Here is a 143,135-nt window from a genome sequence, read left to right on the forward strand (position 1 = left end):
CAAAAGGATGCACAGCACGTGGTTTAAAGCAACAAAGAGGATGGAGTTGGGTTTGTTGTTAAGTCAGAATATCTGTGGAATTAAAATTTTATTCCTTGGTTGAATAGCCAGAAAGGTACTTTCACCTCATGGAATTAAAGAAAATAAAGTCAGCAATAGTATACATATTACTCTTCCTAGGTAAAAATAATACGATTTTTCACTGCAGGTAATAAGATACTTCCCGACTTGCCTCCTTGCCACCTGCTGCATACACCCCATTTCTGTTAAATACAGTTTTCTCAGAAATACAGCTGCATACCTTTAAACCTTGATTATTGCTAATAATTAGCTTTGAAAAATGCAACACATTTATTCATGCAATCCTGCAATTAAGCAGCCATCCCTCCTCAGAAGATGGTAATTTGTGAGCATACCGTACTTTCTATTGCACTGCAAACCCTTGGCAGGGCGCAGGGCAGGAGAAGAGCCCAGAGAGGGGCAGGAAATTAGCTGCCAGTTGCCAGTGGAGCTCCCAGCCCTGGGGAGAACTGTGGGATAATTCAGGCGTAAAGGGACCTCGGGAGGTCCATGCTTCAACCACCTGCCCAAAGCCACGCCAGCTGTGGGGTCAGACTGCATTGTTCAGAGTATTGCGTCTGGTCTTGAAAACCTCCTAGGACAGAGTGCACAAGCTCTCTATGCAACCCGGTGCACTGCCTGTTTCTCCTTAGAGCTGGTCATTTCAGCTTATGCCCAGTGTTTCTTGACCTCCCATCATGCAACAAAGAGTCCCAAGGTAACCGGGGCTCCTCCCAAAGTCTCCAGACTGAACAAATTCCCCAGGTTCTCCTCCCAGGGCAGGTGCTCCAGCCCTGTGACCAACATGGGGGCCTCCACTGGACTCACTCTAGTTTGTCAATGTCTTTCTTCTATTGCCACCCACCAGTGAAACCACATCCACAGCAGAGACAGCCACTGACTGAGAAGCTTCAGGGAAACCTGATCTTTTAGTGCAGCATTCCTGAAGAGATTCCAGGGACAGAACCTGCATATGTGGCAAGGCACAACAGCACAGCAAGGCAAAACTGAAGGTCTTCAGTTTATTCGGGAAGGCATTCACAAAGAAGCCTTTAAACATTTTTATTGTTCCTGTTTTTCCTAGAAACTCATTTTAACCAAAATAACAGAAGGGACTACCAGCAGTTGTTGAAAGTGTATTAGTGGCAGAAGAATGAACCACTCAGAGAGAGTACTTTGAGGGGAAATAAAACCACTAATATTTGAAGTACAAGGAAAACTTTGATTGACAATCAACTGGAAAAAATCAAAAATACATACTTCACCCTTTTGAACTACGTTCAGGCAGCATTCAAGGGGAAAGGCAATGTCTCTGATCTCAAGTGGTTGCATGCATGCAAACTCACGTTGGGAACACAATTTGAAGGAAAAGAATTATCAAAAGAGGGAGCTCAAAACTTCAAAATTCAGTCTAAAACGATGAATAAAAATAATTCATCACAGTTACATAAGCCTCTGAATAGCAAATATTGCAGCACAAAAATGTGTCATGGCATGTTGTGGTTTGAAAGATTTCCAACAAAAACTGAAAGGGATGAAAAGCAACACAGTTCTGTCTGTTTTCTATATGCAAACTTGAAAATAGGATAGTAGTTTGGGCACTACACTTTGGAAATGCTACTTTTCACTTCTGTTGTCCCTAAGCCATTTCAAGAAATACCAAAGATCATAGCAATATATTAATTTATCTTAAACAGAAGTTCCTTAGAAAGCTGCATTTGACATCTGCAGTTGACATGCACATGTTGAGCAATTGACAAGTTTTGCTCTGACTGCCTTGGAAATTATCTGAATTGTAACACAGAAGGACATGATTGACGGTGTTTCCAAACCAAAACCCTAACATTTCCAGAGTGAATATGCTCAGCCAACAGTGAATATTTGGTACAGTTTAATCTTCTATTGTCTCTGCAAAACTTTTGACTTTTCCTTGTCATTAACAAAAAGTTTGCGATCTTCAAAGTTATAAACCAAATCACAGTTGTCTGACACTGTAAAGAGAGAACATGCAGACTAACGAAGTGTTTTATTTTTAGCTCTTTCCTTACTGGATCTTATTTTGTGCCACAAATATTTTTATGCTTTTAGAAAAGCACATCAGTGATTTTATATAATAAGGCCAAAGTCATAGAATCAGAGAATGGTTTGGGTTGGAAGGGACCTTAAAGATCACCCAGTTCCAACCTCCCTGCTGTGGGCAGGGACACCTCCCACCAGCCCAGGTTGCCCAAAGCCCCATCCAGCCTGGCCTTGAGCACTTCCAGGGAGGGAAGCGTCCCCATCTTTCCTGTAGGTCCCCTACAGGGTCAGTAGGAGGCTTCGATTTGTAGACTAACAGCTTTACCACATTGACATCATTTAAAAATAAAGCAGACACATTTATGTCCAGGAAGCAGAATTCACAATTAAGATGAAATCTATTTTTTCTAGACAGTCAGCAGATACTCAGGCCAAGAAGGAAAGAAACTAGGTGCATTAAAGGCAGGTACATTCAAAAGTGCTGCCATCACACACAGCCACTCCAGCTCAAACATTCTATCTGAATAACATTAAATGTAAAAACTTTAAAAAAGTGTAAGTTGGCAACTGTTAAATACTTACCACCAATAGCAATTTTCATTTGCAGATAAAAAGCCGCCTTCTTTTTAAAGTAAAATAAATAAATAAAATCACAATTTGTTCAGGCAATATTTTAATGTCATTTTATTACAAGAATGATGTACTTCACATGGCAAAAATAAACAAAAGCACCTTTTTAAAAAAGTTCCTATAAAAATCTGGAATTATAAAAGATTCAATATTGAAAGAAATAAATGAGACTAACAACAAAATAGATCTTACTTTTTCAAGTCTGCTGTTAACTACTAGCATTAGCAAAGGACATTTTTTCTCATTTTGCCTTCATTCATCTGTTTCCCCACTCAAAAGGCTTGAAAGATTCATTCTTGTTTTTTCAAGCGCCAATGTTTTTGCTCGTCTTGAAGGCCTTGAACTGGGCACTGGGACTGATTCTGGAATTTCATCACCACTGAAACAGAAAATATTTTAAATTATGACCAAAGACTAAGCAAACTAAAGAGTTTGTTAATAGAAAAACTTGAAATCGGTGTATAACAAAATCTTGGTCTTAAAGAGCAAAAGTACTTCTTACTGATTTTGTACTTAGTGGATTACTTGCTTGAAAAAGACAGATCACAACTGAAGCGCATAAAATTACAGAGATTATATTTTAATCCTACAAAATCTCAAGAGAAGGAATGCCACGCGTATATTCATTTATCACTCATTTCTAAATGTTTATTAAATGTTGAAAGACAGGAACAAAAATAGCAGCCAGAAATTTGGCGGGGGAAAAAAAACAACACAAAAGTCAGGATCCTTCACAGAACAGTTATTAAAACAAAAAGCAATTGAAAGAAGAGTAATGCAACCAAAAATTTATCTTTTGACAGACAGAATGTATGTTAACTGTATGTACTAGATGTACGTGAAAATTAATTACCAGGCAATAATAATAATAACAACATTTGAAGTTTTCATACCTATTACATTTCAAATGTATCAGTTTAAAGAAATGCTTTTTCTTAAATGTTTACTTTTGCATTAGGTTTTGAGAAAGAAAAATATTCCTTTCTAGTGAAGAATTAAATTGCTTTGCTGGAACTGCTAGAATCATGCTTTTGAAGGTGGAAAGTAAACAATTTACCTTTCACTACCAGATTTTGCAGTTGTGCCAGTTTTTCTTCTGCTCACAGACCTCGCTTCTGCTGCTTTTCGTTGTCCTAAGTATAAACAAAAGTCTTTTTGCATCACATTATTTCTTTTGTTAAACCAGTTTTGTATCTTTTCCTCAGTGTTTGATGTTCCATTGAAACCCATAACATGCAGTCATCACATTAGATGGAATATTTTCTTTAGACAAAACAAACAATAAAAAGCCCACAAGATAATACTTCTCACATAAACATTTGTACATTATTGTAAGTGACTGTGACCAAATTATCTTGAGATTCTGTAGTCACAGGGAGTATTTTTTACTTTTATCTCTCATTGGGAAAGACTAAAAAAAGCCTCCACAAAACAGATGATTTTAATCTTTTAATATTTTTTTTTTAAAAAACAGATTACGTAGACTGAGTTCTTTAAACAAAGTGAGAGAGGTTCACAAAAAATAATTATTTTATTTAAAACAGATAACATTATAGCCAGAAACATCCAGTGCATACCTCTGCCAGTTTTGTTTCTTGTGGATTTCAATTTTGTAGTAGCTTTACTTTTAGCTTCATTAACTGGAGTATGAAGAGCATCTTTGGTATTTTCTGTTAAAACAGAACAATGCATGCAGAAGTCATAATCATCTTTCAATTTATCTTATGTACTTTAAAGTACTATCAGTACACTTTAAACATTGTATGGCTTTTTATATACTAGCCAATTTTAACTCCACTTTTTCCTTAAACTAGAAATTAATTAATAAGGCTAGAAAGCAACTTAAAATGTCACTCAGCCATAACATTGTCCCATCATAGGTCAATCATGTATAAACTATTCCTGAACTATTTAGCCCTCCCTTAGTATTTCTAACAATTTTAGGAAGTCTTTTTCTTCAGCAATTTATGTTACTGCTAGGAAGTGTTTTTTTTTCCCCTAATGTCAAATCTAGATCTACTTTGCAGCAATTGAAGTACAAAAAGTAAAGGCTTAGATAACAGCTATCATTTCCATATTTGAAGAGGTAAAGATTGGATCATTAAAAATAAATCAAACTTACTTGGGTGGCATTGAAAGAGAAAGGAAACAATACTTTTCTCCTACTGCTTGCCTAAAGTGCTCAAAATTCTTCTTTCATGAGAAAATCATACCAGAATACTATTGGCTGTTAGCAGAAAATGTTTCACCTAGAAATACTTCCGTTGCTTTCTCAAAACCAGCTAGCTTCTCTAGCTTCCCATCCAATAAATATTTCAATACAGAAACATAGAACATAGGAAATTAATTTGACACTTTCAGAAGCAACAGATCAAAGCCTTGAAATAATCCACTAGAAAATAAACTTTTTTTTAATGGGATATTCTGCTTAAAACAGTTGCATGTCAATATCTTTGCTTTATTGCTTCAGGTAAACCTAAACAGGTTTCATCTGATGCTTTTTTACTAATACGTTAGACTTCCTGTGCTACCAGCAAAACATACTCTGCTAAACCACGTGCAGCCACATAAGCTGTTCAGACAGCAGAAAGTCTTCCAGCTACTTCCACTTCAAGCTCCGAAATAGCAATAAATAGAAATCTGGCTCCAACATATGAACTAGTAATAAGGAAAGACCAGTGTCAACAGTTCAGTGTATATCAACTGTACATTGCTGTAATAGTCTCCAAAAAGTACAGGCACGGTAATTCCATAGTCCATTGGAGCTGTTATGAGCCACATTCTGAAGTTGAGTTAGTCAATACTATTTAGCAGGCAGATGAGTATGACAAACAGCTTTAAAAAAAGCTAATACTTTTTTTTTTGTCAAAAAGAAAGAACTATAGGTTAAGACTCAAAATACACTGGTTAAACTAACGCAATAAGGAAAGAAAAATCAGAAACTGATCAATAAACAAGCAATAAAAAAGAAAATGCTTAACAACAAACATATTAAACAGGATACATTTTTACTAGAGTTACCTTTTCCACTTTTTTTTTTTCAAAAAGTGGATTCATTTAGGAGAGGATAAGCTAAGACTTCTTTTCATACAATCACTCAATTGTACCTACTGAAATGCACATCTCCTGAATTACCTTCTTCATTTTGAAGAGTGTTTGCAGATAATGTAGTGCCAGTTTCCTGCGTCCCTTCAGCGAGGCCTGTTTCCTCTGTCTGTTCAGAGTGGCTTTTGCTCACATTAGCGCCTTTGGTCAGGTTCACCTTGATCTTCTCAATAGCTCTTTGACACAATTTATCTTTCACTTTCTGGGAAGAGACACTTAACATTAAATGCTACTTAATTTTACAGCCATTCCTTTTATCAAGTTTACCCATTAATAGAATTAGCTAAATTTACTCTAAGAATGACAGAAAGTGTCACAAAGTTGATTACTCTAACTGAAAGGAGAAACTTCCTTCATCAACTCTTGGCACAGAAGCTCCAGAAGAATTTTTATTTTCATCTTTTTAAAAGGAAACCTGAAAAAGCACTAAAGTTATAGGACCTTTCCAGGTGAGTCCTGGAACATTGCTACTTCTTGATGCCCAGAGGGATCAGGACTCTCCAACATTTCAGCATAACACTGTCTTCCTCTGTCCCACTCCCAAATTTTACTTTATATTTACCCATAAAATAGATAAATGTAAAAACTTTCGCAGATTCGTAATCCCTTCCTACTTCATCTTAAACCAAGCACCCTTTTCACGTTGCCTCATGATCTTAGTTACAATGCAAGTTAAGGCATAAAATTTCAACTGTTAATAATTAACTAAATAAGCCATGCAAACTGTGAAAGACACTATTCAATTTTATTTACATTTAAAGACTAAGAACTAACTACACACCAGTTACCATAAGACCTTACAGTTTTGAAATGTATCAACTTGGACAGTTATTGCTATCTATGGTAGCTGAAATATGAAAAACTTAGCTGAGACCACTGTATAACTTACATAAATAACCTCATCAAAAATGAATTTTTCAAAGACTGGTTAAAAATATAATTCTGATCACATTGTCATAGTAAGCAGGCACTTAATTTTTAAGCATTTAACCATTTGATAGTAAAATAAAATAAAAAGCAAGAACCATGTTATTTATGCCCTACCTCTAGAATCTCATCAAGCAGAATCAGAAGATTCTCTGTGGAAGAACTACTGAGTTCTAACATACTTAAAGCTTTTGCATAAATACGAACATCTGGTGCAGTTGGGTCCGTTAAGATTTCATTGCAAATTTTCAGTGCTAAACTATCATGCACTGTGAAGTCCTGTAAAGGAAAGAAATCGATACCTGAAATTTCTCTGAAAATTATTTACCAAACAATGAGGTCATGCTGATTTAATTAGCTAATAACTAACATTACATAGTAAATATTTTCTTAAAATATAGAATTTTGACTATGTACATTTTGTACAATGCATTTTAAAAATGTTTTTCCCTATACAGATAATTAAGGATGGTGCAAGTTCCTGTTAGCATTACTTAATTATAAGAGGCAAGGGGATGGAGAGAAGGAGAATCAAGCTAAGTTTTCATTACCTGAACTGTCAATTGCTTAATCCAGACTCTGACAGTAGGAATCTCAGAAGGCCCAACAAGCAGCTAGCAGTTCTTAATCTCTAGACACAAATACTGCTTTCTTTCAATTTAACCCACTGTACCTGATAGTCTAGAGACTTTTTGACCCGAGGGTTCAGTCCACTTGGTCTGGTCAGGTCCACTAATAGTTCAGAAACATTACTGATGTCTACTTCAGCCAAAGGGGAAGTTGCAGGAGCATTTAACAGCGTTCGCAGAGTTGGAAGATAAGCTTCCTCAAAGCATTCCTGGTTAGACCTGTTTCAATTGAGTCAAACATTAGCAGCACAAGGAGACAGAATCAAACATTAATTCACCCCTAAATTTTCTCTTCTATGATTAAAGTTTACAGACCCATTACAATATATTTTAGTTATCAAAGCAGAGGGGGAGCAGCCAACCTTATTAGAGACAGGCATCAGGATCAAGACAACAAAACTCACTTCACAGAACCAACTCCTTTTAAGTTTTAGCTCATTGTGTTTTCAAGGAAATTTTAGGTAGCACTTGTATCTCTGAACAGTTTGGAAGTTCATCCTTACCATTAAAAGCCTAACTGACATATACAGACAGATACTCTCTCAAGGGACAGAAATACACTTCCCTATCTCTTTATTTTTCTTGTGCTCATTCCTCCTTCCTGCTAGTATTTTTCTTTAGGGGTACATATCTCACTGTAAGAAAAACGATGAAACCTGGCAAAAAAAGTGGTGATTAACAAGATTTTGAAAGAAATACTTGTGTTTTCTTCTCTCAGAAAAGTTTATAACTCCTGCCAAGCAAGCCTAGAAATCACGTAGTGGCACATGGTTTTGCAGCAAGTTGTCTAAAGGTATAGTTCCATAAGATAGGTAAAATCAATTTAACAGTAAAGTTGCCAAAAAGTACAAGGTACTGGTTGGTGAAGCAAAGCTTTTTAAAAAAATCTCAAATAGTTGTTCACCTCCTATTTGAACCCAACTAACTGGGGAAGAAAACTAACAAAGTAAATAATGATTTCCAAAAAAAAATCAGCTTGCTTGCCACTAGATGCAAGTCAAATGAGCTGACCAAAAGACCTTGTGAGCACTATAACTGGGGCAAGAAAATACAGAAGCAAAAACTCTCCCATTCAGCAGTTTTATGCTTTAAATTGGCTGAAGTATAACTGAAGTATCATTCAGATTATTTCCTGCAAGTTAGAAAAATAAAATAAAGTCTAGTAGCATATAGGCACAAGGCAGAACATTTTCCTCTGAGGCTGCCAGGGAAATTATTACTCTTTAATAAACATTCCATGAATAAGAATTGTTCACCAGTTACAGGACCCTGTCCCTGTTACTAACGTGCCATGCCATTCTTTTGATATGACAGAATATTACTTATAAAAGCCAGCAGCAACATTTGTTTACCACACAAAGCTCAAATATTAATTTAAAAAAGTAAGCCTCTTGACTATATCTGATCAGAGGGAAAAGTCAGAGCAACATGCAGAAAACAAACAGAATTTAAAAGTTCAGCAATAGATCAGTACCAAAATTAGGCACAAAACCCAGCCAAAACTCACACATTTGCCTTCGTTTTCCTTTTCTGAATGGCAACTTTGCAGACTGCTCTGAATCAGCTGCCACAGGGTAATTAATAGTTCTCTTCTGAAAATACAGTATTGGTAACGGAAGACACTCCATGATTCATCTTAAAATGAACCATTTGTGAGATCCAGAATGCAGGTAATGTTCTGGACAGAAAATTAACGAGGTTTCCTAATTTAACAGAGATTCTGAATTAGCGAACCAGACTAAGATTTAGGATTTTTTTTTCTCCATTGATTTTTCTACTTTTTGCTCAAAGCATGCACCCTGCCCCAAAGATCATCTGTGAGGTGCAAAGAGTTGCCTTGCTCACAAATTACTTTGAAATACACAGAATTACTCAGGTGGGCCTCAGGGAGACAATCATTAGGACTCATAATAAAGAGAGAGATACATAGGGTCAGAAGACATTCACAGGTCAAAGAGATCACCCATGGTAAAAGTCTATGCTCATTATTCAATATCAAAGGTACTGGAAGCATATGAAATTAAGTTTTTGTTACCTATTTTCAATAGCACTTAAGCAGGGAAAAACACACACTGGAGTAGACTGGTTACTTTTCCCATCATTCTTCTGAAAAGAGCAAAAAATACTCAACCCACCTCTCCTTCCCCACAACCAAGTCCCCCTTGAACTATGCCACTCTAACTGCGGCAATTTATACACCACAAACACTTGAATTTGTTTTGGAAAAAATACATAAGGTACCACGTAATACTGCTAAATTAAATCTTAGCCATAAAAAAGAGGGGACAGGGGAGGCAGAGAAAACCCCAGCAAGTTCAGACTGGCAGCAGCTGAAAATTAAGTCAAAAACCATTTTGAGCAAGTAAAAGGAGTTGAGAATTATTATTTAAACTCCTACCCCCCTTGGATAAACCCTCTACCTCCTCTGTCCACTATCAAACTAAACAGAAGATTTTGAATCTTCTGTGCATTTAGTTTGGCATATTCTTTGGCTAAGAAAACAAAAAACCAGCCTGTTTCTTTGAGAGCTTGCTGGACACTGTTTATTCTATTTTGAACCATGCCTGATAGCTGCTCTTAAGTGACAGTTCAAAGCCCACCTGTAGTGTTCAACAGCATAAATAAAGTACATCTTTTAAAACTAATCTTTAAACTGAATATCCAGAAGAACTGTTTCACTCAAGCAGTCCTAGGAAAGAAAAACATAGGTCACAGAGAGAGAAGGAATTAATGGAAGGTTTTCAGAATGGTCATGGGTTGAGAGTTTACATACATTCAAAAGTAATATGCATGGGGATTGAGCTAGACCATTAGGTCTAATTTGCTTTTGTGCAATTTGAAAAGGGTTGCTAAAGCTGCTAAGACAAATGTACATTTTCACATAATATTTTACAAAGGCCATACCTATTTGCATAAGCATATAACGGGAAGAAAACTCCCAGACAATGTCTAAGCTGAGTATCCTCTTCAGTCACAGGATTATACCACAACAAAACAAGACGAGAAAGAAGTTTGGCACTAATCAGCCTCCCGGAGAACATCAGTTTGGCTATGCCTTCTGCAGTTTCTGTCCTAAGTTCTGAAAACTGAAGAAAAAATTGATCATATACACAGCATACCTACCACAGTGTCAGCATTTTCGCTAGTACTTCGTAGTAAAATAGTCTACATCCTATTGCAACTATCAATTCTCTACATTCACGTATTTGCACTTGTAGAAAATTCAGAAGTTGGCTCAAAAATCACAGTCAGTATCAGTGGCAAAGTTATATTGTTTTAGGGCAACCATTCTAACATTAGACCATTCAATTACACAATGTAATGTTCAAATGCAATGTAACAAAATGGTAAGCCTTCTGCAAAAAGTTATTTTAGAACAAAAACAAGGCATATTCTGTAACAATCTCTTACCTCGCTGTCTAAAAAACTAGAAAGAAGCTGTAAGAAGCTCTGAATAGTAGCAGTCTCTTCTTCCTTCTCTGTTGTTTTACTTCCTTCCTCACAATTTTCAGTTCTAGTTTGTACATCTTCACTTCGAGACTCATTGCCTGGTCTGGCTTTGAAAGGCTCAATCCCAAACAGCACCAGCTGATCAAAGACCGCCTTTAAAGCACTGAGCTTTATCTTTATATTATCTATTTGTAAAACCTAGGTTTAATAAGGAAAATACATCCATAATGTTACAGCATACCAATGTTAAGCATAAGTGGATATTAGCTTTTTTGCTTCAGTAAGATTATCCCAAGCACTATACAAAGTTTCCCAAATTAAACAAATTTCAGACTCTATGAAGGTATGATATTAGATGAAGCTTAAACTGTGATTTATAATATTCTGAGAAAGAATTTCTCAGCTTATCTATGTAATTTCTATTACCAAAAAATAGAAAATAAAGTCTGCCCAACTTCACTCACAGAGGGCATGCGTGTACCATGCATGTATGAGATGTAACCTTATCGTTCAACTGCTAAGCAGACATTAGACAAACAAAAAATCTTATTTGTCTGTACTAAATTCATAGTATTAGGCACTACAGAAAAAACACTAACATAATCCTTGCTCTAAAAGACTATAATTTAATTAAAATAAACAGTACATGAAATACAGCAGGCAAGTCATAAAGGTGCACAGGTTATGTATTATGTTTCAAGTCAACATTCAAGTAAAAGCAGATATGGCTGGGTAGCATAGAGAGCCTACACCTATATGAAGAATACATGTTTTAAAGTTAAACTTTAGATCTAGTACCTACAGAAATGAGTAGGTTGTTAAAACAACTCAAATCCTCCCTAAACAATCTAATTTCTAATGAGACATAATTAAAGGCAGATTAAAAACATTTTGCTAGCTTTTTAGGAACTCTAACTTCTGCTGATGGCTCTAGCATCTTGTCTGAGCAGAGCATACTATTTCCACACTTTTTCCAAATCTCATCCTTTATGGGAGTCACATGCCTGCTGTCAGTTCACGTGAGTGTGCACAGGCACAAACTCGTAATAAAGCACAGTGAACATACATGTTTCTGTTAAAGCCAGGGTTTTTGAAAAGTAGACATCTTTTATACAATCAGTTGAGCATCAGAACATTTACTACCAAGATGGGAGATGTTGGAATTATGCCATTCTCATGAGTCCAGCCAGTGCATTCCATATTCATAGGTGTTTGACCATAACATTAAAACAAGCAAAACACTATCGTTTGCTGGTTTTAATATTGTTTTACACTCTAAGAGCTCTTCCTTAACCCATAGAAAATTAGTCATTTGGAAATTAAATCGTATGTCCAGATTACAGTAAGTATGCAACAAATGTAAGAACAGTCACATTGTTTAGTTTGTTTTCCCAAGAAAGGAAGGCTTACAGAATCCTACAGCTTCTGTATTCTACATTATAACAACATATTTGACTGATTTCATGCGGACTTGGAAGAGAAAGTGAGATCTTATGAATAAAGAGTTCCTAGAAATTCTCAAAATAGGTGGCCTTACAAAGGAAACACTACCAAGATGTAATACTATAAGCTTAAATATTTTTAGACATCAGAAAAATCTACATGAAACTACACTCTCCAGATCCAGATCTTCAGAAAATCAGGAATCACTGCTACTCAAGTAATATGCAGGATAACTTGTAATAATAAATAAAACCACTCTTGGATCTAAGTCACATAAACCATCAGTTCATTTCCCTTCAGAAATTTTACCTGTAACAGCAATGCAAAGTGTCGTCGGGCAAATTCTTTGCTCTGAAGAGCACAACAACCCAAACACAGAACCGCCATGTTTCTCACAGCTGGATGGACACTCGCTATGCCAGGAAGTATCTGGAAACAATAATATTTAATTTGTGATTGAAACATATAAATTGAAAAAAGAAAAATCGGCTACACTGCTTAACTTTTCCTTACCCTGAAACTAGAAATAACATAGTGCATTACAGGATTGGAAATTGGTAACTACTGTATACTCTGTTTATCAAGGCATAAACAGAAAGGTATTTTGAGTATCCTATTTGAAATCAGCACTAAAAGAATGGCTCACATGAGCATTTTGCTTTGTATTTGTTTTAATAAACATTTGTTTTCAAATCAATTCAAATTGACCACTCATTGTGAAATAAATGACAAACCTAAACATTTCTTCATAAAATACATTATCATTCTTGCAGAGAAACAATACCCAATTTCAAATTGCAAAATACAGATGAGACTTCCATTTACTTGGAATAGTTTTGAGAAATCAGTGGTAAGAATCCACATGAAAGAAAAGAGAGACTCCATACAGGAAGCATGCTACAATGATGTCATTCTATACTTTGGCATTGATTGAAGAGTTTAAGTTTAAAAAACAACAAATAAGATATACTAAAGCACGTAATCAGTGAAAACCCAGTAGGAACAACAAAATGAAAGCAGGATCTTGGAGAAAAAAAAGAGTGGAATAAACAATGAATGTGAAAATTAAAGAAACACCTAATTAAAAAGAAAAAGGGTTCTGTGGGACACATCAAAACTGATTTCTTAGAACATTATTATATATCTGAAAGAAATCAGGTGTGGTTCCACAATATTTAAGCCAATCTAAATTGGTGTTGTAACTTTCTTTCCAGTTTGAATTTTAAGAATGCCCATACTGAGTCAAATCATCTGGCCCATTGCCCTGTTAATAACAAAGATCAAAACCAAATTCCTACAAAGTATTACATAAACAGGGTAAGTAGATTCTTCCCAGGAATTCTTGACAAGGTCCCAGCAATTCACAGCTGAGACATCAGAGCTGGGAGACTGTTCTATCTACCTAATTTCCGTAATATTTATTTTTCTTGAACTTACTCAACGTTCCTTAAAATTTATGCAAGAGTTTAGCATGCACACATCCCGTGACAAGGAATTCCACAGATTACATATTAGGAGAAGAATCAACTCATTTAATTCATTTGTTCTGAGCTTGCTAGTTGCTAGCTTTACCTGGTGAAGTGATCATCCAATCCTTATTCACCTTCCCCACAATATGCATGATTTCTGACTTCTCTCTCAGATGCTAACCTAAGTCCTCTTTTTTCCAGGTTACAAAAAGGTAGCCTATTTAGTCACTCTTCATTCAGAAGCTGTTTCGTGTATTTCCTCGCTACCCTTCTCTTGACCACTTTCATTTCAAATATAACCTTTTTAGACAGAGGGGATAAGAATTGCCTTTAGTATTCAGATGAGGATGTACCACATGTTCATACAGCGGCACATTGTTTTTTTCCACTTGGTTCTCTATTGCCTGCACAGGAAACAGTTCAAATCTTGAAGCAGCACACTCAGTGATAGCTAAGATTGTGTTATTTAGAAACATTTGTCTTAAAATCCACACCCTTCACAACTAAAACTACTAAGTACATTTCACAGACTATAAAAGGCAGACCATGTCATTGCATTCATTATTCAGTACAGAAACATTTTGCTCTTCAAAGGTGCCAAGAAAACAGAGGCAGAAATGCTCTACGATAAAACATCTTTGCTTGCACCAGGCAGGGATGAAAGAAAAGCCTACAAGGGCTCCAGCCTCTTTCCGATGAAGAGTTTTTGACTAGCTCCAGACAAAGGTACCTTGGAGTTCTTTATTAGAGATCTCATACCTTCAGCTAATAGAAAATCCAAGTAATTAAAGTACAAACAAAGGCAGTAAGCAGATGCTTAAGCAGCACACTAGAACTAGCGCACTAGAACTCAGCACTGTCCAACACTGTCAAACATTAGTCAGCTATTTACCATATTCCCATTTTATTTTAGTAACTCTGCTGCGTCCAGTTCCGATGTAGATTCTGAGCTCAGAACAGCATATCTGGACTGCAACTCCAAGACACTCGGTTTTGGTAAGGCTTAAAAGCACCAGACACAGCACTAAGGTACAGCACTACTCTGAAATAATCACAAACCATCCTGCCAGCACCCAAGTGCCAACTGTGACATATCTATTTTTATTATAATGTAAAGCAGTATTTATTATTACATACCATAGATTCAATTAGTTCATTAATGGTTGGACCAATTCCTTTAGAAAGGGATATCATCTTGAGAAGCTCATAACACATCAACAAACACTTCAACAGTGTTTCAGGATCATTCTTCAAGGTGAGTCAGAAAAAAAGAAAAGACATTATTACAAATGGTGGCTGTGATGAGAACAGGGACATTAATCATGATTATTTCCTACCCAAATAAACATTTCCTGTCCACTACACATGATTTGCAAGATAATTAATCTAAATTAATCTGTAAGCAATGATGAAAAGATTCAAGTTTCATGTTTTCAGTTAGTTAAGAGTAAATACAGCAAAAGCAAGATCCTTTTAGAATTCTTCAGTCATTCAAGGACAAAAAAGAAGCTTACTGTAATCCACTTTGAATAAACATCAAAACACAATTAGCATTTGGTAATACAAATGGAGGAAAAGAAACCTTTTCCACACGCGTTTCTTTAATTTCAGGTTGCTCTGCTTCTTTTATCAGATCGGCTTTTATGTGTTCCAACTCAATTATTTTCTCTTTTAATACAGATGCTCTATTAAAATCCTGAAGAGAAATGCATTCTTCCAAAGCTGTTTTTGCTTCAAAAAGTTTCACTTTTATTTGAGCCAACTGAAATATAAAGTACAAGGAAAACATTGCAATATTATAACTTATATCAGCCAACATCAATCAATAATGCAGTTACATAAAACTCTTATTTGACAGATAAGTTTAAAAAATATTTTTCTTCATTTGCCTACCTTAACCTCTCGCTTTCTTATTTCAGAAGCATCAAGAGGCTGGTCAACAGTAACAATCGGCTCACGAACCTCTGAGGTGATTTCTGCTATCTGTTGTTACAATCAAAATATTAGTACAAGTAACTTCAGCTTAGATGTCAGATCCAATGCATTTAATTTTTACAAACTTAAGACACCATCCTTCTGAAACTTCTGTGCAGTTTTCCTTAGCTGTTAAGTCACTGCAATAGGACTTATTTGACTGCTATTCAATGACAAGTAGCCTAACCATGAAAGTCCAGTGTTTTCAATTGTTAGGCAAGTATTTAGTATGTTGAGCGTTTTCTACTGTTAGCTTGGTAAACAAGAAAATAGAAGACTGCATATCCTTTAATAAGTTATGAATTTCTATGCTGACAATACACAGGCACTGTCTCCTCTAGGTCTGAGCACACATTTCAAAAGGAAAGGCTAGTAACAGGTGTAAGGGTTTGGTTTTTTTGTTTTTAAATCTGTTACTATTTCAGTCAAAATACAACTAACACTATCATTTAAAGGTCTATAAACCGCCATACATAGTATAAGAAGCAATATAAGTAATTGAATTCCAAGCCAAATATATGCATAGAACTGGAAGCAAAACTAGTCTGAGGGTTTTTCAGTTTGTTAGAGGTTTCTTTAAGGTGATGCCCATTATGTTAATAAAAAATGAAATGAAATATAAGGAAAACTAAAGAGTGAGATGAGGATAGTCTTAATTTGATTTGCCTTGTATCAGATTGACTCAGTTTAACTTCTGTTTAACTCAGTTAACTCTAGCTTTATCCAATAAACAGAATATATTGAATCAGTGCATTTCACCAGCACATTAGAAAAGCGTACATTTTCTGTTAGCATTGTAGCACTAAAATTACTATAGCTCTCCCAACATAATCAGGGAACAAACCTATACCCTAGCTTTACCCACTAGACTGAGGCTTTCCAGAAGTGGTCTCTGTCCATAAAGTCCAAGATTCATTTGAAGTATTTGAGCAAAACCAAGAGTCCATGTTTCAGGAGTCAAGTTGAAATAATTATGCTGCATATAGGGACTCTGCTATATAAAATACTTATAAGGATTTTTAGAACTGCTCTCAGCTGAAAAGAGGGAAGAAAAATCTGAAATCTAGAAATGCATACTATCCTCATTTTGAATGTTCTAGTCAAAACCAGTTGGATCTAGTATGACAAAGGATTTTGAAACAGGCTGTTGAAGTGTAATACTTTCCTAATTTGAGGATTACATTTACAAAATCGGCCAAATACTCTCAAGGCAGAGCACTTCATATCTTCATATGAGCACAAAATGCAGCGATGCCAAGAAAAAAAGGGGAGGAGGCTGGTATGGCAGGGAAGAACATAAATATGTTTCCAAACTAAAATTATTTTAATTCCTGATATTTCATTTACAATAATTTGTAAAGGCTATTTGATATACAGAGAAAGCAGAGCCCAGAAAACAATGAGCCTTTGGAATTACTTACAATTTGAATCCTTCTGTCATCATCCTTAATGATACTAAGTAATCTTTCCACAAGCAGAGGCACAAGGGCTGTTGAAGTGGCAGGCAGAATGAGAATCCTTTGTAAAACAAGTAACAGATGCTTTCTGCATTAAAGAAAAGAAAAAAAATCTATTTGCTTATTCAAGAAAATTGAAGATATTTAAGAGCTATTATTTTACCCACTTTGAGTTAGTGTTATGAATACATTACAAGAGAAACTTCTCTATACAACTACTTAATTGCTGAATGTGCTTCCATACTTAGTAGTATTTATCGTCTCCCAGTTTTACCTGATATCTCTCAATTAGAAAATGCTATTTTTTTTTAAATCAGTTCTGGCTGTTGTTGAAAGAAAGATCATTCCAGTAAAAAAAAAAAACAGTGAAAGCGTTAATAGTATAGAATGCTTCCACGGAAATTATCTGGCTGGAAACTTAAAAGAAAAAAAAGAATAAAAATTAAACTATCCTGACAGTCAGGCAAAAACACAGAACGCATTCCACTGAGGGTATAAAATTGTTACCATGTTTGTATTATCATGATTTCTATTTTTCTGAAAATAGCTATGATGGTATGAACTTCTAAATTTATTCTCTTACTACTTCACATGCAAAGGCCATTCAAACTTTAGATCATCTAAATACCTCAGCTAACAGTCCAATTCAGCTTGACATCTAAAACATCTGTTCCTTTCTAGGCTTTAGTAAACTGGGTTTAAAACTCAAGAAACTCACAGGCTACCTACTACAAGTCAAATGGATCACAGTCTCACAGATATCTCCTCTTATTTTTGATATACTAAATTCCAAATGAATAGACTTGTAACTTCATAATCTCAAGAACACGTTACAAAAACAACCAGTTTTCATCTCCCCCAAACAATGTTATATATGCATTAAACCTCATTTTTCCATAAAAGCAAGCAGGCAGTATTTTTGCACCCTTTGGGGAACAACTCCATTAAAGAGACAGTGCCTTTTTTTTCCAAGTATCAGAGAACCATATTTCGTCCATTTGATCAGGTCATTTTCTCAACAGAGACTTTATGCCTGTCCACAGGCATGTGTGTCATAAGCCTAATAACACAGATTTTCTATTTAAATTTACCTTCCTCCCTCTTCAGTGGTATCCATGCAGCCTATAATATGAGTCAGTTGCTGGCCTATAAATTCTTTTGTCATCAGGTTTTCGAAACAAGCGAAGTCTTCTTTTTGTTCTTCACTAAGAACCGGCATATTTTGAAGGTAACTGAATAGAAACAGAACAGATAAATTACTTCAGAATCACTGTTGGAATAAAAAAACACACCACAAATACATGTTCAGAAATGTTATATTGCCTACAAGAAAAAAAATCACTAAAATACACATCTTTTAAATTATGCATCTGATCAAGTATGCCATCACAGAAGAACAACAATCTGCTGTCAGATGCTCACAGCCACATAGCACAGAAAGTGTAATCACTATCTTGTTTATTCATTTCATTTTTTTCATTTTTTGTCACTGTTCTTTAAATTTTATCTATTAACTTGAGCATGCACACTCAGAAAATCCCGTGTGAAGCACATCATGTATGACATTCGATGCTGGATATAGTGTAATACATAAAAAACAAATATGAGCTTTGAAAAAGATGCTTATTTTTCCCATAGCTTTGCATATACTTTTCAGCAACAGCTAAGTTTAGCAATTTTTTTTTTAATTCTTCAAAATTAGGAAAAAAAGCTTAGCACACAGCTACTATTTAAGACCATCTGAAATTACAATATAGGCAGCAGTTGCTGATCATTTAACAGTAATGTAATTTGCAACAGATAATATCTAAATGAAGCTTACAATCCTATATTTGTTCTTAGGTGTCAGTGACTTGCAGTTTCTTGCTCCTCCTGATGCTTTCACAGTGCAAGTAAATCAAAGACTTCACCAGAACTATAAATCTTAATTGAAACAACTGTTGGCACTACTCACCAATGAACAGTTTAACAGTTGATACTACAACGAAGTACCAGCAAACCTAATAAAGCTTCCTCAGTCTCTTCCTTAAAGGGAGTAAGATTAGATGGAACAAGCTTTTTTTGTTTGTTTGGAGAGCAAATGTTTTGTGGACACTTTAATTATGAACTAGAAAACTTTTACCCACCGGACCACGTCCACATTTCTATATTAAAGAAGCACAGACACTTTATACGGTAAATGTTTATGAAAGACATTAGCACATTCAATGTTGAAAAGTGACAACGATTCATAGGAGTACTATTAGCATACTACCACCCTACTGAAGAGAGAAAATATGCATTATTAAATTGGAAACATCTATCAAAGTACTACATTCTTCAGCAGAACTGATTTATAATCATTTTTGGAACCTTTACTCTACATTTTAGAAGTGTAATACCTCAGTTAAAATTTCTCAGCATTCTCCACGCTCATAAAATTTGAACAGAGCTTATGTTTATGTTAAGACTGAAAACTTTTCTGGATGAGTATCCCACTGAGACAATAAAATTTCCTTTGTTCACTTAGGTAGAAGATTGACTTATCAAAATATCCACAGTTGCTCCTTTGTTAAATGTTCTGTAATTGGCTCGTTCACTGCCTTAGAACTTAAGTTTTTGGGAAACGTGCCTGCTTGAGCAGGGAGACAGAAGGGAATGGACTTTTGGTTTCGAAAACACTTCTGGGGAGAGTAGCCAGATTTTAGTTTATTTTCACAAGTTACCACAACAAGAAAAAAAAGTGTGAGTTTCTGCAAGTTCTGCCAAACATACAGCAACCTATGTACTAACAGATGGACAAAAGAATAGCTGCTTACTACAGAACGACAATTCTATTAGCTTTAATGGCAAAGAATTATATGCAATCGATTTAGAAGTCCATCTTGCTCATAATTATTAAGTAATGAGAAAACCATTTTGAAATATTGTTTTTTACAGTTTTTATTTAAAAGACGTAAATCCTCTCAGAAAAATCTTTAAAAAAATCCCCAAAATGACTGTTCAAACAGAATTTTGGTTTTGGAGGAAACTTGAGGAGCTGAAGCATTCAACATTCTCTCTTTTAAAAATATCTATTTTTTGTGGAATGCAAGAAAGTTTTAAAGTGTAACGTACCTTAATAAGTAATCTGCATATACCGCTGGTTCTGGCAATATCTGTTCTAGCAAATCTTCACCTTCTTCAGCTTTTGATTTCAGATGTTCACAAAGACATCTCCAGTATAACACATTCTCAGCTGTTAAGTCTTCCAATGGAATCACTTTTCTTAACAATAAAATAAATAAATGCAGAGAGAAATAAAATATGGCCAAAGACAATAAATGCAAGGAAACGGACAATTTCCTAAGCAGAAAATAAAATCCTGTCAAAGATGCTCTCTATAGAAGTACTTATAGACAGACAAAAATAACTTCTTCCATAAATAAGGACATAGAACTTGAACCTCTCACTGCATTGAACTTTTCAGTGTTTTAGATTAATGCTGTTCATGTTCAGTATTTTAAATCAAGGTTTTCTGTTTGCAGAAACACTCTGCTCAGCCCTTCAGATCTCCAAAAGCAGCCACCTAGGTCTAACTCCATGAAGCATTACTATGTCTCTGCAATTCTGGAAAACTAAACTCCATTAATCTGCAGAAATGAATTAACTGCATTATTTTTCAGCTTATCTTTGTGAATTGTTTACTCTGTTTTTAACAGAAGATTTTCACAAAATATTCCAGTAGCAATAGTAGTATGTCAAACACAAAAAGTAATTATCGAACACAAAAAGTAATTAACTGCTTCTCAACATCCTCTGCAAGTTTAGCCTCAGTTTATCACTCATAGGAATGGCACTCCTTTTCCACTATAAGCTGAGCACGTTATTTGTTTTCAGAAGTAGAAAATTAAATTGTGCATTGATTCTACCCCAAAAAGACAGAGCATATCACTGTCAGTGGCACTTCAGCATTTAGCACTCACCGGAATCCCATCTTGTTTGCAGACTATCAGTAAAAAATTTTGTTTTCCCTTTAGCTTGCTCACCCCACCTACCCCCCCTCCCCCCCCCAAACAAACAAAAGCACACGACACAAACAAAACCACCTTGGCAATATGTGGATGAAGCTTCAAGCTGTAGTCAAAAATATCGTGCAAGAACTTGCCAAATGTTTTGCATAAATCAAGTAACCTCATTACAAGCTGAATAATTTCACTGCCTCTCAAAAGGTCGTTAGTCCAACAGATCTATTTCTTCGAGATTTTCTTTTAAAAAGGAAGCCTTGTTTTGTGGCAGTTCAAAGTCAGACTGACAAGTCCATAACTATAAGTTTTTCCTTTGAACTTCTTAAGATATTGGCACATTTCCAGAGGCTGTAAGGAAGTTATTTCCCCATTATTGGTGCTACTTAAAGACAGACAGGCCTGCATCTGTAGCTTTGGGGTACAATGCATCTAGTGTCTACTGATTTCAAAATATCAGTCATAAGCTATTACAATAAAATGTGAGACACTTCATATGATGGCATTATGCTTTTTTCCCAAAAAAACACAGACTAGGTTTTTGTTAACACTTTTTGATCAGGGACATGTCATTTAAGTTTATCACCTAAGATTTTTAGCACTGCTAATAACCATTCCACTCTGGTTTCTTCAATTAACTCAAGCCATTTTTTCTCATCCTATTTTGTTCCCCTTAGTAATTTCCCTCTAGTTTCCAATTCATTTTTCCCCCTTTCATTTTATCTTTATGGATCTTAATATTTATCAAGGCATCTTCATCACAGCTTAGGAGCTCACTTAATCAAATTGTACCAAAAGTAAACATGGGAAACAAAGCCTCAAAGCTCTGTTAAGCTCTGCTAGTACAACTGAAATACCTTCAAAAGAAGGCTGAAAAAAGCTCAGTAACTCTATTCTGATGGATTCTCCAATCAGTACACGGATAACTGGAACAGCCCCAGACTGTGCTGCTCCTAGGCCAGCAAAAAAGAACAGAAGGAAGCCAAGGAGGGCTAGAGAAGGGGGGGACAGAGGTATCAAAAGCCTTAGTGGGGATGGGAAGAAAAAGAGCTCTTCAATATCACAGATTAAGAGAATAAATTACAATTTTGCAGGTGTAAACTAAGAGTATTGCCTTCATTTTAAGCTGTACAGACAGCACAGGGAAATAAAAAAAATAAGAATTAGTAAATCCTATTGCTCATAGTAGAAATTGCTTTGTTGATGTATTTACTCCCCTCTTGAATTCAAACTAGTTTTTTGGGGTGTCTAGGAAACAGAAGTCAAAGACATTTTATAGTTTTTCCTTTTCAGCTGAAAATGATTGTGGCAGATGAAGCAATACTTTAAAACAAAAAAAACACAAAACCACATATCCAAAACACTTAAGGACACAAACACCAGGGACATACCATAGCTTACATTACAATATCAGTCTCCTTATAACAGGCAATAGTTATTCTGCTCCCCATTCAGATAAAACCTTTAATATTTTTCTTATAAACAATATTCATCTTTCAGAGAAGAAAACTAATCTGCATACCTGCTGTCAAGGTTTTTACAGTTCTGAACATTGTCACTAAGTGGAATTAATGAAAACACAGCATTCAGTACTAGAATGGCCACTTCTGGGCAGTTTTCCACATCCAGTCGATGAAGCAATTCTAAAACATCCCCTTCAGTAAACTGTAACCAGGCTCGAAGCAATTTCTTCTTCATTACTTCCTTAACAGCATCTAATAATATAAGAATTTAAACAATTTAAAATAGGTTTAGAAATATCGGCTTTTCCACATACATTCACAAACCGTTTTATTATATAAAGGCATTTTAGAATTAAGTTATTATTTAGTTAAACTTATGATTCCTTAAAGAAAAAAACAGTTAAACAGAAACTACCTGTGGGGCACTGCCATGTATTTGACAGTATCATTTTTCTCTATAAAGAATAAATGAACCCTCTAACCTAAAAATAGCTACGCCTACAGATAGCACCTCCTCCCAGAAAAACTATGAGCCGTGAATTCTTGTAAAGCAATGAAACATTTCAGGGAAGCGTTGTTATATACCTTTTCCGTTTTAGGCATTTAGTAATTAGCCACTTCAGAGGCAAGATACTATTATGCAGACCTTTGGTCTGATTTGCCACACAGAATTATTGTATTAATTCAATTATCCAACTGGACTGTGAAATTTACATAAAAATGCTTCAGGTACCCTCTTCCCATTGCCACAATGAACAAATAGTTTCAGTATCAGTGGAGTAAGATTCATCAAGAAAAAAAGTATGGAAACATCTAGAATACATACATAGATTTCAGCAGGGGAACAGAACATCTAAGAGTCTTTAGTTATGTTTTTCCTTGCACCAGAGTGATTAGAGTATGTTCTTAGGACCTTTCATTAAACAATATCCAATAAGGGAAATAGCAAAGACCATACAGAGTGACGACATTCATCTTTCCTGTTATACAGGACTCATGAAAATAAATACAGCATGTCAATATCTTTAAGAGTTCAGAAAGTTCTGTAAGAGGCCTCAAAAGAGCTTAATATTCTATGAATGAGAAGCCTCTCCAAGAAGTGAAAGGCATAAAGTAGTAGAACGCAGTAGCATGAAAGAGAACGGAGAACTGACAGCTAAATACACCCTGAAAAGCAGAACTAGACACAATATGGATTATCTTTTCTAGGTCTGGTTTAAATACAACCCCCCATTCCAACACAAATAAGGAAAACATCCAAAATTCCAACCTAGCAGTCTTGAATGAAGAGATTCCTCTTCTGTTAGTTCAGGACATACTCAAGCAGGCAAGTTCAATAAAGATGCACATTCAAGGTTTTGCAAGAATTTGCAAAACAGATCAAAATGAGGGAAACCTAATGGATGTGTATATAAATGCAGCTTATTTGGAACATAAACCTCTTTTGCCCAGCAAAGAGCATATGAATCCAAGGAGGCTACAGGCCCTGGCAGGTATTTTCCCTTGTAATTCTAGGTGTCAGGAAAAACAAGTCCTCAATAGCTGGTATGAAGAATGATCCTAAGGAAGAGAGAGGAGACAGAGGGAATATCTTCTCTGAATCAGAAAAGAAGTTAGTTTTATGTCTAACACCTCAATGTCACTGAAATAAAAGCTGTGTAGAAAGTCTGTCTCTTCTCAGTAAGGAAATACAGCAAATTCTTGTTCCTTACAGGAAGGATCAGAGAAAAAACTGGTCAAGGTAGCTTCCTCCCCCAGTTTTCAAAGATTACTAAAACAGAAATGCATTCACCTAAAAGACAAAAGTTACCAGTCAAGATCAAGTATTAGTCTCCTTTTGTGGGGAAGAACAACAAATGAGAAGTGGCTGGTGAGGTCAAACAGCAAACTAGTATACTGATAAGAAATAGTAATAGAATATTTTTTCAGTGTTGGATTTCAAAAACAAAACCTGAAAAACTTCATTAGATTCCTATAATTGAGAGTAAATGGGAAAAATGCTGATTAAAACTTATACAGAAGGATGACTTCTTTTTACGTGTAGTTCAATGCAGCATAAGAGAGCACTCAGCTAATCCTCTCCTCCATTGCTATCAAGAACACGATATGATGTCCAGCTAGCCAGGAGGAAAGGTAGCTCAGAACACATGCACATGTGACACTCCTTTAAGAGCTCTGGTTACCAGTGACCATAGTACTTGTCTTGTTCTGCAAGGGCGTACCCACCTAGGCCACACTTCTCAAAATTCCCAGGCAGCATATTACTACACAAGGAAAATTCTCAGAGTAAATTCCAACAGGTCTTAGTACAGGCTTCCCAAACAAAATACCTGAATAACACAGTAACACTCAGTAAACTGTGAAACTGATGTATATAATTACTATGTTGCAAAAAAAAGTCACTTCCTACATAGGCAGGTCTAATTCTCTGCCAGACACACATGACCTTTTGATGTTTTGGCAACAACAGCACACTCAGTTGCGGGCATGTTCTGAATGGCTCTTTATATAAAAACGATACAGCACTGAAGACATCAAAACAAATAAAGCTGCTTCATGATGAAATGAATGAAGGTCAATCAAAGAAGTAATATTCAAGATAGTTAAATGACAAATGGAGAAAATTTCTCTGAACTTACATTACAAACATTTTAAAACAATTTCAAAAAGATATTAGAGTTACATTTAAGTTCTTTAATATACATAGTGGTCACAAAGACATATGTAATGAAGCATTTTTGTTTCGCAATACACTTAATTACATTTTTTCCACTTCTGTGTTTAATTACATTGTGGAGTGTGTTTTTTTGTTTCTTTCAGTTTTTATAGTATTCAGTCGTACTTTAGAGCTCAGCAGCTTTCAAGTTTTTTTCAAAATGCAATCCTTCTTTGTTTTATCCACTATCAGAGGACTGGAAACCAAAAAGCTGTAAAGCAGAATTTCTTGTGCTCAAACATTTCCTGACATCTCATGGCTCCCTTTGAGCTCCTTATTACCACCATGACAGCTTCCACATAAATGAACCCCACTACATTAGAAAGTATTCTGTCAAACATTTGTATTAATATATTTAAAAAGGATGATCTCTTACCAGATCTGTCATTAAGTCCTTGTTGCAACAATTTTACTCTCTGTGCTATTGAGAGAGCTCTCACATGAACTTTTTCTGCCAAAACCTTAAAAAAATATATATTAAAATACATTTCTACAAATTTTAATAACTGAATTCATGAGCTAACCTTGGGTCTAAACTCTCAGATTTATTCATCCACAAAAACTGCAAGGCAGTAAAAGCCTGCAATGCCATTGTGACAATAAGCTAATAAGCAGATTCTAGTTCATGGAAGAAAATATATACAGTTAACAAATAGCTCAGAAACTTGGCTACTCAGCTCCTGTGCGACACCTGGATATGAAAACAACTCTCTGTTGAGGTCCAAGAGCACTTAATACCACCAACGAAATAACTAAAGTATGTATTTTTCTTAAAGGCCACTAAAGGAGAAACAATCTAAGTTAAGCAAGAATGGATTAGGTTTGCGTGTAAAAAAAATGAACATTTTGTTAGAAGATCTTGCCCTACAATTTCTAAGGTGCCTGACCAAGAAATGTACGTGTGATATACATATATATATGACAGCATACATTCTTGCCATTTACCTCTACTTGTAAGCACAGGTAACAATTGATTGCGATACCAAAAAACGAAGTATTTTACACATTTTACTGCTGTGATTCTAATTTCAATTATCTATTATGTAATAACAGAAGAAAAATTGCTTTGCAAACATCCTAACATGTATGCAGAAAATAGCAGACTAAGAATAATGTACTTTCTACTTTCTGATCCTAAAGAGCTGAGTTCTATCAGAAATGTAATTTTTATCAAGCAAGTTCCTGAAAATTTGTATTCAGTCTCCTCCCCCTTCACCCCCTTTCTGGTAAATGAAAATGAATTATTTAACTGGTATTACCGTTTAACAAGTGAAACATGATAAAAGATTTAAAGCCTTTCCCTAAGCCAGTGTTTGAAATTAATTATAACTAATGCAATTTACCTCATATGCCAGCTTCCTGACAGCTTCCTTTACATCCATAGCGCGGCCTACAATTTTTGGCAAAGTCCTTGCTGATGGAGCAATACATGACAGCACTGCACGTCTCACTTCTGAATTCAAATCATTTTCAAGCAGTGTGTTGTAAACTGAAAGTAAAATAGTAATAGGTTTTTGTAAGAGACTGAAGAATACACGTTACAGAAAAAAACAGAAAATACTTGAGAAAAATGAACAGGTGTTATTAAATTCCTTCAGCCTTTTGCACAACGCTCAATATAATTTTAGTGAACAGTTTAGGGTCACAAGCAATTGTAAACTGAACTATGACTTTAAAAGTAAATCAATTGCAGAAATAGCATTGGCAAACATATGTAGAATCTTCAGACTCTGAAAGTCACCGCTCTAGATCCTACCTACAAATAACCACTTTGTCATTAACTGACCAAAAAAAGCTTCCACACGTTGGCTCCTTAGGACCTCTACTCACTGTCAACACATCCTCATCACCTTTGAGGTGGATCCTCAAATTTTCCTATAAATTGAAGATTGACATCTCCATGTGAAGAATAGCTGGCAGTTACTGAAAGGGAATATGTTAAAAGCAGAGTAGCAAGCTATTGTACTGAGGAGGAAAGGCAGGAAGTCTACTGAGAAATAAGGATTCATCAGGCTTCACAAATAAGGTACACGAAAGCTTCGGGGAAAATTTTCTGAAGGTGTTAGAAAAATAAATTAGAATGACAAAATGATAAAGGATCGTATTGGTCCTTTGCTTAGCAGGAAAAGAGGTATATATCTCTTGCAATACTTTTGATTATATTCTCACCCCTTCTTCAGGCAAAAAGTTAAAAGTAGCAACAAAAAAATTAAAATCAGAGAACACTTGAACTCTCCTTCTTGCTCTGGGACTACTTTGATTCACTATGAAATTTATATGCTCTTAAGTAAGAAGCTTAAACAAAACATTTAGAAAACAATTTCAAAGAAGGTACTTAAACAACAAAAAGAACCCAGCTAACTAACGTACTCTAACTTTACAAATGTACAGTCCACCTACCATAGCACCAAACCTTGAGGTAGAGGTCTAATCAAGAATCATACTGTCCAGAAAAGAAACCCACAAACAGCATAAAAACAGCATGAAGAAACCTGAGTTCTAGAGGCACTAACCTCTTAAAGAAACCAATCCACGAGCAAGACGAGACTCAAAAAGAGTCAGGGGTTAAACATACTTAGGTCAACAATCCCAATAACCAATTTGCCTCTCTGATATAGCTGACTGCCATCATTTGGACAAAAATCACCTATTCTATTACCATTTCTAATCCTTTAAGTGTTTTTGTACAAATTCAGGTCAACTAATAGTCCAACAGCAGACTCAGAGTCTGAACAGAGCAAGAACACATTGTATCTCCATCCCAACTTGCAACACACACCATTACCCTTCCTATCCCACAAATCCCACAAAGTTTATAGAACAGCCTGAGCCCAGTGTGATTTAAGCCCCAAAGGATATCTCCGTCAGGCAGTTCTGCCTTCTCCCCTTGAACATATGCAACTCTTGTAAATACAACCTCCACTCACAAGGAGATACACTATTTACTAACAACTGCACGAAGAATGCCTCTAAGAATTGCTTACTCAATGCTTCAAAAAAAAATTAAAGTAAATCAATGTAACTCAATAAGTTCTTCTTAAACAAAAGAAAATAAACAATACTACTTACTATTAGCAACAGGACAGTTTTCATCCTTAGGGTCTTGAAGTCTCGACAAGGCCAAGACAGCTTGAATTCTCACATCCGAAAATTTATCTTTAAGTCTAGTCATCATAGCTTCATTAATTTTATCAAATAAATCATCATCAATCTGAGCATTCTCTGGCATACTTCCCAAAAGCTTATTAACAAGCTGGCACGTTCGAAACCTAACTGCATGGCTGTTTGCATTGTGAGACTAGGGGGGAAATGGAACAGAGTGGGGAGGGAAGAAAAACCAAGAATGTATACTTATAACCACATTTTTCACATTTCCTTTACAAGGTTATTAACATGCACGTATTAGAAGTTAATATTCTATGTAGAACATTAACTATGCATTTCTATATTTCAAAACCCCCTTCCTATTTTAATAACATTAAAAATTCACAGCACTGAAAAACGTTTATGGCCCACCACGTATAATAACAGCACTTTACATAACTAGCAATGCCTTCACAAAGGAAGAAACATGCTCACTACTCAGTGCAGACCACTACACGAGCTAACTTAATCCTCTGTCTCCATAAAACATTAACAGAAAAAGAAAACAGTAACAACAACTAGTGATCCTGGCATTACCAATGATTTTTCTGTATCAAAACAATAGCTTAAAAAATAACTCTATTTGTGCTTTCATGCTATTGGAACTGACGGTCTTCTTTCTACATGTAACTCTTGCAATAAGCAGAGATTAATAATACCTGTGCCACTCACACCTATGCGAAAAATCTTGTGATATTTTTACTTGTCAGTGAAGCAATATAAATTAATTTCATTAATTTAATTTAATTAATTAATTTAATTTTAATTAATTAAATTAATTTAATTAATTAATTTCATTTCATTAATTTAATGCACCCACAGTAAAGCCTTTAATTACACACCCGGCTGCCAAACAAGAAAACAATCCATATTTTCGCAGAGGCTTAACTTTTAAAATCTGTTTTGCGGGGGGGGGGGGGGGGGGGGGGGGGGGTTGTTTTTCTTCCCCCCCTCCTCCCCCCCCCTTTTTTGTATTGTGTGCATAAATAAATGTTTTTGTTTTGTAAATCATAAAGCACTAGCCTTGCCTTTCTTTCACTTTGAAGTTTACAGTTTGTAGATAACACCATAAGCGTGAGCAAGTTTTCCCCACCATGTAAAGTTTCCATTTGTCATGTTAAAGATACAATAGTATTACTGTACCTCAAGCAGAAAGTTAAACACATAATTCAGAAGCAAGTTATCTTCTTCTCTTTCCTCGCTACTCTCCCCTTCCTCCGGTTGATAAAATGAGGTAACAAATTTAGCCACAAAATTGATCAGCTGCTCCACTGCTGGTTCCCGTTTGTAGACTATCATAGCATACTTAAGGAAATGAATGAATTTTTCATGGAAATCTGCCTTATCTTCCAACTGAAAAAAAAAAAATCAAACCACAGCAAGCGATAACTACCAGTCTTATCCTTCAAAAGCAGCCTTTAAAAAACGGTTTTATAATCGGCGCCGCTCATTTAAATGTTTAAAGCGCTGACGGCAGCAGCTCAGGTATAATAACACGGAGTATTTCGGTTGGTTAAACAGCCCCATTGTCCCTAAGCCTCTACACAGGGCTCCGTCCCGGAGCTGCCGGTTACTTGCTGCAGTGTCGGGACCCCGCCGGCCACCCTGGGTCCCCGTCAGCCGCTGTCACCCCGCCTGCCTCCCCGCTACCCGAGCGCCTTCTGGCCCCATTTTCCCCTCTCAGCTCGGAGATTCACGCCCCAAATGGGCACCCTACAGCAGCCTGGCGTGCCCTGGCTCGTCCTTTAACCGCAGGGCTCCTCTGCGGCAAACTGAGAGAAGGCTGGAGAGGCCCCCCAGGAGACCACTACGCCACTTTTTCCCCCTCAGCCTCCGCCGCCCGCCCCTCTACCTGGCTGTAGGCGCTCCTCAAAGCCACGACGAGCTTGGCGTGGTTCTGGTGCGGCTTCTGCGCCAGCCGAAAGGCTTCCTTCACTTCCAAAGGCTTCTTCGCCACTCCCATGGCTGCGGCCCCGGCCCCGACCTCCCCTCAAGGTCCCTACCCCGGGCTCCAAGGACCGGAGAGGCGGCAGGAGGGCACCAGACGCGGCCGGGCTGCGCCTCGGGCTTCCCTCAGCCTTCCCTCAGAGCTTCCCTCAGCGCCCGCCGGCGCCGCGCGCTCCCCGCCAACCGCCCCCAGCTTCAAAATCGGCGCGAGCGCCGCCGCCCGCTCTCGCGAGAAAAGCCGGCGGCGCATGCACGCCCCCGCGCGCGTGCTCGCCCCCGAGCACGCGCGCCCAAGGGGCGGGGCGCCGGGGATCGGGGGGGGGGGGGGGCGTTGCGCGGCGCCGCGCCTGTGCCGGGCGGGCCAATGGCGGGCGGGGAAATGGCGGGCGGGGAAACGGCGGGCGGAGTCGTGCCTCAACCCGTGTGCCGCCATCTTGTGGGGAGCGCGGAGCTGCCCGGGGTTGTGGGGGCGGTACATGTGTGCAGAAAAGGAGGTTTAGAAATCAGCTGAGGCTAGGGGCTGGTGGAGGGAGGAGGTGGGGACGTTTGGTGGAGGGAGTGACCGCTTGCTTTCCGCTGGGGGTAGTGGCCAGGTTGCAGGGTTTGGGGTTTTCTCGTTTTAGGAAGGCGTGAGGTTATCTCCGTGCCTGTGCTGGAGCTCAGTTTGTGACTGTTCTAGAGCAAGGGTCAGTAAAAGAAATTAAAAGGAGGTGGGCCGTCTATAGGATATAGAGCTACTGGAGTGAGTCCAGAGGAGAGCTATGAAGGTTATGAGGGGACTGGAGCACCTGTCATACGAGGACAGGCTGAGAGAGTTGCACCTGTTTAGCCTGGAAAAGAGGAGAGTGAGGGGAGACATCATCAATGTGTATAAGTATCTGAGGGGAGGGTGTCGAGAGGATGGAGCCAGTCTCTTCAGTTGTACCCAGCGACAGGACAAGAGGCAATGGGCACAAACTGAAACACAGGAGGTTCCAGCTCAATATGAGGGGGCACTTCTTTACTGTGAGGGTGACAGAGCACTGGAACAGGTTGCCCAGAGAGGCTGTGGAGTCTCCTCTGGAGATACTCAAAACCGGCCTGGATGCCATCCTACACAGCGTGCTGTTGGTGATCCTGCTCCGCCCACGGGTTGGACTAGATCTTCAGAGGTCCCTTCTGACCTCAACATATCTGTGATTTTGTTACCCCAAAGCAAGTGGGGTAGCAGGCCAAGCCCTGCCTGTGTCTAAAAGTAATAAAACCCCTTTCTTACTGAAACATCTTTCTGTTTTGTGTCATCTGTAAGGGGGCAGGAATGATAAAGAGTTGTAGCTGTCTTGTTGGAAAGAATATTTGTGTTCTTTCCAGATTGCATCTTTTACTAGTGTAAATTTTCCCCTGCATTTTCAAGCATTTGTTGTGAACCTACTGTATCCTTTGAAGTGAGAATAAATTCTGTATCTCATTAAGAAGTGGAAGGTCAAATAAGCTGAAGCTCCAGAGACTTGGTTACAGAACATGCTGTGAGAGGGGGAGATGCTTTACAAGAAGCAAGGTGCAGTGGATGATGAGTCAAATGGAAACATTCTGAGCACTTACTAATTAGAAACAACATTCAAAAATGTGGACATAAGCAGTTCACTATGGGCTCTAGGAACTTAGGGTAGTTGACATCTATCTGTGTTTAGGCCTATAAAAACATGCCTAATTACCTCAAGCGACAGTAGTTATTTAGAAAGGATGGATGACATACCATTAGGAATGAAAGTGGGTCAAATAGGCATAAACATCCTGAAGAAGTGTTGGTTTTGTGTGTGTGAGGGATTTTTTGGTTTTTGTTTTCTGAGGAAAAAAAAATCTAATAGAATAGATGAACACTAGGGGTCAGTATTGTTTCATAGCTGAATCGTCACAGTGTTTAGTAGATTTTTATCAACAAAATAATGGAATGATTTTCCATTTACAAGTGTGTCAAGGATTATGGGTTATATGAGCTATTTGTGGAGAATGGACAGCAGCAGCAAGAAAAAAAAATAAAATCATTTATACATGTGGCAGGAAGATTTTTCAGACATCATACTACCATACATTTCCATGTTATTTGACAGATACCTACTTTTTAAAGATGAGTCTTTTGTAGGTTCTATTAACTGGTAACATCTGTGGATCTGGACTAATCCCCTTCTGTTCCTAGAGAGCAGGAAATGGATTCTATATGTTCAAGTATATTAGTTACATAAAATCATATATGCTAAAACAACTTTCTACATTTTTTTTAGGTGGAGAAACAGTCTTCAAAAGCACCGTTATCAACGGTGAATCCTCAATGAGATTTTGTTTATTTTTTTTGCAAGTTCATATTTTCTGGGAAAATATAATGTGTAATCATCTTTCTATTTAAGATATTTGTGCTGGAAAATTAAATTCATCCAGCTTTTTTTCTACCACAGTAGTCTGTTTATGAAGAAGAGGATTGAAATGGGAAGAGAACAGGTAAAACTTTATGATTCTTGTGGCTTTAAAAACCCAGGACTTTTATTTTAAGTGAAACTAATAATGCAAACTGTATTACTTTTGATTCACATTTGGCAATCCAGTTGTGTCTGCCTGCGCCTCAGATCTACAGATGGAGATTTTCCCCTGTGAATACCTTGCAGTCCCTTATGATCGATTTCCTCCAGGATGTGAGATTTATTTCTTCAGTCTGCTTTAAATATTTCTGCTAGGCTTTGTATTCCTAGATTGAAATGGAAGTCAGGCTTCTGTTGTGACAAATTGAAGTCTAACCTGGTTAGACATACTGGCTTTCAGGTAAATATGCCACAGCAATCCAGATTTCCACAAAGTGTAACTGTCTTCTTGTGATACTAGCTACTTACTTTGTTTAACTGGTGGAAGGATTTGTTGTCAGAGTTTTTGCAGGTCATGTTTCAGAGCCCTGAGTGTACTATTAAGTCTTAATGGCCCCTGAGCTGCCTCCCTGGGGTTTCCAGCCTTTGCCCATGGGTCCTGGTAACCCCATTTCAGCTCAGCCCTGGGACTCCAGTCCTGGTCTGAACTAAATGTCAGGACTCAGTGAGAGCCAGCTGCTTCCTTAGGGATGAGGAGCTGAGGGAGGGCAGGACAAGCATGAAAGTAGTGACTATACCAGCTTGGGCCCAGTCCTGCAGTGCCAAGTGAGGTGAGTGGAGCAGGCCAGGAGGAGCGCACAGTCCTAACTGAAAAGGAAAGCAGTGATGACAATCAGATCTTGGATGCTGCTCCAGGCTTTGGAGGGAAATGTGCTGAAGATTCTCTCCTTGTCCTTCCAAGTAGTGATCTCATCTGTTAATGCTGTCTCTTTCTGACTGTGTCTGTCTCTTCTGATGGCACTGCTCAAGAGCTTTTCTCTTTCCTTTGTCAGTCCTGTTACGTGAACAGATACACAATGACACAGAGTGAGCAAAACTTGCTGCATGCCATTCATTTTGTGGTAATTTCACTTATAGGTCACTGGGTAAAAAGCAAGTTAAAAAAGGAGAGTTGTTGCTAACCCATTTAGTTTGTGTTCCAGGGCTTTTATAACTGTTTCATATGGTTGGTTCCAGTTTCCATATTGAAGTATAAGCACAGTAATACTTCATCCATAATAGGGCCATCATTATGCAGTAGTAATCAGAGATTGTTTGCCACATTCCTCCAAAATGTGTGTGTAAGTCAGCTACAAAATTGTATACGAGTTTTCAAATAGTTACTATTTTTAGTCAACGAGGAAATCGGCCCTACTTCTGATGAGTTTTGAATTGGACTCTCAAATCCTGTTTGCCTTATGAGAGGGGAGGAAAGGAAAATTGTAAAATAGTTATATAATCCCATCATTGTAATTACCAAAGATGCACCAGTGACAGAATCTCTTTATGCTTGTCCTTTTTCTGGCATTCAACCCCTACGCAAGCTTTACTGGAAGCAGGATAATGAACTACATGGGCAGGATAGCTGTTCTTATGGGTCTTCTGACCACTTCTTATTCCTCTTTCCAGTTTTTTGTTGTTTCTTTCTTTTTTTCTGTAAGAAGGAAATAAACAGTCCCTGAATTCTATATTGAGATCAAAAAGGCACTCTGTGATCAAAATGAATTTAAATGGAGATCAATAACGAGACTAGTGATTTATGAATTAAATTAGCATTTCACTTAGGGATGCATCTTCCTTTGTTGCAACACTGACTTGAGAAGTTGTAAATCTGTTTTACTGATAGGGCTTTGCCATTTGAAATCTACCATGACAGTTAATGACTACCTGTATTGTTACACCATTTTCAAATGCAAATTTTATTGGGCTGGAAAACATCAGTAGAGTCTAATCTGGGGAATCAGTTTAATTTTGCCCTCATACATATAAAAAAAAATCCTACTGGCTTCAGTGGGACCAGTATTCAAATAAATAGTGGAAGAATTGGGCTCTGTATTAATTGTGCTTTGGGAAAGCTGTTTGCAATACACTAAACTAAGGACAAAGCTTATGCATTAAACATTTGCAACAGAAGTATCTTCTTCATGTCTTGGAATTCATGAATTGTGGCCCTTTTAATAACAGCTAGTCTTACCTTGTGTATCCTACCCATTTTTTTCTGTAGGTATAAATAATGCTGGACTGATGGACTTAGGTTTCAGTTGAGATAGTGAGGATAAAGTGGGTGAATTTGATGGTGGGTCACACCTTATTTTAATTGTATTGATGCTTAAATCATTAAGAATTTGAAAGATGTATTATGAAAGCTTTCCAGCCATTTGTTTCAGCCATGTAGGCAGGAAGCTAATTTGCTTGGTGGCAAGGATCTTGTAATCGTACCTAGAATTGCATCTTCTCCCATTTGCCGACCCTGATGATGTTGACTTAGAGGCTTTTTACTGACTTTGATGTCTTTACTGGCATTAACTGATCAGCTGCCAGAGATTGTTTCTGACATGAGTCACTTTTATAGACTGACTATGTGACAAGAACAAGTGCTATTATGTTAACCAGGCAATAACAGATTGCTTTGGTACCATGGTAAAAGGATAAGAACTCAAAAGTTACTTTGAGTACAGTTTTTTTTTCCAAGTTGTTTCTTTTCTTTGTGACAGAGGGAAAAAGGTAGTATACAAATATTATAGAAGGATATATATATATTTTTGTTCTCCTACAAAGAAGGAGAATTCTCCAGAAATCCTGTTGACTTCCACACTGAGTGAGACAGCAAAAATTCCTTCAATACTACATTATGAAAAAAACAGACCTGACAAATTTTGGGAGAATGTGATGAAAAGAATATCTAATTTTTACTATGTAACAATGTCCCAGTCCTCCATCAAAGTTAGGGAAAGAACATACTCGCATGTAGTGATAGTCCACGTGCTGTGTTTTTCCAAATGCTAAGGGTGAGGAGACTAAAGTTTGTGGAACAAACAACTCTAAACTTCAGTATGCACACCACAGTCAGTTGAGTTAGGAGGACTGCAAAGGAGGATATAAAAGTTTCAGAAGCTGTAGCGTAGTCTGCATATTGAACAAGCAGCAGGTACTGAAAGTGGAAGGCATATAGTCACTTATTCATATGACACAATTTTGTAAGTAAATTAGTTAACACACCTGAGCAGCAAAGCTATAAACCTGTGTACAGTTGCTAACAGACTTGAAGACTATAGTGCCATCACTACCTTCTCTCTCACGATTTATGTAAAACAAATGCAACAATAGTAATTCAAGCAGAAGTGTGTGTGCATGTGTGTTTTCTGTTTAGACTGTTCTCATTTGTATTTTAAACTGTATCTTTGCCTTGTACTGCTCCGAGTTCAAGAACATTTTTCTCATCCACTTAAGTGTTCACATGGTTCACTTAAAATCCACTTTTGTATAGTACCTGCTTAAATGACCCTTTGTGATGTTCTTGCTTTGTCTTCTTATCCACAGGCGATCCCTAGACCAATTAAAAAAAAAAAAAAGGTCAAATTCTCATTTAAAATCTCTGCTGCAATTCTGTTACTGAAATCAAGTGTTTTCCTGAGTAGCAGAACTAATGAAACCTTGAGCCTCCTGTGAAGTTATGTTTTCTGGTTGCATTTTTTGATGCATGAGGTCTGACCGAAGCTTTTCCAATGTTTGAACTATTAGCTGACAAGTCTTGTCTGGACTCTCTGGACTCGGAATAATTTATCAATGACCAATTATGTTCTGCTACAACACCATCTTGTACCAAAGCCTCAAATTTTTCCTTCTAATCCCCCAAAGCATATTAACAGACTGCCTGAAAATAACCTGTTTTTTTATCGCTTTCCCAGCGTACCAGAAGTTCTGTGCTCCTCTACTCTGCCTGCCAGTGGAAGTGCCTCAAGTCTCCATCCAGGCATGCATTCATGTCCAGCGATGTACTACCCTGCTGTTCAGCAAAAAAAAAAATAAAATAATAAAAATAAACATTGCTATCTCTGTATTAGAGTTGTAACACAGGTGAATTATTGCAAGTACTTTTAAAACCCTTTGCATTTCTCTTAAATAGCATTCTATTTTCATTTAATTTTGTTCTTTTTCTGAGGAAACAAGGTAGCTAGGAAACTATTCTAGCCCTTTGTGTTCTCTTGATTGTCCTAATAAGCTTGCCAATTTTATCAAAATTATGCATATAATTAAGTTCCTGCATTTTTTTTCCTCAAATCAGTGACCATGTAGAGAAGATAACATAACCATATATTAGCAGAGTTGAACTTTTGTGTGTACACATCTTATTAGATACCAGGCAATGGAGTGTCCTTATGCCATAGTCACAGAAAAAGTTCCAGTCCCAGGCAGCAGCAGCTTTGACATTAATGCAAATTAATGAAGATACCACACTTAGTCATTACTTTGTGCAAAGATTATGTTTCTTACCTTTTCTTATCAATGTTCTTTCAGGGCTAAATTCTCTTCCCTCCTTAGTACCTAGCTTCGGCTGTGACCATCTTCATTTTCCTTCCTGGTGTTTTCTTTCTGCAAGTTTCTCAGTCAGTCTTCACTCTCACTCCTGGAGTGAAGATTCTGCCTCCAAAGCTTTAGAGTCCTTCTTTTTCTCCCAGCAGTTAAAGGGTTTGGTTTCTCTGTCCCAAGGTCTTCTCTTTTTACATCTTCTCACTCCTCCCTCTCCCCCCTGCTGCCTGCAGGCATTCTTCTTCTGCCCAATCTGTTTCCTTTTGGACTACTTATTCTTAACAGGACCTTATCCCTTTTTGTCCTCATCGAGGTTTCCCCTTTTACTGCAGATTCCTTTTGCTCTGCCCTTAGCTGACACGGGATAATTCTCCTTCCCAATTCTGATCACAAGAAGCTCTTTTTCAAAGCCACGGCAAGCAAAGTGGAAGCTTCTAGCCCCAGAAGGACGGAAGGTGCTGCTAGGAGGTGAGAGGGGGCCGGGGAAGCCGCCTTACCTGCGTGGGACGGGGGAAGAAGCAGCCTCTGTCCCCTGTGTACTCGTCCGGGCAGAGATGGGGCTTGCTCTTTGGGGTCCCTTGCACTGGCTGTGGTGACACATCGCAGGGTGTTGAGCAGCTCTCAGCTTTCCTACCTGTTCATTCTCCTTTTTCTTCTCCACCTCTGTTTTCCCCCTACTTTGCTTTCTCCTCCTTTGCCCGTCTCCTGGACTTGTTAAAACATGTCCAGTAGGCTTTTTCTTCTTTCACAACACTTTACTGAACCATTCTTAAAAAAAAAAAAAAAAACAAACTTGCCTTTTTTATGCCCTTTTCCTTCTTTTGCTGTGCTCTAATCTATTTATTTTTACATTTTGAAGCGTGGTCTTTTTCAAGAGAATGAATAGCTGCAGATGAAGAAAAAAAGCCCAGCAATATTGTCCGTTTTCTTCAGGCTACTTTCCAATGTGTTTAGTGCAACTGAGGGGAACTGGCCAGTCTCTGGATAAGGCAGGGTGACCTGCTCCGGGACACCTTTCTGGGGCTCAGCTGTGTGTTTGAGGTGGCAGAACTGCTTCATTCTGCTTTCAGCAGAGCAGCAAAAATTGAATTAGCTTTCCTTCATCACTTTATTGGTCCATCCGGACTTAGAGAGGATTGCCAAAATAGCAGAGCTTGTGAAAGGTGCCATAATCCTCCTCTGACGACCCCTGTGATCCTTCAGCAGTCCAGGAAGGCAACATGATTTAATCTGCAGACGATCTCTCTTATTAGATCCCCAGCAACGTCTGTGCCGCTGCCTGGCTGGCTGGCTCAGTGTATCCTGTGGGGAATTTGTAGCATCCAGACGCTGGCATCTTCTCCTGGCGGAAGCTCAACCATTTGAAAAGAAGGGGAGGAAAAAAAAAACAAAAACCACCACGATCAGGAGGCTTGCACATGCTGTTCTCTGCCTCCTCGCCTGGGTGTTTTGCTGAAGGACTGGGACATCTGCACAGAAGGGAGAGAAGCAGCTGCTGCAGCTTGCCCTGTCTGGGGCTGAAGTTCCTCCAGTGCTGCGGGGGCTTGAGTGTGGGGAGGCGAGCAGCGAGGACAGGCTCGCACTGCCCGGAGCATACACAAACGGACTTGATTAAAATATTTCCAGCCTAATGGCCTCCGGCATAAACAAGCTTCATCAGCCCGGGACTTGCAATGGATCTAAAGCCCTTCGCAGCAGCTCGGCGGAAGGATGCAATACGGAAATTCACATGAAAATGTGCAAGAAGATTGCCCAGCTCACCAAGGTAGGTCTGCCCATGGCAGCCTTCCCAGCGAGGTGAGGCTGCCCCAGCCCAGGCTCGGAGCTGCCTCTGCCCGTGGCCCCTGCCTGGGAGGAGGGCAAGGAAAGTGCTGCTGTCCTGTAAGGTGCTTCCTGAGAGCATCCCTGTGCGCAAACTTCGTTTCCAACAGTTCCCTGCAGGTGCTACAGAACAGCCTTCGCAGGTTGCCTGTGTGGCTGGCGACCTGGGTTTCACACGCAAAAGCTCTAATTAGTGGGGAGCGACAGGGAGAAGAGCTCAGGCTATGCGAAGACAAAGGGTTTGTCTTCGTGTCTGCACTCTGCTCAAATGAATTGACCTTAGGGGCTTTTTCCTGGAATTACCAAGATGTCATTTCACCTGCATTTTATAGATTCTCATGTGATTTTGTTGCACAGCTGCAGCCAAACTGTGGTGCTAAAGAGTATTACTTCTTGTCTCGTGCTTAATTGTAACTGATGTGCATAAACGGAAACTCATTAAATGACCTTAGTAAAAGACAGGAGTTGGAGAAGACAGAACTAGATGACTTAATATATGGTACTAAAACTTTCAGTCAATACCAAGCTACACTAAGAAATGTTTGAATATTTTCTTCTTTAAAAAAAAAAAGAGAGAGAGAGAAAATCTGTAGCAGGTGACAGTTACCTTTTAAGCTACGTTTATGCTTCACCTTTGTTAGTGAGAAAAAGCTATTTCATACCCTGGTTATTAACACTTTTAACACTTTTACATGCTCTGTATCTTTACTGCATTTTAGCAATGCAAAAACACTGACTATAAATGCAGGTCAAACAATAGGAAAGCATTAGAATGTTTGAGTTAGAATGGCTTGCTAGAATGGCTTGCCATTGTTCTCGTCTAATGATGACTATATATGATAATCTATGTTGTGTATTATACATAGACAAGAGCTACCTATACTTACACATGTACTCACTGTATATACTTACTATACTGTACCTATGCCCATGCTTACTTACCAGTGCTTTGGTTGGATGTTTCTATAAGAGCACCATAAAAAATTTGATCCTTACTTTTTGCCCACAGATGCATGCATTGCTCTTTAAGGCACGTGTTGATTCTGTGGTAATTGTAAGCTAACTGTCCAAGTACATGACAATATTGCTTTTTATTATTCTTAGAGAGAAGCACTTTCTGTTTATTGATACCATTCCCGATTCCTCAAACAGAGTGAAATGTGCACGGAAAGATGTCTGTAAATCAGATTATGATTTTCCTAAATTTGTTGGTCTCTGTCTGGTATTCAGTTGCTATCTTAGATTGATATTAAGTAAAAATTGACCATAAATACCACTCAAAAAAAAAAATCCCTTTTCTAACAGAAAAGCAGTAACTGTGTCTCTTGTGCTAATTGGGAGCTGATTATACTTCAGAGTAGAAGAGTTGAGGAATTACCAGCTCCTTCTTTCTGAGTAATCCATTTCTCAACATCTGACCTAGAGCATATTGATGAGATCTGTGCAAAGAAACCCTTCTTCAACTTTTCAACTCCACAAGCTGAATTCATATTCTGTGAGATTTCTGTGCCTTCCTTTTTATACATCATGATTCTTTTTAAAGTCTCTCTAATCTCAACTCTTTTGAGGGAAAGAATGCCTTATTCCATGTAAAAACTATTTGATTACTTTATAAAGATAGACTTAGAGTTGGGGGATAAAAACTTTTGAGAGCTATTTTTGCATCAGAAAGGCGACAATTTTACCTCAGAACAAAGGATCCTGGCAAAATGTTAGTAAGGCTTTCATCAAATTATATGTTCCTGATAAATTTCTACTGTTAAAAGGTGGGTCGGGTAATTTCTACTTTTAATAGAAGTCCTTATCTGGATACTTTTAAGTCATCTTGTTTTATACTTGAAACTCAGAAAAGTACTTCTGAAAAGCAAATCATTCTGTTTTAGAATGTGGCTTTTCAAGAACCAATTTTCTCTGCTATAACACCATGATTACAGAGAACTTGGGGCAGGATTTGAATTTTAATCATACACTTTCTTTTCTATATTCTGAGTATACTATTGCTATACCAACAGCAAACAGCTATGAAGTAAAATCTGAGATTGCATTAGCAGAAAAATGGGTATATGAAAAAAGTGTTATAATCGGTTTTGGCCTAGGAACTTTGAGAGCTCCCTTTCAAATCACTCTCATTTCATTTCTGTTACAGTTGGGATAACCATAATGAATTCATTCTTAGTTTTGATTTGCTCATAGGGTTCTCTTTTCCTGTTTCTAACATAGTATGACCTACTGCTATCTGTTATACAACTACAACTTTCTGTCCTAGTGATGACAATTTCATTGACAATTTCATTGAATCATCTCCACATGGACAGTGGGATTGAGTGCACCCTCAGCAAGTTTGCTGATGACACCCAGCTGTGTGGTGTGGTTGACACACTAAAGGGAAAGGATGCCATCCAGAGGGACCCGGACGTGTTGGAGAGGTGGGCCTGTGCAAACCTCACGAGGTTCAACAAGGCCAAGCGCAAGGTCCTACACTAGGGCCAGGGCAATCCCAAGCACAAATACAGGCTGGGCAGAGAATGGACTGAAAGCAGCCCTGAGGAGAAGGATGTTGGTTGATGAGAAGCTCAACATGAGCTGGCAATGTATGTTTGCAGCCCAGAAAGCCAACAGTATCCACGGCTGCATCAAAAGCAGCATGACCAGCATGGTGAGGGAGGTGATTCTTTCCCTCTATGTTGCTCTCATGAGACCCCACTGGGAGCGCTGCATTCTGCTCTGGGCCTCCCAGCACGAGAAGGACATGGACATATTAGAATGAGTCCAGCGGAGGGCCATAATAAAGATGATGAAGGGGCTGGAGCACCTCTCCTGTGAAGACAGGCTGAGGGAGTTGGGGTTGTTCAGCCTGGAGAAGAGAAGGCTCCGGGGAGACCTTGGAGCGGCCTTCCAGTACCTAAAGGGGGCCTGCAGGAAAGCTGGGGAAGGACTCTGTCAGGGAGTGTAGGGATAGGACAAGGGGTAATGGCTTTAAACTAAAAGAGGGTAGGTTTAGTTTAGATACTTTGAAGAAATTCTTTCCTTTGAGGGCTGCAAGGCACTGGAACAGCTTGCCCAGAGAAGCTGTGGATGCCCCATCCCTGGAGGTGCTCAAGGCCAGGCTGGATGGGGCTTTGAGCAACGTGGTCTGGTGGGAGGTGCCTCTGCCCGTGGCAGGGTGTTGGAACTGGGTGGTGTGATTCTGTTCATCCACTCTGCATTGTGGCAAAAGGAGAAATGAATACAATATGTTTAAATTAGGTGTATGATACAAAAGCTGCCTTGCATTCTGTTTCTCTGTTTTATAGTCAGTGGTGGCTGCCTCCTACTCAAAGGCAAAGGAGCAGCGTGCAGAGACATCAGTAGCAGAACCAAGCTGGGCAAGGTGATGGTTTCTATCAGCAGTGTGAACTGCTGGTGACATGGTACGATGTTTGTTGGTACGGGAATCCCCACAAGTAATGAAGGCACAGAGATCTTGAAAGCAGCTCTCATTCTACTGTCCTGCTGTTTCTGCTTTTGGAGAGGTAGAACAGAGCAACTTTTCACACCTTCGGTCATGTAGTGCTTTTTCTGTTCTGCACTTTTTTTGCTGTAGTAGTAAAAATACAAACCTCCAGAAATTCTGCCTCAGGTGACAAACTACTGCTTTCTGTAGCTCATATGGAGGCCATTTATGAGTTTTTTAGAAGCCTGGCCCTCCTTTTCAAAGACTGACTCTTACCACTGTTGACATTTCACCAAGCACGTTTGTTCTGTTGCATGTTCAAGGTGTTCAACACAGACTGCATCGTGCCTGCTCCGTTCTGCCCTGCCAGTACCCGTCTGTCCTTGCAAAGGATCTCAGCGCTTGGGAGCCTGAAATTAAAGGTGCAGATGTCAGATGGTAATAGCAATAGTTGTAGTGCTCTGGTATTGGAATAGCTATCCACTAAACTGAAAGTGAGGAAAAATGCATCTGTTTGAAAGTGCAAAAATAAATAAATAATTTTAATTGCCAAGTAATGGAATTGGAGTCTTTCATAAGCAGAACTGACTTGAGGGGTGATTTGGATTTAGTAGATGCAGAGAAATACAATGTGGATAAGCTGTGTATTCAGTATGGCATATTTATAAGCTCAGTCAGGCTCCCCTCCTCCTCCTACTCCCCCTCCAAAAAAGTAAGGTGGCTTTTACAATTCACAGCAGAATTAACCACAGACTCTTGTTTACCATTAGACATCTGGCTTCCCATATTTGAAGTACACTAACGAAAACATGGCAGGATTTTATTGTTCATTGTGCAGTTTAGTTTCTTCTTTTAAATCATTAGCTCATGGTACTAAATGAATATGAGACTAACCAGGTTTTGTTTTAAAAATATATTCTAAAAAAAGAAATTACAAATTAAAACCTGAAGTTTTTAATGCGAGTAAAAAATGTACAAGACCTGGTAATATTAGTGACTTTGGATGAGAGATGTCTGGGTCTTCTGTCTTTTGACATTAAAATAAGGTTACTTTGCAGCTATTTCTCAATAAACTTGGCTTTGAGTTTTCAGAAGATAACTCATGAGATTTAAGAAGTAAAAAAATTCAGACAGAAAAATTCTGCTTCCAGATGGGAATGCCCATCTGTAGTTGTCATTCACATAGACAGATGACACACTTGTTTGGTAGATACCTTTCTGCAACATTTGAATTAATAGGGACTTCAGTTGGTACATTTTCATGACTGTAGCAGAAAGCACAACTTTGTGCCAGTGATGTAGTCTTCATCAAACTCTGCACCCTTGGTATGCTCTTTTGTGCATATCAATTCCTTGCATTTCCAGTATGTTTAGCAATAACACGGAGTTTAAAATGTGTGGTGAATTTTATAAGAAGCATTGGGCTCCCTGCTGCCTCAGGCTATGGGTTTCTAATATCCACTGGCTATTACAGGATTTTCATCTGCTTACAGTTTCTCAGGACAGTTCTTTTCACTTGAGATAGGATGAGGAATGCAAGTGAACTCTTGAAGAAGAGTGTTTAGGAGCATGGATCAGCTTTCAGTGAAAAGGCAGCCTGGACAGAGCTGGCAAGCACTAGGTACAGTACAGATATCCATGATATTCAGGCTTCTTTTCAAACCTCTGCAGTGGGGCTCAGGCAAACCTAACGCCCTGGAACCAAGCCTGGTATGAATAACTAGGGTGGTGACCTTATCTGGTTATCAGAGAGCTCCCTAAGTCACGAAACAATTCTGTTTCCTTCTCAGAGACAAATTCCTGGAGACCAATGGAGGAATATTTTTAATGAGGAGAGATAGTTACTCATTTCCTCTAGGGGTTCTTGTGACTCTTTATGGGGAATTTGGGAGCTTTGTTGCAAGAAACACATTTTAAATTGTAGTATTTCTGGTTAAATAGATTTCTATTTTTTTAAAAATCAAGCAGTCTGGTGAGAATTCTGCATATGTTGAATCCTGTGGACCTAAACGGAGGAACAGAGTGCCAATGCAGGGAAAAGTTAATTGCTGGTAAAACACAGTAAACCCTTTTTTTTCACCTGCAGGGGAAAGAAACGTCAAGTGGGAACAAGTGTGCTCTTTTTGTACAAGAAGCAGCATAGGCAGATGTTCCTTAACGTCTCTGTGTGGAGCAGCTGAAAATGTTACGTACTCTGGCTGCTTAACACCACCAGTCACCAGAAGGTTTATTGCCCTTCAGCTGAGTCAGCAGAGTAGAAAATATGAACATTATTTAATAAGCTTCAGTGGGAAATGAGTCAGATAAGCAAAACCCACTTTCATTAGTTGTTTGAGGAAGAATGTCTGACTTTTGCACAAAAGTGTGTGAGATACACTAGCATATTCTCCAGCCCTGCAGAGAAGGACATGGAGGCTACGGTGGATGAAAAATTGGATGTGAGCTGGCAATGTGTGCTTGCAGCCCAGAAAGCCAGATGTATCCTGGGCTGCATCAAAAGCAGCGTGGCCTGCAGGGTGTGGGAGGTGATTCTCCCCCTCTGCTCTGCTCTTGTGAGATCCCACCTGGAGCCCTGTGTTCAGCTCTGGGGCCTGAAGGACATGGACCTGTTGGAGTGGGTCCAGAGGAGGGCCACAAAGATGACCAAGGGGCTGGAGCACCTCTCCTGCTAAGAAAAGCTAAGAGAGGTGGGAGGGTTTAGGTTAGGGAAGAATGCTTGAAGGGTGCTTGTAAGAAAGGTGGAGAGACTTTTTACAAGGGCATGTAGTGATAGAACAAGGCGTAATGGTTTTAAGCTAAAAGAGGGTAGGTTTGGGTTAGACTGTAGGAAGAAATTCTTTACGCAGAGGATGGTGAGGCATTGGAAAAAGTTGCCCAGAGAAGCTGTGGATGCTGCATCCCTGGAGTTGTTCAAGGCCAGGCTAGATGGGGCTTTGAGCAACCTGGTCTGGTGGGAGGTGTCCGTGCCCATGGCAGGGAGGTTGGTCTAGGTGACCTTTAAGTTCCCTTCCCAAACCATTTTGTGATTCCGTTATTTAGTTCTATTAGTTTCACTCTAGAGGTGTAAATTTCTGGGAAGAATTAGCAAATCATCTGTATGTGTGCGAGCACATAGATTGTTTACACCACTCCAGTGTTTTGCAGGATAACTGTATATCAGATCATTTAACCTTTCCTATTTTATTTGCCATAAAAAGTGGCTGATAGGTTTGGGGTGGGAATATGATCAAAGTCCAATGGTTTACTCTGGAAGCACATATCAGCTGAGCAGCTGTACCTGTCTGAGCATTCCTGTTTGCCCATGTTCCTAGCTGAAATATGTTGTGTTTCTTAACTAAGTTTAAGTTAAGTTCATTGACCTTATTTACTATGATGTATTAACAGTACTCAGTAACCAGTGCTTGCCGTGGCCCAGCTGATGTGCAATTAGTTATTATGCTACCAGAGCTCTGCTGTGTGCTCAAGGCTTTTTGATGTCAGTTCTCTGGAGTGGTATTCAGCATTCTACAGAAATGAAGCAAAATGGAGCAGCATAAAAACTAGGATCACGCCTTTGGAGCTACAATACTTTTCCTTTGGGCAAAGAATATAAAAACTGGTTTCCACGTAGGCAAAGAAAGAAAGAAAGAATCATTTTGTAAAGCTGCTTACATTTTGTCCTAAAAAGACTAGAAAAGTCAGCTGCCAATATCCCCATGATATATTTGATGATGCATTTGTTTAAATTATTTTTACATACAATTTTCTATCAGGATTTCAAAGGTAGCACTATTGTTGCCTGTTAGCTGACAAAAACGTACAGAGTAAGATTTCTTAACCTGTCAGCAGTACCATTTCCTTACAGACCTGGAAGGGAACTCCCAGATCATAAAGTCCACGTGCAACGTCATGTAATTGTGTTAACTAGTCAAAAACAGTATTAAAGCCACTATTTCCATTAGGAAGTAACCCAGAATCTTCTTATTCAGAAGGCTAGAAACTGTCATTTAAATTAATTCAAGGTATATGAATGGCATCTATGTATTGGAATTACCTTCTTAACATTTTAACAAATTTGTTACCAACTATATATCAAGTTTGCAGAAAATCTGACAGCCTTAGTAATTGACAACTAAAAGCTACTCATAATGGAAGCTGTATATCAGATTTATCAAATATATCACTATCTTGAGGCCCCCATGTAAATCATTTGTTTATAAACAAAATGCATTTTCTAAATATCCACATTACAGGCAGTGGGTAATAAAATATCTATTGGTCCACTAATTGCATAAAGGAAATTTGCAAGGTTATAGTTTATCATGTTCAATCTTTTCTTCATGGATGATGTCCCAAAGTACCCTTTTCAGTGACTTTATAACTATACCTTTCTTCTAACATTTTCTTTAAGCAGTATAGAGAAGTCAGCATTTTACAATGGAAAAGATTATACCCAAATTAGAAGTTATTGCCTACTCAGCTTTCCCACTTAAATACTCTATATTCAGGCTTTTGAACACTTGAACATTGCATGTGGTATATGAAGTATTTTCATCCATAAAGCGTTGTGTTCTTGTTTTCCCTGAAGTCACGTCGCCTTAGGTAAAAAAAAGTGTTTTATTAAAACAGCAGTTACACTGAGGTGGAACTCTTTTCCCAAGTCTGCAGTCAGATCTTAACCACATTAGCTCTCACTGTAACAGCTCACCTGTTTTTCCCAGGTGTGTACCACCAGGCTGTCTCTGTGTGCTGCTGAAGAACCTGTGCTTTTAGTAGGAGCAGACAGACACACAAGTTCTTCTCAGCGGTGCTTAGAGCCATCAGGAGATGTGTGAATTACTCCGGTACCAAGACTGAGTTAATTTATCTTGCCTCCCAGTGGGACACATTAGCTCAGGCTCGGTTGTGCTGGTTCAGACTTGGCATTGTACTTACTGTACGTGCACTTGTCTTCCAAGGGGCTCGGGGGCAGCAGAACGTCACTTAACCCTATTACTGAGGAAGCACTGCCTTTATTTTGTAAGGGAACTACAAACTGTCTGTCCTCAACTTGGGATTTTTCTTAATATCATGAATTCGGTAAAATTCGTCTGAAGTAATATTGCACCTTTTTAATGTAGTTGTCATTCAGAACTTCATATGACTTGGCCCTTAAGCACTTAAACACAGTATTAACTTAAAACTGATCACTACCAGAGCCATTTACTGTTGTAATTGTCTTTGGAAGTTACAGTATTTGGTTGTGACTGTTCACTGACAGTTGGAGGTTTAGATGAGAGCTACCTTTAAATGTAAATATGAGGTTATAGTTGAATATCTGTCATTTTTCAGGAGGAGGGAACTCCCAGAATTTGATAACAGGGCTATTTAGAACAATAGCTGGTACTTTTAAATGTTTTTACTTAATATTGTTCTTACTAATATGCTTAGTATTTTATAGAAATAATGAAATGCCTCAAAACTACAGGACAGGTGATCTTGGTGGTGCTCCTTGCAGTTCTTACCCACTGATCTGCAGATGTACTGGGGCACAGTACAGCTCCTGCCCGCTTGTGCAGCCAGGGTGTACAGTCCTGCAGGCTGCAGCAATAACCACTGCTTCCTGGTCCTTCAGGGGAGTCATGGTTTGCAACACAAATATGATACTTTGAACTTTAATGCTTAAAAATTAAAGATCAAAGCATACATAAAAATTAGTGGAAACATTAATATTCAGGCTAGCTCTTGTGTATTTGCTTAATAAGAATGTCTTCTTGAAATGTGAATGTGAGTAGTGGCTATTTTCAGTCTAGTATTAAGGTAGAAATTGGGGTATGTGTGTAATAACGTAGTATTACGATATCTGTCCTTTGGGTCTTGATTCTGACTTTTATGGTACTGCTTTGTGAGGAGGGAGAGAAACTGAAAGAAAAAAAAGTCTTTTAAAAAACCCTGTGCTGACAAAGACATGAGGACAAGCTGGGGCATATCTGAGGCAGTAGCTCATCTCTGATGGTGCCCAGAGAGTGGCAGGAGTATGACCTGCCTTTAGTGCGCTTGTGCAAGGTACTCTGCCTGCCTCCGGTGATTTCCCTGTGTTTTCTGGAGACCACAGAAGTATCTTCATATTGAATAGCCCTCACTGGATTTTTTTCCAATCAGTTTGTCCCATCACTTCTTGATTTCTACTTGTAGAATTAAATTCTACTGTATTTAAAGTAAGGAAATACTTTGAAAAAACAGGTATTAAGTGAGAACTTGATGAATTTGATTTACTTCATTTAAGACTGGGTAGTGTTGCATTATGATAATCTGTGCCAAGATTCTTAAAGCTCTTATAGAAGGCTAAAGTTTCAGTTAAGCATCATAAAAATGCAAAACAACACCAACCCTTTAAAAGTGCTAAACATGTATCTGCAGTTTTTAACCCCTAAAGATCTTTAAAAATCTGAGACTTGATTGAACATTTTCACTATATTGAGTGCTAATTTGGTAAATGAATTCTATCACCACTGTCTTTAGATCTGGTTTAGATACGTAACAAAAACCAGATAACTAAATTGTCAGTGAAATACAATACAACAGCCTTTTGATTCCTTCTGTTATCACAGAGTTGTGAACTTTACTGAACTTCTGTACTAAAAATTCACATACACTACACTGACCTTAAAACAGACAGAGGGTGGAGTTATAAATTTAGTTTTCTTTTGAAGACATCTATTTCTTGCATGTCAACTGTCTGAAACAGCTTCGTAAGGGTAGTTGAACTCATCCAAGGCTATAAAGGCTAAAAATTTATGGGGGTATTTGAGACCCTGCGGAGTTATGCAAGAACTTTGCCAAGACAGATTGCAAAAGGTGAGCATTAACCATTCTCTGATCCGACAATTTAGTCTTAATCTCTGCTTTTCCATATAGGTGTGCATGTCGAACATATCAGTAGATTTATCAATGAACAAGCATCATCTTTTTAAATGTTTTCATTGAGGTCTGTGTTTTTTCAATAGACACAAATTTGACTTAACTTAACCTTTACTGAAAAATAAAAATTCTGTGACAGCATTGGATTACAGTTTAACCTGATAAATACACTGAAGCTGAATTTGATTCACTGCAGAGATAACAAAGAAATAGAAATAAATTTCATGTAAATGTCATGCTGACTGATTTTCTTATTCTGCTTTATAGTTGCACCCAAAATGTAAAATTGTGGTGCTGTCGTTATTTAAGTTTTGTTAAATGATGTCAAAGTTAGGTAGAAAATGTTTTTGACAGACAAGACGCAACGTGAATCAGGAACTGTAAGCTAAAGTTTTATGACATCAGATTGTAGGGAGGGAGATTCTACAAAGATTTGGTTTAGAGCTCACCTTATTTCACATATGCATTGATGATCTGGAATTAAAAATAAGCAACATACTAAAAATTACAGGTGATACTAATTTGAGGGCAATCATAAACACCTCAGCAAGATTGGGAAAAGGAATAAAAAGGGAATATAGATGGAAAACAAAAGGAAACTACAAAAAGCTTGCTTTTCCAAAATCCTGCATCCAACCAGGTGCACATAGTATTTGTATGCCCAATATCCATTTTGGTTTGTAAGCCAACATGAAGTGGGTATACTGACATGAAAACAACTTTTTAAAACAAAGGTATTTCAAATGGAGCTGTGCTTTCACTTCAGAGGAAAATAAGTTTATTTAGCTTCTTCCAAAGGACTGTAGTCACACCTGGAAATCTAAAAAGTCATAATGCTCTGGTGGCATATACTGTGTTACAGAGTTTTTACCAAGCTGCCATATAACTTGGTTGCTGTAACATCAGTACAGTATACAGCTTTGGAGAACTGTAAGGAGGTGGTAGCCATTGGTATTAAGCTAGTTACTCACGGAGCGATGCAGTGCTTTTTGCATTTGAAGGCAATTCTGTCTGAGTTGTCTAACCAATCATTTTCAGAAATGTTTTTGATGAGCTTTTGATCAACACAACTGTCGAGATGTTTATACCACATTAGTCAGCATCATGTACACTCTACAAGGTACAGGTGCTGAAATCATTTTTCAGTATTTTTCCTTCCAGCAGAATGCACATACACTGCTCAGATTCATCTCGCTTAACTCGAGTCTCTTCAATGAGGCATTTGGGATAGGAATAGAGTAGCTATATTCAGTAGGGAGTGAAAGGCATGTGTGAGGCGCTTAAATTTCAGAATGTACAGAGCAGCAACCCTCTGAAAATTAAATCTTTTAAGAAGGTTAAGATACTGAGGAATCAGTTTCAGCAGTCAAGCTTGAAGATTAAATTTAAAGGCATTCATTTTCAAGTCAGAATTTTTCATTGTGGTTCTAGCCACTATTGAACAGATGTGTGGGAATGATTGATAGAGCAGGGAGTTCAGTTTCTCCCAGTCTTTCAGATAACTCACCTAAGATGTTGGTGATAACCATTAATGTAGAATGTCTCCGATTTGTTCGAACGCTCAGTGGAATTTAAGGAAGCTTGAGGATGAAGTCAGACCTCAGAGGAACCCGATTTCTACTGTCAGACTGAACATAACATAATATGAGACAGGCAGTGCCGATTTACGAGATAAATTCATTGCTAAGGGAGAAGTCTGAGTCACAAAGGTCAGATGTTTTAATGCTCATCTCTGTTTTGCTGATGAAACAAAATAAAAATATGATTGCTAATATCTGACCTAGTTAATTGAAGAGTTGCCCAAACTTATTACAGATCATTCCAAAGCCATGGGCAAAATTAACATTTTCCTTGTAGTTTTTGTGTCTATCTCTGGGAGAGTTAAAAAAAGGTTCATAGAATTATTTTAGTTACCACTTATGGGGAGGAGGAATCTGCAACTATTTCTGTTTCAAAGAAAAAATGGTCAAAAATAGCAGAGAAGATTTAACAACATGTAATCTAAGGCCAATCAGTACACATATCTAAATGTAGACAATGACTTCGTGTCTGTTTGTCTTCTGGAATACGATGCTGTTACTCTCTTCTGTCACATATTTATGTATTCAGACCATGTTTTGCATTTGTGACTCTTTAAGGCTTCTATATTTATTTCATTACCACCAGGGAGGAAGCTGACTTCACATAAAATGTATTTGTGTGTTTGCTTTCATTTATGGGTGACTGAAATTCAATATGTTATTGAATATACAGAGGGCTCCAAAAAGAATGGTTAGACATAGCCAAGCAAATTCAGTAACTGTGGAGAAGTCTTCAGGGTTCATACAACACATGCTCCAGACTTTTGTCACTTATTGTTGTATAGTCTTAAACACATAAATAAAATTAGTCATAACTAATTCTTCAATTAGGCTAGAATTCTGGCCCTGTAATCTTCAATCCTTCCTTAGGGAAAGTCTCAACTGAGAGACCAATAGGCATAATCACAGAATCATGGGATGTGTGAGGTTGGAAGGGACCTCCAGAGGTCATCTTGTCCAACCTCTCTGCTCTAGCAGGGCCACCTGCTAAAGCGTGATTTTTGAGATTTATTGCTGTTACTGAGGTAAGATAAAAGACATTACCTGAGCACTTCTGCGATTCAAACCTAAAGGTGCTTGCAGCTGAGTAATAGCTATCTTGAAATGCTAATCAAGTTAATATGTTAGTCATATGGCTTCTGAAGTGCATCTTCAGTGGTGTTTTAGTTCAAGTCAGGAATGCAGAATTTAATCTTCTTACAGAATTTCTGTTTCAGTCCCTGTATTAGAGGTCAAACCTGATGTATGAGGTGACAACTTGCTAAGAACAAAAAAGGAAATCTCTAAAAAAATCTGGAAAAAAATATTTCTCACAGTATTGTCTTCTTTCTTTACAAGGATTTGCAGTTTATAATTATCCTTTCTGTAGCTAGTGGAGGAAAAAAAAAAGACAACAAAATACATAACTGTAGTGATTGTTCTCTTGCTAAATATAGCAACTGAATTCATAACACTACCATTTACCAGATACTTTAATCTCCTATATTCTTTTCCTTTATCTACAGGTGATATATGCCCTGAACACTAAGAATGATGAACACGAGGCTAGTATACAGGCTCTGAGAGATGCTCATGAAGAAGAAATTCAACACATTCTTGCTGAGACAAGGGAAACAATTCTCCAGTATAAAAGCAAAGCTGAAGAAGAACAATTGCTGAGAAAACATATTCAAGCCCTTGAAATTGCAGTGGAACAACATAAGAGACTAAAGGAAGAAGCCTTGGCAGAGTTAACATTGTGCAAGCAGCAGGTGGAAGAGAGGGAACTGAGGACAGAAGTACAACAGGCACAGATGGTCCTTTCCACAGACACAGTAGATACTAATGCAGACTTTGAAAACAAACTTTTGCATTTAAATCGTGAGTCTCAAGGACTGATGAATGAATGCAAAGCATCTAGGAGACAAAACTTCGATAGAAAAGAAATTTTAGATGAAAAATACAATGTGGAAGGACAAGCTGTAGTAAATGAGATGGAAAACCTGGAGAGTGAGAACCAGAGAGCAATTAAGGAATATACCCAGAAAACAAGCCAGCTGCAAGCTTCCTGTGAGGGAGAAAAAGAGACTTTGAAAAAGTCTGTGCAGCAATCCATGGCAGAAACAAAGAATTGTCAGCAAAGAGAAATGGAGCAAAGGAAGAGCTCAGAGGCTAAGGAAGGTTTTTTGCTACAGCAAGTAAAGAAGCTGGAGGCAGACCTAGAGGAGAAAAGCCAGAAGATAAATGAGAGGAAGAAGCATTCCCAGAAGCTGAAAGAGAGAATACAGGTAGAAAACGGTATATTTTTAAAATTTGGGCAAAGAGAGTTCTTTTAAACATCATTTTGAGTCAAAAGCTTTGTAAACACTAAAGCAGTGCTAGAGGCTTGGAAGAGAAATGGGAGTTTTGGTGCTGAGAATTTTGAAGAAAGAGTTAAGATGATTAGTAACTCATTAGGAGAAGTCTTTGAATGCTAGACTGAGGGAGTCTTTGAATGCTCCCCTGAGGGAGAAGTGAAGTCAATTTGTCTGTTGACTGAACAGAGCTGTTAACTTTCCTGCCCAGAAGTGTGGAGAACCAACCAGGCACTAACACTAGCAGTGATACTTACACAGTACATTCTCCACTTGCATTGTAGCTGTCAGCAGCTCAATGTATTGATATGAACGTGGTCAGATAAGAGACCATGCAGTGAGCTGGCAGGTTAGGAATGAAGTGCTTTGTGTTGTATGACTCTTGAAAGAATGCCTCATTCCAAGTGACATTTAATAAGTGTCATTTACACCTGTGAAGTTTCGTGTGGTGAGTTTCACAGTTACTTCTCACTTCACACCTTGCCTGTCTACCCAAGCTGGTGCATCTCTCATACAGCACAGCTGCAGCACAGCTCTGCAGCCCCTTTCTGCTTCATTGCCCCTTGTGCCAGATGCAGTTGCAGAGATTGGCTGCATTTGGTACGTAAGGTCAGGGTGTGGGAGAGACGCTGATGAACTGCAGTGAAGCCAAAGCACCCAGCCAGGCTTTGTGCTCAACAGTTCCACTTCCTTCTAATATTGGTCTCTCCATCACAGAAACTTACCTGCTAGACCTGACCCCAAAACTGTGACAGCAACCTAACATATTAATAAGAAAATACCTTGAAGGTCTAGATTTGGAGCATTTCAGAATCACAAAAATAGTTTACTAATGAGAAAGATTTATCTCCTTCAGAGTCTCAGAGAACCCCAGAATCCTGTAGAGAGCAGGATCACCCCAGTCAGCTGCATTTCCTCCAAAACATCTGTGACACTTTTCACTATCTGCCCTCAAGTCTTGCCAGACAGCATCACTTTGGTGATGGTGCACAGCTGTGGGCCTCTTTGGGAATGTTTTGTGAGGGAGTTCAGCCTTTAATACAGTCACTGCCTGTGTGAGTTTTGCAAGGCTGGAGGGTGTGTTGAATTCACCTTCCCTGACATCATTAAGGACCATTCTCTCAGTGTGTAGATCGATAGCAGAACAACCTCTACTTTCCACAGAAGAGCAGAGATGTTACAATGAATGGTAGAGATGCAGATAAACCATTTTTCCAATTGAGTCAGGGAAATCCATAGTATCTGTTTCAGTAAGGAAAGTGTCCTGGCTCTATATTTATAAGGGATAAGAGGGAGGAGGGACAAGTAAGATCCTGATTTCTTGTGGTCTCTTTAAATAATATTCAGGAAAAATGGAGAAGGGATGCACGAAAATTTATACACGTGATTTTACTGTTCTAAGTTATTGTGTCAAAAAGGCAGTGTTTTAGGAATAAAAAATTTAAAATCTGACAAGAACTGGGTATAAAAAGGTGGAGTCTTGAACAATTTAATTTCTAAATTCAGTATCAGCTAGATGAAACTGAAATCTCTTCTGATAGACATCTGCTCAACTCTTGTACATTTCAGATCCTCTAAGTCTATAAATGAGACTGATTTACACACCAGCTTAGCATATTGCCTTGAATCTTTAAAGAGAGTTTGGGACTAGGTTAAATCTGGAAGGAGAACAGTTAGACACAATGTTATTTTCTATTTCTCTCTAGTTTAAATAGAAAGGAGAAACTTCTAATTTTTTAATTGGCTATTTCTGTTGTCACGGTTAAATATTAATTTTTTTTCAGAATCCTATGGATAATGGCAGATTTGGAAACAGAAGCATTTCTTTAATCAGTAATGCCTCTGATCATCAGTAAATACTATCCAAAAAAAGCTGTCAAAATGCATGAAAGATAAAAGGACTGATGTTTAAGCAAAGCGATTTTTCTGTTTTCTCCTTAGTGTATGTCAAGTGGTTTGAGACGTTTAGATGAAAGGCATCATGTTAGCTCATGTTTATTATCATTACTGTGGAAGAAAGAATATAAAGGATGACAAGTCGTTAAGTCTGATCTGTTCAGTCTAGTTTTGGAATAATTTTGGCATATGACAGAGGTAAAAGAAACACGCTTACCTTTAAGATTTCACCTTCAGACAGTGTCAAATACAAGTAGGTTTAATCCATGAGGTTCTACTCAAATAGCATTCATATAGGAACAAATGGAAATTTATTCTGAGTAAGTATTGCAGTATTATGTTAGATATTTGGAAACTGAGGCTAGAACCTCCAGAAATGCAACAATAGTTAAGCTCCAATTTTTCCCTTTAGTTAGAGACAGACAATTCTCAGCAAGTCTGTAGGAGATGATTTTTCTTTTTTTAGGCATCTGTATTATGAATTGTGTTACAAATTATTATACTTAAGCAACTGGAAAAAAAAATTATCTTTCAGCACAAGTTGTCAGAAAATTAAAGGAAATATGTCCTGTTCCAAATTTAGGATAATTTCAGGCTTCTTTTAAATGGTAACTCTTGATGAGTGTTCACCTTACAGTGATGCTTACTGCATCTGATGGAATGGCCCCACATTACAAATATTCTGGCAACAGAGTCGCTTTAAGGGTATGGAAGAGCAAAAGGTTATTTTAAACATTCTTTCTAGGTCAAAGATTCATGCCATGGAACTGCACCAAGACAGAAAATGATGATTTATTCCAGATAACAAAAAAATAACATATGTAATAAACATAGAAGCACAATGCATATTTTAGAATTTGGAAGTGTAGCTTTAGGGAACACAGCAAGAAATTCTGGGATCAAAAAATTGTGTTGAAAAGCGTGAAGGAAAATCTAAGTGTAGTCAGAGAGAAATATGTTTCAGGAGAAGGAAATCTTGCAAAAAGCAGGTAAGACGCTCATTAATGTCATTCTGAATTATTTCCCTTGTTAGTAGTCACTCACATTCCACAAGTTAGTTATGCTCTTTGAAATGTAAATGTTGCTACCACAGATGATACAGAAGCTGTACTGAATTCCCAGAGCAAAGTTTTTAATGAAGTAGACGAACTGAAGCATCAAATAATGCAACTGCAGCAAATGACTTCTGCCAAACAAAACCAAATGAGAGGCTCTGAAGGTGTGCAAGAGTTTAAACAGGTGCTTTGCTCTTAAACATTCCAAAGCATGCCAAAAACTACTGAATTCGATGTAATTTTTCTTTCACCATTAAGGGCCTTTAGATTATTCTATAGAAGTCAGTCCTGTAAGATTCCTAGAGCTCTGCCCTCATCCAGTGGAACACTGTTCATAACTTCAAGTGCATCAGTTGCTCAATGACAGCTAAGACGCTACTTTATATCCTTAAAGTAAAATTGAGCTAGATCAGATTAAAGCATTCAACTTCTTCTATAACCAAAAACTGGAAGAGAACAATATTCAAGTCAGACTTTCTTTGTTAAGTCAAATTGAAATACAGATGTTTTAAATTATTTTTTTAGTAGAGAGCAGTTCTTTTCTTCTGAAAAGCTAAGCAGAAATAATACCAAGAACGGACTTACTACAGTCAGTAATGTATGTATCCCGAGAGTTCCCTCTGTACGCAATGTCTCCCCTTAATCAATTGTACAGACCCAAATTTTTTTTGTATATTTGTATATATATTTTATTTTTCTATATATTTTTTCCTGTTTTACTACCACTGTGGAAAATTAGACCTGTTATTGGAGACATAACAAAAACAAATTTTCCTTTGTACTTTCTGAAATAACTAAAGTTATCCTTGAGGAAGCCTCCATACTTTCAAGTGAGTCACACACACAAAACCAAACCAAAATTACAAAAAAAAAAAAAAAGATAAACAGCTGAAGATGAGGCGTGCAACCCTCAATCGTTAAAGTTTCACACTGTTTACTAAAATAAAGCCAGTATTTTTCAGTGGAGTATGTCCACTGAAATAGCATATTCCCTACAAAATAGATAGCTGAGACCACAGACTTCTACCTCGGTTTTGTCAAATTCTATAGCTACTGTATTGCAAAGACTATGGAAGCTGTAGCTAAAAGGGGGTATGAGTAAAAGACACTGAGAACTTTCATTGTAAAGGCAACTATCAGTTCCAAAAGGAAAAGATTTGTCTGAAGGAATAGCTGTTAAATGGGTTGGAAGATCTTGTAATGAGGCATATAAAGAAAATCAAGTTAGTCTAAAACTTCATGCAAGCTGAAAAAAATGCAGAAGGTAGACGTATTCTATTTATAGATGCTCTAATTCATCTGTCTTTAATCTTATTGGTCACAGTGACATCATTTGAATTATCCTCACTGGAGGCACTTTGAATTATCATAAAATGCAAGGATTTTCTTGCTATGGTCTTAGTGAAAAAAAAAAAAAGGAAAGAAGAAAGTCGAGCTGACGTATTTCTGTGAAAAGCTCCAGAGGCAGGAAGGTGAATTTATCCTTGATGTGACAAACTGCCTTCTTAGCAACACGTTGAGTGCTTTGTGTGTGACAGCTGGAGTGATTAATGTAAGTTCCCTCCTGAAGAAAAATGTATTGTAGGTGTATTCCAATTTCTGACTTCAATTTCCACAGATCTCTGCTGTGAAATACTTAAATCCATTGATTTAATCAACATTTTGCATTGTTTATGCAAAGAAGCTAATTCTACGAAGTGTTAATAAATGGATCTGGAATGCAGGTGTTATCAATTACTTCACCACTGGTTACAAACAAATACATAAGTGTGTATGTATGTCCTTATTTAATCAGAAAGAATGTCTTCTCATGGACAAGAGAGCAACTTCAGGCAAGTTGCCAGAGCAATACCTTCTCTCAATGTGTTTTAAGTGGCCAAGCCACTGTTTTGTTGTTGGTAGGTACTAGCAGCAATTGGCGTAAGACATTCTTAAAAGAATTTCACTTCCCTGAGAAGTGCTCTCTGGTAAATTCTGCTCTCTTGCCCAGTGGCATGGAATCGTTTGGCTGCAGCACATTTGCAATCTGTAATATTCCTGTGCAGTAGGAACCTAAATGTGAGCTGGAGTCCATTCAGAGGTAGAAAAACACGTGTTTAGTCTTAAGCATGTGCTTTAATGCTCAGTGATGCTCACACTTCAGTGCATGCCAACTAGTTTGCCACATTTGCACATAAACTAAGGAGAAATTTAGTTTCTGTCTCCTACTATATTTGTGTGTTTGTCAGGCATCTAATAGACAAAAAAAAAAAGATTACAGCAGTTTGTAGGGCTGGACAGTCAGACTACGGGTCAAATGATCCTTGTTATTGCTAAGATGGTGCTTCTGTTGTTTTTCCTGGTTTTAACACTGCTATACCTTTCCAAGTTCAACATCTACTTGAGAATAATTAAAACTCTTGCAGATGAGTTGTGAAGTCGTAAAAACTGTGCAGCTCCTATCACTTAATGTTGACAGTACCTCTAGATTTTGGGGACTCTGAACTGTGTTAAGTGCTCCTCAGAAGAATTCATGTCTGTCTTCTGAAACTGCTGGAGTTCATGTATTTATGCAGTCCTGCTTCTCATAAAGGAATCTGTGGGAGTAAATTATTTTATCTGATCATGAAGGTATTCATATATGATCAATATGTGGAGGTGCGTCGTTTCAATGGACACAGTTGCCTTATCAAGTGCAAGCCTTATGAAAAGGACTCCGCCTTTTACATACAGTATTGTTTTATGTGAATGAGTTTGTACACGGTATACTTAGAATGATGCCAGGCTAAAATTCTTCATATGAGTCAGATCATTTCACATTTTAGTGAAAAAGCATAATAGGATGCATTTATTATTTATAGGCAGTAAATATTATTGCTTGTAACTATCTCTTCTTAGAGAGTCACAGAGAGGTATTAAGGAAATCTTAAGTAATTTATTTTCATGCTGTCTATTTTGTCCCAGCTATTGCATGCTCTCTTCTTTTCTTTCCTCCCCCCCCCCTTTTTTTTTTAACTTTAGGAGCTCCAGACACAGCTAGATGAATTTAAAAAAAACTCTGAGCATGAAATAAAGCAACTAGAGAAAGAGAAAGAAGCCCTAACTGTGAAACTTCAAAACTCTTCACTTGAGGTAAGCTGGGCATATATGTAACTCAGTAATAAGAAGGCACTTCATTTTTCCTGTCATCTGAAAATGAAACCCCCAAATTAAACCCTATACAGGGCTATATGGGCTTAGAATATTCCTCACTTTCTGATATTTTTTTTTTTTTTTTTTTGTATAGACATGTAAAAGGGCTTTCTTGTTTGCTTCCTTGAGCAAGAGAATTGAATGGAAAACCGGTTGAATAGATAGATCACTGTTTCTGTTCTGTCTGCTTGATAAAGTAACTGCTGCAGTTTGGAACGCACAGTATTTTATATATGAGTCATTAGCTATGTCTGCATGTCCTCAAGATCAAAAATGAAAAAGGGAAACTATTGTGACCCCAAAGCAGCTTTGAGGATGACACGGCTTATATAGCGTTCCTTGCTCCAGTTACATCTAAGTCACAATGCAAATCTGCTAACATGGATTAATCTGGAAATAAATACCTGAGATGGTTTAGTATTAGATTATCCATTAACAGCTGTATGTATAGGTAGTTGAAGGCCGAGTGATGCACGTTTTCCAGATTACTACATCTTGCAAAATTTTAATAAAGTGTCATGATTTGAAAATCCATGCCTTCAGGTTAGATAAATAAATTTCTGTCAAAACAAAGCAGAACTGCTGCAAGGCAATTACTTAACGAGGTAGAGTGCACCTTTAAAATTCCTCACAACTGTGAATATATGTTTTCTGCCTCAGGTGTTCCCCTGGAGCGTTGTTCAGTTTTCTTAGGCAAATATTACCTGCTTTAAAATCTTATGCTCAGGATATTTCTTTTTCTTCAGTGTTCTCATGTGAAGGTTTTGCTTGTGAACGTTTTGATGCTTTTATCTTGTAGATAAGCTGTAAAGTAAATGCTTTAAGAGAACTGAAGTCATTACCCTAGTGAAAAGTTCTGTTGATGCTCAGTGCTGCATTTATTTTTCTATCCCAAATATATCATTACATTTGTTGGCTTTTTCAGCAATAAAATGATTTGTGATTGTCCATTCTGGAAGATTATAAGTGGATGCATATGTTTCATCATAAGGACTTGTCATCTTTTTTTTTTTTTTCCCTGACAATCAAGGTTTTGAGGAGCCAAATTTTTACAAAATGAAATCAGAATATTCCCCAAATACAAAATTTCTTCAGTTTAATTCAAGAAAAAGTAATGGACAGCAACAGGAATTAGGTAGCTGACACTGTTGTACTAGTGAATTAGAGATCGCCACAGTTCTCCTAACTGACTGTCTATAATTTCCATCACTTTGTATCTTCAGTGCTTCTAACCAGTTTCACTTCTTGCAAGCTCAGTAGGTGCTTGCATGGGAACAGCTCTGCAAAAGATGAAACCCTAGATCTTTCTCAGCTGGCATTTGTGGACTCTGAGTAGTCATAATAAGCTCTCTTTCAGTGTTCAAGGACATAGAAAGGACAGATAGGCTCGCTGGGGGCCTAAGTAAGATGTCATATCTCCTCCTGTTTTCACTTTCCCTTGCTATTAGTACTGCTTGGTGTGGTATATTTCAGCAATCGGGGCATGAGTTGTGGTCATTTGCTATATAACACCTGCTTTTTCTCCCATTCAAGCTGTAGTAGCTGTGCTAGTTCTGAATGCAGTATGGTCTTTTCCCTTTTATTTCTCTTGTAAAACAGATTTATACTTTCTGGTATCAAGCAGTTGCGTTGTGACATTCTGTCCATTTCTCAGTGTTAGAAATACAGAATTTAAGTGTAGTTCTTAATGTTCTTAAAATTTCTAGCTAAATCCTGGTTTTAGGTTTTATTACACATTTGTGTATAATACTGTTTTCTACAGTTTTCTTCACTGAGAGCGTTTCAGGTCAATCCAACTTGTGTTGGCCTATCCAGAGTGTCTTCCTTGCACCTAATGCAACATGTGGGTTCTTAGAAATCAGTCATCTGTATTCTTTTTCTAATTCCCCTTAATGTACATATTTCCATAAAAATATCTTAGGCTATTCAAAGCTGAAAACTGCTGGCATTGCTGTGTAGTGCCTGAAAGTTATACTCATTCTGAGGTATGATGGGAAGAGAGGGATACTGTCCAACCCGATAATATTGCATATTTATATGCAGCTGGTATATTCCATTGGAAGGTCTCAAAGAAATCAAAAGGCTTACGTTGTGAAGCAGTTATTGTTCGGGTTTTGCAGATGCAAGAATTAAAGCAATGAGCCAGCAAATTACTCTTCTTGAAGTCACACATTCAGGCCAGAAAAATAGGAAAGAAACCTATGTTTCTTCTGTTCATGGTAAATGCAAGGTTTGCTGGAAAATTATTGTCACTAAATACAGAAATAAATAATATAAAATAGCATATATCATGTCATATATTATATTCGCAATACCATGGTAAGTATCAACAGAACACTAAGAAACATTTCAGTATATCTTACAGTGCTTGTAAAAGGGTGAAGATGGAAATGGTTCTTCTGAAGAGAAACTCTGCATTGTTCTTGGTATGCCCTGGGTTGTTCTCTGAACCAGCTGCTTGGCAGTTTTGTCAAGGAAGTGCTGTAATTTCAACTTATAATACTTTACTTCTATAAATATTTGACCATTCACAGCCAAGAAAACACCACTTACTGTACAACATTATGTTTCACTGAGGGCATGATTCCCAGCTGGGAACTTTGCAATGGCTCAGCCCAGAGCTTCCGCCTCAGAGGTTAGGCAATGTGCTGTTACTAATCCAGTTCTAACCTGGATACGATTTCACATCTAAAAATAGCTTTCTTGGCTGCATAGGGCTTATTTTTGGTTGGGCTGACATAGCTAGAACACTGTGCAGAGTAGACAGAATCATGATAATTTGTTCTCTCTGGGGATGCACTTCAAAATGACAGTATTTCCTTATTATTGAGATATTTCTGAATAAATAAGCTAGATTTGCACCTGTTTGGTGCCATGGAAGGAAAGACAGCTGTGTAGGTTGACTGCTAATTCATGAGAGTCCTTCAGTCTCTTGCTTAGGCACTCCAGGATCTCTTCAGCATGTGTGCCAGAGACTATTCTGGAATTACAAGGTACATAAAATGGAAGGGCAGGAATCCCTTTGTGATATATCTGTGAACGGTGCTAACACAGTAATGCCCAGAACCTTGATCATGGTCTTGAAGGCACCACCAAATAATGATAGCAGCAGTAGAGGTGTGACTATTATGTTTGCACCTGTCCCTCCAGTCAGGAGTTGCCATAAGTTTAGGAAGGCATTTAACTGTGAACTTAACTGAAGTAACTGTGAAATAAGCCTAAAGACTACAATAAAATAACATTTCATTATTTTATTGTTAGTTTTTATGCTGTGTTAGTGTTTTGATGTAATAGCATCATAGTATGAGTAAAACCCTGTAGTGTTCAGGCACCTTATTTTCACTGTCTGAACAAACTTTCAAATGCGGTGACTCTTCTATAATACATCAAAAGGCAGTTTTAAGTCTTTTATATAAATTCATCCCCTAGCAATGCATTGAGAAACTCAGATCTTTCTACTTAAAAGATACAGGAAGTCAAAATATTCTCTCTGATTCCAACTTTAGATCCTGCCTTTGAGATTTTACACTTACATACAACAAATAAAAGAAAGGGAGAGCAGACATTAGCTAGGCTTCAAATATTCATAGTGCTTGGAAGCACAGTGAATTAAAATAATCAAAGCAGAAGTCAGAAGGCAAGCCAACTGTAATGGCATGCACAGCCTTATACTTGCCCAGTATATTCTTCACTTGTTTGTTCAGCCAGCTAGTTGTGTTTATTTGGATGACACAAAGGAAAAGGCCAAGAAATGACTGGAAGATTAGCTCGATAAAATTCACAGTTTGGGGCATCTGGTGCTAGATGCTTTTTCAAATTGGCTAATTCAAATCAATTTGGTTGCATAGCTTCAGTGATATGTACCAAGTTGGTTTGAAACCGTTTGAGAGATGGTAAAACTAACCTTTCATTTTCTGGCACTTAAAAAAGAACAAGATAAAAGTCTTGATTCACATAACACGGGGTGTTATTGTTGTTTTCTTACCTACCAAGCTAGCGTTCCCATGAAGTGTGAGAGACCTGGGCTTCATTTTTTTTTTTTGCTTCTGCCAGCTTTCTCACCATTTAAAGAGTTTCCTTGTCACTGGGTTATAAGATACTACTGTCTCCTGTTGCTACTTCTTCACTTATGTATTAACTTGTAATTGGTCAACCCAGGCCTTCATCACTTGGGTAAGTGTCCCAGTTACCTTCAAATGCACATGCACATACTCCCTTGCTCTTGTTTTTTCTGTGCCTCAATGCTTGCTGTCTCTCTCAAACACACACAGCAGAACCATCTCTGCCATCTCTTCTTCCCTTGCGTGCTGTGAATAAAGCCATTTCTCTCCTTGCAAGTGAGGAAATAATTTATTTTTAATTTCTTAAAACAGTGAATTTGGTCTGAAGGAAACACATTTTAAGTTTTTTATTCTGACATATACATTCGAAAATGTTTCCTTTGAATTGATTCAGCTGGAAGTTTTATTGATCGCTTGGTTTTACCACCAAGTAGAAGAAAGTCAGCTGCCCAAGTTTGCAGCTCCATTAGAGAGTTTTTTAACGAGGTTCATCTCTGCTTGCAGACTTCTGTCATGTGTAAATTACAGATAGCGTTGTAAATCTCAGAACATGTGAAACATCAGTAATAAGGCTAAGGAACTTTGAAGTTCAAATATAGCACACTACCCCATCTAATAAAGGAAATCCACATTAATTATAATATTGGTATGGTTCTTTGTGAGCAAACTGATGGAGAGAGTACGGAGGGAAACTGAAGTACAAGATCAGTGATGATCAGTAACGGCCACCACCAATTAGCTGGAGAAAAAAATGATTTGTGGATTTGAACTAAAGGACAAATTTTATTTAAATGGAAGGAACACAATATATTGACTTGTGTATAGGAACAGCAGCTGTGCAGCCATAAACATACTCAAAAATGGAACAGTAACTTCCTCTCTTGTAGCTGTAAAGAAAAGAGGTAAAGAAACCAGACTCAGTAAGAAGTTACGTAGTTCTGATGATAGATGTGTGTGTTCAAGTCAGGTTTTGAGTTATCTCCACATCACCTGAAGTCTGTGAACATTTGTGTTTCACGTGAATCTTCCTTATACAGAAATAAATCCTCTTCGCCTGATATTCTGTGAATATTCTGTGAATACCAGATCCAAATATTTTACTCAAAATGGTAAACAACCAACAGACCAAATGGAGCATCTTTTTTTACAATGTTTTCAGGCTCTTAGTTGCTCTGAAGAGAAAATAAAACAGGCACTGCCAAGTCTACTATTAATCCATGTCCCTAAGCACCACATCTACACATCTTGTGAAGACCTCCAGAGATGGTGACTCAACCACCTCCCTAGGCAGCCTGTTCCAATGCTTCATAACCCTTTCAGTGAAGAAATTTTTCCTAATATCCAACCTAAACCTCTCCTGCCACAGAAAAAATCACGTAACTCCATTCTTCACTGAAACAAAGGGCTCATTGCATGAAGCAAGCATCTTGCTATTTTTCATAGAGCAACACAAGTTCATAAAATATACTGAAATTTGCATAGTTCCTCTCCATTGTGAGTGTAGCCATTAATCCTATCCTTATGACTTACTTTTCTGGCAGGTGGCTCAGCTGAAGCAAATATTAGACCAACAAGCAAATAATTTCAAGGAGTCACTAAAGAAGCATAATCTACAGTCCAACAAAGAAAAAGAGAAGCTTTTGCAGGATCTTCAAAGCACCATTAAAGAAAACCAGAATGTTAAACTGCAACTGGAGGCATCACATCAAAAAGTCTTAAAAATGTTGGAGAAAAGCAAAAAACAGGAACTCAAGGTCAGTTTATGAGATACTAGCTAAAAAAAATAAATTGTGTGGGCTAAACTAAAGATAAACTGATTATGAACTTAGTTATTACCTTTCATCTTAATAATGTGTAGCTATTGTTGCACATAATGAATTGTTCTGTTATTACTGAAACCTCAACATCTTCAAGTTTTTTGTTTAATTTTGACATTTGAACTGAGATCACAGTGGAATGAAGTATTTCATAAAATGATGTATCCTACCCTATACAGTTAGACTGAGATGAATACAAGCTCTTCTAGCTCTGCTCTGGTTTCAAAAATACAAGGGAATTCCTAAGCATGCTATTAAAAGGACTTTATTTTATTCTTTTTCATCCATTATTCATTTATACATAAATACTTTAAGAGAATTATAATATGCATGTATAATGATGTGTATTGGCTTAGATACCTTCAAGAAATCAATTCTGTAAGTAGATAACCAAAGCTTTTTAAGGTTCAAGTGGATTTATTTCAGTGACTAAATGTTAATGCAATATATTGAGGTACTCAACAAAGTAGCTGTTCAAGGAAAAAAAAAAAAAGAGCTTAAAAAAACCTACATGTGATTATGGCATGGAGTTCTAATGTCCTTGTTGATATTGCAAACATTAGGAAAAACCTCCTTTTAAAACATATTTGGAAAAAAAAAAAAAGATGAAGAATTTAATATCTTTTCTACATATTCAGAATAAAATCCCAGCTTTAACAAACCAAGCTGAAGGCTGGTAGAAATGAAACTGGCAGTAGGGGGTTATTTTCAGAGCCACTACATAGCAAGTGCTCCATCATTTATAATATTTCGGCAGTGTATCAGGAGCACTTCTCATGACAGTGGAAGTTCTGTCCAAGAAAAATTATAGAAAAGATAGAAGTCTTTTTTGATACAGTGTGATAAATATAGTCATACAGGTCAAATCTGGGGGGTTTGTATGTTGGATAATAAAATATCTTTCTAATGTCAAATGTCTGTGTCATTGCTATTATTTCATGATGTAAAGCAAATCTAGTGGAAGATACCTAATAATTTCTCTTGTCCAAGTTAAGTTTTATTTTTTAACTTCAGGTCATTTTTATTCTTGTGTTGGTGAAGTGTCATGTAAAGTGATGATGAAAATAGTAAAAGTTTTGCAATGAAAGACCAGATTCATCCAGGCGTTACAAGTAAAACAACAAAGTGATAAACAGGTTCCAACTATTTTATTTTCTGGGGTTGTACTTTGCTTACAGGAAGCAGAAGAGCGTTTGAAAAAGGAATTTAATGAGACTTTCAAAATCCAACATCAGTCTCATAGGCTGGAAATGCAAACCTTGGAAGAGAAAGCAAAGAAAGAATTACATGATGAACTCCAGCAGATACAGAAGCAGCAAACGCTACTGCTAGGTATAATGTCTCATGTCATACACAGCTCCTACTGCTTGATGATATGCTGAGAAGCCCTGACCTTCATCCCATTCATCCTCTTTGTCACCTTCTGGGAACTCAGGTCTTTGTGAATCTCCTTTCCCATAACCTAAATTTGAGCAATACACACTTGGCATTGTTTGTTAACCTTGCTCTTAGCTGTCAGCAGCTGGTATGCAACATACAGCTATGCATCTGGTAGTGTATTAAACTGGAATATTGTAGTTAGTACATAGGTTTCCTTTTTTTTCTATATGAGGAATTATTATATATGGTTCAAGTCGGTAGAGTTCAGCAGTGGAGATCTGTAGCTCCATACATATTGTTTGGTCAGTTTAGAAAGTTCCCTAAATAGTTCAGATCTTACCAGAACACTGCAATATGAGAACCCATAATATCTCCAGGCTTGAACTCTGATTATTAAAGCTCATTTATAAGAGGCTTTTATAAATAAAAAAGAAGGAATAATTCAAAAGTATTTTAAATATAAGCTGCGTTCTGTTCTTGCTTTTTATTCAGTATGCAAATTTACTCGAAAGATTTGTTGCTCTCTAAAGTTAGTATGTTCAATAGAGAAATTCTGTTCTGCTTCTTTAAGAAAAATTGTAGGAATGAGAGAGACAAACTTCTTTCTCCTTGTACGTGATCCATTTTGAAACTTGTACCCAATCCACACAACAGTAGCAGTATATGACAGATTCCCTCATTTAAGTGTTGCAGTGTGTGTTAGCACAAACTGAAATCTCAGCATTGTGTTACGGCCTTTTATAAAACATCAGTAGACTTAACAGAGAAGCTCAGGGCTGCTCTATTAAAGTCCAAGGTTAGAAGAAGCAATTATCGTGATTCAGTTTGCAAAACAGCTGACACAGACTTTACCTCTCTGATTATGATGTTGTGTTACTGCTGTTGTAGCTCTGTATCTTCTTACTGTTGCTCAATGGCATTGACTATAATAGGTTTAGCTTTTACCAGAGAGAATGCATGTTCCTTTTTCTTTCTATTCCTGTTTATAATATTTAATGGCAAAGGAGCTGTGAGACAAAGCAAATGTAATGTATTAATATTTTCATCTACATTGTCTGTATCTACCTCCGATCCACCTGGCCTCCGACTGCCCTAATGATTGTCAGTCTGGTTGTTACTAGGATCTCTAAGGATGGAACTTTCCGAGCAGCAGACATCGTGCACTAATCTCAAAAAACAAATAGAAGAGCTCCAAATGGAGCTGAAGAGTGTGAGGACACTGAAGAAGCAACAGGCAAGAATCCAATTCCTACTTCGTTATCTTGTGGCGTTTTCTGAAAGTGGTATCACATTTCTCTCTCTAGACATAATAAAAGTCTCTCACAGGAATGCAATAGGTTTCCGTCCGTTATGTCACACTTAAATATTAGCATTGTTTATCAGCTTAGAAATGGGGAAATAAAATGGGGGAAAAAATGAAGGATTTTTTTAACATTTAAAGATTGTAATCGAAAGCACAAGTAATGAATGAATGTTACAAAAAAATATGGAGACTATAAGGTATGTTTAGGAAATTATGACCACAGATTTTGTCTTGCTCATAGAACTTCACATAGAATTGAAAAATCAGTTCATGCAAAAGCAATGCATGCAAGTACAGGGAGATCTTTGAGGTCCCACTTGGAGTACTGCATCTAGCTCAGGGACCCCCACCACAAGAAGGATGTTGATCTGTTAGATCGGGTCCAGAGGGCCATGAAGATGATCAGATCTCCTATGAAGAAAGGCTGAGAGAGCTGGGGATGCTCAGCCTGAAGAGGAGAAGGCCCCAGAGAGATCTCATTGCAGCTTTTTAGTAGTTAAAGGGGGGGCTTATAAAAAAGATGGAGAGCAACTTTTTGCTCGGGCAGATAGTGATAGGACAAGGGGGGATGGTTTTAAACTAAAAGAAGGGAGATTTAGATTAGCTATTAGAAGGAAATTCTTCACTCAGCGGGTGGTGAGGCACTGGCACAGGTTGCCCAGAGAAACTGGATGGCAACCTTGTCTGGTGGGTGGCATCCCTGCCTATGGTAGGGGGGGTGGAACTGGATGGTCTGTAAGGTCCCTTCCAACCCAAACCATTCTATGATTCTCTGATCTTAAGGTTAATAATAAGAGACTATGAATAACTAAATTTGGCCTTTTTCTTAGGAAGGAAGTAGCCAGAGCCAGATCAGATCTCTTCACGATGAACTGGAAAAATGTCAGAGTGAAATTTCTGAGCTCAAGAAAGAGAATTTACTTTTGAAGGACACAATGGAACTACTCAGTGCTGAGTTGGAGTCACAGAAGCAAGAAGCTGCACAGCTTCAGGACAGGGAAAAACAGCTCAAAAGGTTTGCCTTAAATTCACAATTCGCTGTACTATCCAGAGAGTCTATTCTTACCGCCAGCATTAGAGGTGTTCTAAATGTGATGTCAGATTCTCTCCGTTCTTAGGGTCTAGTTGGAGATGCTGAGAGTTTTGCAAAAGCAGTACTATCACATTCCTCTCTCCAGCCTCAATAATAGCATTTGAACTAACTGTTCAGTTACGTGTCACAAATAAACACGTCCTGTGTAGCCCCACAGGCATGACCTGAGAAAAGCTGCATAACATCAGCCTTATTTCAAAGCTTTGGAAAAGACAAACCTTAAACTCACCCAAGAGCTACTAAAAATAATAATAAAAAAAAGTCTCCAAGAATAAATGTCATTTTTTTAAACCCACTCTGTATAGCTGAAACCAAAGGGTTGTTAACTCTGAAGGGAACACTTGAGAGTGCCACACATACTCTGTGGGACTCTGCCAGGGCTATAGCAGCCACCTTGGCACTGCAGGGTGAGGGCAGTGACAGCAGATACTGACAGTGCCTGGGCTGATGGAAGCCTGGAGCTGTAATATGCTATCAGGGCACAGGAATTGGTGAGCTGGCTTGTAGTTTTGGCTGTCTGTAGAAAGTGGATTGCATCTTCTTAGTGTAGCCACAGGCACAGAGCATGTGTTGCATTGCTGTAGTAGCAGTTTTCTCATGTCTGTAGAGAAAAAGTGGTGAACTTAGTTTTTATGTGGGAGACAAGATTGGGGTTCACTGTCCAGTACATCTGTAGGGCCACTGAATCATTTGAAGTTTCTGGATGATGATGCTTAACAAATTCTCTTTGCAGGGAGGTTGAGGGATCTGGCTCATGGGTAACTTTCAATTCTTTTCTGCGATCATGTAGAATGTATAGCCCTAACTACTCAAGCTGTATATATAAAAGGATTTCTGAAGAGTATAACTTTAAAGGAGTCCTTTAAATAACATCCTACATAGTCTAGAGAAAAGCACTCAAGGGATATGTCTCTCTGAAGATTGTCAGAGTGGCCAGAGTAATTCTGTTGCTGTCTACCAGTCAGTGCATATTTAAAGAATGAGAAAGAAACATTTTTTTTTTCCTTTGCACTCTTTGGAGAGTTACTTAAAAGTGACTTTCATTTCAAGCTTTTGAAACAAGATCAACAGAAAGAATTGCAAACCAGAGAGTTTCATCAGTGCCCTCCAGCTACCTTGAAGGAATTTAGAGCTTCTGTTCATGAAGAGAAGAATTATTCACATGTCAGTGATGAGGTCTAAAAGGCCTCAAATGGTAAAGCTGCTAGGCTGGAGGATAATCTTTACAGGGGGATAGCTGGTGTAGCTCTACTGCAGTACGCATTTGAGAAAGAAGCATTAATGGAAATTATGTAAGGAGAAATCCTTCAAATAACAGGAGGTAGAACCAAAGAGCTCAAATGTTCTTAGGTACCTGATACAGGCTGCTATGAAATTAACCCGTGCGTGATCTGGAACATTAACCTGCAGCTCTTGATTTGCTTTTGTAGGATGAATAATTTGGGTAAAGGAATAGTTAAATTATGGAGCGCGTAAAAATAACAGTTTTTACTGTTACAGTAACAACAACAACCTTGTCTTATGCTATGTAGTTGTTTCTGATTTGAAAGCTAATTGTGGCTTGCTATTTGCACATGTTAAATTTTTTTTAACCAATTTTTTAAAATTAATATTCCTACTGTTGCCAGGTAAGTGTAATGAGTAATCTGCTTGAAGTAATCACTTCCATTTTGATTCTCTTGAATTTTGGGAATTCTACCTCTGGGACAGAAACCTTCTGTAAGGATTAGGATCTGAGCATAAAAAGTTTCTTTTTACAGGAAGAGAGGACAAATCCTAAAATGAAGGGACTCTCCCTCTGAATGAGAGTTTAATTCTACCCTTAAGGATCCGTCTCAGGGATTCATCCCCTGTTTTCACTCTTACTCTTCTTTCGTGCTGAGTGCCAAATCAATCACCCTCATGGCTGTGCTCTTAATTTCAAGGGCAGAAATATTCCATGAGCATTTTGGCCTTTCTTGAAGCATTTCAGAAACAAATGAAGCATTCAGGAACAAATGAAATACTTAAAAAAAAAAAAAAAAAAAAGATGAAGAAGAAAAGGTAAACTGAATACATTTTGTGAAAATTAGAGTTGTTAATCTGCTGAGTTTGACATCTTTATTTCAGTCAGTAAACAAAAGATGGGTTCTTTGCATTGAGTTAATGAAAAAGTTTCTCCATTGTGTAACAAAATATTAGCAAACAAAAGGCAGTAAGATAATGATTCTTCGATAAATGCCTTTTGTTTTGGGGGTTGGTGTCAGAAAGCTATGTTATGGCTAGGCTTGAAAAATATCAGGCGTTTTTTATTTTTCAGTTGATGGTGCTAATGATATAGCAGTATTTTTCAAAATATATTGCCTGTTAAAGATGAACATTGTAGCTAAGGCATTGCTATAACATTTCCTACATTCACATTTAAGAAAAAACTTTTTTAGAATGGTGGTAGACATTATTGTTTCTGATGGGGTGCTATGAGGTGATGAAATAGAGCATCGGAGCCTCCTATTAAAATCCCAGAGATTCCAAAATAATTTTGCTTGGTATGAGTTCCTATAATACTTTATTGTCACCTTTGTCCATTAAGATTTATCTACAAGCTGACCATAGATAGAATACCGATAGCATCATATGAAATAGCCCCCCACTTCCTGAAGGTTGAAGGACAAGGGCTTCTTCTCCAAATAATTTTACTCTTTCTCAGTGTTAGTGTGGATCAGCCTCAACTGCAACTGAAGTGTTGAAGTCAGATCAGTAAGCAGAAGCCCAGAGCTGTGCTGTTAGCCACCTTTGCTGTCAGTAACAGACCTGAAAACTGCATGCTTTCATCAGTCATAATAAACAAGTGTTAAAATGTGAGAATTCAGACATATTTTAAGACTGATGAAAGGCTAGTGGTAGAAGACCTCAAAATGAAGCATAAACAAGAAGTAGACAACACTGAAACAAGATCACCAGACGGAAATAAAAAAATGTTACCTGCTTTCAGCAGGCAAATCTCCAAGCAAAGATTTTCTCCTTAGAAACTAAGCCATTTAAATAAACTGTGACTCATACCAGCAGTGAGTTCTGTTTTTAATTATTATTCCTACTATGCATGATTTTTTTTATAGCTTATGGATAGAATAATATGAGCACTGAAATAGAAGTGTTCAGGTATTTCCTTTGCAAACACAGAAAGACATGGATATATTGTAATAATCTATGAATATTGTTTAAAGTAAAGCATTATACATACAATTTACAGTAACAAATTAAACCTTGCACTTAACCTCTTACAATTTTATGGCATGTAAAATCATCTTTGTCACAGATAATACCAGAGACCTTGATCCATCATTTTGTACTTAATTTTATTCAGTGCAGCAGCACCTTTGAGATGATGCTCATTCTTACTCCCTTGCAAATTTCCCAGGATATTCCCAAACTGCAGCCCCCACTGTATCATGTAAATAAATGCACTCTGCAGCCCTCTTGGGAGGTAAGTAGTTCTGTGGTGCTTCAGGCTCTACAGCAGAGGCCCCCCACAAACAGTCCTTGGTCATGACTTTGTCTTTTCCTCAAATCCCAGCTGTGCAGCACAGCTCTGCAGAGAGCCCTACTTGCAGGTAAGTAGGGTCTCAAAACATTCAGACAGTAAATTTTATCTTCATATCTGAATTCTGAGGTAGAGTAAATCAAAAGTATAAGAAAGATTGATTTTTTTCTTCCTCTCAAAAATGTTTCCCCTCACCAAAAAAAAAGAAAAAAAAGAGTGGTTTGTATCTGTAATTAATTTAACAACATGGCAGATGAACTTCATAGCACTTAGTTTCTTGAGCAGCAAAATTCATGAATCTGGCTGATGAAATAATCAGTTGTTTTTTCATAGGTCAAAGAAATGTATGTTTCCACACCATCTCTAAGAAGGTGTAAGTTCTGATTAGATCTCTTTTTTTTTTTTCCCTGATTAAGACATTTAAAGAGCCAAAGTAAAACTACAGGTTTTGCCTTAGAGGACAAACTAAAGCAGCATGTATATCCAAGCCTCTCTTTTCATGAAAGTTATAGGAAATCAGTATTTCTCAGCTCTTTATCAAGTATGGTTGGAAGTAGGCTGTAGATTCTAAGATTATTGGTAAGGAAAAAAAAACAGGTGGATACAGATATGCATAGATATGGTGACAGAGATTTTTCTCTTTAGTAAATTAGACTAGCAATATGATGTGCAAGCTTGTTAGCATTTTACACCAGGGGATGGGTTATACACTGGGTAGAAAATTTGCTTTGGAACTCCACAATATTCTATATTCTATAACATCCTGTTTTATCAGAGGGTCCTTACTATGTCCGTATCTCCGAGGCTTGGAGTTTAAGAGCACAGCCCAGGTGTCTCTTGAACCTGGCCTAAAGAAGTGTTTTTGCTGGTCTGCATTCTTTCTTTCACACAGACTTAAGGAATTAGAAGAAAAGACAAGAAAGCAGGAGTCCAGAGCAGAAGATATACAATTTATAAGCTGTCTGCAAGATAAACTAAGTGAGAGAGAAGAGATTATTAAGCAGCTGGTGGTAAGATTTCCTTCTACATACACATAGATACTTTGGAATCTGTTGGAAGGTTCTATTCAGTGTTTCACACATTGCTTTTGATGAATACTTTCTTTCTGCCCTGCAATTCTTTGAAAAATGTATGTTTCTGTACCAAAGAGGCACACGTAATTTTCTTTTTCATCAGGAAGGAAGAAAATTTCACCATTCACTTTTAGCCAACACTGAATCTTACAGGAATCGATCATTTTCTTTCAACCCTAATCAAGGATGCTTGACTCCTTCTACAAAGGTAAGATAGGCAATTCAATTAAAATCACAAATCATGATGTTTTGTTGCTATTTGAATAATACAGATGACAAGGACAATAAAGGTCCTGTTAATTTTCTACTGTTATTCAGTAGAACTCCAGGAAGCCAACCTATAATGAGGTGCTGAGTAAAACATTAAATTCAGTAGAAGTATGTAAGCACATGGGTACAAGTATTTAAGCAAATATAAAGCAGTAGACCCCCAATGAGCTCAGTCTTCCATTGGAATAAGCACAGCCATTAACTGCAGGTAACTGGGAGTTGTTATTTTGATACCATATGCATCAAGCAAAATTATGAATTGGGTTTGGGCAACACAGGATTTGTCCCTGGTCATTCCATTTGTATGATACTATATATAAACAGTAAAAACAGTATGCTGGTGGAAAGCACTTAACTTAGCTCTGAGTATCCCTGCAAATCTATTGGATTTGATATATCTAAAACCTCAAGGTCAAACACCCAAGTTGTTTTAATTGGACTGCCTAACCCCTGAATGCTCACAGTGTACCTGAGAATTTATTTTAAATGCCTATAGAAAAATATGGGACCCTTCATTTTTGGGTGCTCCTCACAAGATGTCTAGGAATGAAGTATTGTTGAGTTTTTATAGTATAAGGTGTGAAAAAATATGCATGTAATGCAGCTTTCTGTTATGATAAAAAAACAGCAGAAGAGACCAGTGGAGGTGCCCAGCCGTGTTGTCAGTGTTCCAAATTTAGCTTCCTATGCAAAGAGCCTTTTGAGCTGTGACTTGAGATCAAAAAGAAGTGCTCCTCAAATAACAAAGTCTACAAGCTTAGACCGGAGTCCTGGCTGCCTCGGAGTGGGCTCTCCACCAGCACAGACCTCCGACAGCAGTGCTGCCACAAGGTATTTGTCCGTTTTGAAGTGACTTACTTGGAAGATGATAACTGAATAAATATTCTTTATCTTGTAGGCATTCAAACACATTAGACACTTGGAAATAAATAATGATGTAAGGTTCCTATCCTGAAGCAAGCTCTATGTGTCCAACTTTCTGCAGACAGACACAGGACTTAACTGCAGAAGTAGGCTATAATCACTGCCCAGCAGAGCTTGTGGTTGCAGTCCCTGCAGATTCAAAGGAAGAAGAGAGAAGCTGCAAATATTTGAACAGCAATGTGGTTAATAGTGAACCTGGCCTTGAAACTCTGCGTACATATCAGTGATTCTATTAAGGATTATTTTCATTCTTACTTCTGTTTCCTTGCTTTGCACTTGGATGATGTAGATGACATTTTTATTTTAGAAGATGTTTGAATGAACCTAGGCAAAGGATTTTGAGACTTAAAAATTGACTAGCAGATACATAGTGGTCTTCCAATGTCACACATCATGATCTTTTGCTGTTCTTGATTTCTAACTTGGTGTATCGTGTTTTTTCTCTTACAAGCTTTTTATTATTATTCAAATGTACAAGCTATTGTTTAAACAATGCTTAGTAGTTTCCAAAAATATATATATATATATATATATAAAAAAAAAAAAAACAAAACATAGCACTATACTTCAGGACAAAAGCCAGTCTTCTCACCTATGTCCTGTTGGGCAGTAGTTAGACTGTACCCTGCATGCTGCAGAGTTCTTTCCTGGAAGGCAGATGGTGCTGCCTGCTGCCAAAGCCAGTAACACAGGACACTGGCTGGGGTCCAGTTGGGTAATTCCTACATCTTAAAGATAGAAGCATTCTGTATCATACTAGATGACTGCCGAGGCAAATCAGATTTGTATGTTAAAGGGAAATAAACAGGGACACTAAGGATAGATTGGCCGATACTTATTCCTTTAAAACAGACAGTTATAAATGAACTCATATTTGCTACTATAAGTGAAATTAATATAGATTAAAAAAACCCAACATCCTGAATCCTGAAAAATCGGGGTTTATGTAATAGCATCAATTATAGAGGCCACTCAATATTAAGAAAATATTCAGTTCCAAATAAAATTTCTATTGATGTTTTTTCATGCATAAACTGTATATTTTTAAGAATGAGTTGCAGCTGCCCTTTTCTGATTTTCAGTATTTCCCATTATTGAAGCATCCATATTTTTGAGATGTCAGGAATTATGTTCAAACATTTCTCCATAGCTGCTTAGCCCTTTGTCACCCTCCTCCAACTTACTAACAGTGCTGTTAGTCCAGTCACCTGGCTAGCACTACGTCCCACTAGAAGTTGCCGCTGGCACCTTCACACACTTCATCTAAGCACAGGTCCAATCATTGGATTGTAAGTTTTTCCATGAAAATAAGTGTTAAATATTGGTAAGATTGTAAGCAATGCTAATGTTTGTTTATTTGCACAGGACACAGGGCAATGAACCACCACAAACTAAAGACGACCAAACCCAAGACCCTCAGCATCAACAATGGTTTACTAAATATTTTTCATTTTAAAGCAAGTTTGCTTACTCCTCAGAATTACTAGAAAAGCTGTTTCTGTTTTCTCCTAGGGAATGATAATGCAATGTATGATTTATGAAAAAAAATCCAACATGGTTTCCAAGTAAATAATTAGGGACAACTGTGCTTATAGCAAATTAAAATGAAATTACAGGCATGGATTTCAGTAAAATGCATTTTTTAACAATCTCTGTGGAAAAAAAAAAAAGAAAAAAAAATCTGCATTTTGTTACGTGAAAAGACTTCTTATTCAAGAGAATGTACCACTTCACAATTACATGACATATGCAATTTGTTCTCTGAGAGGTCCTGTCAGAGGGACCCCAACTGAAGACGTTACTTACGTACTTCCTGTAGGCTATCTACTTGCTTCATCAGCTGCTTCAAATCATTTCTGCATATAGTAAGGCAATTTTGTATTTGTAACGGTTGTTTTTTTTTGTTAAATTTGTTTTATGCTGTACAGCATGTGACATACAACCAAGATCAGCATGCTTATAGCCATCTGTTTTAGAAACACTTTATGATTTGCTTAATAAACCATTTTGTATAGTCAGCATTGCCATGTTTTTCTGGTGCACTTCCAACGCATGTAACGACCAATCAGCCTAATAAATCGGGATAATATGTAAGTATGGACATTAAAACTTGCTTGTAAACCAATGATTTCCATGTTTTGCAAAATAGTGTTATGATAAAGTGTGAGACTGATACACTCAGAGGTTCCAGATTTATGGGAGCTGCATGTTTGCAGTTTTGTACGATCAATATTGTTCTCATGCCCACTGAAATGGAAAGTAGGTGGATGACTAAATTTATGAAATCATGCCAACCAACTCATTGCTGGGGAGGAAAGGTGTTATTCTTAAAAGAAGGCACCCATAAAGAAATTAACTTTCAGGTAGTTCCTCAGCAAACATGAAAGAAAGGGAACCGCACAACCAGCAGCCTAGTGTTTTAAGATAGGGTAGCTCTGATTCAACTGCTGAAGGATTTGAACCCCGGTTTAGGCCCCAGCTACGTAAGAAATTTTATATATGCAGAGGCATACGCCCATCCTAACACCTCTTATATCCAACAGCCAGCAAGTGTTGTACCAACAGATGCAAGAGCTTACTATCGAACAGCCACTGTACATCTCCCATGGCGAAAAGGTGGCAGAACGGGTACAATACAGGCCAGTATTTTTATCCCAGTTGTCATAATATATTTATTTCTGGGGTAAACTGCTGGGTTTGGAAAGAGACTATGGCATCAGATTTGGCAAAAAGACATTTTTAATACACATAATTAAGAGGGGAATAGTAAACTGGTGCACAGTCAGTAACACTCAGGAGTGCCTTGGCAATTGTGAGATCAGAAATATACAGGGCTAAGTTTCTCATCAGATTTTTCAACCACTGTGCCCCAAAATCTTTTAAAACATGTAAATTCAGTATATAGTCACTAATTCTAACTTCTAGAGTCACAATATCCTAATTTCTTAACACTGTTCCCAAAAAGGAGCCTCTAACACATCGTTTTCCTGGCTAAATGGATGAATTAAGCTCATTGCCTTGTAATGCAGAGACAGAATTCCTTTGTTACCTCTACCTCCAAACCCTTTTTTGGCTGTTTATATTACTAAATACTGCACCTTGGTAGGAGCTGCTTCTGTAGACTGGAACAGTGCTGATGACCCAACACCCACAATGAGTGGTCTTTATTAATCTGGGGCTAGGTATTTTGGATAAGCTTTACACCAGCCTGACAGCACAAGCAACACTGGGAGCGTATTATGTTCCCCACCTCCAGGGTACATCTTGCATTTTCATTTCCCCCTAGAAGAATCAAGTTTGTATATCCCAAGAGGCCTTCATGAGGGGAGTGAAAGCCCAGTGGAGATGGACAGTCCACTTCAAAAAAGCACACTCTTCTTCTGAACTAGATACAATTCAAAGGGTACTTCAACAATGGTACTGAAGAATAGCTACCGGACCACAAAACACTTAGTTCTCAAGTATTTTTTGGAAAAAAACAAAAAGATAATTTATTTCACTTAATTCTGTCTTAACTGATTATATTTATTGTACAAATTACTTTATACAAAAAACATATGAAACCATTGCTTTGCATCATTCAAAACATTTAACTGTGTAAATTCAAAGATCACGTTTGCTTCATTGGAGCAGGAATATTAGCAGACGCCTGTTCTAGGTAAGCTAACGGACCCTGAGGCATTTCTGCAGGTTTTTTGTGTTGTACACTGATGTCTTCCAGGACCTGTTGCCAGTGTCGCAGTTTACTCAAATGCTTCTGAATTAATGCTTCTTTTCTCTGCAATTCATTTCTTAACTCTGACACATCCTATAAATGAGAAAACACGTATTAGTAAGGAAATAGTATTCCTAAGAATAATAAAGAACCTCAAATAAAGTGCATGTAATTCTTAGCTTGAGTTTTCAAGCTGGTCTTACAGGAATTCTAACACTGGAAAAGCACTTAAGAGAGAAAGCACTGCGAATGCTTTCCATTCTGTTTGCCTACGTCGTGTATTTCAGAGCTCGTTACTTCCAGCATCTCTTCAGATGAATTAACATCATTTGCCCTCAGGCTTCAATACTCCCCAGAGCAGCAGGCATCCAGCTTCTCCAGGCCTGTGGCAAGATCTACCTTAACAGCCAAGTTTTACCAACTTAAGATACAGCATCACGTTGACAAACCCAAACTTAGTGTGAATGAGGTGACCTAACTGTACTGGTACACAGCCTACCTGGCGCAGCATGATATAGTCAAACTAATTACAGCATACAAATTAATTTAAGCCTACCTCTTTAATTACTTGTTCAGGTTTCTGGACCGACAACTGCAGTCTTTTTTGTAGGAAAAAACACTCGGTTTGCCTTGCAACATCCAGGAATTTCTGGATGCACTGATCAACACCTAAACATAAAACACGAGAATGGAGAGACAGAACAGATTCCAAAACATCATTACAGGCTGACAAGGGTTACCTGCATATACGTGCTACTAAAACCACCTTTTAGAGAATCTTCTAGAAAGAGACCCTTTAGGTGTACTATGAGGGATTTTAGGGACAGGTATCTAGAAGCAGGAGGCGCACTAAGCCTCAGCACGGGGCAGCCCTTTGCAAACTTAGCGCCCTGCTCTGGGCAGCCCCCCGACCCCGCCGGGCGCTCACCGGTGCGGATCTCCTCCTGGTCGGTGCCGTTCACGTAGTCCTGGCTCACCAGCGAGGCGAAGCAGGCCTGAGGAGAGACAAGCGCCGCCGTGAGAGGAGGTCGCGCCGCCCGGCCGGCCGCAGCCTCCCCCCGTCCCGCCCCGCCCCTCACCTCAAAGGACGCTTCCAGCTCGTCCACGAGCGTGTTGTTGGGGTTGCGAGGCCCCGGCGGAGGCGGGATGAGGCCGGCAGGGCCGGGCCCCCCCGGAGGTCCCGGCGGCGGTGGCGGCGGCGGCCCCGGCGGCTGGTTGCCGAACATGGCGCCCAGCGCGCCCGCCATGGCGGCCGCGTCCCCTCACGGCCCGCGCCTGCGCCCCGGCGCCTCAGGCTCGGGGGTGGCGAGTACCTCCTCCGGCCGGGCGTTACCTCGGCCCGGGGCGGCAAATATAAAATAAAATACAATAAAATGCATGCGTAAATAAGGGATTAAAGACAAAAAAGGCAGCAAAAAGGGCATTCCCGGTACGAACTTCCATCTCCAGCCCCTATCCGGCTGCGACTTCCGCCAGCCCGGCATCTGAGGAGGCTTCTGGCAAAGGGCAGCGCCTCTGACTAGGTCCCCCAATTCCAAACTTGTAACCCCCCACCGCACATTATAAACGTTAAATCTGTTTGATATTTCCAGTAATTCTGGAGCTACTTTAATTTCCTCTGAGGTATGGTGTAAAATGAATAAACCGCCTAGCAAGCTGGCTGAAAAACGTGAAGAAAATAAATCACCCCTCCTTTATTCTTTCAGTCATTACTATAGTCAGAGGACTCAGGAAGTCTTAAAAAGTGGCCATAGGAGCATACCCGACTTAATTTCATGCTGAAGCCACACAGCAGTTTATAAAGGGTGGTGGTATATCCTTCCTGCCTCATAGCACACCTAGGGTTGCTTCCAGCTTTCTTTATGCTCAGGGGACTTTTATTAACAACCCTCCAGCATTACCTTTCCTACTATATTAGCCACCCAAAACAGAGGCACAGCTACATCACCCCCCTCTTATTTCTCTCTAAATCAAAATGTGTACCCACACAAATTGGAGATTTATTGATTACAATGATTATGTTTACTTTACATATAAAATAGGAGCTCAGGTATTTTCCATGATCACATTTTGCTATTAAATACCTCAAATAGTTCAAAACAGCATCTTTTTATTTTAAACTGCATATCATAGGGAGACAAATCTCAAATTTGAGATGTTCTTACCCAGTAATGATTTACAAAGTGTAAGTGTAGGTCATCGCTATAGTGAAAATATGTTTGGGGCACTCCGTTATTAACACTTTTTTACTTTTTTTTTTTTTCTTAAGGCAGAATGGATGATTTTAGAATAAGCATTTATTTGGTATTGTGACTGTCTTGCCCTAATCGAGCAGCAAACTCTACTAATGTTCGTGTAGGTCGTCCTGCCATGCCTTTTCGAAGATAGGGCACCTCATCTTTATTCGACATCACACCAGCTATATCCAAATGAGCCCAGTGAGAGGCAGTCACAAATTCTTTCAGGAAGGCAGCAGCTGTGCACGCTCCCCCAGCTCTGTGGGAAGCAGAAAGATGGTGTCACTTTAGAAACAACACAAACAGCACAAAGGCTGGACTAATACACTGAAGGGAAAGGGTGCCTGAAGGCTGTTAGCACATCTACCTGCTGTACTTTCCAATGTTACTCAGGTCTGCGAGAGGACAGTCCGTTACTTGTTTGGTGTAATGTTCAAAAAGAGGCATTCTCCATACTCGGTCTCCTGTCAAAATGCTGGCCTGAAAAAGAAACAGTGATAGTTGGGGCAAAGTTCACTATGGTAGTTTTGGTGGTTTTTTCCTCTTTTTTTTTTTTAATAAAGCTGCATTTATAAGTTCCACCATTATGCATGCTTATCTTCGTCTAGCTTTGATTGGTTTGAAACTCTGGAACACAATGAAGCCTCCTTTTTGGGTACTTTAGTGGTAGTCAACAGGCAAAAATCTAAAGAATACTTTCCCCCCTTCATATAATTTTTTCCTGTTAACGTATATTTTCTCAAATGCTTCCCTTCAGAGGCTTCCTTTATCTATCACACTTCAGCCACTCACAAGGCATCTCTGAATTTCTCTTATTACTAAGTAAGACCAACAATCTTTTTAACAAAAACTAATTAATTACTGTCAGTAATCCAGAGCTTATGCATATGCAGTAAGTTATCAAAGGATGCAGATACTTGAGATAATGATTCATGCTTTCTGCTGTATGATACTAAACCTCACTAAAGAGCCAGTAATTAATAGTCATCATTATGTATTTTTCAATTAAATGCAATACTAACACACTCCTATGAGATTTCAAAATGTATTAACATACCTTTTAGGTTGGCATAAAGACTTTCTGTAAAGCACTGTTTAGTAACCACAGCTATTACTGAATTATTATTTGATAACGTTGATGGACTACCTCATAAAGGTGATTCCAAAGCCAAGATGAATTTGTGAACACTCCAGTCGCAGCAGACCCCAACGCAACATCCATGGCACCTACAGAAAGACGTCCTGAAGGTTATACAATGAAGGCACAGGTGGACTTGAGTACGGACTCTGCATCCAGACTCCTCATAGTACTTTCCTTCTCAATTCTCATTATCAGTGACTTCTAAAGTCCACAAACCAACCAAAGATTTTAATACACTTGTATTTATTTTTAAAAGTTCAAAAGTTGTTTAAAAGTTTACATGCTCAAAGAGGATAAGAATTCATAAAAATGATATTCCCACATCTCATAAAACTAGACTTTCTGCTTTCAGCTTGACGTTTCCTAGCAATGTCTAACACAATGTATTCAGAAATACATCTCCTCTCAAAAAAAACTCAATTGTTTTCATACAGAAAACATAGATGATTAGACTTTTTCAAATTTATAGACTTACGCAATTTTCTAGCTGGTATTTTTGCTTTTGTGAATTTCACTTATGTAGATTTGTTGCACAACATATGCAAATGTACTTTAAATAAAAATAATCACTATCAAAATAATAAACCATGCCTAAAGCAGAGAGATTACATACATATTTAGTTATTTGTTGCCACAGAAATGCTTCTCTAATGCTGATGCTATTTATGGCACTCAATCCCCAGGGAGATTTAAAAAACAAACAAATGAATAAGAAAACTTGAACAAAAATAGTATGTCAAAGAAATTTCTGCGGGAGCTGTCCTCCTTTCTGTTCGTGCCCAGGGATTCCCAACACAACAGTCCGTAGTGGCAGCAGCCTCTTTCCCGTATCACGCCTCATACAGAAATATTGCCATACAAGCCAACCATCTTAACATAAGCTTCCCTTCTGTCTATAGACATTTTCCACAGCATTTGAACTGTTAAAGCTTACAGAACATGATTTAAAGCACCAGTTTCTATACAGAAAGATGATTATTCTTCTCAGCTTATTCATTAAGCAACAGAGTTGACTCCTATCTGAACCACTCTTCCATGTTTGCTCACCTTTCAGGTAAAGTCACTTCACCCATGACAGCTTGTTGCTGCCGTTCATAAGATGCATACACCATTAATGCTATTTTTGCAGCTTTTAGATTTAAAATTATAGCTTCATTCATATATAACTGTAGAGGTAAAACAATTAAAACACATTTTTTCATGCCTGAAAGTATGCAAAAAGATACTTCACTGGAATGACTTCCTGGGAAGATGATAATGACTCTCCTAGGACATAGAATCATGGACACCTGAGGCAGCTCAGCAAATGGAAGAACTGGTGCTGGGTAGGTCAGAACTCAGGCACTAAGAGGCTGTTCACAAAGGAGCTATTTTGGCTCCAGCATGGCCAGTACCATACGGAACTGGCAAGATTCTTCCACAGCCACGCCAGTTTCTTTGCACCACACAGGAGCTGGAAGTTCTTCGCTCAGATGTTGGGTGACATAATTGCCTGGAAATCATCATTAAGCTCACCCAGAAATGGAAGCACTGGGCACTATTGTGCAGAAACATCCAAGCCTGCATAGGTCTTCCTGAGCTTATTACTTTCAGTCCAGCTGGGCCAGGACCAACTTCACATGCACTGCTTGGCTTGTACCCTGCATGCCAATACCTGCCAGCCCTGGAGACAAGCAGCTGTAGAAATTGTTAGAGCATTAACTCTGCAAGCTCTTGTCCTACAACATGTAAAATCATCTCAGCTGCTTTTAAATTCAGGCTGAATTTGTATACATAGTGTAACTAATCCATAGCCAGTTAATAACAAAGACCTGACATCTAAAATGAAGCAGGGAAGGGAGACTGCTTACCTGTCAGTGTTGCAGCATTCACAATAGCCCTGGCATTAAAATTGTGGGCATAACAGAGAGCATCAGCTAATAGCAGCCTTCCTTCTGCATCTGTGTTGTCAACCTTCAGGTGCAAAGTTAACAAAAATAGATGAACTACTAAAGACATCCCTTTAACTGACTTGTTTCTTACATATTCTCTTAAACAACTGTCAGATTGTGAATGCACTGTCACAGGCCCCAGGAACTTTAATCAAAATTTACTCAATTTCCTCAGAAGGGCCTGGAGGCAGGAGAGGAGCCCCAGTGCAGCGCAGGGGGCAGGTCACCACTCCCAGCAAAGCCCCAGCAACCCCAGGGCTGTTTCTGAGCAAGCACAGAGATCTGGCCCATGGAAACAGCAAAGAAGGAGAAGGATCCACAAGAAATCACAGATGCATGCCTGGTAACAGTTCCTTATTAAAATAAATAAATCAATGACCCCTTTAACTTTCTCCTCTCAGAGAAGTTTATGATTTTATTTTCTAGCATGTTCACTAAGTTAACAAACTTTTCAGTTTTTCCTAGTGATTTCTAAAACATGTCTAACCTCTTCAATATTTATATTTGAAAGAATCCTATGATAGCAATTTCTAATAATTTAACTTCTAACTAAATTAATACTTCTTATATTTGTAAAAACATTACATTTGCACTGTATTTCTTTATAAAGGGTCTTTTCAAACATGTACACTGACTGCGGTCATGTAACTTGATCAATTAAACCAATTCACCAAAAGTATTCAAAATCCAAGTTTCAGATGCATACCTGTATTGTTTTTCCATTCTTGGCTCTAACTACGTCCCCAGGCTTGTTTGCCTTACCACTGGGCATATTTTCACATAGGGGTGCCAAACCTCAGAGAGAAAAAGAAAAGTACATTACCGGTTTCCTTCTCAGAAAAGAGGCAGAAAAAAAATACTTAAGAGGAAAAAAAAAACACCTTAAGAAAGCAGTAGTATTCTCATCTTGAATTACGTTCAATAGCTAAGTTTTCCTGGTCACTGAAAGACAGATGGTCCAATTGTCAATCGGTGAAATTTCTCTGCATGGTGCACCACAAAATTCTCACCTACACCCTTTTAACACTAGGATTTACTTCTACTTTATACCTAGGCAAGTGAGAGCAGAGGAGCTTTAAAATTCACTGAAGCTCCTGTCAACAAATAGCATCTTATGTGTTCCATATCTGAACAATTAGTAAACATGTAAAGGGATTTCTTTCTTTCTGAAAATAAAAACTTCCACTCTCTGAGCTGTTCAAGCTCTGCTCATTGTGTAATGCCAAGAGGGGTCCAAGGAACTGTCACAGAATGCCAACTGTAAGAGCAAGTAGCGGCGCAAAAGAGTCAACATCAAAACCACAAATGGAATAATGGGATGAAAGACTTTCCACCTTTCCCAGGGAAAACCTGCTCCTGTGTTCAGCTCAAAGAACAAGGAATAAGAGAATTGTGAACAACCACTTCTCAGTGTAGTGGCAGACAGAGACTTGCTCCACTGATTTCTGCTTAACACTTCCTATTCTATCCTTCTATTGGAGGAATCTCCTAAGGATGTGTGGTTCACTGCCCTCTACTGGTTGAAGTATGTAAGCGACTAAAACACTGGTTCCCTGAAAGTTACGGTACTCAAACATAAAAACCTAGAATGGATTACATGTTACCAGCGACTGTTTTGTTTTTGTTTTTGTTTTTTTTTTTAAAAAGACAACAACAGTTCCTGAATCAGCCAATTCTAGCTGAGCAACATTTCTGCAGAAAAAATAAGCACTGCTCAGAATTCAAAAATACCATCAGAAAGCTTTTTTGTCGTAGCTGTTTTTAAGTTTTGGCTGAGACATTCACCTAAGGAAACAAAAGCTGTTATCCTGTTCAGCTGGGGCAAACATTCACAGAAGTAGCTCACCTACTTTTCATTTTTAATTGTTTTTACAGGTATCCACATTTCTTCTTGGAATGAAATAGCAGGACTTCTGCAAAGCTTGTTGATAAACTTGTTTTAGTCTCTCCTAAGTCTCCTTAGTCTCTCCTAAGATCTAAAAATCATGCCCTCAAAAATTCTATTCTGTCTTGCAATATTTTATTCAAGCAAAGCTAGTGAGTTTTGATAATCAAGTAAAAACAGAAGAGAAGCTAAGGAAATGAATGAGATGAGCAGGTCTGAAAAAGCCCATGACATTTTTGTAGGACAGAACGTCTCGCAGCAATGGCTGATACTAGGAAAGGACCTTGTCTAAACAGCCTTGTAAAATTAATATTTTCAGATTCTCACACAAACACACTTACCAATTATGTTAAGAGGTAGATTTAACGCTGCTGCAGTCACAATGGCCGAACAGACAGTTGCTGCCCCTCCCATATCTGCTCTCATCGCATCCATACCCGATGACGGCTTCAGTGAGATGCCACCACTGAAACGAGCAGAACAGTATCATCAACACGGAGGAGCTGGGCGTTGCATATGTTGGTAATACTCTGTCCATCAGTGTGTTTCAGCACCAAATGTCAGTAAACGCCAGACTCAGTGTTTTTAGACATTCTTGCAACACCCTAGCACACATACTGAAAAACAAGGAATCTAGAAAAATTCAGGTGATCTGTAGTGGACTAAAAAAAATAGACATTTTTCTCACGTGCTCAATGGTCTTCATAACAGCAGAAGAGTACAACACAAGCATAAAAGAGTAGACTTGGTAAAACCAAGCATATGGAAGGAGAACAGACTGATAAAGTGTTCAGTAGTTATAACCGTCTTTTATGTCCTATTAAAGGAATTGCTGCAAAGAATGAACTGTTTTTACTTTGCTTAAGCATGAACTAGATGTCCAGTGACAGACTGCAACTCTCAACATGTAAATTCTTCCTCCCAAGGTTTGCTCAGCCCAAAAAAAAGAAAGAAAAAGACACTAAGTTTTGTTTTCTTTCCTTCTAGATTTCCATTTTCCCCTTACAAACCAAAGGCATATCGCTTCTACTTATTTCAATCACTCAAGCTTGTCTTATCCCCAGGAAAGGCAGCACAACCTACTATATAGGGCAAGTTCACCAGAATGGCAGTGAAAGATGTGCTGAGCAATGAAAAAGCATCTCTGCGTTGAACATGAAGAGCAGGAAGGCACAAGGAGAGCCTCGCCTCTGCGTTTAACAGGATTACTGTCAGAAGTGTGTATCTCTTGGCTGACTTACACAACTAGTCCATTTGTGCTCCATCCTTTAATAACTGAAATACAGCATCCCCCTGCCCCCAAATTATTCAAGTTATTACTATACATACCTGTCAAATGTAACTCCTTTTCCTACAAATACCAAAGGAGAGTCATTTGCATTAGCACCACCTAAATAGTGAATCTCCAGAAAGATGGGAGGTTCATCTGAACCCTTAGCTACACTCAGGAATGCTCCCATCTGTTGTGTTGCTATCCAAGACTCTGGCCTGAAACAGAAATATATATGTGTAAGTTTAAGTTGGACACTTTGACCAAGCTGTTTTTGCTCGTCTGCTTTTAAAAATCACAGTTCTTGAAGGTTTGTACACAAACTATTAATTCCATTTTAGTTAGCTGAATTGGAAACAGTCATTTAAATGCCACCATTATTACTACTTTTGTGAAACAGAAAAATACTGCCTCCAAGTTGCTGCTCAGTTTTTGTTTGTTTGTTTTTAACAAGACCAATCTATACTTTCTGCATCAGAAACATTAAACTTTTTACTTGGCCCTCAGGCTGTAGTCTTTGAAGGCACATGGAGCAACAACATTGCATCGAGTTACAGTTTAGCTTTCTGTTATCAAAATGGTTAACTATGTACAGAGTTGATAAAAAGCAAAAGATTGAGGGAAATCAAAATAGCCTCCAACACTTCCACAACCAATTAGCCTGTTTCCACTAAAGGACAGTGTCTAGAAATTCAGAGGCAGGAAACGTTAGCTGTGCAAATTCAATTGTGAGGGCTTGTAGGGCCCTAGCCCTTTCAACATTTTTAAAAGCTTAAAAGCAACAAAACCCAGCAGCAGTAAATAGAGGATATTTAATTATCACATCCAAACAAATAAACAAAAAACAACAACAACAAAAGAAAGGCTAACAGTTGGGAAGAAAACACAAGGTGTTAGAAAAAAGGTACCCGGTATTTGTAGATTATTCACTGATTCTTCATCAGGCGTCTTCTTTCACAGCACGTCAATTAAGCAATTAATTGACGGCATGACTAATTGACAATCATTTTATTGTCTCACAGTAACTTGCTTACTCTGCTAGCTAGAAGCTCATCTTCTAATGCTGAGAGGAGCCTGCAGTCTGGGGACCTTCATGCCTTTTTGCCAACTACTTTACCTGCTTTTGTCATTTGAAATAGCAGAATGAAAACAAAAGCATGCAGCAAATTTGGCATGGAAGGTTTCTTACCCTATAAAGGAATCATTTCAGTGGATTTTACCTTATATGGACCTTCACGTTGCTGCTGAAACTTCTGAGCTTCTGTTCAATATATTCAGCAAATTTGATTGGAGTTACATAATTAGCTGGAGCCTCCATCAGGTACCGAGCGAGGTTCTGACCCTCAGCGTAGATAACACCCTTCTGCCAGGCTTCACTTCCAGCACTAAACAACACCATACAACAATCATGATCACAGACTTCTACAAGAGTAAAATAATGTCAGCATTTATTTGTTCTCTCCCATCTGAAAATACGGTATTATTAATTCAGGGGAATTAAGAACCTCTTATTACTCATCCTACAAGGAATTTAGGATGAGATCCAATGTGTATCTAGTCTAATAATCTCATCTCTGGTTCCAGTGAGTGCCAAATGCTTCAGAGAAAGCTAGAAGAATCCTAGAGCAGACAGATGCGAAATTATCTCATATATGTGGTCTTGCCCTAATCCTTAGGAGTCAGAAATTGGCGTAAACTTTAAGGACAGGGTTTAATATCCCTTCCAAAGTTTGTAATCGCATTAACTACAACACCCCTGAAATTTTTTATTTACCATACAAAGCCTCCAAGTCTGTCTTTCAATTTGCTGAAACATGATTATGTGATAAGAGTGGAACTTGGATCTCAATTCACAGTGCACTACAGACATTTCACTAACAAAAGATAGGACAAACATTCAAAAAGCTGACTGCATAGGAAATAGGGATCTCTCTGATTATTTTGCAACACTACCAGTACATAACCTCTCATTTTACTGACACAGAACTAAAAGACTTGCTTATTTGCTTTAAAAGATGTCATGAAGCAGGGGATTAAGCTGGATTCTGCTCTCAAAAGAGCAACACAGGGCAGATGGACGCCAAGAGGAATATAGAAACATTGCTTGGATATGCCAGGATGGAATTAAGAAGCCAAATCTCAGCTAGAGAGAAACTAGCAAAACGTGGGATAGGCAACAAGAGGGCTTCAACTGGTACATCATCAGCAAAAAGGTCAGGGGTATTGCTGTCCCATTGCTCAATGGGGCTGGCAATCTAGAGAACACTGAGAAGCCTGAGGTTCTCAATGCCTGCTTTACATCAGTCTTAATAGTTACTAAGGTCTACTTCCAGATCCCTCAGTGCCTATTGCTTAGTAACAGAGTTTGGAGAAGAAAGGTACACCAAGAAGCAAAAACCCTGATACTACTTTCTGCCCTCAGATGTTTACTTAAAGTCCATAAGCACCAAAGCTTTTCTTCTTGCATTTTGTTCTGTGAGTACAAATATAACAGGTGAACTATGTAAGACATACTCATCATGGCATGGTCTGGTCTCAGCATTTCCTAATTATCAAAAGGATTTGTTCCCTTACAGAGTTTGAAATACCTCTGCTCCACAATTTTGGCATGCAATACCAGTATAAGTCCTTTTACATCAGAACAATGTTTCAAGTAGTTTTTTACTTTTATTTTTACCCTGGACCTTTTTTTCTATGAAGCAGCATTTATTTACCCTTATCCTCAGAACAAGGCATACTAACAAGACCTATGGAGCAAACACTGAGGTGTTAAATACTTAACTCCTTGGACTCACTTGAATTTCCTTAAGCAGAAATTGCTGTTAGAAATAAAATTAATAGGGCTTTCTCATGCACAGTTTTATAAACAAATAAATAAATATGCAAGCTTTCCTTTTGCCATCACCTTCCATGAAGCTGAGGAGTAACTGCAGTTTTCTTTTTTTGCTTCAGCTCGTTGTATTCATGCAATCCAAGGACAGCACCTTCTGCGGCCGCTTGAGCATCTCCGCAAGGGTCCACTTCAACACAGGGGATTTCCAGATCTTGGATCTGTCTACAACCAACTGAGAAATACAGTACGGAATTAATAGGTCAAGTACTGCACAGAACAGCAAAACAGGTGTCTGATGTGATCAGTATAACACTTCAAGGAAAAAAATAGCTTTACTCAAGATATCCCAGTTTATAAGTAAATAAACAAAAAGGATCATGTAGTAAAATAATTTAAAATGTTAATGATCACATATTGACACATTTTGATGAAAAATATCACTTGATAAGTTTCAATGATCGAGCCATTTCACAAGAATAAAAACGAAATTCCCCAGTCGTTCTGATTCCTTTGTCATACCACATCAAAGAAAACCACTCTTCTGGAGTGTTATGGGTTATGAGGCCTATAGGTATCAGAAATTTGCTGTGATTTATTTTTTTCCTAAGACTAAACCTTTCTTTTCTTAGAAAAGAGTTAGAAAATATATTCCATACATTTAACAGTGTTTTTACAGCAAAATGTAACTGTTTTGGCAGCTGGTGAGACAACGCAGGCTAGCCCTTTGGACAAAAAGCTGTCATACATGTGTGACTGACCTCCTGTCTCAGATCATAACCTCTACTGTGAGAGCTCTTTATTCTTGTTTTATACACAGTTGCATGCAACAGTCACCCTTGATTAAGACAGAGGACCTTTTACTGGCTCTGGATGAACTGGAGTTAATGTTTTTTTACAGCAGCCTCCATAGAAGTTTCGGATTTTTGACCAAAACAGCATTGATAACACAGCAATGTTTTGGCTATGGCTGAACAGTGCTCACACAGCACCAAGACTTTCCGCTTCTCACTCTGCGCCCTATCCCAGCAAGTAGGCTGTGGGTAGGCAAGTAAACGGCAGAGGTCACAGCCAGGACTGCTGACCAGAACTAACCAAAGGGATATTCTGTATCACATAACCAACATCCTGCTCACAAGCAATAAAAGCTTGGTGGTGGGGACAGGCAGATACTGTCTTTCAAAGTAGCCACTGTTTAGAACTGGATGGACATTGGTCTGCTTGCGGGAGGTGGCAAGCAATAGCTTTTGCATAATGTTTTCTTTCCTTCAATTATTAAACTGTCTACCTTGGCAAATGAGTGTTCCTGCTTTTACTCTTCTTATTCTCTGTCTCACTGAGGGGAAAGTGAGCAAACAGTTGTGTGGGTGCTTAGCTGTGAGTTGATGCCCCAGCCAGCAACGTCTAAGCTGTGAAGTTAAAATTTATTTGTTATAAGGTGAATCAGTAGAGTTATCAGGTGTCTCTGCTAGCTACAATTCCTGAAAGTACAGATTTATCAAATTACAACACACCTCACGGTTACGTGAGGTACCCACTGTTACCTTTGTGCCCATGCACCACAATTTCAGTAACACAGGAAAACAAGAGGCCTTTGAGAGCACGAGAGCATTAAGTAGTAATAAGAGAGCATTAAGTGAGCTCTCAGGCTTCAAAATCATAGCAATTAAACAAGTGCATTTTCAATACCCCACCATTTAGGAGAAGTACTGAAGTTACCTGTCTGCAGGTTGATTTACATGCTGTGTAACTTCTTCCTCACTAAGAAAAAATCTCATGAATGTCAATGACAAGTAAATGCATTTCCCAAACTATGCAGTATGTTTTGCATTTCAAAACAAAAGCGTATGTAGACTCGCTTTTCAAAAATGGAACATGCTGCACCATTAAAAGGCTTTTCTAGACAAAAGGTTAAGAAAATAAGAAAACAGTTAACCTGCAACAGCTGCACGAATATTTTCTTTGTCTTCATTCCAGTTTTCTTGGTCATTTATTCCAGCATTCTTCTTTCCCAAGCCAACTACAGCCACACTTGGAAAGTCCTACACAAAGCCAACACACAAAGGGATTCATTTTCTTCATTGTTACAGCCACAGCATGGAGTTGTTACAGACTCCACTTTCCCAACCAAACCAAACACAGCATTAAAATACATTCAGTTCTTTCTCTACGTCACGCAGATTTCTGCATAAGAGCGTCAGTATGGTACTACCATTTTACACTCCCAGTTGTTTGCCACAGGCATCCAAACAGTTGTCCTGGTTGCCCATTCCACAATTTGTATTGCAGCAGATAGAGCTTTATGCTCACCACATAGCAAAAGATACTTCTGTCCTTTGAAGTGTACCCATTTTAGCTCAGTGCTACGTTCAAGCTAATAAAATCTCTTCAAAGGTCAAGCCTACAAGCTCGGCTCAGGAGCTGAGCTGGCATGATTAGCCAAGTACCAAACAAAAGCTGTGCAAAGGTACACAGATCCAGAATTCAGGAAAGTAACGTAGCACAGCAAACTACATTCTTGCCTCATAAACTGAAAGTAACGGGCAAAAAAGAAGAGATAACGAAGATGAAAGGAGTCTTTTAAGAACAAAGTCAAATTTGTATAACCTTGAGTATGGTTTTATACATGTGATTCCCAGTGCTCTCAAGAAAAAATGAACTTAATCTTAGGCTCTCCCTTACCTTTCCATCGCAAACAGCTGCTCTGTCAGATTCGATCAGTTTCCAATCTGCTACACCATAAAGCCTCTTAGTCCACAAGATGGTGGAACTAACATAAGCTTTCCAGAAGATCAATGATTCGAGTTATCCTTTTTTTAGCTATCATTATTTTAAATACTAAGAGGGCATTAGGCCAGATTCTACAACATCCTCTTGCAGAGATTTCCTACTCACAGGTCATCCTGTATGCAGAACTGGCATAATGGGACCTTCCATGACATTCATGACAGCCTTTCTACTGAGCAGAATATCACCTGTGTTCTCCATGTAGGTATTTATACATGGTAGGCAATAATCACTACAAACTGATTTATTTAAAATCATTTACATAGCCCTAATGTACAATGTAATTACTTACACAAGAACACCTAGTGTCATATTGAAAGTCTGCCTAGCCTCTAGCTATTGCACCAAAAACGTTCAAGTCGTAACCAGCCAGCTCCATCCACACACATTAGATGTGTTAAGACTTCTCAAAGGGCAACAAAAGCCAAACTTTAAGCAGGTGAATCCCCATCTCATACAACTGTGACATACCATTTTGCGCTGACAAAAGTCTTGAACAATGGCAGAGAGGGAAGAGAAGTGCAGAGCATTGACGTAAGCACAGCAGTGAACCAAGCTTAAGGTAAGATGCAAGGGCAAGCCTCACACATTAATAAATATGCATCATGAAAACTCCACCATTCATACCTGATGCAAACCATGGAACAGGTACGTTTTGCCTTTCTTCAAAGGTGGCCCACAACTACAACACAAGAAGGTTCTTTTAGTAAAGAAGCCTTAACAAGGGTAACAAGGCTTACGGTACACTGCATTCACCCCCCAACCACACTGAACTTCTCAAGACTGTGCTGGGACGCTTGGCTCAGCATCATTCACAGAAAAGGGCTGTCCCTGTGAGTATTTTGCTTCTCTTTCCTTGATGCTTGGCTTCTGCCACAGGAGTTTCCCTCCAGGCTGCTCATCCTGGAGGAAGCAAGTTCTGGCCTGAGAGGGGGGTGTGGATTCAAATTCCAACAATGATCAGAAAGACACCCCCATTCTTATTGGTGTTGATAGATACTTTAATCCATTTCAGGAAGGTGGCCAACACTTACACAGACAGAAGTTCTCTCAGCTTTCCCGACACAAGCTTATCGAAAGCATCTCCTGCACTGGTGAGCTGGGCAGCACCTCCATCCTGCTCACTTGAGTAGGCTCCCAGAACGAGGCCCTAGGAAAGGATGCACATTCATGTAAACAGTGTGAAATTTTAGAGACCTGATGGAGAAACAAGCACAGCGCTCAGATCGCTGCTGCTGGTTTACAGGTGCATGTCGACTCACGCACCCATCTGACATGCAAGGCACAGAGCCACGTGTTGGTGGTACAGGACAAAACATTACAAAGGAGGCACAGCCCAACTCGAGTACCAATCGTTTCGCCTCAAGAGCTCGTGCTATCCGTAATTTGAAGGCACAACAGATTTTATTTTTTTTTTCCCCTCTGCGCCCACCAGACGCGGCTCCTTCACCTGGAGCCCCGGGGGCAGCGCACGGAGCCGCATCGCGCCCAGCCCCGGCTCCCCAAGGCCTCAGGGACAGGCGAAGGAGCCCGGCAAGACACTAGCACACCACCTGCCCCCTTCCCTCACCTCGCCCGATCCCCACATGGGCGAGAGGAGCCGCGAGATGGCGGTCCCATAGCTCCCGCTGCCCCCTCACCTTCCCGCCCGCCCCGTGGCTGTAGCCCCGGCCGGGGAGATGCCCGGCCAGGCGGCGGGCAGCCACCCGCCGCACCCACGGCACCAACATGCCCGGAGCTCACAGCCCCGGAGCTCACAGCCCCGATGCCTCACAGCCCCGGAGCCCCACAGCAGATGCAGGAGGCTGTGCCGGCAGCCGACCCCGGCGCACTGCTCGCCTCATCAGCCCGCGCCGAGCGGGGCGGTGCTGGAGGAAAGGGGAGGGAAGAAAATGGCGGCACCGCCCCGTCGCCTTTTGAGGCGGTCGCTACTGGAGGCTGTGGGCTCGCACAGCTCGGAAAATTTTTCTCTACCCGAAATGATCCAATTTCCAATCAGTTTGTAAGCCCATAAGCGACACAGGGCCCGTGGTCTGCCCCCCGTTGTTAGCGCAAGGTGTTGGGAGCAGCGGGTGTTACGGCGGAGTTTTGCCCTCTTGTGGTGTGCTCCAGGTTAGTGTTCACACGTGCTGCTGAGGGTGAAACAACTTGTCTTGGAGGCTTATAGCAGCCTATAAAAAACAGACCTGATACCATACAGTATATTTTATATGCGTGTGAAACACTGAAGTGTAAGTGGTGTATGAGAATTGCAAAAAAATATCTCAAATGCAGACACAAGTTTATGTAATTTCCCACGTAGGATGGTAGCTTACTTGTATAATATCCTCACATTTAGGTTCTGAGTAAAAGTGATAAATTCCCAGAATAAAATTAAGAAATGTAGTAAGTGAAAATGAAAGACCAACACGACTGACTTTGGTTATGACAAGAAAATTCACACCAGAATACTGGGTCATCAGTGTGGTGTCAGAAGTAGATTCTTTTCTAGCAAGAGCACTGTGTGGAGAATAAGTGTTTGGAGTTTGCTGACGTGCATGGTATCATCTGTGTGAGAGCCAGAACAAACACATCTAATTGAGGAGTGTCACTCAGAGACAGTAACTGAAGGAAATTGCATCCATTTTTATTTACCTTGTAAAATTACTTTTTTTTTTTTTTAATGTTAAATCATAACTACTAAAAAACTCAAAGTGTTTTAGTAGTTAACCTCATTAATTTTGGAGTGACTCTTCTATACAAAGAATAGTTTCTTTGTTCTTTGACGAATGGCTCCACAGCTTCTCTACATCCTTCATGGAGCATCTGTATATTCTGCGAGTATTAATTAAATGAGTATTTCCAGTGCATATTAAGTACTCTTCAATTTTATGGAAAAACAGGATATTAGCCATAATCTCTTTAAATTTCTGGACAGATACACTTCATAAATTATCTTGTTTGGGATTTCAAATTTTCTGAAGTACCCCCAAAGAAGCCTTCATTTCCCCATGTTGGTTATGCATGTGATTAGGTAGGTCTCTATGTGAAGCATAACTAAAATGTTTAAATAAGGTAACTTTATATCCAGTTTATAACACTTAATATCAAGTTCCAGATTTTCTGAAAGTATTTTATGATGTAAAGGGGAAAGCTGCAAAGGTCTAAGTGATAGAGTTAGCCACTGTTAATCTTATTGCGTGCTTTGTAATTGTATAGCTTAACCATGTGTGATTGTATTTAACCTTTTTTTTCCCCCAGGCAACAAAAGGGTAACTATTCTATGTGTTTTGCCATGAATGTGTCTTAGCAGTGCTTCACTGTGACAACCTGTGCAACTGAAAGGTTATTTTAACCTTATATCTTTTTCATTCAGTTTAATTCTTTCACGGTAATACTTCTATTCACTTTAAAGTGAACTGAAAATACTGTTTTATCATGTCACAAAACAGTAATTGGATGATAATGTTATTTCACCATTCATGCAGCTACAGTATCCCATAGTAATACTCAGACCTTTTATAGAAGTGGCATCAGGATTTATTTTTTTTACTATAACTGCAGAGTATGTTCCACTGTTCACAAGATTCAAAATCTGATCAGCACTGCTAACCCTCTTTATTTGCACAGTCTTCTCTTAAGGTTCTTTCAGAGCTACTGTAACCTGCCTAGGAATCCAGTACAATAGTCCACCAATCTCATCTTTACCTGAGTGAGTAGTCCCACTGCTTTTACTCAGTAACAGTTTAAATAATAGTTTTGGGGGGAAGTCTTCAGGGCATTATGCACTTCATTTGCAGTGTGAAAAATGTGTTGTAATACTTGCACACTACAGAAAAGCATTTCCCAAGTTATCTTTGTACATGGTGGGTCTCAATCTGATTCCTTTTAATTTCTTAAATAAAATTATATTTACTAAAGGCTAAGTTATGTGTTAAAACAATAATTGTCTTTGTACAACTTCTTTTAAATTATATGTTCATTGAATGATTACAAATGTTAAATATTTCATTTTCTACTTGTGTATAATGGTATAAACTACAGTAACAGAGATTGCTCACTATGTCTGCTGGTCTTGCTGCATATGTGCTGAAGATGAAATGAACTATTTTAATTTTTTACCTCACATGGAGCTTGCACGAACACTGCTGGAGCATTTAGTGGTTTGAGTCTGCTGTGTAAATTAAGAGCACTGTTTTAAAACAGCAAAACATATTTTATGAAAATACCAAATGAAAGCAGAATTTACTCCAAAAGACATCTATTTTCATTGGTCTTTAGATGTAAACAAAATTAAAAGAGGAAGGAAAATAAATATCTGGGTCAAATGTTAAGCTCATAGGCTTAAGCTAAATCATGTCCTTATTCAAACATCTACATCAGTTGCCTAGATAGCAAAAATGTTGAATTGTTCTAGTAACTTTCTTTACTGAGCGTTCTGCACATTTCAATGCTAAAGCTAATTATTTCAGTCCCGTAAACTTCACTCTTCTCACTTCTTTAGTTCATGGGATTTGATAATTTCTGTTTTAAAACTTTATCACAAATAATTAGCCTGTGCTTTCCCTTAAATTTAGCCGTAGAGATAAAGAAATCTTCTTTTTCAATGCAGTTTAATATTATCGAACATGTCTTATATGACCCTCTCAAAAATGTCCAGATAATTCTGAGAAGGTAAATTGGCAAACATCCATCCTTTCTGTTTTGACATAAACCTATATTATGGAAGATTTTTTACAAACATATTTTTTTTCTAAACAAAATGATACTTGGTTTAGGTGAAATTGTATTATCACCTGTATTCTAAAATAGCCCAAATATAGATTTCATAAAAACTGTGAACTCTATAGGTCAGTTTTGAGAATAATATTTGTAACATTTGTTTTTCCTACTTTCCCACACATGCTAATTGCTGGTTTTGTAGACTGACCTTAAAAAAAGTACTGCAGATTTTTACAATTGGCATCTTTACTCATGTCTATACCAAAATTCTCCGTCCAAAGCAAAAGCTGACGAGTCAAGAATTTGTTTCTGTCATGATAGTTCACTTCACCAAAGTAGTCTTATGTAGATTTATTAGTACATGATATCTTCTGCTGTAACATTTGCTTCTTCTGTCTTAGTCTTAATTTTAGGGAAATGAATACCACTAATGGCTATTAGCAGCAAGTTCACTGCATGTGCTGTGGCACTTGCCACACAAAGCCAAAAACAGTCTTCAAACCTTTCTTCTAAGATAACAAATTGAAAGACGTTTTCCTGAAAATTGGCAATTCTTTCTGTGAGGTGATGAAGTTTTACAGCAGCCATAAAGCCGGTGACTGCAAGTGCTATAAATCCACCTGCAACAAAAAGAAAGAAGTATTCACCATTGTAGTCAAAACAAGACATGCATTTTGGTTGTGCTTCAGAAGGACTTATCAAATACAAAATTGGGTCTTAAACAGAATGTGACAGACTGACATGGCATAAACACCTTCAAAATGCTTAGCCTTTAATGTATTGCCAAACAATATAATAATATATTTAAGTTTATAATAAAGGTCTTTTATCAGTGATATGAACCCTAAAGACTGGCATTTGCAGCTCCTGTAAAAAGTTTACTAGACACGATATGCTGAAAAGCCATCTGACAGCTCTCTTTTGATAGATGAGAATTCATTGGTAACTTCATTTTATTCACAAGTATTTAAGTCAGGGAGATATTGAGTAAGGCAAGAAAAGAAGTTTTACAGTTAACATTTTCCTATGAATGTGACTGGTGAAAAATACTAGTAAATGATTTTACCTGCAAGTAAATTCCAAAGGCATAGTCCTGCTGGACCCTTAATGGCCCGGTAAGGAACTTTTATTGCGTTAAGAATGCAGAATCCAAAACTGACCAGAGAAAAGCCCATGGCCACACAGAGGAATATTATAATCATCACATGCAGGCCTGTGTTCAGCTTTTTCACCATATGTGGGAAAACTGTCAAGAAAAAAAAATCTGTTTAGTGTGTATTTTTTTGTGACAACACTAAACATTACACTGTACTCGTGCACCAAAATCAAATTATATATAAACAAGACTATTTTTATAAAGCAATCATTTCGGGTAGTTACACTCACAATGTTTTATTTCTCACTGCGTAAGACAAACTCGGGATTGTGTACTACTCACAAAGGATCTGTGAATAAGGATGCAGGGTTAAGTACTGTGTTATTTATCTAGCTTTGTTAATGTCTTTATCTCTGCTGCTGTATTGCTCTTGCATTCTTTTCTGTCTCGTTTTCACCTCTGCTCTTTACGCCAAACTTCTTTCCTTTGATTTTCCCATTCCTGTCCCATGCTCTTAATCTCATGCCTTTGAAGTCCAATAGTTCCAATTTTCTTGTCCAGCCCCTTGCTGTCTGAATTAGTGTTACTTCTGCTTGATTTAGTTTCTCATGTGATTCTTCTTTCTATCTCTTCCTCTCTTTAAAACTGGCTCCAATGAGATCCACTCTGAATTCATTTTTCCTAATCCCACAGATTTCCACTTTCAAATTCCCTTCCTGGTTTCTCATCAAGTGTTTATACCCCTTTTACATGTTTCTGGGTGTTGGACAGTGCTTTAGTTAAACTCATAGAAAGGTTGCAAAGTGCTGCTGTCAGGGCAGGCTTGGCATGAAGTATTCACAGGTTTTATTATACACGAGCTCTTCCTCCGCAGCCTGCCTGTCTGTAAAGGACAGTAACTTTATTAATCTGTTTTTGTCTTCACAGACAGTTACTTCGTTGGAGTAACTGATGGAGTAACATCAGCCAGCAATAGGGAGATGCAGAACATGCAAGAATTCAGGTTATCATACAGCCCTTCAGTAACAGAATCAGAAGAAACATGAGGAGGGAATTGTAGACGATGTGCTGACTGACAGGAAAGAGAAAAGCTGATCAAGAAGGAGCCTAAAATACAGGCCGATCAAGAAGAGCCCTTCAGGTAATGTAGCGCCACACATTCATACATATTTGGAAGGACTAACTGCCTAATTATGTCACTAAAAAGAAGGTGCATCATATTCTAAACAAATAGATCGCTTCCTATGCTGCATAACTGAAAAAAAAAAACAAAGAAACCACATAAAATGCAGGCAGCAATAACTGGTAGATGACACAGCAAATATCAAGGATATAATTTGGTCATCATGACATTACAGAATTCCAGTAAATTATTCAGAATACTTCATACTGTACAAATTCCATACAAAAATCCATGATTCACCAGCTCTTCAGGAATTCAGGAATTCACTGGGCTTATAGCGAGGTATGGTATACACAGGAGCTACAGAAAAGACTCCAACAAGAAGAAAGGAGGAAAGTAGAAGAGGAATGGGAAGCCAGAAACTAGCTTACTTTCCCAGTGGAAAATAACTGCCAGTAAAAAACAAAGCACATGGAATTTAGCTTTAGTATAAACCAGCAGAGTTTTCAGGGTGGTTGGAAAGATTCTTTTGTGTCTTTTCTGAGGCTCTCAGCCAGGTCCCAAAGACATGAGCAGCGAGCCTGTCTTAATACACAGAAATAAGAACCCTGAGGAAGGACATTGCTTTGGGGGCTGCTGACACATTCCAGCTGTTTTTGCTGTACACACAGACAAAATGTCCGGCTTTCCCAGTTTGTTTGCGGGGCTTGATTCAGATGTCAAAACGTACACATCTCATGCCAATTTAGATGGGTTAAGACTTCCAGTAACAACCACGGGGATCTGACATAGATGACACAGTATGTATGGGAACACCTCCAAAAGGTGGTGAATTTAACAGCTTTGGAATACTATCATGATACCATTTTGGTGCCAGTGTTGTGAAAGTTGCAACCTTTATGGAGCTATTAAAATACTTAAAAGGGAAAGTCTTTTCCCTTAAAAGGGAAACAAGTGGCACACTTGTTTAAAATATGTGGTTGTGTCTGCTGCGTTTATTGACCCAATTTTACAGGTCTAACAGGAAAAATTTTTGCTAGCTTCAGTGAGAGCTTTGTTTGTCTAAGAAGAATAGGATCACATCCTCCAGATATGTATTAATACAGTCGGTGGTGAGGGTGGAATGCTAGGCCGCCTTCTCAGGTTACACAGTAATTAATCAGAAAGTTTACTAACAAGGCTAGAAAGTTGTAAAAGGATTAAATCCTTTTACAGAGGATCAGCTACCTTTTTCTTCATTCTCTTTGACATTCATGGATGGGGTGAAAGAACTGGAACTATATTTCTGAATACCTCGAAGAGAAGGAGCAGCAGCAGAGCAGGATGAGCTTTGACCCGATGTCCTATTTGCCAGCCATTTTGGTTACTGAAAAGCGGTTAGTCCAAATTCACAGCGTAACAACAGGTCACACTGATCTAAGTTTCTCTGGTTCTCTTCACCACTCCTAAGACCACAGTCCTGCCTGCTTTCAAGACTTTGTAGCGGTGTTTGTGCAGCTATGTATGGAGCCAGTATAGAGGGATGAGTTTATGGGAAAGAAATTGATCTTTTGCAGGCTAATTTTCAGCAAGCTTAACTCCCTGATCTACCTCACCACACAACTACGTTAAGTACCACAGCCATTGCAAAGGATGGGCCAGCATTGCTGTGCACCCGGGGAGAGTGAGACGGCGGCAGCTTCAACTTACATTCGTTTAAGATGCTGCAGATCTATCCACCAAACTAAACATCTTTGATGCAAAATATCATTTTCACTTCAGCACAGGATGTGTGAAAACTGGAAGTCATCCAAAGTACAGATCAACATCTGACAGCTTTTGAGAGCTCAAGAAAATCTTTGATATTTCTACACTTTGTATGCATTCAGTATTTTTTCTCTCTTTGAAGTTACCAGAAAAGAAAGTAAAAACTTCTTCAACAAAGTAAAAACTTCCTCAACGTGTTAATATAAGTTAGGAGTATCTACTATGGCAGACATCTGTTTTGGGACAGCTAGAGAAATACATAAATGGGGCCGGCTAAATAAATCTCTACTTCTTAAAGGAAAAAAAGAAAAATAAAAAAGGGAGCACTTTAACAAATATGGCAAGAATAGAGGTGCAGATATTGCAGAGCAACACTTGGCATAGGAAAGTTTCAGTCAAGGAAAAGTATGACTTACAGGGTCATCTCCAACATACTTCCTCCTATAACTCTCCCGGGACACAAGACTGAAAGGGAACCCTCTTCGCTCCCTTCACAAGACTAAAAGGAAATACTCAATCTTGCTCTAGGGATTTTTTTTCTTTGATTCCAGAATTACAAAACATAATCAGAGAGAAAACCTAGCCTGAAATAGCACTCAAATCCCAAACCATACAGACCACAAGTAAGCCACAATTACACGTTTAATAATAATGATTTGCTTTCTACAGGTTATGTAAACAAAATGAGTGCATACTTATGGAGTGCTTATAAAGTTGAACTAGACATTTGACTAGAGATTCAACCAAAATTGTACTTACTTGTGAATTTGGAACGACGCCCTCCCAGCCCACACTGGCGTATCTTGCCGCCCCTAAAAAGGCCATAGTAAATTTCTCCCATGAACTTGACCAGCTCTGGATCTGTGGCGTTGACTAAATCAGCTCCTGTTTTGCAAAGCATCTTTCCAGTCATCCACCTTTGGGTCCCCATTGCGACGGCAATTAAGATAAAAGACGCAAAACTTATTGTAGAAGCCAAGGCAAACAAAGTCTTTTTAAAACACCCGGGCATCCTAGTGGTTTCAAGGAATCATCTCCAAGGCCTCTCTTCAGTAATTAGGCACATTTCCCATTTTTCCTGTCGCTCTGAAATCCATGAACAAATAGCAAGTATTTCAAAATACATCTCATTGTATTTCAAAGCTCCATAAATTAAACTGTACAGTTAAAAATCAAGTCCAAAAAGGTGTTTTGTTGTGAAAGCATCCTGAAATGGTTGCAAACAACAGCTTCAATACCGTGTCATGCGGTGGTGCTTGTTTCTGCAGAAAGTAATCCTATATCTGTTGCATGGCTAATGTTTCACCAGAGCTTTAATAGTCCTGCTCAAATGGCATCAAGTTCTTTAGCATAACCACGTGGGATGAAAATTAGAAGCATTTTTTTTTTTAAGATGATTAAAAACATGGGTAAATAGCTGCAAGGGACAAAGCTTTGCAAACGTGGAGTTTATCAGCAGAATTCCGCTGACATCTCGGCTGCGTTAAGCTACCTCCTCCTGGTGCTTACTCTTTCCCTGTGTAAATGTCAGTGCTGTCAGAGCCACCAGGGCTGGCGATAACCCTCAGAGCAATGTCCTTCCATCCCTCGGCCTGCTAGCGGAGGTGTTTAAACTCTGTCCAGGAGGCTGAGGTTTCACACAGGGACCTGCTGCCTGCAGCAGGCAGCGCAGGGCCCTTCGTGCAGGGTGGGCAGGCAACGGCAGGCAGCAGGGTCTGGAGCTGGGGGCTGTGGCGAGGGCAGGAATTCCACCTAGCAGCAACATCGAGCAGCACTAAAGAAAACCGGCAACAATTGCTCGCACTCCTACAGTTACAGCCCCTCACAGCCGCTCGCTAATTAACACTCCCCTGAGGGAACGCAACCCGCCGCTGAAGGGCGGGAGGCTGAGGTAAAAACCCAGCGGCTCCCCGGGGCTGAACCCCGGTTCGGAGGCTCCTCCTGCTCTCGGTGCGAGGCGGAGGCAGCCGCCAGCCCCCCCGGCCCCGGGGGCGGCCCCTGCGTGGCGTCGGTGAGAGGGGAGGCTGGGGCCGGGCCGGAGCCGGAGCGAGGCGGGCAGCGAGCATGGCGGCGGCGGGCAGGGTGCTGGTGTACGGGGGCAGAGGGGCGCTGGGCTCGCAGTGCGTGCAGTACTTCAAGGCCAGGAACTGGGTGAGCGCCGGCAGGGCTGCTGCGGGCCCCGGGGGGGGCGAGACGGGGCTGCTTTGGAGGGGGGGAAATAAGGGGGGGGGGAGAACGAAGGGTGTCTCGCCGGGCGCTAACGGTGCCTTCTCGCCGCCCCAGTGGGTCGCCAGCATCGACCTGGCCGAGAACGAGGACGCCAGCGTCAGCGTGGTGGTGAGGGCGACAGAGTCCTTCCCCGAGCAGGCCGAGCAGGTGGGAGCGCGTCGCGGGGCCGGGGGGGCGCGGGGGAGGCCCCTCAGTCCGGGCTCCATGCGGTGGGTTTGCACCCGCTCGCCATAAATCCTCTCTCGGAAGCACTGAGACCCCCGACTGTGGGCACCCCGCTGGTTTTGGTATCCTGCTGCTGTACCCTGAGCTCAGGGGTGCCACCATTTGCCTGCCACTTCTTAACTTCATTTATTTTTCACTTTCCTTTTAACTGCTTGGAGGTATGGATACGCGGAAGAGCTTGCTTTGGGAGTTTAGAAGTTACCCTATGTTGTCACTCAGAATGTGTCACATTTGGGTATTATCTTCCTCTTTGTTACCTGAAGGGCTGCGGGCAGAATGAGATTACTTTAATCAAGGTGGATTAGGGCATCTTAAAATGCAGCACTTCTTTCTCATGTCCTGTCTGTGCTGCATAGCTGGATGGTAATGCTGAAAACATTTCCCGGTAGGGTTTGCACTGTGACAGAGAAAATTGACAACCAACAAATTCATCACCAAGTGCAAAGTCTCATTTGAAAGAGAAAGAAATACTGGATATTTAAAAGCCTACATACTCAAATCCAAGGATGTGATTCATAAGGAGGCTTTAGTTGTTTGTTTCTTGTGCTATCATTGGAAATGTCACAGAAGCAGTTCTGATCAGACCTGGAGTTTCATTTCCTGTATTATTAAACAGCACAGTGTGCAGAGAAGAACCTGTCCAAAAGTAAGTCACAAATGAAAAATGCTTATGATATAGGTAAGGATCGGATCTTTCAGTCCTGCTCAAATCAGTTATTGCCAGTGACATCACACAGTGTACGGTCTGACTTGCATCTACAGTTAGCTTTGAACCCAATTATTGAGTTGATAAATCATAAGTGTTAATTTTGTACAGCTGTTTAAGTTGCTGCTGTTTGTTGTATTTTTTTTCCAGTTATGTAGTTGAATAATACTAAGGCATTCATTCTTGATATTTATTCTTTTACCTTACAAATTCAGTGTTTTCAGAATGTTATGTTCTGTGTTTTGAAGGTGACAGCAGAGATTGGGAAGCTTCTTGGTGAAGAAAAGGTGGATGCAATCTTGTGTGTTGCAGGAGGATGGGCTGGAGGCAGCGCCAAAGCTAAATGTAAGCCGGTGCATGCTAGCAAATACATGATTGAAATCTGAGAGGAATCCGTAAAAAGTCATGATAATAAAGGTCTTTGAGATCATCTTTCATCCAGAGTCCTGAAGATGTTAGCCTAATAGTGCAAAGTAGCTCAGTCACAATGTTTCTTAGCACTTTTCTCAATTATTGGTGCCTGTTAGATTTCCAAAACCCTCAATGTTCTCAACGGTACTTTTTGATGCACCGTTTTTATTGGTAAATCTTGATGCACTATATAAAGGAGTTCAGCATTACCTATGAACTAACTTTTGCCAAGGTTATGTGTGTCAGGCTTGTTACGTAATATACTGGCTGAGTGGAACATTGATCTTTTTGCCCAAATCATTGCTTTTTGCATAAAACCTCAGGTGCCTGCTGCAGTTTTCTGAGCTGTTGGTATACAATACAGTATTGGAAGGAGCTGTTTCATGGCCAGAGGCTGTGCTAGAGGGGAAAAAAGGTCCTCAGTTTATAAAGCTTTTAAATGTATAATATTCAGGAAATTGTTTTATGCTTTATGTACTAGTGTAGAGACTTAAAAAAAAAAAAAGCCTTTCTGTCTGGAGTAAATCTGTTAAAATGCGGTGTTTTCCTTCCCCTTCCTTGTTCAGATATCATATGCAAAATGTTCACTTTAAAGAGAGAATATGAGAAGACGTACGCAGTTAAATCAGAGCGAATACTTCTATAGAATTGCATTATATTGTATTGTTATAAATTTGTACAGTAATTTGAATGAGGTGATGGATCATACCCTACTATCCTTCCAATAACGTTACTATGAATTAAGGTTATTTTGGGATCAAGTGATCAGCTTGATCAAGTGCTTGATTCAACTCCTTTATTTCTTGGAGTCTTCTATCCACAAGTTGAGCAGCCAGTGAGGAAATTATGGAAAGAGAGCTCATGCTACTATAAGGTGAGGAGAAGCTAATCTAAAAATTTTTAGATTATTGACATAAATTGAAACAATCCCTATAGAAGTCTGAAGAATTTGGAAATCTTTGAACTGAGCACAAACATTAACAGAGAGCTAATGAAACTATCTGGTGTTTATTTTTTTATTTCTGATAGTAAGAAAGTAGGTAATTGTCTAGAATATATGCTGTCAAGTTGGGATTCAAAGTCTAAAGAGAAGGGAGAGTTAAAAGAAATAAATGGGTGTTTTACATGATACAGAAGTAGAAAATGATAGAAAGCATGTTTTTATAGTACTTTGCATAGTACTGTTGCACTCCGTGTGATAGGAAGGAAATCAGAGTTAGAAGTCTTGTTCTTAAGTTACCTAACTAATTCTCTTCCTAATCAGCTTTGTATAAAAACTGTGATCTGATGTGGAAACAGAGTGTTTGGACATCCACTATTTCCAGTCACTTAGCCACAAAGCATCTGAAGGAAGGAGGTCTTCTGACTTTGACAGGAGCTCAAGCTGCTTTATCTGGAACTCCAGGTAAAATGCCATGCATGATAACTGTTGGGACATGAGTTATACGTTAGTCTGTGGGGAAAAAAAAAACAAAACAGTTTCTTGACATCTAACAGAAATGGAAAACTGCTGCTGAAACACTTAAGGTAAGTGTAATTTTATGGATGGCAATATTGAATCTCTTGAAGCAGGAGTGCAAACAGAATCACTATTAAGTAAGGGTTGACATGCATTCATGAAATGTACTTGGCTAATACATGGTACAGTAGAAAAAGTAGTTTGGAAAAATGTGCAGAATTGTGAAGCACACAACAGTAGGTGTAGTGCTTAAATAAAGTTAAATATCTGATTTGTGTTCTGAAAGGCAGAGTCTTTAATTGCCCAGTTTTTCAATCAGTGATGACTCAGCTGATTTTATTAAATGTGCTTGTCCTGTTCATGGTCTGATTCCAGTCCACCTTTGCTTCAGCCAAAGATAAGCTTGTTGACTTTCAGCTTTGCCCTTCAGTAGCTATTTAGTACAAACTTTCCTGAGATTTTTTTTCTCATCTGACTCCTAGGCATGTTGGTCTGCATGGAGAAAATCTGGGAATAATTTAAAATTAAAAAACAGCAGCACAGAAGCCCACAGGCAGGGAAAGTTTTTTTTTGTTTGTTTGTTTGAAAAAATGCTCGTATTTCTCAATCTTCTAGTGTGACTTCAGCAATATTTTGATGAGACATAGCTATTAATTCTTTTTTTTTTTAAATCATAAAATTAATGAATATTTGTGAAAGCCTTGTCTAAAATAGTTCAGGAGAAATATGCTGTATTCTGTAGTTAATGCAGCTGTAAACAGCAGAAAAATCATCTGGCCTAGTCTGAGGATAAAAGGCTTGTTTTATGTCAGTCAGCAGATGAATGATTTACTGTGTACTACTGACTGACAATATACGGATGAAAAAAATGGGAACTGTGGCAAACTTTCATGATGTTTTTTGTTTGGTTCATTTTGGGAGGTAGGGACCACAACACAGGAATCGGTGATTTGCTTTCATGTTTTGAACTGGCTGTTTTCAACAAGTCTGGAATTTAAAAAAAAAAAAAAAAAATAACAGTGCTTTGTGCAAACACATGCAACTTATTAACATCAGGAAGAATTGGGAAAGAAATGTTACTCAACTTTTGCAAATATGCCTTGTTAAGCTTGTTATTACCAGCTATTATGGAAGGAATCATCTCTTCTTTGTTTTCTCTTACTGTGATTTTTTTTGTCTTTTCATCTATGAAAATGCTGAGTCATTTAATGCAAACTGAAGAAAAATGAAAATAATATAAGTTAAGAAGCAGTCCGACAGTGATAGCTAAGAAATGCAGGTTTAAGAAGACTGACCGTTTGGTTTAGAGAAGAGACAAGAGGGAATTATGATAGAAATGCGAATATTTTGTAGTCATAATGAAATGTTAGCTACTGCTGCCCATGATTCCTCCTGATAAACATGTTTGTTATACAATATGTCTAACTGAATATAACAAACATTTCTACAATGTAAAACTACCTGGGTACCTTCATTACTAGTTACTTCCTCAGGAACATTGAAAAGGGGTTGTACAATTGCGTAAATGGGTAGAAAGGCATCCAGTTGTAGTACACAAAATACACTTATTTTTCCTACGTGCTTAGTCTGTGTCTAGGCTGCTTGGCAGATACATACCATGAGACATCTCAGACCTGGAGCACCCTGATTGCCCAGATCTTGTACCTGAGCAGTGTGCAGGATGCCCTCCTTCCCATGCATCTTACACTGCTAAATACTGGCTGCCTAGAAAGCAGCAGTGTTTGGGAAGATGTTGGTTTTACGTGGAGATTATTCAGTCACTTTCTACTTTAGGGTGTATGGGTTGTTTTTGTTTGTTTTATAGTCAGGATGCTGACCAGGTGAACTACTGTTTTGGAGAGAAATCAGCTGTATCTGTTCGGGTCCACACCTGCAAATACCTTTGTCATATGCTTAAAATTAACAAATGATTTCTTTAATAAAAACCTCTTCACACTTACTAGTTTAGCTTTGTAAGGTTAACCCTGTAAATCTCATCCTTCAGGGTACATTTTGAAGCATTAACTAAAGATGCTTAACTCAGTAAGTTTCGTACTTGTGTAATGCTGAGTAAACTGAACTTTGTGGTAGTTCCAGGATAGCTAGTAAGAATTGTTGTTTTTTTAAAAAATATGTTTTTAAGTCTGATTCTGTTCTGGCTGTCGTAAGTGATCTTAAACTTACTGTTTGTCAGATAATGGGAGTTTCTGTCCTAGTGCTGGTAATGAGAGCTGTATTGATTGTGCTCTAATTTTCCTGTTTTTAATTGCTAGGGATGATTGGCTATGGCATGGCCAAAGGAGCAGTGCACCAGCTTTGTCAGAGTTTAGCTGGGACCAATAGTGGCTTGCCATCTGGTTCTGCTGCTGTTGCTGTTTTACCGTAAGTGTTTTTACCATAAGTTACCTCTGTCTGTATCATCTTGTTTAATTACTGCTGTAACCTCAAGTCGCATTGATAGGGGTGTGATGTCCTGTCTACAGTACTCAAATAGCTTCTTAGACTGACGTAGCTTCACAGGGAAAGGACGCATCTTGAATGTATGCAAATAATGATGTGCAATGTATCCTGAAAATGATTATTTTTCTTCCTTTCCTTTGCAAAACAGTAGTGGATATTAGGATTAAAACTTCATTTGTTTTTAATGAGCATGAGAGAGACTGGAAGAAAGCTGTGGGCTAAGTGATAGCCCTAGTGGGCTGGATGTCATCAGGAAGACAGGTAGCTAAGGGGTTATAAGCTGTGATCCTTTGATATGCATTGAAACTGATGGTTATATGCTGTTAACATATGTAGAGGATGCAAAGGAAATCCATACCACGTGGTATATAAAAGTGGAGCATATGTTGCAGTGATGAATAGAAGCAGGTGGCTCTTATCAGAAACAGTATGTACAAATAAAAGTTTTATCTCGTTTTAATCACAGGGTTACCTTGGATACACCAGCAAACAGGAAATCAATGCCTGACGCAGATTTCAGCTCCTGGACATCCTTAGAATTCATTGCTGAGTGAGTATACGTGTGATAACTAAGCAATTCCTTACTGTGCCTTTTCCTGCTGCATCCTACTGTGTGTTCTTTCTAAGTAGCTGTCTTGGATTGGAGTTTTTGGGGTTTTGTTTTTCCCAATCATTCCCCTGATTCTGTATGTCTTCAAATCACATTAGGCCTCTTGCACAAGCTTCCTAGCTGGAGAAAATTAGCTCAACTCCATCAGCTTCAGCATCTCTACGCCTGTTATAGCGACAAGGCAGATAGCCTTGATCAGTCGGAAGCCAGAGAATCTCATAAAGCCAGTAGACAAATTAAATTACAGACAGATGCAGGAGTTTGTCTTAAAGGTAAACTGCAAATAGGCATGTAAACTTTAGTTTTATTTATTTGTTTTAACACTCTTTACTACCCAATTTTTGGTGTGTTAATTCACTTCTTCTCACAGTTGGAAAAATTCCTGCTCTTGTTTAGAAAAATTTAGCCAAGTTTTTTTTTTTTCCATTACCCACAAAGGCTTGTCCAGAGTGATGTTTCAAAATGCTGAAACTTCAGCTGCAGTTTATTTAGCAACAGGCTGAGACAATAAGGTTTATTGTTTCTAATTCTTCCAAGAGAAGGTGCAGCGTACGTACTGCCTTCTGTGATGTACTGGAGAGTAGCAAAGACTTTGCTGAGGGTGATCTGTTAAATGGAAGAAAATAATGGACATGGCTATCTTGCCTTGTTGAGGGAAAAATGGAAAGGAATCTACTTTCATGTTGTAAAGGACATAATGTTTTTCTTTACTCTTACAAATTCAAAAGTTTTTAGAACTGACACCGAAATAGCATTCACTTATTGCTAATTGTTCAGAGTAGTTGTGACATTTGGTTTCCTTGTGATGTGAATTTTTATTTAGTTGGATGCCTGAGTGGAAAATGTTTTTTGGTTCAAGAAGCGTATGCAGCTGTTCAATGTGGTTCATTAAGTGTCCCATCAATTGAGTTTAGTTGGCCTAAAAATGTTCAAAAAAGTTCTTTATTGTGCTTAACCAGATGTTTGTGGTCTTTACAAATTAATTTTTAACTTCTAAAGACTTTTTCCTTATGGGAGAATTAAGTTTGGTGTTTTGTTTTGTTTCTTAGATTCTAATTCTCTGAACTTAAATACAGCTTTGAAAACTGAAAAGTTCACTGGTGCTGAAAGAAAGAATTCTAGTGTTCTTAGGATTTTGTTAACATCTGCAACCTAGAAAGGATGCAGGAACTCTTTTTCCCATGGGGTGCTTGCATTTTGAAGCCTGTTGTATCCATATATGTTGTGTCAAATGGCAAGATGTTCCAAAATGGCAGTTGCTCTGTCCACAATAGTGGAAAGGCTGATGGACCTGGAAAATGTTGTGTTTTCTGTATTAGTTTTGATAAGCGTTCTGGTGTGCTAACTAGATTGAGGCCATCTTACTCAGTCTGTGTTGGATGTCTTAGAGCTTTTTGTGCTTACACTGAGACTAATTTCAACATTAAATACGTGATGGCCCGTTGGCAGAAAAATGGGTTAAGAAAGAAGGACTTGGAAAGAACAGGTACTTGCACAGGTTGAAAGGCAAGGGGATAGGTCTGGCAAGAACGAATAGAGTACAGAGATACAGGGGGAAAAGAGCAATTATTTAGCATGTATGGTTTAACAACCCTATAAGGTTTAGCAACTCTATTTTAGCCTTATGTCCATATTTGATACATGCTATAAAGGCAATTTAAGTAGCTGCTGCCTCCCACTTATCAATTATTTTTTTAACTTGGGAAAAACTTTTTGACATCTTTCTGTTTTTATGCAACTCCTGGCCTCTTTCTTTGAAATGTTCTGAAAATCCTGCATATGTACTGTCAAGCCCTTCTGATTTCTCTGGACCTCTGTCCTACTCTGAGGGTCTAAATCCAGTGATTGCGTTGCTAGTTTGTGACATGCATAGAAATCACTGTAGAGAGGTAGGAAAAGAAGGAGAATCAGTAGGCTTTTATGACTGATAGTGTGTGTGTATATTTTCTCTCCTCCTCATCCTGTTTTATCTATTTATTTTAAAACAGAACCTTTTATGACTGGATAACAGGAAAGAATCGACCAAATTCAGGGAGTCTAATCCAGGTGATAACTACAGGAGGGAAGACTGAACTAGTTCCAGCACATCTTTGATGTCGGTCACTTAAGACGGTGAAACTTCAGCAAAGGAGAAGCTGTGGAAAGTCTTGACTGCCAGCATAATTTGGATGGTCTTATGTATCCAGTAATTGTAATCATGTCATTATTGGAACCAAATCTGTAGCAGTGTTTTTGTGCTGTCTGTTGTGAGCTGTCTGCAGTTATTTACGGACAAGTACTATGTACTTGTCCCTAAATAAAAGTTGCGGGCTTTAAAGTCTGTAGATGTTCAAATCCTGAGCATTATGTGATGACTTACACGTTTTTTTTCTGAAATGGGAATTGTGCTTATGTTGTGTAATCACATATGTAGTGGTTGGATTCTTTTCTCAGCCACTGCTTCTGGCAATTTATTGTGAATCTTCCAGGAGTCTTTTTCTTCTTTCTCTGCCTGGGAACATAGCCCCACCCCTGCGTATTATGTTGGCTGTAACTGTAGGAAACATGGTGATCATATATCCTTGTCTTGTAACACTTTTCTTGTGAATGTTCCACTAGAGTTAATGGAACTGTATAGAGATGGCTTACTTGAGAAGGACTTCCTAATTTGCCTTAGTTTATAAGCTGCTATCAGGCCTACAGTTGTAGGATAAAACAGTGGTTTTGCCAAATGTCTCTGCTTTTTCAAAAAGGAAAGAACTACAATGACTAACACAAAGTGCTGTAAAGAAGTACAAAGGAAAAAAAAACACTTCTATTTGGACGTGGACTTTTGTGCTAAATAAATGTATATTGTTTTACATATTGGGCTGTCTCTGTCACTGTAATCCAAAGAGGAAAGGCTTTCAGCTGGAGAAAAGGTATTCTTCCATTCTGCAATTAAACCATATCTCTATGTGATGTAGCTGGATTAAAGTATCACTGCTTCTGTGCACAGGCTTACATGGAACCAGCACTGCCAGTTTTTGGGAACATCTTGAAAATAGATCTCAGGTTTTATCTAAATTCTATTTATTTATTTTAGTTACCTTCAGGGTTGTGCTGGGCAAAGCTCTACTGCCATGAGTCAGGAACCTTTTCTCTTTTTCCCAGTAAGAAAAAAAAACCTCATGCCCATGCTGATTTTAACGTGGTCAGATGGCTGTGTGATTGCCTTTTTCTTGTATGACTGTCCCTTTACTCATTTTGTTTAGCTGGATAGTATAGAGGGAAAATTTTATGTCCTGTCAAATCAGTCAAGAACTGTCAAATTATGGTGCTGCTTTTGATCTTAAATGGAAGACTAGCAACCATTCTGTGTAAGCAGCAATTTCTGCAGGCTAAGTACAGACAGAAACTGCAAGGTACTGTTGAGGAATGAAAGGGTAAGGTGTTAGTATATTATTCTGGAAAATTGAAGAGCTATCATACTACAGGCTTACATCATTTGAAGGCTTCCCTTTGCCAAGCTAGTTGAATTTCCAAATTGCTTTCAATTTGCTTGTGTTGTCTTCTCACGAACATGTATTGAATCAGGTCTCAGAAGCTCCCTGAAGAACAGATCAAACGCTCGAATTGTGAAGGGAGCACAGCTGGGATTCCAGACCTGCATTTATATGGCTGTGTATGTAGAGTTGAGGACTTAGCAGGCTGAATGGATTGTGGGTGTTTCTGTAAAATGTGCTGTGGCAAAAGATGGTAACATAGTATATGAGACTTAAGACATGAACAGAGACTCTTTTATTTGCTAAGGGCTACAAGTGCTTTTTGAGCATCTTTGAATAATGCACCTGGACCTTAATGATGATAACGTGGTGAAAAAAGTTAATGGCTATTGTCATGCGGAATTAAGTTGAAGGCTGTAAATAACCAACCCTGAGATTATACAGAGGGAGGAAGGGAAAGCAGGTTTACATTTTGATAAAGAGAGCAAAAAGTCAAAAAGAAAATGAGGAGTGATCCATTGCCTGATTAATTTCTTCTCCCCGGGGAAGTCCTGGTAGGAAAATGCGAGGCACATCTGTGTTTCAGACCTAGCTGTTTCGGGTATGTTATGCCAGTGTCAGAGATAAGTTCTGGAAAATACAGGTGGTATCTACAATATGCTATGGAGAGGGTCACTAAGTTTGTGGTAGCCTAACCAGGTTAGTTATCTCCTTCCACGTAACGTTGTATGACTGCAGCAGTGCAGATCTAGAAGCAGAACAGCTGTGTCAGGACAATGTTGAAGTAGTGTCACCAGCCACTGCAGCTTACAGTGCAGAGTGCTGTGAGGCATTGAACCAGCTGTGTGTATCCTGACTACTATCTCACCTAGCTAATTAAATGAAAGGCTACAGTCAATATAAGAGAGATTAGCTGTGTAAGCTCATGAGATGGAAGAAATCCTTGCTGAGTTGAATGTGATGTAGTAACAGGCAGATCCTCAGCTGAGCTTCCCTTCTTCCACTTCTTGTCTGAAGGAGGAGGAGTGGTAGAAAATGGCTGTGGCATAAAACGCGTCTGCCTCACTGTCCTCACTTGACTTGTACTGGAACCTGCTGGAAAGTGTTAATATAACTATAGAAAAACAGTATGTTGACTGTAGCAATGTAAGAATGGTGAAATATGCTGTGAAATGGTGAATAGTGTTAATTATGAATAGAAGAGTTCGATGGATTTTTTAGCAACTGCAGGTATGAGTGAAAAGGTACAAAAATGGCTTTATCAAGGCTTGAAAAAAAGAATGGTGTAGGCAAGTGGTATGTCAAGCACATGGATAGAGGGAAGAGATTTAGCATGGGGAGTTTGATGGAAAAGAGTCTTTACATGACTAGTTTCATTCTGTGCCTACAAACTTTGTTGTGGTTAAGTAACTGTCTTGGAAAAACAAACATCCCAATATTGCAGACATCTGCTGGGTTGCCTGGCTCCTTCAGCAAGTTCTGAGATCTGCTGGTGCTGCAATGAGAAGCAAGGATGTAGTCTGTGGGAACTGTGGGGAATTAATTCATATGAAATGCACACACACCATGAAACTGCAAGTCTGCTGGGAAGATTTTAGAAGTTAGTGCTTCTTCCAGAAATACCTGATGAATTTCTAATTTAGTGATGTTAGGAACCCTTGAATTGTTCAGTATATTTTACTATGGCACAATCATCAACAGTGTGATACTGGAGAAGCAAGAAGCCTATTCACCTTTAATTTAAGGAATGCTTTTTTTTATATGTTAAGTGGATGAATATACTATTTTTTATTATTTATTATTATTTTTTAAATTTATTTAGCACTGTACAACTGATGTCATATTCAAAAACTCACATATATAGAGCCAGTTTAGTCTGGCACTCTTTTATACAATTTTCTTTTGAAGATGCATGTTACTGTTTATTAAAGGAAGAGATTCGCGAGATCTGTGGAAAAGAAAAGCACAAATCATGCCAGGCTGATCAGTCTTGCTTCTATACTCTAACCCATTTGTGCTTAGCATTCTTGTTTCCACCGAAGTAGCATACACCCCACCCATTTTGTTTATTTTTTATTTTTAGAAAAAGGTTGTTTTGAGACCAAAGTCAAGGTGCCTTTGAAAAGACAATGCAATTATGTGTTACATGCATACATGCATAGATGCAATTATCCAAACTGTGGCAGGCTGACACAGTAGCATTGGATATAAATGTGCCTCCTAAAATATGACTTTGCCAGAATGCCTTGGCATTCTGAATGGACAGGTCCATTCTGCATAAATATTTTTCTCCTACAGATTAGAAAATGTAGATTTTAAGAAAGCACAAGTAAGTATAAGATCTGCTTTTTCAGAAGAATATCAGTAGTATCACTGAAAATCCAAAGATTTCTGAATACTGGACAATAAGCTGTTCTAGGCATCTCTAGCATGAGACGATGAGAACTTGAGCTGCTGCTCAGACAGAAGCCTCCATCTTGTGAAGCCTGACCTATGTCCACACCAGCTGCTTTGCAGAAGCTTTGGTTCGTTGCAGGAATGAGTCTGAAATGTTTTCAGGTTTCACTATGAAATGTCTCAGGTTTAAAGAATATTTAGAATTTAGTTTTTCAAAGCTGGATTTTTACAGGAAAATTAGCCTTCTACAAATTAGCTAATAGCAATTGCCACAAAATGATTTAAAATTGTGCTATGCACTCTTAATATCATGGAATGGTTTCCACATATGATGGAGTCATATCTGAGTCAGTCAGCAGTTGCAGCTCTAAATTAACCCAAAACTGCACTGTGAGATCTTTTGTTGAAACCATTCGTTATGCTTTTTTTTTTTTTTTTTTTTTCCCCCAGTAATGGAATGAAAACCACCACCACAACAAAAAGTCGCATTTATTTTCTTGTTTATTCTTCCTTATATTGGCTCACTGGGAGAAAACAGATGGGGACTGTAATAGCAGTCGGAGATGCTTCAGACTAACCCTTACAGCGTTGAACAAGGTGAGAAGTAGGCAGACATCTGAAAAGCATTGCAGAAGTCAGTAGCAAATGTCAGTTGAGATGTAGATCCCTGCCAGACACTGTCATTCCTGCACTTTCTGAAACACCATGCTCTAAAGGGTTTGTTTTATAAATACGGCCAGTCTCCTGCAGTCTGCGATGACTCTTCTGAGATACGATCACTGACTCCCACAGCTGAGTTGAGGCTGATCTTCGGGAATGCCAGCAGAGGGCAGAAACTTCAAATACATTGGGGATATTTCTTTACTGAATATGTAATGTTATTTTCGACAGTGAGGATTTTAATTGTGCCACTGTCTCTGCTGAGAGGCTCATCCTCCTTTCTTGCTTTTGTTGCCTGTAATCCAGGCATCCCAGCCTTTAGTTCACCTTAGTACAAATATATTACATATTCTGCATCCAGATATTCCAAAAAACATTCCATATTTAAAAAAAAAAGTTCCAAGTTAAATAATAATAATAAACAATGATTTCTACTCTTCTGTCCCCAAAAGACAGACAAGAAGACAAGGCTGTGAAAGGAGTCCCACAACAGGGTGTAGCATTTCTGTTGATGTGTTATCAGTAAGCGCATTGTCAATCAATATTCTGTCACACAGCTTTAAGGGCTTGGACACAATAAGAAGGAAAAGAGAGTATTTGACTCCTGTACTGCACTTAAGGATTATAAGTACAGAATTTCCTAACCCAACCAAAAGAATGAGCTGTTGAGACAAGATTGGTATTAACAAACAGATGGAACTTGGAAACAAAAAATGATTAATTAATATGGGGTTTTGAAAGTGGAAGTTTTAACTCCTTTGCCTGTGGAATAAAGTAATAATAATATATATATATATATTTAAAAGTGTTGTTTAGGTGGGAACAAAAAGTAGCAAGCCATATGACTGTCGTTTTTATAGTATGATATTCATTATTCAGTATCTCTTGTCGATATGAACTACACCACTAATCACAATATTTTCCTTGTATGAACTTCCTTTTAAATACAGTTGCTAAGGAGGTACTACGAAATTCTAACAAACAAAAAGTCTGCAAAAGCCTTAAGATTGGAGCCCCTGGTTTCTGTTCCTGCTCTGGCTTCTGGTCTGCTGGAAGACTTTGAATGCATCTCCACACCTGGACCTCAGTTTCCTCATCTCCCAAATATATATGAGATGATTTTAAAGTGCTTTGAGAGCAACAGATGAAAACCAGGACATAGGAATGAAATAAAGTTCTCTCTTCCACAAGCACACTAACAGAAGCTGAAAATAACCCACATTGTCAGAAGAGAAAGTAATGTAAAATCATGAGCACAAGCCAAAATCATATACAATTATTTGCCAGAGGTGCTATGCCAGAGATTACATCAGACAAGTAATTTGGATGTTACTGTTACCTCTTCCTCTAGAGAGGTAGACTATGAATCTGGTAGTAGGTGGTGGTAAGCGTCTAGCCAGCACAACGAGCGTTAATGTTTTGTGAATGTCTCAGCTGGGATTTAAAAATAGTGTTGTTTTTAATTTTGAAAAACCAATTACTCTTTCTACCAGTGTACCCTAACATCTTAGTGAGAGGTGGCTGAGTAAATAATACAAATGAAGCCCATATTAGATTCTGGATCCACACAAGTTAGCGTGAAAATTATTTTCATATAAGCCTGTACACAAACATCACATGAAAGAAAGGAACCTTTTTGACTCCCAGGAAAGTATCTTTTCCAGATTATTCAGATCCTTCTCATATACTCAGAATCCCAGATTTTTTCCTCCACCCTCCATGTGAGGAATGACCAGACTCATAAAATGGCAGCCACAGTCATCCACATCCTTCCATATTATTCCAGACAGCAGAGAACAGATACAGTGCATCTAAAATTAGTGCCACATAAAGCATACGCCCTAAGAGCAGTAACGGCTGCCTTATGCATGCATACAGTACTGCACTAATGAGGCAGTCCATTACTCACATTACCTGATAATTAGCTTTAATTTTTTTGAATACCAAGTTTTGTTTCTCCTTCAAAAAAAAAAAAAAATCAACCCAAACTTCCTGTTTGCAGACCACTCTTCAACCAAAGTGTTATCCTGCAAATCTTTTCACCATCTGTATTGTTCATTTGTGTGGGTACCATGCTATTAGCAACATGAGGATACACAGAAGACTAAAAAAATGTATCCTTCCCCCTCCTCAGTCTCAGCTTTCTATACTTTCACTGCTGCATTCACTCAGCTTGGATTTGTTCAGCGAGGTGTCAGGGCCGTGGTCGCAGCCCCTCAGGGGTGTCCTGCAGGCCGCACTCCCCCTCATGAACACCTGTACCCCCTTTTGGCATCCCCCACAAGTGTGTCCACAACCCCAAGCAGTTTCCAGCAGTGCCTGAGCGGGATGGAGTCAGTTTGGGCTGGGCCAGGGCAGCCCCCAGCCAGATCCCTCACAGGGCAGGCGGCCGGCCCACGGCTCGCACTGCATCCTTCCCCAAAAGATATGGTGGGAATCGGTGTGCACACGCTGTACAGGGGGTTCTGTCCTCATTGTGCTGGTAGAGAGAGGTATGTGGGTCATGTTAACACAGAAATATTTTGAATGCTGTATAGAATGCCTGAACAGCATGTGGAAGATGCATGGAGGGGAAGGCAGATACTATTAATGATGTAGGAGCTGTGTAGCTGGCATGCAGTCATATATTGTCAGTGTTTATTAGGAAGTGCAAAGCGGTGTTTGCCCTCATAGTCATGAGGTGATATGAAACCCTGTGTGGAGGCACTCGGCCACCTTACTGTAGGTCTGTAGGCCGCCTACCAGAAGCTGGGTACAGCTCGCAAAGGCTGCGTGTTGTTCGAGCTGCAGGTGGAGCACAGCTTCTAGCATATCAAGGTGGATGGCTTTTGTAGCTGTTGGCCACCAGTTAACAAAATACTTAAGTTCAAAGCAACAGGGGTGGCTAAAATCATTGTCAAGAGAGTAGTTCTTGTTTTCAGGCAATAATTAGTTCCTTCATGAGTGTCTGATGCCTTTTAAAATACTGGTTAAAATTGGTGGAGGAACAAAAACAAACAAACAACAACAACAACAAAAACAGGAATTGATACTCATGAAATGCCCACTCTTCATTTCCAGTGTGGGCTGAATTTTCAAATGAGTATCTTCTCCTTGACCCTCACACTTAGAATCATCAAATCATTTAAGCTGGAAAAGACCTTCAAGATCAAGTGCAAACATCAGACTTCCAGTTACTAACTTGCCAAAAACAATGGACTTCAGGTAAAGGAATGCTCCTCCTGTTCTTCTGCATTCTAGTTTTGGAGTTTAAGTTGATACTTCTGATTCAGAAAGAGATATTAGGTGCATCTACTCTTATGTACATCTGCTACAACAAAACGACTTGGGTAGGTACCTTCAGGAAGAACGGTTTCTGAAAGCCATAGCACATTTGAGTTACATTCCATTATTTCATGCATTAATTTCAACTGAACTATAGTCATAGAATCATAGAATCATTCAGGTTCAAGAGAACTCTAAGATCATCTGGTCCAGTCACTAACCCAGCACTGCCAAGGCCACCATTAAACCATGTCCCTAAGCAGCACATCTACACATTTTTGAAGACCTCCAGGGGAGGTGACTCAACTACTTCCCTGGGCAGCCTGTTCCAATGCTTCGCAACCCTTTCATTGAAGAAATTTTTCCTGATATCCAACCTAAAAACTCTCCTCGGACAACTTAAGGCCATTTCCTCTTGTCTTATCACCTAGGGCTTGGGAGAAGAGACTGACCCCCACCTTGCTATAGCTGCCTTTAAGGTAATTGTAGACACGATAAAGTCTCCCCTGAGCCTCCTTTTAGTCAATGGGGAACAGACTTAAACAGAGCAGTTGCTTTGTGCATGGTTGCATTCTGTGGGTTTCATGCAGAGACTCTGAATGCACCTAAACATGCTGTGATTAGGAAAATACTTAATGTTTAGAGGTTCTTTTCTTATAATGATTTTCACTGAGGGTGGCATTTACAGGGTAATTTTGAAGTTCAGCAGGAAAAAAAGGGGAGATTTTATATTAAGTATTTTGTTCCACTTACTCATTGTTAAACTTATTATTCTTTGTCCTATTAATTTTTTTGAGATCTCATTCAAAAACATTTTATGTGAGGCATGATTCCAACTGCTGTGATTATAGGTTGCTTTGGATTGCCAAGCAAAGTGGAACTGTTAACAAGAAAGGTTCTCTTGTGTGGGTGAACTAATGCTGGTGTTTTAGAGCACAGCTTATTCTAATGGAGAAGAAGTGTGAGCAGTGTTAGGGTGTTAGGGGATGATGGTGATACTGAAAACTAGGGTAAAACAGATGACTGAAATGGGAAAATCAAAGACATGAGAAAGAGGGGGTTTACTCTTCAAAACAAAGGTAAAAATATGAGCTCCAAACACTGGTGTAAGGCAAGAGGATGAGCTGTGTAACACCCCTGTTTTACTTTTGAGTAACAAAGAAAATTTATGGTTGTACTATCAGTAATTTAGCATGTTTTGGTGTGAGAGTATCAACATCACACAAAAAGATCATACAGAACAATATACATCATACAGAAGGTTCTATGTAAAGATGCAAACATATCCTGAATTTATGGCCAAAAGGGGGAAGAAAGCTTGAAAGAGATTAATTTTGATTTAAGAGTCAGCCAAAACACGCGTGCATGTTAACAGGGTCTTTAATTCTCTTGATTCTTTCTGGTTTAAGGGAACCAAGACTCCACGTGTTCTTTATACAAACATGAAAAAAAAAAAATATAACTTGGTCAGTCTCCAATACAGTTGAAATTGTCAGACAGGTGACGGAAGCAGTTTGCCTGTTCCAATCAGAAAAGATAACATTTTAACCGTGGATTTTAATTTCCTGAATAAACAAGGCTATCATATGTTGCTAACTTTCCCCCTTGTAATAATGTACAACTGCCTGTATTTCATATGTGAAAGGACAGTCCACCATTTTGATAGGAACTTTCTCCAACCATTTAAAATGAGTAGGAAAGGACAATGCTATCTGCAACTTATTGGCTACATAATTTGCTGCTATTTGGATTACAGTATATAATGAGATGTTAACCTAAAAACAAACAAACAAACAAAACAAACAAAAAACCAACCAAACAAAAAACCTTCCCAAGTGATTGTTACGGCTGTTGTAAATGCTCATACCCCAAATTCAAGTCAAGGCAATGTATCTTGTTCTTTTCCTAAGTAAGTGATTCTTGAAACTTTGCTTTTCACTCTTTCACAACCCATCTTCTGTGCAAGGTCTCAAAGGCACCCACACTTCTGAGAAAATAGCCTCCAGTGTTGCAAGCTGGGGCCCTAAAAGCAGCACCATATGTGGACTTCTGATCCTTTAAGTTGCATTTTATTAAATCACACACTAGAGGCTGTAACCTTTAAAAGAGAAAGAACATAAGAGTAATGTGATGAAACAAAAGGTTTTGACTAAGTTACTCTCTATCCACTGTGGCCTTGGAGGTTGAGGCCTTTTCTTTGCTTTTGTTCCCTAATAGTCTGCCTGGATTGTGACTCAGTCTAGGTCCACTGAATCTCCAGGAGCTTCTCCCCCTTTCTATCATTTATCAGCTCTTTGCATGTCCTGCCCAGCCTGGGCATGCCCAGTTTTTCCTAAGGAAGGTGCAAACTTCCTTTCCTCAAGAAGGTTCTGCCCAACCCAGCTCACAACAACCAGGATGAAGTGAAAATAAACATTTTAATGGAATGCAAAGTAGCTATGCATTAGACTACAAAGAAATGCATGGTATGTGTAAGTTCTTTGTGATGATATATGTGAGTGAAATGCCCCCTGGATGTGTCTCATCTGATTGAACCTAGGGAAAACAAGTGGGTTTGAATTCTACATCTGTCTGCGCATGCCAGCAGTTGGAATACCTGTAATATCAATGCAAAAATCAAAAATATCATTCTTTCCACTATTGGCATTTTCTTTTCTGTTACCCTGAGCAATTACAATTTTTGTGGGGAAACTAGGGGTGTAAGGAGGAATTAGTGGAAAGAGTGAGTAAGGAAGACAGGATAATGACTATGATTGGGACATTAGGACCTAAAGAGTTAATTGACTAATGGGAAGGGGTGTGGAAAATGGAAGATAAAGTCCAGGATCACTCTGAAGCTGAAAGACAAATACACCTCTACAATTTTCCACCTTAGCCTTCTTCCACTGTCTATATCCTCCATTATTTCCAGGCTTATTTCAATGATAGCAGCCTCCCCACTATGCCTCTACAGTTGCCCAATTACCTCTTTTATTTCAAGGATGTAAGAGATGAAGTTCAGCCTCCCTTCAGTTTTTCCCATTATTCTGAAGATACTCAGGTAACTTATAACGAGTTGATCTTACAGGTTTTGAAACAAATTCTAACAATATTAGGTTTACTTCTGTGATTCTTCTTGGCCAGTGGCACTAAGTTTAGGCATGTTTACCTATAATATCTTAAAAAAAAAAGGTGTATCTATTTATATCTGTATACTCTATAGGTCCTAATCTATAAGTAAGTATAGTTTCATGGCCTCTGCTGTCACCCAGTCTGATCAGGCATTCATACTATAACAGACTAGTTTTAATTAACCCAGAAAAAACAAAAACAAAAAAAGCTCTATCATATGCCAAGTTTCAGCCTGAGCTATGTACTCTACTTAGATTTAAATAATAATAATAGTAATAATGAACCTATAACCTTCTTACCTGCCATGCTTCTCAGATGCTTAGGCTGGTCAGAAGGGAAGAGAACCAAATAAAATTTGCTTATTCAGTTAATTTTCATTTTGGGTACAGTTTCAAAGAGTATTTCGTGTTAGTGTCCAATTGCTATCACAGTCTTTATAGCTCTTCCTTCCTCTTTTAGTACTTGATTCTTAAACTCTTTCTCCAAATGTCTTATACTGCCTCGTGTTGGAAACAAGGTGCCAAGACAGATGGACTTTGTTTTTGGTTTAGTATGCTAGTTCTTACAGTTTTTGCATTCTTACACTTTGCTACTAAACAGGCATATGGTCAGCCCGGAAATTAGAATAAGGCTTTGGTCCACAGAGATACAAGGTTTAGGAACAGCCTTCTCAGTGGGATTAGAGAAGGGCAAAATGTAGCCCTAGCTTCAAGATGGAGCTTGTTAAATTTATGAGAAGTATTGCATGATGTGACCATATATGACATGAGGTGCAAGGCTTCCTAACCCTAGGAGCTTTCTGCTTTTCAGTGTTTCCTATACAAAACCAAACCAAAACAACAATATCTGCTTCTTAAGAGTCCCTTTTGCACCTCTGGAAACCAGGAATAAAGCCGTTTAAAGATGATGAGATGAGTGCTGGCAGTGGAGATAGCTGCAATCTGTCTTTCTGTTGAGAATAAAGCAAGAAGATGTATTCATGTGATGGCAGATGTCAAGAGTCATGGAAATTACAGATTAAATACCATTTATGTAGGAAAAAGGTTTTATATCTCACAACTTCTATTCTGAAAGAGTGTCACGTTAATGCACCATCATCTAAATGCTTCATGGGAGCAAAGGATATGAGAAAGGCTGCACACTGATGGTGACCTACATCCTGGGGCATACCGCAGCCACAGCAACGTCAGGCAGGATCTGCAGATTGGCCATTTAACTGTCAGCCACATGATCTGTAGCTGGATGGAGCGAGGACTAAAAAGCCAGGGTTTCCATTAGTACGTAGGAATTCAGACACCTCTGTGTAGAAAAACAAACAAATAAACAAAAACAAAAGCAACATCAACAACAAAAAAAATCAGTAGCACTGAAGTTTTTATTCACATTGTAAATTGAAAATGGGAAATTCCCATTAACACTACCCGCTTCTCTAATTATGGACTGTCAGGAAAGGTTGTCTGTTTTTCCCTTCCTCTGGAGGAAAAAAAGAGAAGCACAGATAAGAAATACAGGTTCGAAACACATGCCAAATAAAGAGGAGCAGAATGCATCCATTGGCTGTAAACTGTCAACTCACGGGCAGGGATTGACTCTGAGCTAAAGTGGGAGCTGTAATCCTATGCACCAGTGCTGGCCCGTGAAAAACAGGAAGAAGTTTTTTTAATCTGTGTTGGTCTTTTTACATTTTTTTAGTCTTTAAACTATTTGGGGTGCTTCTGGCCTACTCTCTTTGACCACACCATCACTAGCCCTATTAATTGTGGCTTTCAGCTGCGCTTGTTCAAATGCTGTCCCCTTCACTTCCTTCGTTCTCACGGTTCCTCTTGGAGTGCTGGGCAAAGCTACACAGAGAGATTTAGCAGCATGGAAATGCGCTTCTGGCTCTGCCTGGTGAGAAGAGGGAAACTGAAATGCTGATGTGATGTAGTGTCAAGTCTGATGTGAAATTGGTGCAGAAAATCTGTTCTCTGTCTGAGAACGGACAGAGATTGTGCCATTGACGTGGGCAGACACATAAAGGGTGGGAGCAGAGAAAGAAATCTACTGGGGGTCTCCATGGGAGAACTTGCAGGCCGTTGAACCAATTAGTTTGGATCAGACATTTCTATGTTACTTCTGTTACATCATGTTATCGCTGGCCACGTAGGACCATGTGGTAGCGGCACGTCTGCTGTGCCCGCTGAGCAAACAGCTGCACTGCATCCCGCTGCCATGTCTTGTGCTCTGAAGGAGCTCTCTGTGCTCCTGTGGTTGAACTGGATGGTTTTCTCAGGGCAGGGATGTGGTTCAGACAAAGAAAAAAAAAAAGAAAAAAAGTGAGAGAGAGAGAGAAAAGCTGCAGTAGTTAGCAAAATCCATTATTTAGCAGATCTGCTGGTGTTAGGAGTGATGGCTTACAGTTGCGAATAGAACAATTTATCTTCAGATGATTAGATCACAGATGAAGTTCTCTGCATCTAGTCCTTCAGGCTAGAAGCTGCTCTGTTACTTTGTTAGTAATTCTTTAACCATCACTCCTTTATCAATAGCTTGAGAGAGAGGCAGCAACATCTCCCTGCCCTGCCACACACTGCCTTGTCAGACTGAGATAAATGTAAATTATAGCCTGTTCTTTGGGGCTAAAACTGCCCTCTAGCACTGCCCCCTTAGCCTTTATTCTCCCTCAAACTGGGATCCTTAAAGTACATGAATGGACATGAAATTGCTGAAGGGACAAAGCCACAGTTCCAAACAACCTTTATATATACTTAATCTGAAAATCTCACTCGTCATCTCTGCAGGTGAATGGAGCTCGTGGCAGTGTGAAGATGGGATGAGTGTGAGTGAGGATGCAATGAATTAGAGGAGTGCAGAAGGGACCACCAACAGCTCTTCAGTTTGATTACTAGCCCCAAGTTCTTTTCATAGCATACAACAGTAACTCCTTACCTTGCTCCAGATTAATCTTTCCTAAAATTGCTTGGTGGGAAAGGATGGGGCAGGGGATCTGGAGATGGATAGAAGCTCTTCTTGGACTTTGTTTCTTGGAGACCTAAAGGGCTTAATACTCCATCTGCCATATATTTTTTCTTCTAGTTGTCTTTTGTAGTATTTGCATGGTCACAGTTCTGATTCTAGACCATCTCAAAATGGTCCAGAGAAGTTAAGTCTTACTTGGATGCTATCACTTTTTGGGAAACTCGAATTTTTCATTGCCCTGTCACTTGTTTAGTTATTGATGAGGCATCATTCTGCTCAGTTGGCTTTGGCAGCAATATGCTGGGCCAGCTGTATGTGTTCTGCTATGCTACTGTGCAGCATAAGGAAACTGCTGATCTAATTGCTAATAATCAGATCCACCTAAATGCCACCCTGTAGGCATATATTTATTAATTACAAAAACAAGATATTAATTTATATATCACGTGGCAGTAAAAGTATGTGGGGAGGCAAACAAAGCAGAACCCGAGTGCTGAGGAGGTGTTAAGTGGACACTTAATTTATATAACTTAGTGTGCATATACTGTACTTCAAAGCAATAATTCATGATCAAAGGTTCACTGGTCATTGATAAGTTAGATGAAACCAAAGCAAGAAGCTTTCTTCAAGGTGCCCTAAAGGTCCAAGCCTGAGACAGAAGTCTTTGACAATGACATTATCAGGGTAGTTCTGCTACAGCTACAAAAATAACATCACCAATGGTCATATAAACAGCCATTCTTTAAATAATTTAAACAGGAAAAAAAATGAGACAATCAGAAAACAGTAAGAAAATATGTCTGAGGAAAGATTGCTGTGCACCTTTTTCTTCCTTTTTGTTAAAAAAGAAAAAAAAGAGGAGATGAGGGAAATGCAGTAAAACCCCCAAATAATTAATAAGGAATTTTATTGTGACTGAAATTATTCTCTTTTCCTATAAGAGACATACATAGAAAAATTCCCATCTGTTTTACCAAGAAATGCTGCAACTTATCTGTTGAGCTAATTATTGATACTGAAATAGTTGAGCAAAAAAATATAACAAGCTTTTCTTCTTCATTTCAGAAGATTAATCATCTTTAGGATGTGATTTCTCCCCTTCATGGCATAGGAGGAAGACAGTGATAGTGATTAATATATTGACATAGGATTTAAATGCTCTTCCAATATATGTTTTCCTCAGAGTTTTTCTGAATGTTGACAATTCAAAGATTGCTTGAAATATTAAAATAATGTACATTTACAATCTGCTAAGTGTAAAACATGAGAAAAAATAGAATATAAACATATTCGTTTGTATAATAAAAATATTGCACCAAATTACAACCAGCTTCAGAAAGTCATTTAGTCACAGTAGATAAAAGTATTAGTTTTCTTATGTTCACCCAGCAGCAAAATGCTATATATATGATCTCTTTCTCTCTCTTAAAGATCTATCATCTTGTGTTGCAACTCTATATATTCTTTTTTAGTACTTCACACTCCTGCCAGTGTTTATATTAACCTTTTCCACTGCTATCAACCTTACTGACATTGTTTAAATGGTAGAAGATCAGCAAGGTTAGTGGCAGGGTTCCTTACAGTCACTGAATTTACTTGCTTGTCTTTGCTGCTCAGGGTTGTCAGCTATAATCTGGCAAAGTCTGCAGGCCATTGCTGGAGAGCTTCACCAGTTAGGGCTCTTCTCACAGATCTGTGTTTGCTTTTTGACTGTCCAGAGTTAAGGCTAAGGAACTCTGCAAAAGGAGAAGGGAGTAGAGAAAGGATAAGAGTGGATACTGGGGGGTTGCCTTCCTTAGTAAGATGGATTAATAGAGTAAAACCTCTTGTAGAGTCTCCCTAGACAAAAAGGATTTACCCACATTATGCCACATGTATTCCACTCCTCCAGGCTTATGAATATTCTTTCAATTTGCTTAAGAGAGTATTTTTTTTCCTTTCTTGTGGTAGATATATGGAAACTATTTATAGACAATATTGCTTTATACTACACTTCAAAAAACATTGGAATAGGAAGGGAGAGATTTTCACCGGGTCTAGCAGGCACCCTTCAGCCAACAATGGAAAGGGGATGTTTAGAATCAGAACAAAAAACATTCCTTGGGGGTTGTGTCTGTCTATCACATGGCCATAGAGTAACCTTGTCGTGATTCTTCAGTATCTGTCACTAAGACACGAAGAATTTTTCTGTACTTCAGGAGTGAGAGGTATAAATTGCTAAGGACTGTGTGGAGACACTATTTTGTGGGATTAGAAAGCCAGTAAACTGCACATATACAACCCAAAATAATCTTGCCCCTTCAAAACTCAATTTAAAAAGTCTTCCATGCATGATAAGGAGAAAGTAATTGCTTGAAAATAGTTAATCAGGAGAACATATTTTAATAAAAGTGAGACAAAATACTTATGGCATTTTTTTCTTCCTCACAACCCACAGGCAATGTGCAAGTAGTGCACAACAGATTATTTTATTACTAGCATACTAGGAATTATTTAAGCAGTAGAGTACAACAGTGAATGCTCCATCAAAGTTAGTTTAATTGGTGCTAGAATAGGGATCTTTTAACTGTTTCATAGGGTAGGTTGAAGTTTAATGGAGAGTATATGCTATTATGACTCCTTTTTCCTTATATTAAGCTGTGACACCTCTTTTCCCTCCCAGGAAGTTCTTGGGCCATGATATGAGGCTACCGTATTTGGATATTTAGGTGTATTAGTCATACCAATTCCTCAAAGAATTTGAAATAAAAAAGTTAATATTCAGGTACAGAGAGTACGGAATACCAGAGCTGGTTTATTCTACTGTTTCTTGGTTTGTTCATTTGTTTCTCTGTTGTCTGCTTGGTTCCTTTCCTTCCTTCCTAGAAGAAGAAATATTGAAATATCTTTTTGTTCTTGCTTCATACAGATTGTAGGTACAGGGAGAAGAAGAAGTAGGTACAGGGAGAAGAAGAACAAGTGCAGTAATTCTGTCATGGAGTTGAAGACAGAAAGTCTTCAAAGCTGAAAATCTGTTTCAGAGCTTTCCCTAAAAATATAAAAATGCAAACTGGAAATATGGTGTATTTCTCAATGAACTATCAGGCAACATTTTTTTTTTTTCCTGAAGCCAGGCTGCTGTGTGGGCAATGCAGATACTAATTTCAGAAGAAGATCATCCTGAGTGCAAAGTTTAACTTGCTCTTTATTTATTCAAAGTGAAATTTTTGCAATTTCCTTTAATCAGGAATATGCAGAACTTGGAAGGGTCTTGATCACTGTGTCATTGCTAAAGACTCCTTTGAATTCTCTTGAAATACTCCTTTGTATAGATTTGAGTTACCTGAAGTTATCCAGATTGGTTTGAGCAGCAGAAAAATTGGACCTTACTACAAACAGACCACTGCTCTTCGTGTGGCTGTCCTGGCAAAAGAACTCTACACCTTTTATCATGCTAGACCCAGAAAAGGAGTAGCAGAGCCTGCTGCAGGACTTGGGGTGCCTAGGCAGTATGTTAGAAGAGGATTACTTTCAAGCTGCTTTGTCTCCCCACAGGACATTGGGACAGTCCACCCAGCACATGCTACGCCTTCTGGTCCTCTTACAAGGGACAACTTGCAGCAGGATGCAGGAGGGATGGATTGACCTGGAGATGGCATCAGTAACATCCCCCTGCTTGGCTGTTGTCTTTGTGAATCCCTCAAGTCCCTTTCCCTTCACCTGTGTTTCAGAACTCTAGATTTACTAAACATTTGCTGAATAAAAGCACGATTTATATCTCTTCTGTCCCTTAAAAGAGCAAAAAGTCTGCTTCGGGGTTTACCATGCACACACCTAGGTAACTCTCCTGGAAGCAAAAAAAAAAAAAGTAAACTGTCTCCCTGAGCAGGATGAGTGGATATAGGAGGTCTGCAACCAGAACAAAAAGGTCTCCAGAGCTCAGAGTTTCAAAGGAAGCCTGAAGGTGTCTATCACAATTAAGAAATAGTATAACATAGGCATTAATCTGAGTTAACAGTCCTTAAAATTGCGAAGTAATTACTTCACAACTGTGCCTTTTTTGTTTGTTTGTTTGTTTGATTTGTATTCTTAGCATGCAATAAGCAATATGCAAACTTGCTAACATCATTTGAAGGAGACTGTAGATCTTGAAATTTGTAGCAGAAAAAAATATTAATAAACATTAATCATCACTACAAAAGATGACACATTTTACTCGTTCACATAGAATATCCTGTGGATGTGGCTATAGAAGTGTTGCAATTCTTTATACACTTTCTGCCTTTGAAATGACATTAAATGATACTGTAGCATACAAATGATAAGTTATCCAAAATAAAGTAAATGCATACCAACATGCTCAAAAATCTGAGAACAAAAAAGAAACATCATAGGTAATATGTTAATTTGATAGAACATGTTTCCAAACTTTTAATTGCATTTGTAATCTGTTTATACCAAAGGTATAATGTTTACTCAAGCGACTAAGACTGAAGGGCACCTCTAAGCAATAAACAGAAGCAAAATTGTAATGCTGATTTAATAAGTGTGGGAAGTTTTAAGCTTTTTTTTTTTTTTTTTTTTCTTTTTTGGGGAATAGGGGAGCTGGTCTGCTCCTCACCTCAGTCCAGGAACCCAACAGCAATGTGCTGTTTCTGAAGGAATGGTAATAGTGCAGGCTCGATCTGGTACTTCATAAAGAGAAATTAATTTTAAAATTTGCTGGCCTGTGAGATAGTTACAGGAACACATATGCGTCAGTCTGCTAGTCCTGTGCTAACACTTTCTCTGTGGCATCACCAATCTTTATTTTTCCCTCACAGATATACCTCTAATTCTTGATTTTTCAGTGTTATATCAAAATTAGTTCAGTAAAAGATTCCTGCTGGGTCCAGATTGCTTGCACTATGCTCTTGTGATTTGACATAAACAGACATTCAGGACTGAATAGCTGTCTTGCCAGCACTGCAGGCTTACACTCTGCCTACAACAATTTCAGCAAGGGCTGAATTACTCTTTCTTTAAGCACGCCTGCTTTCTCTTTCATGTGTTACCGACAATCTACTAAGAAAGAAAATTGCAGCCAAAAATCATAGCAATTCAGGTTGCCACAGGACAGAGAGAGCAACCATACAAAACTTTAATTATCACAGTACGTGGAAGAAAAATTTACCCAAATTCCCCTTAAACTGAAGACCAGTGTCTTGTACAGCGTTACTTCTGGGCTAACGCTGAAATGAGCTTTGGAAAGTAAATCAATGAATAAAGGCTTAATACACTAGATTTATGTGTGCTGTATTATTGTCAGTTTTCTGCCTCTAGCTACTCCTTTAGCTTCTGGGAATAATGAGAGAATGCGTTCAGCCATGTGACATTTTTTCCTTTGCAGAACCAACCGCTGTTTCCCCGTTGGCGAATCGTGTGTTTTAAACAACTCTTGCACATTCTTGCTTGAGAATTTTGTAAAATACCATGTGAAAAAAAAATAATAATATTTTGACAATACTGTAGCTGAATTGGCTTTCCATATCACATACACAGCTGAAAAATCAATGTCAAGCTGAATCCACGGAAGCACGCTGGCTTAAATAAACTGGAAGTCAAAAGATGCAATGCCTCAGCTTCAGAGAAAGCTGCGGAGTGACTGTACGATAAATTAGATTCATGAAGGCAATGCACTGCATAGTCAATCCCTTCTGAAAATTTCTTATTGGAGACTTTCTTGCTTGCTTCTCTTTCTTGCCTGCTGTCCTCTCTTGACCCTGTTAGCCCAGAATGATGCCAGATGCTGCAGTTCAGCTGTCCCCAGCCCAGCCTCACATCAGGCTCAGAGTGGTTTGCTGTAAAGCCTATAGGTCAGCAGTAGTTTAGTGCTCACCCACTTCAGAGAAGTAAGATGTTTTGCTGGTTGGAAGTTCTGCTATTGATCGGGAGAACAGCCATTTCATAAACATCTTTTTCATGCTTCTTTTAAGTTAAACTACAGTGGGGATTGGTCTTGCTTTGTAATTCTGTGGTGCTGTGAGAAATGACTGATTAAACCCATGGCACTGTAATTTGAATGTGCAAAGTCATAGAGGTTAAAGCAGTGCATAGCTTTCAGTACTATGTTTATGTTGTCATCTCTTCCTTATGGGGCCATGAACTTTGCATCAAAATACTCACAGAGGTGTATTTGTAACCAGTAATGCGTGTTCGCTTTAGAAATAACATTCTGGCATGCCTGCTATGCTAATTTCCAGTAAGAAGGGAGAATAGATGCATCTTTTGCAGTCTGGGGTTTACTGATCAAGGGATGTGATCAGTAATGTCTGAGGTCAAACTAACTGATTTTAGCTAATGATCTGCCTGCTTTGCGGGGATGGAAGGGAGCAAATAACTTGTGCAAAACAACAGGAAAATTACTGGTCATCTATAACAACCTTAGCTGAGAGTTTTCTTTTTATCTGGGGTTCCTCTTTGTATGTAAAAAAGATTGATTTGACCCCTTACTTCTGCTAAGATGTAGCTTTTTTCACTTTGGGGTAATTTACAAAGTAAGAATGTGATGACATTTTTTAAGAAATGAGAACTTACAAATTTCCTTCAAAATTAGCAAAAAAGATTATATGTCATTAAGATTTTAAAAAAATAATTGTAAATTTATGGAAAAATATAATAATTAAGGGCTAAAATATAGGAATTTGCTCATATTTTTCCCATTGTTTTAGTAAGACTGGGAATTAACAAGCTAGGTCAAAATCTGGCAAAGTATCCCAAAGACTTATTTAACATTTTAAGTTATCATTCTATAGAATAAATGTGCACTGAATTATGCAGGTTATATTATTCTAACCATAAAACTTCTATGCTTTACAGACTAAATAGCCAAAAAATTGTTTTAATTATGGTATTCCTGTAATGCACTCACATCTAAATGGTGCACATACAGCTCCCAAAAGCTCTGAGAAAAGCTCTTAGCAGAAGTAGTGTGATGGGGTACCTTGTTTTGCAGAGGTGTTTGCTGTGTCAGTGGGTTACGGCGCCAGAGTTTCACCCGGGTCCTTAATTCTATTTCAGGTCTCAAGTGGAAATGGAGAAGGGTTTGACTGAAGACAGCACCTATTTCTGTATATCACAAAGTTATCAGAATCATTAATAGGATTTCTTTTCCTTGGTAAAAGGCTGTGTTAAACCAGGATTAAAATATGCTATATGGAGTTATTTTAAGATATTTGCGCAGAAGTTTCTAAAGCCGTTATTAGACATAATAGGATTAATAATAAAAGGATAAGCTTAATTTTGTCAGCCACACAAGGTGAAGCTTAGTTTTACATATTTTCATGAGAACTACACAAATGTTTCAAGGGGTTATAATGCACCATTTAGAAGGCTACTGTAACGAGCACTGAATGTACAGTAGCAAAGCTTAAGAGATATCTCACCTGCACAGAAGTTAGCTCAGGAATTGTGTGAACTTACTTATCTCCAGGGTTTGTCTGCATGGGAAGAATGCTTTTAGAAGAAAAGAAGAAAATGAGTTTAAAGAACATTAAACATTCAAAATATCTTTCTTAATACAAAATATATTGAATATATTTATATATATATTAAAGGAACATAGGAAAACTGAGAATGGGATGCCTTTTGAAAAGTGTTGGTAGTTAACTCTAACATGAAATTTTTCTTGCAGGCATTTTCACATACTGTGCTTATTTGCAGCTGTTTTGTCAGGCTTTCAATTAAAATACAAATTCAAGCAGATGCTTAAACTACTGTAAAAAGTCTTATTAAATTTGAACAAATTCAGGCTTGAGTTTAGGATCTGTTCTGCACAGTGATACTTCAGGAAGGTCTGGAGTGTTCTGGTTTGTATGCACCATAGAGGCCAAGATTTCATGTTAGAAAATGTTGGCACCGGTACCAACATATTTCATGACTCACTCCTATGCAACATGTGCCTTTGTTACAGTTATGGCAAAACAAGAATCTGTGGGCCCTATCTAGCTTTAGTCTCTTTTGTTCCATCCCCTTCAGGCTGCACCAGTCTCTGGATGTAGTTCCACGCACGGCCCAGAGAAGGTGGTGGTGATCGAACTGAGATAGCCCATACCCAGCGTGCAGGACAAGGGTATTTTGTATAATTTTTATAGCTCCGTTTTGTGAAAAAGTTACAACAGGAGTTATAAGTGTTGTAAGAAGAACTGCTTTTCGTGATACACCAGAACAAAGCTACTCAGTGAATTCTTACCACAATCAACAGAGTACTTTTATGTAATTGTTTCCAGCTCTATATTGTTTTTTTTGGAGCAGTGGTGGAGATATGAATCAACTGCAACTCAGGAGACAAGGGACAGCATAATAAATACAGGCTCTCACTGAAACTGAAAATTTCTTTACAGTTTAGATTCACGCTGGAATTACCTTGTGCTTCAAATACCTTCAATAGCTAGTGTTTGAGGCTGGCTGCTTGAAGCAAGAGATGCCAGAAATGCTATTGGCAAACACAAAGGTTGATCAAGGCAGAGAATAAACTGGGCTTTGCTCAGAAACAAGCAGTCATCTCCACTTTTCTCCTTCATTCCCACAGCAGCTGAATAATCCTATGATATGACTGCTGACCTTCAACTTTTTTCCCTTGTCTTTTAACATTTAAAATTCTTAACTGCTGTAACAGTGGGAGAAAACACCTCCAAACTTGACCATGAGTTGAGATGAAGTAAAATGGAGAGGTCAGAAGAAAGCCTGGAATAACAGGGCTGAGAAGTGCGAATTGCTGCATGTCCCAGCAGACTCTGGCTGGAGTAAGTGCACCAATCTGTTGGGTGTGCTTCAGGTACAGCTGGATCACAGCACGGAGGATTTAACTTCTGCCTGCTTTGAACGTGTTATCAGAAATGGTAGAAGATTAAAGTAGCTGAATGGGTCCTTTTGTTCAGATTACAAAACCCATAACAGCAATTTATAGTAAGCCAAAAGCCAGCCAAATGTTTCGGCTCTTGTCTGATGTAGGTGAAACCTAGATGGGCTTTTATTTCCCACTTTCCCACTGAAACTATTTCCCATTTCCTATACAGATTTCACTGGGAAAGTGGGGAATACTGAGGTGTATAATATGGAATTAGCTGGGAAGCAGCTGTAAATTTTCAAGATAATTAAAACAGTAAGTTCTTTAAATATCTGATATTGTTTTCAATTAAGTCTTTATGTCACATTAAGTTAGTAAAAAATAATTTTAAAGTTGTAAAATTCATTAAACATTTTTCAGCCTCTTAAATATTTTTGTTATTGTTAACTCAAGAAGATATTGAATAGAAGTGCAACTATTTTAGACTCTGAAAAGAAATTCATAGCCTGATGTAGTTTCTAATAGAATACTATTCTACCATTACTGGTTAAAAGGCTTTATTGTAATAATTTTCCAGAAATATTTAGGGGAATCATCTACATAAATCTCATATTTGTCAGTCCAAGATGTAGTTATTTGATTATTTGGTTATTACTGATATGGAAAGCTTGTAGATTATGCTGCTCTCCTGCAGTGTAATATTTTTATTCATTTGCTGTCCAGTCGTGTGATGTGATTTGAAAACCAAAGTTGTGTAAAGTGCTAAGAGTGCACCCACAACTTTAACAATTAGTTTATTGATTAGTTTACTGATGTAGCATTAACTATGCTACCACTCATGCAGCTAAGATAGTTTTTTACTTACATGATAGCTTTTCTTTATATATTCTTGCCATTATTATAGCAGGATGCCAAAGTCCATCTGTAACAAACATTACACTCTATGATCTTTGTAAGAAATAGAAGTCTAACAATGTAATAGCAAAGTCTTAAAGCTTTTTCTCTATTCCTGGGCATGAAACAGAGCAGACCATGTTGTTATGTGCTGAATATGATACAGCAGTTTCAATTTAGTTTAGGATGTGCTAAAGGTATTCCTTAATATATCGAGACTATTTGTTTCACCACTTTTTTATTACTAGCTTGTGTTTTATAAATGTTTAATACAGGAGTCTTAAGATTCCTGAATCTTCAATGACATTATCTGGAAGACCCCAAAATACTTAAATTTCAGTCCTATAAAGAGCTGAAATTTGTTTCAGACATCAGCCTGAGTTTTCACATAAGAATCCATGATACTTTGTGCTACACCTTTGAGAAACTTGTCTTCAATCTTATCCAAAAGTAATTTTTATAGGTGTCCCTAGGACAGTTTTATGAATTCAGCTCTCTTCCTGTAGGACTTGTAATTTTACATAGTTACAAAAAAGTGATTTTTATAAATAAAAATAACATATGTAGTTTTGAAGATAAAAAATCTAGAAAACTCATAAAGAAGCCAAGAACAATAGGGGAGAAACTCAAAGCTAATGGTAATGAGATGTCAAAGAAATCCTAGTTGTGCTATAGACTCCTTACTAACATGAGATAATTAAATAACTGAGCCTGCCAGAGTTCAAGAAGCATTTGGACAACACTGTCAAACATGTGGTCTGATTTTTGGATGGTCCTGTGTGGAGCCAGGAGTTGTACCCAATGATCCTTGTGGGTCCTTTCCAACTTGGGATATTCTATGATTCTGTGATTCTATGAAATTGTTAATAATGATGTAGAAGATGCAAAAATAATCAGTAAGAGTTTCTGTTCTATACTTGGAGGGCCATATGTTTGTATTCCATGAGGATAAGAAAGCACTTCTCTGGGTGTAGATAATCACTACTGGATAAACATTTTTAGTTTCACATAGTTTGTACCAAACGGTCTTTGAAGAGCTATAAAGATATCTGTCATGCTGGTAATTTTTAATAAATCTTGAAGTACTAAGTAAAATTCAGAAGAGCAGAACTGAGAAAATATAAATATTAAAAAGAAAAAAAGGCAAACTGGATGAGGCAACCAATAGTGGTGTGTTTAGTTGGATGATGGAATAGCAGATACAGAAGTATCTTTCATTTATTTTTTTCCATGTATCTGTAGGTTCTGCCATCAGGTAAAGCAATGAAAAACACTATCTGGAAGCATACATTTGAAATATTATTAGAAATATTTTATTATATTATTAAATTATCTAATATTAGAATAATGGATATTAGAAACTGTTAGAAATAATTTTAAATATATGAAGTGATTAAGCTATTGCAACAACAAACATGAAGAGAAGGTGTTCATATTCCATGATGTGAAAACCTCAGATCAAAAAAAAATACTTTCATGGGAGGTATATTTGAGTCAACTACAAATCCTGAGTTCCATATGAAAGTTTATAAGTAAAACGTACTGTACTTTGCTGAGGTCAAAATAGATAATCTAATGCCCCTCCTATGTTTTGATCTTAGCCATAAATCAAGCCCTTCCACACTATTTCAAGCTGGTAAATAGACTAAGGTAATACAGAGCTTTTCCCTTCCCTTCCCTTCCCTTCCCTTCCCTTCCCTTCCCTTCCCTTCCCTTCCCTTCCCTTCCCTTCCCTTCCCTTCCCTTCCCTTCCCTTCCCTTCCCTTCCCTTCCCTTCCCTTCCCTTCCCTTCCCTTCCCTTCCCTTCCCTTCCCTTCCCTTCCCTTCCCTTCCCTTCCCTTCCCTTCCCTTCCCTTCCCTTCCCTTCCCTTCCCTTCCCTTCCCTTCCCTTCCCTTCCCTTCCCCTTCCCCTTCCCCTTCCCCTTCCCCTTCCCCTTCCCCTTCCCCTTCCCCTTCCCCTTCCCCTTCCCCTTCCCCTTCCCCTTCCCCTTCCCCTTCCCCTTCCCCTTCCCCTTCCCCTTCCCCTTCCCCTTCCCCTTCCCTTTCCCTTTCCCTTTCCCTTTCCCTTTCCCTTTCCCTTTCCCTTTCCCTTCCCTTTCCTTTCCTTTCCTTCCTTTCCTCAGTGTTTTTTTTTTGTAAAGTTACAGTGCACATGTGACAATAACCAAAGAAATGTTATATGATGGGGAAAGGGATTATATTCTTTTGATACATGGGATAGGACCTGAAGAAGGGCTTGTGTGCCACAAACCCTGTCTGATTTTCCAGCTATATTGAATTTATAATACATGTATTATTATATTACCATATATTACTATTATATAGTAATATAAGGAATATAAGCAGTAATATATAATATATTTAATAGCTTCAGTTGTTGGGAAATCAATCAGTTCTGAAAAATGTTACCTTTTCTCACATTCCTTGCTTGCCTTGGATCCTTGAAATACCTTGGCTATGACAACACTATCCCTAAGTGTGTGTTCTGTAAGCATTAGAGTTCAAAGACTGAGGAGATAAGATGTACAATATCTTACAATGATCAAATTCTTGCATGAGAAGATTCAACTCAGAAATTGTTTTGAATGAATTCTAGATGGATATGTCCTTGCCTGCCTTTTTTTTTAGTTTAGTTTTGGCTTTTCTTTCATAACACAACTGCTCTCCCTGGTTTATAAAATGTCAAGGTCAAAGAGAGGTGAAGCTGAATGGTGCTGGGAATCTGAGATGCAAATAAGTTTTAGATAATCCATGCGATGCTCAGAGGCCGTCTAGTTTCACAGAGCCATTAGCATTCAGGGACGCTCATTAGCACTCAGGCATCCAGTCAGTGTGCATTAGCAAAATGAGATGTGTTGATTAAAGTTACAAATTATGTGTTGAATGCTTAGACTTTAAACCATGGTGGCTTCATATTTGTAAGAGTGTACCTCTATACTTTCACATTAAAAAAAAAAATACTGTAATCTTCAGCATTTGTTTTGTATATGTGAATGCGTTTCCATGTGTTTATGTATATGGGGGGAGAAAGAAGAGGAAACATTTACGGAATAGAAGGTGAGAAGTTAATGTGATTTACATATTTGATGTTTTTGGTTTGAAAAGTATTTGTGAAACTTATGGTTAGGACAGCCACTGTTGTGATAGAGTGAATCTGAAATGAGATTAAAACTACTAAGGAAAGAAGGAGGATTTTAACCTTCAATCTGTGTTGTCCTAGGTACTGACCTGGGAGAGGGAGTTTACATTTTTTTAAGGCACAAATACTGCAATTGTTTTATTGGTACTTAGAAACTAACACTTAACAAACACTCCGGCCTATACTGAAAAGGGTAGTCAACATGCATTATCTAATTATTTTGGAGCTTCAAGTGAAATCTAGCTAAAACCAGAGGATTATGTGAAAAGCAATCCCATGCTGGTTTAATGCCTGTATTAATATTCAGTTTTATTACAATGTGTCGTGCTCATGTTATGTGGGGCTATCTTGTATAAACATAATAAACAAGGATACTGTACTTAACATTCGGCTATCAGCATTTTGGATAGCATTAGTAAAGTTTATCATCCTTATTGTGCAATGTGCATCGTTGCAGATACATTTGAATAGTTATCTTAAGCAAACATAGCGTACCACTCTAATCTCTAACAATACCAGCCTTCAGAACTGCCAAGATAAGGAACATCAAGCTGGGAGTTTAATCAGATACATAGTTCATCCCTGAAGTACCGAAATTTCTTCTGAGTATCTTCGGCTAAACCGTGTTCGTAATTGTTGTGTAGAAGAGTGGTATGGAGTCTTATTAGCCAAGGAGCTGCAGTGACTGAGTATTTGATGGTAGTTTTCATACAGCCGTGAGAGGCAAGTGAGGCTGCTGCTCCAGCAGTTAGCACTTGCTCTTACACTTTGTGCTTTCCTGAAAGTGTCTGGGAAGACTCACTATTATTAAGATGACTAGATTAGATAAAAACAGTTTGTGCAAGACTAAAAGGAGTAATAATAAAATAGTTTATTTGTTGCATTTCTTAGGAAACTAGGTCTAGTATCTGCAGCTGTCAAGGCTCACGGGGAAGGAAAGAATGATTCTGAGAATGACTCAGCTCAGAATTTCTTACTTTTTTTTTCTGTCTGAATCAGATACTTGAATAGATGCACTACATCAACTGTTATTTTGAAAGAGAAGTGTCTTGCAATGTTACTTAAAGCAAAGGTCTCTGTGGAGATAGCTTTGCTGTCAGTGCAGATGAACTTTAAAAATAAGATACTGTACTGAAAAACAGCATAACAAATCTTTTTTTTTCTTTTTCCTGATAATGTTGCTTTAAGAGATTTCTTAGTGGGCTAGATGGAAGTGTCAGCTCAATACCAGGTATTGATTCCAGCTCAGTATCTGTTTCTGATAGAGATGTCTCTGCCCCTGGGCAGACCACCACTTGGCAGCATCCATTGGCTCCACCGGGTAGTGTCAGGGAGTGGTGGTTGCTGTGAGCTCTCTTTAACATCTCTTTCCACTTCCCTGGCTTTTCTACATTTGGTGCTTTGACATCTTCCTGTATGTCATTTCTTGTGCTCTGGGAATGTGGTCGACATTCATATTTTGCATTTATGTGATGTTTCCTCCTTGAAGTAGACTTTCACCTCCTATGTTTACAATGGTAACAGAATCTGTTTCCTACTTGTTATTTTCTTTTTGCATCCTTAATTTTAAATTATAATTTCTGTATTTCTTTTTGTTTTGTTTTGTTTTGTTTCTCTTTTTGTCAGTTACATTTGCAGTATTCGAACCCCTAATTCTGTGCTTCAGGGAGAAGGCTGTTTGTTTCAAACTGGCTTTTTCCTGGAGTAATCCAACAAAGACACCTGCCAATAAAAGATATTGAAAACATAAAATTAAAAAGATAAAAAGCATAGGGTAAACCTGGTATATTTTAATCTGTCCTTCTGAGCTGGAGGTTATACCTCTACCATCATGTTTAATGGCTGTCAATAGATTTCTCCCTTGCTTCATGTAATCTGATTTTAGATCTATTTATATTTTTGGGCTCCATGACATCTTGTGACACTGAATTTCATAATTTGATTTGTGTAGTTCATGCTATACATATATATATCTATAACCCTTCCTATTGCTTTGAATCTGTTGTTCTGATTCTGCCTTAGAGAACCGTCAGCGTTTGCTTTATAGTTGTCTCTAAACACCAGGGATGGTTATGAATTCTTCAGAAGAAATCATAGGTTGTTTTGTGAAACAGTGACTGTATTTAAAACCATTAGAATCAAGACCTGTTTTAAATTAAATTGTTTATAAACATGAAGAATGGTTTCCTTACAGCAGCAGGGTCCCTCAGACATTGCTGGGACTGAATTATTTTCCAGCTAGTTAGTAACAACATTGACAAATTGTATTCTTACGAAGCTAAAAGTTGTGTGTGAAATGTTCCTTTCTGGACTGTGGAATCTGGAATCAATCATTAAAGAAAAATCTGAATATTTGATCAAACTGACACTTTAGGCTCATTTCAGATCCTTGAACTTTGGTTTCTGTTTTTACAGTCACTGGGATAAGCTTTGTAATTATTCCCAAATAAATGAGAAATAAAACTATTAGAAGGATACATTCTGATGAGCTTGTTAAGCATTTTACATTTATTTCTGTTTAAATTCCTATTGTATGTTGTTACCAGACAGCAAAAGTCTTTATTTATACAATAAATATACATGTGAAATTATCAATAGACATTTTTCCATAAGATTTAAGTAGAAACGGTCGTCTGAATTTCTCTGATGCTTAGAATGTATGCTTTGAACTGAATTAAGTATAGCTGTGAATTTTCAGGACATTGAAGTATGTGTTTTCCTCTACCCAAATATGATTCAGATGGTTATCCAGGGTGTGCCAGTCTCAGTGGAGAGTACTGTGATGAGGAAATACTATGTTTAGAGTGAATGCCAGTTTTTGTGCATCCTTACAGGAGATTTGCTGCTGATGCAGGGAGAGCACAGGTAGGCCCAGCTGTGATAGCTGGGGTGCTGTTGGTCAGAGCAGGATTTTTGAAATCTGAGAATAAATAAAATGGTCTTTAATATAAGTTAGCTTTCTGGACCTTTGAAAATCAGTTGGGAAATGAGACACATAACCACTTTGTTTCTCTCCTGTTTGGTCACTTTTTATCATGTTTCAAATACACAGAAACATTTCACAGAAAAAAATCATAAAAGGTCACAAGTGCTTTCATAGTTGGGAGTTCTGAGAGGTATATTTAAGCCTTGGCAGACTTTTAACCTTTTCTAGCTTACAAAGTTTGCCATCCTTTTAAAACCCTTTGATTGTATGGCTTTTGTTCCCCTGAAAGGGGGACAGGGCTGCCTGGTTACCCAAGCAGATGCCAGGCTTCTGATTTGCATTTGATGAAAGCCACTTGTGAAAGCAGAATCAATGCTCAGATTTACAAACAGTAAACGTGGGTATTGGCTTGTCATTTCTTCTTAGGCTGTTGTCCTATAAAGCTGCTCAAGTTCATCTCTTCGCAAGAACATCTTCCTGCTAACCCTGCTGCCCATAAGCATTATGTTAGATCGAGATGAAGGGTGAGTAATTCCTTTTAGCTCCATTATCTTTTTTTTTTTTTTTCATTTCACAGGAGGGAAAAAAAAAAAGAATGAAAATGCAGTCATTTAGAATAACGCATTATAAGTTGATGAACCATAATAACTAAACTGTGTGTCTGAAGGGGCCTAATTACAGAACACCAGAGGCACAAGACGGAGCTTATTGTGGACAACAAAATAGTGCTCTAATAATGCTGTCACTGTACTGAGTACAGCATCAACATTAATCCATGTGGTTATATCCAGGTAGAGCATGGAACAGAATGCATCAAAAAGAACAACAGAAAATAATCTGAAAGGGTTATATATCAAATCAAAGCCAGCAGGGAGAGAGACATTATTTTGAATGGGGTTAACTGAAAACAAAATGGCAGTGCTTCTTAAATAAGGATGTTTTTTGGCTAGTTTGTGTGTAAACTACCACTGATTGATGTATAAGGAGTGTGTATGTATACTGAGGTATAGATACAGGAGTAAGAGAGTCAGCAAAGATAGGCATTCAAGACACAATCTATTATATGATGAGATCAGCTGTTACAGACTATATCAAGACCAGTGGCCAGTTGGAGCTGTGGATGCATCTTTTCTCCTATTAAAGGGTGTTTGTGGTTTTCAGATTGGACATGTGGCATAGCACTACTATTTTATGCATGACACATCAGGAGAAAAAGCGCAGTGTCAGTAATGTAGGCTAATAAAAGGACTACAGGAGAGGTGTTGCCATTTCCGTTTGATGTGAACTATAATGAATCTAACTTGGTTTGGCTTGGGTGTCCTACCTCAGCAGGCATGCTCAGTAAAACCCTGTTTGCTGTGATAATACATAGCCATTCTGACAGAAAAGATGGAAGTTTCGTATGTACCAGACGAAGAACATTCTTTATAGTGCAGGAGGTCAGACAGAAAACTTACCCACAAGCGATAGGACTGAATATAAATCTCAAGATACTCAAAATCCCACTGCTTTGTCTTGGCTATTTCTGTTTTTCTGTACCATACAGTGCAGTACAGTGCACAGACTCATGAGCTAGATCTAAATGAGCTGTTACAAATATAAGTGTCACTGCAAGCAAGTGTAGGAGGTAAAGCACCTCTTGGGCTAACTTAGCTTTCTTCCCATGATAGAGTTGCTGTGCTCAGTACAAGATAAATCAGCTTTAGCAGATTTATACCATAATATTACCAAACTGCTTCCAGTGTCTGAGCAAGTTTGTCTAGTGCCAGTTTGGATATCTCTCGACGTAATTAATTTTTTTTTCTAATTCTAGACGGTTGTATATGTAGGAAGTTTTAAGGGATTTATAAATGATGACCTTGCCTGTGTCAACTTGTACTCTCACTCATATTTCCCAAACTCATACATACATTAAATATTCCAAAATATTTTTAAAAGCAATATTCAGAGGTTATATCTGTATGTGAACAAATGCTTTAGTATGTCATAAAATGTTATCCAAATGTTAGTTTTTCTTCTTCTTCTTC

General features: G+C 38.5%; 6 protein-coding genes and 2 long non-coding RNA genes across 14 annotated transcripts; 3 read left to right on the forward strand and 5 right to left on the reverse strand.

The window, feature by feature from the left end:
• Positions 1 to 2,746: 2,746 nt before the first annotated feature.
• NCAPG (non-SMC condensin I complex subunit G) lies at positions 2,747 to 30,646 on the reverse strand. The gene is made up of 21 exons (XM_083835761.1): positions 30,322 to 30,646; positions 29,613 to 29,822; positions 28,395 to 28,623; positions 26,669 to 26,814; positions 25,702 to 25,786; positions 22,669 to 22,861; positions 20,260 to 20,409; positions 18,255 to 18,395; positions 17,128 to 17,251; positions 15,626 to 15,715; positions 15,315 to 15,494; positions 14,870 to 14,980; positions 12,573 to 12,692; positions 10,782 to 11,018; positions 10,275 to 10,456; positions 7,415 to 7,589; positions 6,859 to 7,020; positions 5,845 to 6,016; positions 4,287 to 4,379; positions 3,767 to 3,842; positions 2,747 to 3,088 (listed from the first exon to the last, which is right to left on the reverse strand). The coding sequence occupies exons 1-21, from the start codon at positions 30,430 to 30,432 to the stop codon at positions 2,962 to 2,964; spliced, it is 3,114 nt and encodes a 1,037-aa protein (XP_083691887.1). The 5' UTR covers positions 30,433 to 30,646; the 3' UTR covers positions 2,747 to 2,961.
• A 5,026-nt stretch (positions 30,647 to 35,672) lies between these two features.
• Positions 35,673 to 37,421, reverse strand: LOC310899415. 2 transcript variants are annotated; one of them, XR_014584265.1, is made up of 4 exons: positions 37,283 to 37,421; positions 36,702 to 36,794; positions 36,279 to 36,335; positions 35,673 to 35,872 (listed from the first exon to the last, which is right to left on the reverse strand). It is a non-coding gene; the product is annotated as an uncharacterized lncRNA (long non-coding RNA). The 2 variants fall into 2 exon arrangements; XR_014584266.1 differs by having other exon boundaries at positions 35,673 to 35,939.
• Positions 37,422 to 37,555: 134 nt separating this feature from the next.
• FAM184B (family with sequence similarity 184 member B) lies at positions 37,556 to 76,941 on the forward strand. Of its 4 annotated transcripts, none has more exons than XM_083835763.1 (13): positions 37,556 to 37,786; positions 38,178 to 39,083; positions 42,896 to 42,994; positions 52,537 to 53,298; positions 59,316 to 59,426; positions 65,089 to 65,301; positions 66,543 to 66,696; positions 67,866 to 67,978; positions 68,878 to 69,062; positions 73,553 to 73,670; positions 73,837 to 73,941; positions 74,635 to 74,834; positions 76,293 to 76,941. In XM_083835763.1, the coding sequence occupies exons 2-13, from the start codon at positions 38,949 to 38,951 to the stop codon at positions 76,381 to 76,383; spliced, it is 2,286 nt and encodes a 761-aa protein (XP_083691889.1). In that variant the 5' UTR covers positions 37,556 to 37,786; positions 38,178 to 38,948; the 3' UTR covers positions 76,384 to 76,941. The 4 variants fall into 4 exon arrangements, with proteins under 4 accessions (XP_083691889.1, XP_083691888.1, XP_083691890.1 ...); XM_083835762.1 differs by having other exon boundaries at positions 37,558 to 37,786; positions 74,632 to 74,834; XM_083835764.1 differs by lacking the exon at positions 42,896 to 42,994 and having other exon boundaries at positions 37,563 to 37,786; positions 74,632 to 74,834.
• Positions 76,942 to 78,436: 1,495 nt separating this feature from the next.
• On the reverse strand, positions 78,437 to 79,930 carry MED28 (mediator complex subunit 28). The gene is made up of 4 exons (XM_083835770.1): positions 79,722 to 79,930; positions 79,571 to 79,637; positions 79,199 to 79,311; positions 78,437 to 78,735 (listed from the first exon to the last, which is right to left on the reverse strand). The coding sequence occupies exons 1-4, from the start codon at positions 79,887 to 79,889 to the stop codon at positions 78,538 to 78,540; spliced, it is 546 nt and encodes a 181-aa protein (XP_083691896.1). The 5' UTR covers positions 79,890 to 79,930; the 3' UTR covers positions 78,437 to 78,537.
• Positions 79,931 to 80,622: 692 nt separating this feature from the next.
• Positions 80,623 to 94,581, reverse strand: LAP3 (leucine aminopeptidase 3). The gene is made up of 13 exons (XM_083835766.1): positions 94,364 to 94,581; positions 93,758 to 93,873; positions 93,351 to 93,405; positions 91,873 to 91,978; positions 90,012 to 90,171; positions 88,327 to 88,491; positions 87,166 to 87,324; positions 86,178 to 86,302; positions 84,658 to 84,746; positions 83,871 to 83,973; positions 82,027 to 82,106; positions 81,247 to 81,359; positions 80,623 to 81,138 (listed from the first exon to the last, which is right to left on the reverse strand). The coding sequence occupies exons 1-13, from the start codon at positions 94,451 to 94,453 to the stop codon at positions 80,940 to 80,942; spliced, it is 1,560 nt and encodes a 519-aa protein (XP_083691892.1). The 5' UTR covers positions 94,454 to 94,581; the 3' UTR covers positions 80,623 to 80,939.
• Positions 94,582 to 94,697: 116 nt separating this feature from the next.
• LOC310899416 lies at positions 94,698 to 102,128 on the forward strand. Of its 2 annotated transcripts, XR_014584268.1 has the most exons (4): positions 94,698 to 94,835; positions 96,333 to 96,414; positions 99,448 to 99,661; positions 100,859 to 102,128. It is a non-coding gene; the product is annotated as an uncharacterized lncRNA (long non-coding RNA). The 2 variants fall into 2 exon arrangements; XR_014584267.1 differs by having other exon boundaries at positions 99,448 to 102,128.
• On the reverse strand, positions 96,421 to 103,278 carry CLRN2 (clarin 2). 2 transcript variants are annotated; one of them, XM_083835769.1, is made up of 4 exons: positions 102,628 to 103,278; positions 102,149 to 102,475; positions 98,491 to 98,670; positions 96,421 to 98,044 (listed from the first exon to the last, which is right to left on the reverse strand). In XM_083835769.1, exons 2-4 carry the CDS (start codon positions 102,399 to 102,401, stop codon positions 97,779 to 97,781), a joined length of 699 nt encoding a protein of 232 aa, XP_083691895.1. In that variant the 5' UTR covers positions 102,402 to 102,475; positions 102,628 to 103,278; the 3' UTR covers positions 96,421 to 97,778. The 2 variants fall into 2 exon arrangements, with proteins under 2 accessions (XP_083691895.1, XP_083691894.1); XM_083835768.1 differs by having other exon boundaries at positions 102,149 to 103,278.
• A 103-nt stretch (positions 103,279 to 103,381) lies between these two features.
• On the forward strand, positions 103,382 to 112,329 carry QDPR (quinoid dihydropteridine reductase). The gene is made up of 7 exons (XM_083835767.1): positions 103,382 to 103,540; positions 103,673 to 103,765; positions 104,798 to 104,894; positions 106,225 to 106,365; positions 108,693 to 108,801; positions 109,346 to 109,429; positions 111,478 to 112,329. The coding sequence occupies exons 1-7, from the start codon at positions 103,454 to 103,456 to the stop codon at positions 111,581 to 111,583; spliced, it is 717 nt and encodes a 238-aa protein (XP_083691893.1). The 5' UTR covers positions 103,382 to 103,453; the 3' UTR covers positions 111,584 to 112,329.
• The last annotated feature ends 30,806 nt before the right edge of the window (positions 112,330 to 143,135 follow it).

The sequence above is a fragment of the Anser anser genome, assembly GCF_964211835.1.
Source record: "Anser anser genome assembly, chromosome: 4".
Classification (NCBI taxonomy): Eukaryota; Metazoa; Chordata; class Aves; order Anseriformes; family Anatidae; genus Anser; species Anser anser.

Coding starts and splice junctions, on each gene's coding strand:
- CLRN2 (XM_083835769.1), bottom strand. CDS start 102,401: ATGCCCGGGTGTTTTAAAAAGACTTTGTTTGCCTTGGCTTCTACAATA. Junction 98,671..102,148: donor GCGTCGTTCCAAATTCACAA/GTAAGTACAATT, acceptor TTTTCTTGACAG/TTTTCCCACATATGGTGAAA. Junction 98,045..98,490: donor CCTTTGGAATTTACTTGCAG/GTAAAATCATTT, acceptor TTTTTGTTGCAG/GTGGATTTATAGCACTTGCA.
- QDPR (XM_083835767.1), top strand. CDS start 103,454: ATGGCGGCGGCGGGCAGGGTGCTGGTGTACGGGGGCAGAGGGGCGCTG. Junction 103,766..104,797: donor TCCCCGAGCAGGCCGAGCAG/GTGGGAGCGCGT, acceptor TGTGTTTTGAAG/GTGACAGCAGAGATTGGGAA. Junction 108,802..109,345: donor GCTGCTGTTGCTGTTTTACC/GTAAGTGTTTTT, acceptor TTTTAATCACAG/GGTTACCTTGGATACACCAG.
- FAM184B (XM_083835762.1), top strand. CDS start 38,949: ATGGCCTCCGGCATAAACAAGCTTCATCAGCCCGGGACTTGCAATGGA. Junction 69,063..73,552: donor AGGGAAAAACAGCTCAAAAG/GTTTGCCTTAAA, acceptor TCTTTCACACAG/ACTTAAGGAATTAGAAGAAA. Junction 73,671..73,836: donor AGATTATTAAGCAGCTGGTG/GTAAGATTTCCT, acceptor CTTTTTCATCAG/GAAGGAAGAAAATTTCACCA.
- NCAPG (XM_083835761.1), bottom strand. CDS start 30,432: ATGGGAGTGGCGAAGAAGCCTTTGGAAGTGAAGGAAGCCTTTCGGCTG. Junction 11,019..12,572: donor ACTTTGCATTGCTGTTACAG/GTAAAATTTCTG, acceptor TATTAAACCTAG/GTTTTACAAATAGATAATAT. Junction 10,457..10,781: donor CTAGTTTTTTAGACAGCGAG/GTAAGAGATTGT, acceptor TTTTTTCTTCAG/TTTTCAGAACTTAGGACAGA.
- MED28 (XM_083835770.1), bottom strand. CDS start 79,889: ATGGCGGGCGCGCTGGGCGCCATGTTCGGCAACCAGCCGCCGGGGCCG. Junction 79,638..79,721: donor AGCTGGAAGCGTCCTTTGAG/GTGAGGGGCGGG, acceptor GTCTCTCCTCAG/GCCTGCTTCGCCTCGCTGGT. Junction 78,736..79,198: donor CTGAACAAGTAATTAAAGAG/GTAGGCTTAAAT, acceptor TCTCATTTATAG/GATGTGTCAGAGTTAAGAAA.
- LAP3 (XM_083835766.1), bottom strand. CDS start 94,453: ATGTTGGTGCCGTGGGTGCGGCGGGTGGCTGCCCGCCGCCTGGCCGGG. Junction 91,979..93,350: donor TGTTCCATGGTTTGCATCAG/GTATGAATGGTG, acceptor GGCTTTGTGTAG/GACTTTCCAAGTGTGGCTGT. Junction 88,492..90,011: donor ACTCCTCAGCTTCATGGAAG/GTGATGGCAAAA, acceptor GGTGTTGTTTAG/TGCTGGAAGTGAAGCCTGGC.